The 144,179-nt window shown below is 45.9% G+C and overlaps 1 protein-coding gene across 1 annotated transcript; it reads left to right on the top strand.

Moving 5' to 3' along the window:
• The first annotated feature begins 9,364 nt into the window (after window positions 1-9,364).
• On the top strand, window positions 9,365-119,837 carry UMODL1 (uromodulin like 1). The gene is made up of 19 exons (XM_040339026.1): window positions 9,365-9,659; window positions 18,306-18,548; window positions 18,654-18,818; window positions 30,358-30,479; window positions 35,589-35,775; window positions 40,146-40,265; window positions 44,369-44,455; window positions 64,413-64,499; window positions 79,592-79,849; window positions 87,637-87,749; window positions 90,786-90,987; window positions 92,300-92,440; window positions 96,095-96,715; window positions 100,780-101,039; window positions 103,801-103,946; window positions 106,825-107,061; window positions 112,341-112,500; window positions 116,124-116,214; window positions 119,579-119,837. The coding sequence occupies exons 1-19, from the start codon at window positions 9,584-9,586 to the stop codon at window positions 119,764-119,766; spliced, it is 3,504 nt and encodes a 1,167-aa protein (XP_040194960.1). The 5' UTR covers window positions 9,365-9,583; the 3' UTR covers window positions 119,767-119,837.
• Window positions 119,838-144,179: the final 24,342 nt, after the last annotated feature.

Consider the following 144,179-nt stretch of genomic DNA (forward strand, 5'->3'; position numbering starts at 1 on the left):
TTTAACCTCTAGCAACTAATCAGTGAGCCATAATGTGTGCTGTAACCTCTAGCAACCACTCAGTAAGTGGTAATGATATGCTATAACCTCTGGCCTGATCTGATACAGTAAACTGATTTAAGTCTATCTGATATTTATTGTATGTCTCAGAGCAGGTGGAAAGCAAAATTTGATGAGGGGGCCCCAAGATTTTTTTTTGCCCAGGGTCCAATCAAGATTTAAGACGGCCCTGGATGCAGTGAGGACCTAGTGTTGCTCACGAATATTCGCATTGCGAATATTCGTTACGAATATGGCATATTCGAATATTCGCGAATAACTCGAATTTCGCGGGCAAAATTCGCTATTCCGAATATTCATATTTTTTCAAATTTATTTTTAAAACAGATCACATCCTAGTGATCTCCATTGACGTCTAAAAGCATTGCTGGTATGATTAGAGACCCTGGGCCGAGTAGCTAAGCTGAGGCGATCCTTTTATGTTGCCAAATATTCGCAATCGCGAATATTCAATTTCCGAATATTCGCGAATACTTTCTCCGCCCTTCTTTTGCATCAGAGCCAATCAGAGTTCTCCTACCACAGTTGTCATAGGAGAGAGTGAAGTGTTTCTGTGCGTTTTTCCAGTGTATGACATCTTCAAAGAATTTTCCATCTTTTGTCCCGTGTCATCATTTGCATTTCACCTCTTTAATGAGAATAATAACTGTTTAACATAAAGACATTTAAGAGATGTCAACGTAAACGGTTTACTTGTATTTTCCAAATCTATGGTTATTCAATATTTATTAAACTAATCAATATACAAATTGGTCAAAGTAAACCCTCAAATCTATATAATAATGTATTTATTTTATTAATACCTTGTTGTTAGTTGCAGGGTCCATTACGTAAAACCACACTTTTTCCAAAGGGCAGGTGAAATTGAATGTTTCAAAATTTCGCAATCAATTTCGCATTCGCATTAGCGAAATTTCTCAAAAAAAATTTTTTTAATAAAATATCACGAATATTCGATTTTTAGCGAATATTTCACGAATATTCGTCTATATATTCGTGATATATCGCGAAATCGAATATGGCGTATTCCGCTCAACACTAGTGAGGACACAGGAGCCATCGACTGGCTCACACTACACGTCCCACAGCTTGCCGCCGTCACCCGCTGCCTGACCCGCCAACACGATGGGGTAAGTGTCGGGCAGACAGCAGGGGGGGCACAGTGGCTGCATATGATGGGCACAGTTGGCTGATATGATGGGCACAGTTGGGTGCATTTGCTGGGCACAGTGGCTGCATATGATGGGCACAGTTGGCTGCATATGATGGGCACAGTGGCTGCATTTTCTGGGCACAGTTGACTGTATATGATGAGCACAGTTGGCTGCATATGATGGGTACAGTTGGCTGCATATGATGGGCACAGTGGCTCAATATTGTGGGAACAGTGGCTGCATTTTCTGGGCACAGTTGGCTGCATATGATGGGCACAGTGGCTGCATATTATGGGCACAGTGGGCTGCATATTATGGGCACAGTGGCTGCATTTTCTGGGCACAGTTGACTGCATATGATGGGCACAGTTGGCTGCATATTACGGGCACAGTTGGCTGCATATTACGGGCACAGTTGGCTGCATATGGTGGGCACAGTTGGCTGCATATGGTGGGCAGAGTGGCTGCATATGATGGGTACAGTTGGCTGCATTTGCTGGGGACAGTTGGCTGCATATGATGGGCACAGTGGCTGCAAATTATGTTTTTATTTCAGTATTTTTCCGAAAATTTCAGTTAGTTTGCGCCCCCCCCAAAAATGTTGAGCACCAGCCTCACTGCCCCTGATGTTAACCCCTTCCCTGCCAGTGTCATTAGTGCAGTGACAGTGTGTAGTATTAGCACTTATCACTGTATTAGTGTCACTGGTGATGTCAGTGGCAGTTAGTTCACCCCCAGCGTCAGTGTCAGATTGTCCACTGCATTATCACAGACCCACAAGTCACTGATCACTGCCATTACTAGTATAAAAAATAAAAATTCCAGTATCTATACCATAGTTTGTAGGCACTTTAACTTTCACACAAACCAATTAACCACTTCCATACCGCGTCATTGTGAAATGACGGCGGCAGGAACCCCTCGCAGATCCGGGTGGACGTCATATGACGTCCTGTATTCCCGGCGATCTAGGGCACGCGCCCGCGGCAGCGCTCGTGACCCGGCGCGGGTGCCCGCGATTGTCGGTAATCACGGCAGGACCATGGATCTGTTGTGTAAACACACAGATCCGCCTCCTGTCAGCGGTGAGGAGACCGATGTGTGTTCCCAGTACAGAGGAACACACATCGGTCTCCTCCCCTTGAGAGTCCCCTCCCCCCTACAGTTAGAACACACCTTAGGGCACATATTAACCCCTTCAACGCCCCCTAGTGGTTAACCCCTTCCCTGCCATTCACATTTACACAGTAATCAATGCATATTTATAGCATTAATCGCTGTATAAATGTGAATGGTCCCAAAAACGTGTCAAAAGTGTCCGATGTGTTCGCCGTAATGTCACGGTCACAGTAAAAAATCGCAAATCGCCGCCAATACTAGTAAAAAAATGTATAAAATAAAAATGCCATAAATCTATCACCTATTTTGTAGGCGCTATAACTTTTGCGCAAAACAATCAATATACGATTATTGCGATTTTTTTTTACCAAAAATATGTAGAAGAATACGTATCGGCCTAAACTTAGGAATTTTTTTTTTTTTTTAAATTGTAATATTTATTAAATAAAAAAGTAAAAAATATTGTGTTTTTTAAAAAAATTGTCGCTCTTCTTTTGTTTATAGCGCAAAAAATAAAAACCGCAGAGATGATCAAATACCACCAAATGAAAACTCTATTTGTGGGGGGAAAAAATATACACTTAACACTAGACATGTAGCAGAATACATTTTGAACAAAATTTATGAGGGAATAGGATTTTTTTTTTTAAATGCATGTATATGTTTGTATAGGAGAAAGAAATTTTTTTTTTTTTCTTCAAAATTTTCAGTCTTTTTTTTTGTTTATATCTAAAAAAAAAAAAAAAAAACCCAGTGATGATCAAATACCACTAAAAGAAAGCTCCATTTATGTGGAAAAAAATTATATAAATTTTGTTTGGGTACATTGTGCGATTGTCAGTTAACCACTTAAAGCGGAGGTTCACCCGCACATGACACTATTTCCCCCTAGATGGATGCTTATTTTGTCTAGGGGAATCGGCTAGTTGTTTTAAAATATGAGCAGTACTTACCGTTTACGAGATGCATCTTCTCCGCCGCTTCCGGGTATGGGCTGCGGGAGCGGGCGTTCCTATTTTGATTGACAGTCTTCCGAGAGGCTTCCGACGGTCGCATCCATCGCGTCACGATTTTCCGAAAGAAGCCGAACGTCGGTGCGCAGGCGCAGTATAGAGCCGCACCGACATTCGGCTTCTTTCGGCTACGAGTGACGCGATGGATGCGACCGTCGGAAGCCTCTCGGAAGACTGTCAATCAAGAAGGAACGCCCGTTCCCGAAGACCCATACCCGGAAGCGGCGGAGAAGATGCATCTCGAAAACGGGTAAGTAGGGATCATATTTTAAAACAAATAGCCGATTCCCCTAGACAAAACAAGCATCCATCTAAGGGGAAAAGATAAAAAAAAACATAATTGGGTGAACTCCCGCTTTAAGACCCGGACCAAAATGCAGGTAAAGGACCCGGCCAGTTTTTGCGATTCGGCACTGCGTCGCTTTAACTGACAATTGCGCGGTTGTGCGACATGGCTCCCAAACAAAATTGGCGTCCTTTTTTTTCCCATAAATAGAGCTTTCTTTTGGTGGTATTTGATCCCCTCTGCGGTTTTTATTTTTTGCGCTATAAACAAAAATAGAGTGACAATTTTGAAGAAAATTAATATTTTTTACTTTTTGCTGTAATAAATATCCCCCAAAAAGATATAAAAAAACTTTTTTTTCCCTCATTTTAGGCCGATACGTATTCTTCTACCTATTTTTGGTAAAAAAAATCGCAATAAGCGTTTATCGATTGGTTTGCGCAAAATTTATAGTGTTTACAAAATAGGGCATAGTTTTATTGCATTTTTATTAATATTTTTTTACTACTAACGGTGGCGATCAGCGATTTTTTTCGTGACTGCGACATTATGGCGGACACTTCGGACAATTTTGACACATTTTTGGGACAATTGTCATTTTCACAGCAAAAAATGCTATAAACATGCATTGTTTACTGTGAAAATGACAATTGCAGTTTGGGAGTTAACCACAAGGGGGCACTGAAGGGGTTAAGTGTGACCTCATATGTGTTTCTAACTGTAGGGGGGCGGGGCTGGACGTGTGACGTCATTGATCCTATATCAGGGAACACATGATCAATGACAGCGCCACTATGAAGAACGGGGAAGCTGTGTTTACACACAGCTCTCCTCGTTCTTCAGCTCCGGGGACTCCAGCGGCGATTGGGTCCCGCGGCCGCGGTCACGGAGCTTCGGACCGGGTCACGGGCATGCGCTGCGGGCGCGTGCCCGTGACCCACGGCTGGGCGCTTAAAGAGGACGTACAGGTACGTGCTTGTGCCCAGCCGTGCCATTCTGCCGACGTAAATGTGCAGGAGGCGGTCCTTAAGTGGTTAAAGCAGAGCTCCACCCAAAAATGGAGCTTCTGCTTTTCGGAACCTTCCCCCCTCCGGTGTCACATTTGGCACCTTTCAGGGGGGAAGGGGGGTGCAGATACCTGTCTAAGACAGGTATTTGCACCCACTTCCGGGAATACAGGACTGCGGCAGACACGCCTCTACCCGCAGCCCCCGCTGTCTTCTGGGAAACACACTGTTCCCAGGAGAGAGCGGGGACCAGTGACGGCGCGGCGCACTACTCGCGCATGCGCAGTAGAAAACCGGGCAGTGAAGCCGCAACGCTTCACTTCCCGATTCCCTAACCGAGGATGGCGGCGGGTGCAGCCGAGGGATGAGTGATTGCTCGTCCTCGGCTGACGTCATCGCGGGCGCGCTGGACAGATAAGTGTCCATTTTTTAAAAGTCAGCAGCTGCAGTATTTGTAGCTGCTGGCTTTAAAAAATAAATAGAAAATTGGCTGAACCTCCCCTTTTAACCACTTCCCGACCGCCGCATGTACATATACGTCGGCAGAATGGCACGGACAGGCACATCAACGTACCTGTACGTGCCTGCCTAGACGTGGGTCGGGGGTCCGATCGGGACCCCCCCCGCTACATGCGGCGGTCGGGTTCCCTCGGGGAGCGATCCGGGACGACGGCGCGGCTATTTGTTTATAGCCGCTCCGTCGCGATCGCTCCCCGGAGCTGAAGAACGGGGAGAGCCGTATGTAAACACGGCTTCCCCGTGCTTCACTGTGGCGGCTGCATCGATCGAGTGATCCCTTTTATAGGGAGACACGATCGATGACGTCAGACCTACAGCCACACCCCCTACAGTTGTAAACACACACTAAGTGAACACTAAATCCTACAGCGCCCCCTGTGGTTAACTCCCAAACTGCAACTGTCATTTTCACAATAAACAATGCAATTTAAATGCATTTTTTGCTGTGAAAATGACAATGGTCCCAAAAATGTGTCAAAATTGTCCGAAGTGTCCGCCATAATGTCGCAGTCACGAAAAAAATCTCTGATCGCCGCCATTAGTAGTAAAAAAAAAATAATTAATAAAAATGCAATAAAACTATCCCCTATTTTGTAAACGCTATAAATTTTGCGCAAACCAATCGATAAACGCTTATTGTGTTTTTTTTTACTAAAAATAGGTAGAAGAATACGTATCGGCCTAAACTGAGGGAAAATTTTTTTTTATATATGTTTTTGGGGGATATTTATTATAGCAGAAAGTAAAAAATATTGCTTTTTTTTTCAAAATTGTCGCTCTATTTTTGTTTATAGCGCAAAAAATAAAAACCGCAGAGGTGATCAAATACCACCAAAAGAAAGCTCTATTTGTGGGGAAAAAAGGACGCCAATTTTGTTTGGGAGCCACGTCGCACGACCGCGCAATTGTCTGTTAAAGCGACGCAGTCCCGAACTGTAAAAACACCTTGGGTCTTTAGGCAGCATATTGGTCCGGTCCTTAAGTGGTTAAAGTAACAAACTGCTGAATAGCAAACAATGGCCTGGTCATGAAGGGGGTTTAAATCCTTTGGAGCTGAAGTGGTTAAGAAAATGTTTCGTTCCTGAAAATAACGTTTCCTTGGATTTCATCCTCTGCCATTTTAAACCCCGGCTATTTTTTCCCAGCCATACAATTGGCTTGCTCTCCCTGGTAACCTCGGTTGACTATTACGCAGATGCCATTCTCGCAGTGGGAAAAACAAGTTAATAGGGAGCCCAGGGACCGCTCTTTTCAAAGTGCGTGTAAAGGCTTGTAGCATCCTCATGAAATGACTTGCAGAACATGTGCTGATTGATCCTGGGAAGTCATGTGACGTTCTATTTCTGTGCACCTGCTGCGCCCAAAAGCTTCTTATATCTTTCATCTCTCGTAACTTTTTCCTGAAACTTTCAAAGTCATTTTTATTTATTTCAGGTACCGTATTTATCTTGCTATAACGCGTATAGCGCGCACCCCCGAACCTGAAGGAAAATTCCTGGAAAAAAAAAATACTTACAGTTTGGATGCCCCTCGTCTGTGTCTAGCCCGTCGTCCATCGCGTCCTGCCCGTCGTCCATCGCGTCCATCGGCGGCCTTGTCCAGTCCGGCGTCCTTCTGCGGCCATCGTGGTGTCCTCCCCGATCGATCGCTGCTTCCCGCGCTGTACACTCGGGTATAGTCGGGCAGGCTCGGCTCCTCTCGTGTAAAGGACGTACAGGACGCACAGGACGTGACCGCAAGAGGAGCCGAGCCTGCCCGACTATACCCGAGTGTACTGCGCTCAGTATATGCTGGCGCAGTGGTTCAAACACAGCGCGGGAAGCGGGTATCGGCGTATATCGCGCACCCACAATTTTGCCCTGATTTTCAGGGCAAAAAAGTGTGCGGTATACGCCGATAAATACGGTACTTATGAAGAGTTTTGAAGAGTTAAAATAAAATTCTGGCTTTTCTACCTCCAGAGCAGTTTATGGTATTGTATAGATGTAATGCCCTGTACACACGATCAGATTTTCCGTTGCGATAAACTCCGACGGATTTTTAAGACGGAATTCCGTTCAAGCTGTCTTGCATACACACTGTCACACCAAACTCCAACCGTCAAGAGCGCGGTGACGTACAACACTAGGACGAGCTGAGAAAAATAAAGTTCAATGCTTCAGAGCATGCGTTCACTTGATTCTGAGCATGCGTGTTTTTTTCTCCGTCGGAGTTCCCTACAGACGAATGGAATTTCCGTCTGAAAAAAAGAGAACATGTTCTCTTTCTAAATTCCGACAGAAAAAAGTCAGATGGGGCACACACGCGGTCGGAATATCCGATAAAAAAAATTCCATCTGACTTTTTTCATCACAAATTCAAATTGTGTGTACAAGGCATTACAGTATCTGCAGCCACGGATAAGGGTTCCTTCAGATGGGGGCAGGTACTCATCCTGCATGCAGGATGCCTTTGTTATTGCTCCTGCATCCACCCTGAATCGCATGCAGGCAGCCAATAGAGGTGGATGCAGATGCAGCAGCTGCACAGACACAGCCAAGAGCCAAAATTGGACAGATGTGCAGTAGTGGCTGAACGGCCTGGAACACACACTGTCTGCATTCAGCGCCATGCAGGAACAGCTGACGGCATTTTTACATGGAGCTAAGTCCATGCAGCCACCGCTATAGGTTGCGTTCGTGCCGCTTTGGGTGGATGCAGACGCTAAAAAAAAAAAGGCTTGCATGCTGGACTGGTGCCAGCGACCGTCTGAATAAACCCTAAGGCTGATCTAAGGCAGACATCCCAACCTGCAAAAACTCAGGAAGGTGGCTCCGCGCCCCTCCCCCACCAATTGAACACAACTAGAGGATGATCAAATGAAATGGAATAAGTATACAGAGGTTTACTTCTTCTGAGAGATATTAAAGGAACACTCTAACCACCATGAGCACTTCAGTGATTTGAAGGGGTTATGGTGGTAGGAGTCAGTATGTGCAGTGTTTCTGCTTGAAACAGGTAGAGGGAGAGGGGGGCTGAGAGGGAGAGGCTGAGAGTGAGGGGGGAGACTGACAGAGAGATGGGGACTGAGAGAGAGGGGGCTGACTGACAGAGAGGGGGGCTGAGAGAGAGAAAGGGCTGAGAGAGAGGGGGGCGACTGACAGAGAGGTGGGGGCTGAGAGAGAGGGGGGCTGAGAGAGAGGGATGGGCTGAGAGAGAGGGGGGCGACTGACAGGAATGTGGGGGCTGAGAGAGCGAGAGGGTGGTTGAGAGAGAGGGTGGCTGAGAGAGGGAGGGGGGCTGAGAGAGCCATTCTCATCCCTCTCCACAATGTAACTTCATCTTCCTCGCTGTTCTCCATAACTATCTTTACCCCCAACTTCACTCTCCATAATCATCATCCTCATTCTTCTCCAGACTGTAACCAAATCATCCCCATCCCTGGATTCTTATTACACGTCTATCTTATTACACAAGTGGTGCCAATCAGTGCTGCCTATCAGTGTCACCTACCATTACCGATCAGTGCCCATTACTGCCACCCATCAGTGCCCATCACTGCCACCTATCAGTGCCAGCTATCAATGCCACCTCTCAGTGTCACCACTCAGTGCCACCTATCAGTGCCAGCTATCAATGCCACCTCTCAGTGCCACCTATCAGTGTCCACCAGTGCTGCCTATCAGTGTCCACCAGTGCTGCCTATCAGTGTCCACCAGTGCCGCCTATCAGTGCTCACCAGTGCCAGCCTATCGGTGCCCATCAGTGCCAGCCTATCAGTGCAGCCTCATCAGCATACATCAATAAATGGAGAAAAATTACCTGTTTGCAAAATTTTGTAACAATATAAAACGGTTTTGTATTTTTTTTTTTTTATTCTGTCTTTTTACAATTTTTTAACAAAAGATAAAAACTGCAGAGGTGATCAAATACCACCAAAAGAAAGCCCTATTTGTGTGAAAAAAATATAAAAATGTAATTTGGGTACAGTGTTATATGACCGCGCAATTGTCATTCAAAGAGTGAGAGCGCTGAGAGCTAAAAATTGGTCTGGGCAGGAGGGGGGTTTAAGTGCCCGGTAAGCAAGTGGTTACAAAAAAATCGGTGGTGAAGTGCGAAGTGCAGAAAAGCTTGCCATACATGTTACAGTCCACATGCAGCTCTCTCTTACGTGAAGATAAAGTCACATTGGCCAGGTGTGACTGCTCTGCTGTAATTACGGCGCTGTGCAGAGGCTCAGATGTGTCACAGGAGGGGTTTGGCTCTACAGAAGAAATTAATGAGGCAGCACGGAATACCCAACGGATCTCCTCCGCTTTATCCAGTCTTCTCATATCACAAGACGAGGAAAACAAAGCTGCCATTCCAGGGACAGTTTACGATTCTTTCCAAAAAATATTTTTTTTAGGTTTACTGATTATTGTTTTGGATCTGTCGGTCGGGATCATGAACAGAAAGGATTTTTTATACCTGGTGGTCATCCTTGGCCTGACTGCGGCTCTGGGAAGTGGACAGATGCTCGGTAAGTGCCACATCACTTGTTACTTTGTATCTATAGAGAAATGAAGGGACCTCAGGTCATTGGGGACATACAGGTTTATTCAATAAGACGGTACACCGGGCATTGATGCCATGCAGAATACATAACCCATAACAACCAGAATTTACTTTATTGGGGTCCAATTGGAGGAAATATTATCAACCGGGCATTGATGCCATGCAGAATACATAACCCATAACAACCAGAATTTACTTTATTGGGGTCCAATTGGAGGAAAATATTATCAACTTGTTGGGTTATTGTACTTTGCAACATTTTCTCCTTATATATTATTTTTTTTTTATAAGGGTCGGTCCACCCAAAACTGATATTGTTTTTTTTTGGTATAGAAGCCTTTCTCAACAATTATGTCACAGAGGAACCCCTGTAAAAATGTTCAGGTTCAGTGGGAATCAATGGAGAAAATGCCCCCTAGAATGCTCCCCCTTTTCACTGGTGGTCAGAATGCCACCTTTACAGGCAGCTAAAAAGATCATTGGTGTGATGAAGCTGGCCCTGCCAAGTGAAGTTAGCCACGGAGCAAGCACCATTAGGTGGGAGGTCAACCAGCCACAGCTCAAGGAACCCCTAGCACCATCTGGAGGTACCTTGGTTGAGGATGGCTGTTCTGAAGAGTTAAACCACCTGACTGTCTCTAATATCTCTCTGAGCCCTTCTTCGAGATCTCTGCTCAGCACACCTTCTCTACCCATTATTGGTCCTATTTATGGGGAACAATGAACCTGGATAAGGATAAGGATCTCCAAATACGGAAAGGTTTCTTCACAGTGAGGCCGCGTACACACGGTCGTTCCAAACCGATGAGAATGGTCCGACGGGCCATTTCCATCGGTTGACCGCTGAAGTGGCCTGATGGTCTGATGTGCGTACCCACCATCGTTCCAAAAACCGATCGGGTCAGAACGCGGTGACGTCAAACACACGACGTGCTGAATAAAACGAAGTTCAATGCTCCCAAGCATGCGTCAACTTGATTCTGAGCATGCGCGGGTTTTGAACCGGTGCTTTCTGTACTAACCATCGGTTTAAACCGATCGGGCAGTGGTCCATCGGTTCGATTTTGAAGCATGTTTTAAAATTTTGGACCGAAGGAAAACAGACCGATGGGCTATACACACGGTCGGTTTGGACCGATGAAACTGAACCTCGGTCCATTCTCATCGGTTTTGTCCGGCCGTGTGTACGCGGCCTAAGAGCTGTGAAAATGTGTAATAGACTCCCTCCAGAGGTGGTTCTGGCCAGCTCAGTAGATTGCTTCAAGAAAGGCCTGGATACTTTCCTAAATGTACATAATATATCTGGGTACTAACATTTTATAGGTAAAGCTGATCTAGGGAAAATCCGATTGCCTCTCGGGGGATAAGGAAGGAATTTTTTCCCCTGCTGTAGCAAATTGGATCATGCTCTGCTGGGGTTTTTTGCCTTCCTCTGGATCAACTGTGGGTATAGAATTGGATATATGGGATTGTACGATATTTTTTATTTTATTTATTTATTTTTTATGGTTGAACTAGATGGACTTTTTTCAAACTGACTAACTATGGAGCATGGGATACCCAAAAAAACTGTAGAACTGAGCAATTTGAGGACTCTTTGCGTTTAGCTGCACTACACAAAACAAGGAATGTCCCACAGGATCGCTATGCTGATGGTTATCCTTTACTCCTTCCAGAGTTAAAAGCTACACACAGTCACTATTTTTCAGCTCTGGGGTCATTTGCTTACACAGCCACAAGGTCATCAGTTGCCTCCTGTCAATATCTACCAGGCTCTTCCTCACGAGGGAGATGTACACTCACACCACCATAGGACAGCTGGACTCTTTCTCACCAACTTCCTCCTGGCTCTCTCCAGTGAACTTCTTCAGACCCAGCTTGATCCCCAGACTTGAAGTTGTGAATAGGCCCCCTAGCTAAGCCTAGTTGCAACCTCTGTGTCTTCCTTAAAGCTTCATATTAGGTCCTGCACCAGGGGCAGAGCTCCTGCATAGGGGTCTCCTCCTGCAGGAATGGACCCAGAAACACTGCTCGGGGGCTCAGGTCATTTTTAGGCTCTCTCACCACCTGCTTGGCACACCTCCCCAGAGATTGGCTGGAGTTCATAAATATTCAAGCTGCATGCCCTGTTCTTTCTCCCACTTAAAGGGGTTGTAAAGGAAAACATTTTTTTCCATAATAAGCATCCTTTACCTGCAGACATTCCTCTTTTCACTTCCTCATTGTTCATTTTTGCTCAGAAGTTGCTCTATTTCTTCTCTGTTCTGTTCACTTCCTGCTTGTCTGATTTTACTGACCACCGTGATGGGAGGCTTTACTGCGGTGGTCAGTAACATGCTCACCCCCTCCTGGGAACTACATCTGTGCGGCAGGACGCTCTCTACGTGTTAGGCCTGGTACACACGATAGGATTGATCCGCGGATACGGCCCGCCGGACCGTATCCGCGCATAAATCCTCTGCGGATTTTAATCCGATGGAGTGTACACACCATCGGATCGAAATCCGCGCCGAATTCCCATCGCGGTGACGTGTCGCGCCGTCGCCGCGATGATGACGCGGCGACGTGCGCGACGCTGTCATATAAGGATATCCACGCATGCGTCGAATCATTACGACGCATGCGAGGGATGGGTTCGGACGGATCGATCCGGTGAGTCTGTACAGACCACCGGATCGATCCGCTGGTGCCGATTCCAGCAGATAGATTTGTAAGCATGTCTACAAATTTTTATCTGCTGGAATTCGGAAATATCCGTGGATAAATATCCGCTGGAACGTACACACCAGGGGATCTATCCGCTGAAACCGATCCGCTGAGATTTTTCAGCGGATGGATCCTCTCGTGTGTATGGGGCCTTAGAGACTTCAAGGAGGTGTGAATTACTGGGCGTGCCGCAATTCATACTGGGAAATGTAGTTCTTACATGAACGAGCGATGCAAACCAGGAAGTGAATGAGAGAACAGAAACTAGAATGCCGGAGGTGATATAGATGAAGGAATTTATTCGATATTTACTCGTTTTTTAACAGAATCATTACACTATTCTGTCTGTCTACCTTGTAGACATTAATTTTAGGCAAAAATTGTTTTCCTTTACAATTCCTTAATAGTTCTAGAATCCTCTAGAAGACAGGGGAAAGCAACAGAGCAGCAGCCTGTGAGACACTGGAAGCCCTAATCAATCAACCAACCCTTTACTTCTCTGATTACAGTGGAGCTAACTAAATTTACCTAGCAGCTGAGCCTAAACTACACTAGAAGAGTGCTATATAATATTATAATATTATATTATGATATATGGAGTGTAACATGAGGAACCCAGAAAGGTGAACAGGAACACCCAAAACTCCTATGTGGACAGGTACAGAGTTGGTAATTATAGCAAAGAGCTCTTGCTCTTAGATTGATAAACGAAACCGCAGTGCAACTGTGAGCCAAGGGTTTGTCTTGCAGTTGTGGTGCCATCCCATGAGGTAAAATTGCCGTTTGCCAAGTAAAAAGAAGGAAGAAAACAGGAGGCAGCAGCTGTCTGTGCAGTGTTGCAAGCAGGGCTAGGACAAAGGGTGGGCAGAAGGGACAGCTGCACTGGGCACAGACGACCAAAGGGGGCCAAGAATAGACGTAGGGCTGTACTCCCATTATATAGTTAGGGACACCGATGTGTTTAGTAAGCGGTCAAGTGACCAGGATTTATTTTATTTTTTTTATTTTGTTTCTGTCACATTTGTTTTGTATATAGTTCAAATAAAATCTGCACCTTTTTGTTTTCCTCCAACCATCGTCTGCTGTGCCTAATTGTTTTTGTGTGCTGAACCCGTCCAGGGGTCACACACACCCGCTGACGCGCTAACCCCCTCACATATTGTATATGAATATATTGTTTCCCATATTCAGTCAGCAGGTGGGGCTTTTGTTTTCTTTTCCTTTTTTGAAGACTCCTCCCCTTTACTTCTACTTCCTTCCTGTTAAGGCGGCATCAATGAGAGAGAGCCTGAAGGCAAACAGCTGCTGATGTGCTCTCTCTTTTGAGGCCTGAATCACACTAGTGCGGTGCGAATTTCAGCTCTCTTACCTCTGCAGAGAGATAAGAGAAGTGTTCAGCAGATTAGCAATGTTTTAGATGCGAATTTGGAGACCTGGGAGAAGTTCCGGGTGAGAGGAGAGTGGGGGAGAAGTGTATTGAGCTGAATGAGAGAAATTCCTGAAGAGAACTGAACACATCTGCGAATTAGATGCGTCCCCATAGAAGATAATGGGACTGAATTCGCACCTGAGCCGCACCGCAAGACCTAAAAACCGCACACGGTTTGGAGGCAATGCGCAGTGCAAATGCATCGCACATATGTGAACCAGCCTCATTGAAAACAGTGGCCCAGATTCAAGTAGAATTGCGCGATATTTGCGGGGGAGCAGGGCAACGATTTTGCCCTGCGCCCCCGCAAATATTTTGCGCTGCCCTCGATTCACGGAGCAGTAGCTCCGTGAATTGCGAGGGCGCGCCGGCAAATTTGCCCGGCGTAAGCGCGCGCAAGTTAAATGATCCCGCCGGGGGCGGGAATCATTTAAATTAGGCGCGCTCCCGCGCCGAGCGTACAGCGCATGCTCCGTCGGGAAACTTTCCCGACGTGCATTGCGGCAAATGACGTCGCAAGGACGTAATTTGCTTCTAAGTGAACGCGAATGGCGTCCAGCGCCTTTCACGTTTCACTTACGCAAACGCCGTGAAATTCAAATTTGACGGCGCGGGAAGGCCGGCTATACTTTAGCATTGGCTGCCCCTACTATTAGAAGGGGCAGCCTTGCGCTAAAAGTAGCCGTACGGAAACTCCGTACCTGGCTTGCGCGGGGCCCGCGCAAGCTTGTGAATCAGTGGTAGTATGCAATTTGCATACTACACGCTAATACACAATGGGAGCGCCCCCTAGCGGCCCCCGCAAGAATGCAGCCTAAAATCTGCGAGGCATAAGAGCCTTATGCCGCGCAGATTTTAGGCTGCAGCCGGAGTAACGAGGTTCCTGAATCAGGAGCACTCGTTACACCGGAGCAAGTAAGCACTTGCGCTGCGTAACCTATGGTTGCGCGGGCGCAAGTGCTTCTTGAATCTGGGCCAATGTATTTTGAAATGTCCTGCGAATTGGATGCGGTTTAAGCCGCGCTTTATTTTAAATATACATTTTTAAAACAAGGATTTTCTAGTAAAAAATACAGCTTCCAAGACGTATACACTTTTCTGGTACAATAGTTTTTATTGCAATTAACATGACAACCATTCACGCACGCATGGGTATAGCATTTCAAACAAAATGAAAAGGCATGGGCTGAGAGAACATGAACAATTACGGTAACTTTTATAGGTAATAAATTGTCCTCTGAGCGACCAAGGGAAACAAACCGAAGGTCCACATATGACTCCCCGGCCCAAGGGCCTACAAGGAGAGTCCGTGTTGCAGGTGCACTAGTTTGCATCAAGGGAAGAAATGCATTCAGTTCCACAAAATTCCCCCAGTCAGGGTTGGTAGTCAGCAGTGGCGGTGCGTCCATAGGTGGTGCCGGAGCGCCGCCCCCTCTCGCTCCCGCACCGCCACTGAATAAAATACATAGATTCATGCATTGCAGGTTCACCGGTTCTGGTTACCGGTAACCTGATTGGCTGAAGCGTCATCGAGGGCGGGAGAAGACACCGAGGGACCGTGGAAGGAGGACGGCCGACCCCAGAAAGGTAAGTGCCGGGCGTGCGCAGAATTTTACAGGGCACAGTGGCGACAATTACAGGGCACAGTGGTGACAATTGGCACAATGGCGACAATTAACTGGCACAGTGGTGACAATTGGCACAGTGGCGACAATTACAGGGCACAGTGGCAACAATTAAAGGGCACAGTGGCGACAATTAAAGGGCACAGTGCCGACAATTAAAGGGTACAGTGGCGACAATTGGCACAGTGGCGACAATTGGCACAGTGGCGACAATTACAGGGCACAGTTGTGACAATTAAAGGGCACAGTGGCGACAATTAAAGGGCACAGTGGCGACAATTAGGTTTTGAAAATTGTTGTGAAAAATACTGCGCTAACATAAATTAATCAGCAAAAACATTTTAGTTTATGGACAAATTTAACAGCTTGTCTCCGCCTTCCATCATATGGCGGCTGGACGAAGACTCTCTCGTTCTGGGCGGACGTCATATGATGTTGCGCCTTCTGAGCCAGGGCACCCGCGATTTCCCAGTAACTGAGCAGGACCGTGGATCTGTGTGTGTAAACACACAGATCCACATCCTGTGTGGGAGCGGAGACCGATGGTGTGTCCCTTGTACCTAGGGATACCGAGCGGTCACCCCTCCCTTCCCCCCACAGTAAGAAGCACTCCCTAGGGAACACATTAACCCCTTGATCGCCCCCTAGTGTTAACCCCTTCCCTGCCAGCAATCAGTGCATTTTTATAGCACGGATCACTGTATGAATGTGAATGGTCCCAAAAATGTGTCAAAAGTGTCTGATGTGTCCGCCGCAATATCGCAGTCACGATAAAAATCGCAGATCGCCTCCATTACTAGTAAAAAATAAATAAATAATAAAAATGCTATAAATCTATCCCCTATTTTGTAGCCGCTATAACTTTTGCGCAAACCAATCAATATACGCTTATTGCGATTGTTTTTTTTTTACCAAAAATATGTAGAAGAATACGTATCGGCCTAAACTAAGGAAAAAAAATTGTTTAACCTCTTGCCGAACAGCCGCCGCAGTTTTACGGCGGCAGGTCGGCTCCCCTGCGCGAGAGCACGTAATATAACATCGGCTCTCGCGCAGGCCACTGATCGCTATAAAAATGCCAATGGTCCCAAAAATTTGTCAAAAGTGCCCGAAGTGTCCGCCATAATGTCGCAGTACCAAAAAAAAAATCGCTGATCGCCACCATTACTAGTAAAAAAAAATATTAATAAAAATGCCATAAAAATACCCCCTATTTTGTAAACGCTATAACTTTTGCGCAAACAATCAATAAACACTTATTGCGATTTTTTTTTTTACAAAAAATATGTAGAAGAATACGTATCGGCCTAAACTGAGGAAAAAAAATGTTTTATATATTTTTGGGGGATATTTATTACAGCAAAAAGTAAAAAATATTCATTTTTTTCAAAATTGTCGCTTTAATTTTGTTTATAGCGCAAAAACTAAAAACCGCAGAGGTGATCAAATACCACCAAAAGAAAGCTCTATTTGTGGGGAAAAAAGGATGCCAATTGTGTTTTGGAGCCACGTCGCACGACCGCGCAATTGTCAGTTAAAGCGATGCAGTCCCGAATCGCAAAAAGTGCTCTGGTCTTTGACCAGCAATATGGTCCGGGGGTTAAGTGGTTAAAAAATAAAAATAAAAGGATATTTATTATAGCAAAAAGTACAAAATATTGTGTTTTTTTCAAACTTGTCCCTCTTCTTTTGTTTATAGCGCAATAAATAAATACTGCAGAGATGATCAAATACCACCAAAAGAAATCTATATTTATGGGGGAAAATGATAAACATTTCATATGGGTACAGCATAATTGTCATTCAAAGTGTGACAGCGCTAAAAGCTGAAAAATGGCTTGGGCAGGAAGGGGGTGAAAGTGCCCTGTAGGCAAGTGGTTAAGATACATGTAGGTAGATTCACAAAGAGTTAGGCCGGCTTATCAGTAGATAAGCTGACCTAACTCTGAATCTACGCCGGCGTTTGTTTAAGAGTATGCTCAAACAGAGATACGCTTAAACAAAGCTAAGATAGGCTGGCTTGCGCCGTTCTATCTTAGCTTGCAATTTTTCGGATGGCCGCTAGGTGGCGCTTCCATTGCGGCCGGCGTAGATTATGTAAATGAGGGGATACGCCGATTCACGAACGTACGCCAGGCCTACGCCGTCGAATTACGTCGTTTCCGTAAGGGATAGGCCGCCTAAAGTTAGAGCTATGCTCTAGTGGACTAGTAATGTTAAAGTATGGCCACCGTTCCCGCCGCGAGGTTCGAATTTTTTACGTCGTTTGCGCAAGTCGTCCGCGAATCGGGAGTTACGTCGTTTACGTCCACGTCGAAATCATTAGGCCCGTACGGCGTACTTAGCCGCAATGCGCACTGGGAAATGTAGTCGCCCGGCGCATGCGCAGTGTCAAAAAACGTCAAAAAACGTGAGGTCAAGCCTCATTTCCATACAACACGCCCCCTCCAAGTCATTTGAATTAGGCACCCTTACGCCCGCTCGTTTGAGGCTACGCCGCCGTAGATTAGCAGGTAAGTAGATTGAAAATCACTACTAGCCTAACTAATTTACGGCGGTGTAGCCTAAACAGGCTGGGCTAGGCCGTCCTAAACATAAGCCTTTCTACGTGAATCTACCTAACGACGGTGCTTCATATACTCCTACCCTTTGCTTATGGACTTATTTTTTATTTTTTCATATATTCGCTTTTATAGCACAGCTTTATTACTTTTCACTGAGGTTTTGACCTTTTGGCTACTCCATCCAACTAAAGAGAAAAGTTTAGTGAGAGTTCCATTTTATTGGTGTTCTTTTTTATCCTTATAGAAAGCAAATTTAGTAATTTCCATTCAATTCTTCTCTTCTAAAGGCGTCATGATCTCCCCTGCAAGTTATCATGTCTGTGAACGGACAGTGACTCTAAACATCTCCAAGATGGTCCCTTTCCAGAAGCCACATGTTGAGAAATCTATGTGTATGGGATGGATTCCGTGGAAGTTGTGTTCCAAGACTTATTACGTGACGGAGTACAGGACAATATGGGTGGCTGACACTATGACCATTAATGAGTGCTGCGAAGGGTACGAGCTTGTGGGTCATTACTGCGCCATATGTAAGCTATATCAGGTTCTTTCATTAATATTTGTATTTTTTATAAATCTATATATATATATATATTTTTTTTTTACATTTTAACATCACAACTTCTATGTTACAGCTGCAAAAAGTCAGAATTTATCCACCTCCAGGCCTGGCACATGCCCTGCGAAAAGAGATGAGGGGGTCCCGTGTCCGGAGTGCGCAGCGGATCATGACTGTCCCGGATTCCAGAAATGTTGTGAGACTTCCGCTGGATCTTTTTGTGCGTCTCCTGAACCTCCAGGTCAGCTCTTAATAGTGAACGCGGATCAAAGTTTATATAACCCTTTCATGACTAAGCCTATTTCTGACATTTGGTGTTTACAAGTTAAAATCCGTATATTTTTTTGCTAGAAAATTACTTAGAACCCTCAAACATTATTAGCATAGGTGTGCGCAGCCTTTTGCATTAGGGTGTGCACCCCAAATCTCAATCACATATGCCTGTGCATGTGTATATAGTATATACTGCCGGTGTCAGTAGAGCAGTGGATGATGTCATTAGGGCAGAGTTTTGTGTCAGTGGAGCAGTGGACAGTGTCAGTATTTTTTTTTTTACCATTTTATTATTTATTATTTTTTACAATTACATTTTTTTTTACTATTTTCTTTAATTATTATTATTTATACATTTTATATATATATATATATATATATATATATATATATATATATATATATATATATATAAATAAATATATATATATATATATATAAATATATATATATATATATATATATATATATATATATATATATATATATATATATATATATATATATATATATATATATATGTATATATATATATATATTTCATTTTTTTTAGGACCCCCATTATGTCAGTATGGCAGAGTTTGGTATCCATGGGGCAGTGGACGGTGTCAGTAGTTTTTATTTTTACAATTTTTTTTGTATTTTTTTTTTTACAATTACATTTTTTTATTACTATTTAAAAAAATATATATATTATTATTTATAATTTTTATTTTCATTTTCATATTTTTTGGGTGAAATATCATCGGTCTAAACAGTGGGCATCTGCAGCATACAAGGTGATTAGGGTGTGCCCAGGCACACCTGGCACACCCTGTGCGCACGCCTATGATTTTTAGCCAGATTCAGGTAGAGTTACGACCAGTGGCGGCCCGTCCATAGGGGGCGCATGGGCGCCGCCCCCCCTCTCCCCAAAGCCAGTATAAAAAAAAAAAAAAAAATTTTTTTTTTGGGCCCTTTAAGAAAAAAAAAAGGTCCTTTAAGACGGTGCATGTTCAGGGTGAGCGCCGGTCAAAGACTCAGAGCACTGCTATAGCATCATTGAAGCGTCATGCCAATGCAGCAGGCAAGACGCTTCATTTGCATTTTTTTTTTAAGCTCTGTGGCTATGTGCTGTGCGCCATGAGCCAATCACTCTCCAGTGTCTCCACTCTCCTCTCTAATTGGGTCCTGCTGCTTCCTCACTGCAGAAGGAAATGGGCGGTGCTTTCCCCAGGGCACTGGGCAGTGTTACTTTCGCTTTTGACTCCAGGAGGACTAAGGTAAGTAACTTTATTAAAAACACTTTATTTGTCTCATTGTCTGTCCTGTCCAGTGTCCCTGTCCACCCCATCATGTCCAGCACCTTGTGCTGTATGCTCAGCCTGTACTGTGATCGGACTGAGAGAGGACAGGAGGGAGGGGGAGGGTGCCGTGCTTCACATCTCCTGTCTGTGTGTGAGGGCTTAGAGTGCCTGCGTCCTGCAGCTGTGCTTTACAAATCTCTTATCTCTGTCTGTCTATCTAATCTATCTGACTGCCCCCCGCTCGCTCTCTCTCTCTCTCTCTCTCTCTGTCTATCTGTTTAATTATCTATCTATCTATCTATCTATCTATCTATCTATCTATCTATCTATCTATCTCTCTATCTATAGCTCTATCGATCTATCTATCTCTCTATCTATAGATCTATATATCTCTCTATCTATAGCTCTATCTATCTATCTATCTATCTATCTATCTATCTATCTATCTATCTATCTATAGCTCTATCTATAGCTCTATCTATCTATCTCTCGACCTATAGATCTATCTATCTCTCTCTATCTATCTATCTCTCTATCTATAGCTCTATGTCTCTATCTATCTATGTCTCTATCTATCTATCTATAGCTCTATCTATCTCTCTCTCTCTATAGATCTATCTCTCTCTCTCTCTCTCTCTCTCTCTCTCTCTATCTATCTATGTCTCTATCTATCTATGTCTCTATCTATCTATCTATCTATCTATCTATCTATCTATCTATCTATCTATCTATCTATCTATCTATCTATCTATCTATCTATTAGCTACCTCTGTCTAATTATCTATCTATCTATCTATCTATCTAATTATCTGTCTGTCTATCTATATCTATCTGTCTGTTTAATTATCTATCTATCTATCTATCTATCTATCTATCTATCTATCTATCTATCTATCTATCTATCTATAGCTATCTGCCTAATTATCTATTTATCTATCTAATTATCTATCTATATCTATCTGTCTGTCTGTTTAATTATCTATCTATCTATCTATCTATCTATCTATCTATCTATCTATCTATAGCTCTATGTCTCTATCTATCTATCTATCTATCTATCTATCTATCTATCTATCTATCTATCTATCTATCTATCTATCTATCTATAGCTCTATATCTCTATGTCTCTATCTATCTATCTATCTATCTATCTATCTATCTATCTATCTATCTATCTATTTGTCTGTCTATCTAATTATCTATAGCTAGCTGTCTGTCTGATTATCTATCTATCTATCTATCTATCTATCTATCTATCTATCTATCTATCTATCTATCTATATCCATCTAATTATCTATCTATATCTATATATCTGTCTGTTTAATTATCTATCTACAGCTCTATCTCTTTATCTATCTACAGCTCTATCTATCTATCTATCTATCTATCTATCTATCTATCTATCTATCTATCTATCTATCTATCTATCTATCTATCTATCTATCGCTCTCTATCTAATTATCTATCTATATCTGTCTGTCTGATTATCTATCTATCTATCGATCTATCTATCGATCTATCTATCGATCTATCTATCGATCTATCTAATTATCTATATCTATATGTCTGTCTAATTATCTATCTATCTATCTATCTATCTATCTATCTAATTATCTATCTGTATGTCTAATTATCTATCTATCTAATTATCTATAGCTCTATCTCTCTCCCCCTCCCTCCATCTATCTATCTGTTTAATTATCTATTTATCTATAGCTCTATCTAGCTATGTCTCTCTATCTATCTGTCTGTCTGTCTATCTAATTATCTATCTAATTATATATAGCTCTATCTCTCGCTCCCTCCCCCTCCCTCTATCTATCTATCTATAGCTATCTGCCTAATTATCTATTTATCTATCTATATCTATCTATCTATCTATCTATCTATCTATCTATTTGTTTTATTATCTGTCTGTCTATCTATCTATCTGTCTCTCTGTCTGTCTGCAGGTCCCATTGTCTGCGAGTGGCGGGGGGGGGGGGGGGGGTTGACTGGGGTTTTGTTTGCGCCCCCCCAAAAAAATAGAGCACCAGCCGCCACTGGTTACGACGGCGTATCAGTAGATACGCCGTCGTAACTCTGAATCTGCGCCGTCGTAAATTTAAGTGTATTCTCAAATTGAGATACACTTAAATCTAGCTAAGATACGTCCGCCTGCGCCGTCGTATCTTAGCTGTCTATTTAGGCCGGCCGCTAGGGGCGTGTACGCTGATTTACGCCTAGAATGCGTACATCAGCGAGATACACCTATTCACGAACGTACGCTTGCCCGTCGCAGTAAAGATACTCCGTTTATGTAAGGCGTTTTCAGGCCTAAAGATATTCCACCAAAAAGATGGCGCAGCCAATGTTAGGTATGGACGTGGGAACCGCGTTGAATTCCACATTTTTTACGTCGTTTGAGTAAGTCGTCTGTGAATAGGGCTGGGCGTAATTTACGTTCACGTCGAAACTAATAAGTCTTTGCGGCCTAATTTGGAGCATGCGCACTGGGATATGTCCACGGACGGCGCATGCGTCAATCACGTCGGGTCACGATTCATTAGCATAAAACACGCCCACCTCTTCACAATTTGAATTAGGCGCGCTTAGGCCGGCACATTTACGCTACGCCACCGGAACTTAGGACGCAAGTGCTTTGTGAATACAGCACTTGCCTCTATAACTTACGGCGGCGTAGCGTATATGAGATTCGCTACGCCTGCCTAATGTTAGGCAGGTCTACCTGAATCCAGCTATATATATATATATATATATATATATATATATATATTTTAGCAGAGAATATAGAGAATAAAATGGCGATTGTTGCAATATTTTATGTCACACGGTATTTGTGCAGTGGTCTTTTAAACGCAACTTGTTGGGCTAAAAGACACTTTCATGAATTAAAAAAAAAACGAAACATATCACGCTTTGAAATTGCGCAAACTACGGTACCTAAAAATCTCCATAGGTCACGTTTAAAAACAAAATAACAGTTACCAGGTTAGCGTTACAGAGGAGGTCTAGTGCTAGAATTATTGCTCTCGCTCTGACGATCTTGGTGATACCTCACATGTGTGATTTGCAGGGCTGATCCACCCTATAGGCTCACTATGCAAGCCGCTTAGGGCCCCCGCAAAGCTGCGGAGGGCCCCCCAAATTACTAAAGGCCCCGCCTGGTGAGAAGTAAATTTCGGCCCCTCACTTTAATGTAAGATGTCATTTCCGACAGCAGAACACCCCCGCATCTCAACTAATGTGACATGTCATTTTCGGCAGCCACCCGCTTCTCAAATTAATGTGACATGCGACATGCTTAGGGCCCCAGGGAGGTCAGGATCGACACTGGTGATTTGAACACCGTTTACATATGCGGGCGCGACTTCCGTATGCGTTTTCATTGCTGCATGAGCTCACGGGGGCAGGGGCGCTTTAAAAAAAAAAAATGTTCTTATTAATTTTTTTTTACATTGTGTTTTAAAAATAAAACATTTTGATCACTTTTAATGCTGTCACAAGGAATGTAAACATCTCTTGTGCCAGTAATAGATGGTGACAGGTACTTTTTATGGAGGAATCGGGGGTCTAAAAGACTCCAAATCCCTTTTGCACTTCAAAGTATTCAGATTACCAAAAACGGCGATTCTGAATACTGTATATTTTTTAAAATCCGGCGCCATTGGCAGCCGAGTAAACCGGAGGTGACATCCGTGTTTACAGAGAGAAGACTGGAACAAAGCCGTTTCCGGCTTCGTGTCAGTCTGTCTTTAGCCGCCGGAAGTGGCTGATCCGGAGATTCGGCAGCAACACCTCAAGGTATAAATCAGGTGTGCCCAACCAGTGGCCCGGGGGCCACATGTGGCCTGCGGAGCCCTCTGATGTGGCCCACAACCTCCTGCTCTGGGATGGAATAAAATAGAATAGAATACTGTTATTAAAGTGGAGGTTCACCCAAAAACGTAATTTTTAACATTAGATTGAGGCTCATTTTGTGAAGGGGAATCGGGTGTTTTTTCTTAAATCGAAGCAGTACTTACCGTTTTAGAGAGCAATCTTCTCCGCCGCTTCCGGGACTGGGCGTTCCTATTTGATTGACAGGCTTCCGACGGTCGCATACATCGCGTCACGATTTTCCGAAAGTAGCCGAACGTCGGTGCGCAGGCGCCGTATAGAGCCGCACCGACGTTCGGCTTCTTTCGGCTACTCGTGACGCGATGTATGCGACCGTCGGAAGCCTGTCAATCAAATAGGAACGCCCAGTCCCGAAGACCATACCCGGAAGCGGCGGAGAAGATCGCTCTCTAAAACGGTAAGTACTGCTTCGATTTAAAAAAAAACACCCAATTCCCTTTCACAAAATGAGCATCAATCTAATGTTAAAAATTGTTTTTCGGGTGAACTCCCGCTTTAAAGGTAAGGTTTTTTTATTACTAAAATCACAATGTATATATGGGCATATCCAGGGCCGGCGCTCCCACTAGGCGAACTAGGCAGTCGCCTAGAGCGCACTGCCACCAGGGAGCGCTGCCATAGCTGCTGGGTCCCCTACAGAAGATCGGTTCCTCCTCAGCCGATGGTGACTGATGCGGAGTGTAGCGGAAGGGCTCTATATGGCTGGCTGCAGAGTGACTAGGCAGGGAGAAGAAGCAGACAGATCGTCCCCTTCGCTGCACTAAGCCAGAGGTGACCATGCTGATGTCCAGCAGGCAGCAGCAGCCGTGGGTGTCAGCTCTCTGCCCGCCCCACCTCCCTCTCTGGGTGATGTGCAACCATTGGAGGAGCAGGGCATAGACACCCAGAATGGATCCACCCAGGCCTAGACTGGCCACACGCTGGGCCGAGGCCGCAAAGCTACTTGTCCTGGAGGAGTGTGGAGCCCAAAGCAAAGCTGATTCTGCAGCTTACCCAGCCTCTCTGCGGCCGGCCGCCGGAGCCCGGGGGTGGAACCGCGTGTGACTGGTGATACTAACTAGTGCCGCCCGCTGCCTGACTGTGACATGTGGAGGGAGATGGAAAGAAGTGCTCCAAGGTAGGGACTTGTCAGGTGGTGGGGGAAGCGCTGGGGATGATCTTATCACTGGTGTGTGACCCCCTCCACTTGGCTCCATCCATCCACCTAGCTGTCCACTTTGCTATATTCTCCCTCCCCACGCTGCACCCCCCCCTCCCTCTGCTGTCCACCTGGCTGCACTTCCCCTCTGCTGTCCACCTGGCTGCACTTCCCCTCTGCTGTCCACCTGGATGCACTTCCCCTCTGCTGTCCACCTGGCTGCACCCCCTCCTCTGCTGTCCACCTGGCTGCACCCCCTCCTCTGCTGTCCACCTGGCTGCACTTCCCCTCTGCTGTCCACCTGGCTGCACCCCCTCCTCTGCTGTCCACCTGGCTGCACTTCCCCTCTGCTGTCCACCTGGCTGCACCCCCTCCTCTGCTGTCCACCTGGCTGCACCCCCCCTCTGCTGTCCACCTGGCTGCACCCCCCCTCTGCTGTCCACCTGGCTGCACCCCTCCTCTGCTGTCCACCTGGCTGCACCCCCCCTCTGCTGTCCACCTGGCTGCACCCCTCCTCCTCTCCACCTGGCTGCACCCCTCCTCCTCTCCACCTGGCTGCACCCCTCCTCCTCTCCACCTGGCTGCACCTCTCCTCTCCACCTGGCTGCACCAAATTGAATTAATTTTTTTTTTTTTGGGGGGGGGGCGCAAGTAGCCGGTCTCGCCTAGGGCGCAAAATAGTCTAGCACCGGCCCTGGGCATATCTGTTCTGCAGTGGTTACTGAGCTGCTTTCAAACTGATCTGCAGGTGCAGAGAAGAGCACCTGTGGGTTACCTGCACTGAGCCATAGACTTTTATTACCTGCAAGTTTGGTGTTCTGACAGTAGAGTGGGGTCCATAGAGCCGAGTGGGCTGCCATCCACCTACTCCACTCATTGTGGCCCGCGGCCGGTTACCAAGTTGCTTAAGTGGCCCCTGCTCTTCAAAAGTTTGGGCACCCCTGGTATAAATGATAGGCAGACCACAGCAAACTCCAAAGATGATCACTCAGGTCACAGGTACAGGCCAATCAGTTACCCAAAATGAAGAAGGAACTCACATAGTGTAAAATCGTAACGATAGTATGTTTAATGAGTAAAGGTTGCACTTACAAAAAGTCGGCTGTACACCTGTCCACTGCCAGGAAGGTTAAATAACCTGCCTTTACAACTCCTTTAACAGCCTGCCTGCTGGATCCACTCCCCCCCCCCTCTGATTTGTCTGTGTCCCCCCACATGCATGCATTAATTTCTTTAGCAGCAAAACAGTGCTGCTGCATTTACTCCCAAAAGTCTGCTCACACACTGTTTATAGAGTAAAAGCTCTTGAGAGATGTAGTTCTGGGGGTGTGTCTATTACCTCGTTTCCACTGAGCGGATCGGTTCGGTACGGTTCGGTTCGGTACGCTATTTTGGGTGTTTCCATTATGGAAAGTGTGCCATAAAACCGAACCGTACCGGACCATTCTGGGTCCTGCTTCAGATGTGGGGCCATAGAAAATGGAACGGTTCCATTAGGGCGGAGATGCAATACATTTCACTGATTGGTGGACGTGCTAGGCATTTTTTCTAAATCCTGTATGGGCCCGACGGTCCGATTTGCAGTGGAAAACGCTCACGAGAATAGACCGGTCCGTTCTAAACCGTTCCAAATCTACTGACCCGAACCGTTCCGTTCAGTGGAAACGAGGCATATGTGAGTAGGAGTTGACCTCCTAGTATTTGCCTTTGCAAGAATTTTACAAGCTTGGTGATGGTGTCACCGGGAATAATAAACACTATGGGGGTTATTTACGAAAGGCAAATCCACTTTGCACTACAAGTGCAAACTACAAGTGCAAAGTTCACTTGAAATTGCACTGAAAGTGCAGTTGGAAGTGCAGTCGCTGTAGATCCGAGGGGGACATGCAAGGAAAATAAAAAAACAGCATTTTAGCTTGCACATGATTGGATGATAAAATCAGCAGAGCTTCACCTCATTTCAGATCTTCCCCTCAGATTTACAGCGACTGCACTACCAAGTGCACCTTCAGTGCAATTTCAAGTGCACTTTGCACTTGTAGTGCAAAGTGGATTTGCCTTTAGAAAATAACCCCCTATGTCTTGCTGCAAGAACAAAGTAAAAATAATAGTGCTGGGTCTAGAAGGGCATAGCTTGGGTGTAAATTTGGGAGAGGGAACCACTGGCACAATAAAACCTTTTATATAATAAGGAATCCTAAAAAACAAGAATTGCACTCACCTAACCCCAGTGGGGTTTGGGCCTGTCACAGCCTGTTGCATTAGGAAGACTGCAATCCTGGCCAGAGACACGATGCAATCAAAAGGAAATCTTCCAAGCCTGCTTGTTGTCAGCAGAGCTGGAAGAGCAGGGATAACAACCACCAGCAGGGGTGGCCTGTCCATTAAGGGCGCATGGGAGCCACCCACTCTATCCACGCCACCCCCCATATGGTTAATGGATAGATTCCTGCATAGCATAAATCTATCCATGCCCGCCGCGTCCACTTCCTATTCATGCGTCCGGCCCCTTTCAGGGCACCGGATCTGTTCCCTGTTTCCCAATTGGCTAAAAGGTCAGGCGATCCTAAGGCTGCATTCACACCTGAGCGTAGGTTGTTCGGTCGTTTTTTTCCGGCGTTTTTTTTCGGCGTTTTGTCGCGCGTATTCATGCTTATTTGCGCGTTTGCATACAGCGTCGTCCGACATTTTTGTTCCTAGACGATTTTTATTTTAGCCAATAGGAAAAATTATCATCTTTTCATCACTTGTTGCTATGTTGGTAGATTTTTTTTATCTTCTGCCTGGGTGAAATGTTCTATTGATTAAAGTGACAAAACGCCCGTAGCAAACGCTCGTTGTCGCGCTAGTCGCTTGAATCGAGCGTTTCCATTACTTTCTATGGGAAATGGAAACGCTCAAAAACGCCCAAACCGCCCGATTCGCGCGACAAAAAAGGGTCCGGAACTTGTTTGAGCTTCAGGCGTTCGGCGTCAGGCGTTTTGGAGTGGAGATGTGAACCATCTCCATAGAGAATAATGTATTTTTTCCCCTCTAGCATTTTTGAGCTTCACGCTTCAGGCGACAAAACGCTCAGGTGTGAATGCAGCCTAATGGATGCCTATGTCAGGAATGCTGGTAGATCAGACTGTGTGACCGCACAGAGGAACCAAACAAGGTGAGTAGTGAAATAAAAGGTGTTTATTTACAAATGTGTGAACCACCAGTGCACAATAAAACGACAAACAGTATGTACAAATAAAGGGGAATACCGTATTCATAAACGAGCCAAGCCGAGGTCATACACATGGGAGGTCAGTAGATGGGTAAGGATGGGGACAGGAATCAGGACACAGGGAGGACAAGTCCAGGCAGGGATCAAGGATCAGGATCAGGTCCAGAAATCAGGGTCAAATTCAAGATCAGGGTAAGTAGACCGATACCAGGGCGAGGACTGATTGCACACGCCGGGTATATATAAGCCTGTTAATTACGTTCAGGTTACACCTGAACGCAGGAAGGGCTGTGTGCTCCACACTGCTAAGAATCCCCCGCTGGTGGACGCCAGTACTGCAGCCCAAGGATAACATAGCACCACCAGGGAAGAACTCCCCCGACAGTCCAAGACTGTCGGGAGACACCTGGTGGTGGGCCACAGTACTGCACGCCAAATACCAGGCAGTAACACCAGCAGGGGGAACCTTCCCTGACAGCCTAGGAGGAGGTAAGGAGACACAGCGGAAGCTGCTGTGATCTCAGAAGGTAAGAGGAGACTCTGCCAGATGCCCACCGCAGTCTGTCCCCCTGTCCGTTGTGTTCCTCGCCGATCCCCGATGTGCCCGCCGATACCCGATGTGGCTGCCGATCCCTGCCGCCAGTGGGGTAAGTGCTGGTGGACCTTTGAATAAAGGTGAATATTTGGAGTGTGGCTATCCAGCTATTTTCTTTTCATTATCTCTGTTGCAGACAGAGCCAGCACCCTACTTGATTGCAGAGACAGCTGACCTCAGGAGAAGTAATCATCCTGGAGCGGTGTATTTCCACGCTGGGGGGGGGGGATTACCGGTCCACCGGCACTGCCACCCCGAACAAAAAACACCAGTCGCCACTGAGCCCCGTGCTAGCTGATAATCTCCATGGCTCTGCAGAGAAAATATCCACAGGCCCCTCCCACAACAACGCATTTTGTCAAGACTTGAGAAAAAGGGAGACGCACCCTTGAAACACGTTGTCGCTTGATTCCCTTGTGGATTCTATTTGCATTTCAAGGATGTTTGTGAGGAAGTATGAAAGCTGTCACTTTCCATTTCTCCTAAAAATGCTACTTTCCTGGCTGTCATTCTAATCCATTTGCTCCAGTACTAAGCGACTTGGTACAAGTGTGCAAATTAGGAGAGGTGATCTCACTCTGACTTTCCCAATCTGCATGCTTTTTCTGGGTGGGTGTCTCAAAGTTCTGAAGCCAGAGACAGCCAATGGGAGCCTCCATATTACTTCAAGTACAGGTTTCCTTAAAGTGGAGTTCCACCCATAAATATAACATTACATCAGTAGTTTTAAAAAAATTACATTAGTCCTTTAAGAATTTTTTTTTTTTTTAGATGCCTTCAAAGTGTTGTTGCTAGGCAGAATAGTTAATCTTCCCACTTCCTGCACCTAGGTGCTTAAGCTTCCTAACCTACACCGCACAGACTCCTGGGAATGTAGTGGGTGTAACTTTCCAGGAGTCTGTGCACTCCCCAGTCTCGAAGAATCATGTGACTTGGACAGTACAGGTGCTGAAACCTGATCTGAAACCTATTACACTGCTTGTGCAGCACTGAGCATGTGCGAGATCTGCAAGGCTGAAATCCAGGAAGTCATACAGTCTGGCTTCATGATGACCACACTTAAGATGGCCCCAGTCAATTTCTATTTTATAAAGTGTCTAAATGCTGTAACAACCTAACAAAACGGACCTTAGTTTACAGACTAACTTTACTAGAATACATTAAGCTTGTGTATTACAGGGGTATTTATATTTAAAAAGTGAAATTGTGGCCGGAACTCCGCTTTAAATGTGTACCATAACTCTATTGATAAGGATAAAGAAATATGCAGAGCAAGGTTTTGAGAGATCAGCTAGAAGATGAAGAGGGGCTGCATTGCAAGTTCTCAGGCCCCCCTCACAGAACACTGAACTCCTTTACTTTGTTTCCTGCAGCTCTGGATCGGAACACAATCAAATTTTGGTACAATGGAACCATCACTATAAAAATGAAATATTTTGAACTGGTACAGCTGGACCCGGGCTATGCTAATCACACGAGATTACTGCATTCAATGGTAAGTACCACTGCCAACATCAGCTGTTGCATGAGGTTCTACAGTAAGGGGTAGATTCACAAAGGAGATACAACGGCGTATGTCCAGATACGCCGTCGTATCTCTGAGTCCGGGCGGTCGTATCTATGCGCCTGATTCATAGAATCAGTTACGCATAGATTTCAATTAGATCCGACCAGCGTAAGTCTCTTACGCCGTCGGATCTTAACTGCATATTTACACTGGCCGCTAGGGGCGTGTACACTGATTTACGCCTAGAATATGTAAATCAGCTAGATACGCAAATTCACGAACGTACGCCCGGCCGACGCAGTACAGATACGCCGTTTACGTTAGGCTTTTCCCGGCGTAAAGTTACCCCTGCTATATGAGGCGTATATGCGGCGTACCAATGTTAAGTATGACCGTCGTACCCGCGACCAAATTTAAAAAATTTACGTCGTTTGCGTAAGCCGTCCGTGAATGGGGCTGGACGTCATTTACGTTCATGTCGAAACCAATACTTTGGAGCAATGCACACTGGGAAATTCCACGGACGGCGCATGCGCCGTTCGTGAAAAACGTCAATCACGTCCGGTCATGGTTAATTTACATAACACACGCCCACCTCTTCACAATTTGAATTAGGCGGGCTTACGCCGGCCTATTTACGCTACGCCGCCGCAAATTTCTTTTGAGAATTCGGCACTTGCGGAGGCGTAACGTAAATAGGATACGTTACGCCCGCACAAAGATACGCCATTTTACGTGAATCTAGCCCTATATATTTAAAGGGTATGTACACCTTTATAATAAACTTTTCTTATTTGCTTCATTTTGGTTTATAAAATATACAATTTAAATTGTTTTGTTATATCAGTTATATAAGTGTAAAAAAAAATATATATATATACTTGCTGATCCTGCAAGATATGTTGAGCTGCTGTTAAGGACCCCAGACCATGAGTAAGGTAAATAGCAGATATTCCCTATTTAAAGCTTAAAGCGGGGGTTCACCCTGTTAAAAAAAAAAAAAATGTTTTTTTTTATTATACCATTACATTCGGCATCGTAGCGCGAGCTACGGTATGCCGGTCTTACATTTTTTATCCCCGTACTCACTGTGCTATGGCTCATTGAAGATTCCGGGGAATGGGCGTTCCTATGGTGAGAGAAGGTGATTGACGGCCGGCCCTGGCACGTCACGCTTCTCCGGAAATAGCCGAAATAGGGTTGGCTCTTCACGGCGCCTGCGCATAGCCTGTGCGCAGGCGCCGTGAAGAGCCGAGACCTACTCCGGCTGTCTTCGGGGAGCGTGACGTGCCAGAGCCGGCCGTCAATCAAACTCCCTCTCCATAGGCACGCCCATTCCCCGCGGGAGTCGGATTCTTCAATGATCGATAGCACAGTGAGTACGGGGATTAAAAATTTAAGACCGGCATACCGTAGCTCGCGCTACGATGCCGAATGTAATGGTATAATGATGTGAAGGAGGGTGAACCACCGCTTTAATTTATTACCCTTTCCATTAACAAGCTGATGTTTTTTTTTACATAAAATGCTAGCATTTTCATTACATACATTATTTTAGACAGGGCTTTTTTTTCAGCAGGAACGCGGGGGAACGCAGTTCCAGCACCTCCAGCTCTGAATGTACGTAATGGCAAGGGGTGCTGGGGTGTACTGGAGGGTCTATTAATGCTGGCTGCTAGGGGATCTATTGTTGCTGGAGGGGTCTATTTTTACAGGGGGAGGGTCTATTGTTGCTGGGGAGGTCAGTTGTCGCTGGTAGGGGATCTATTGTTGCTGGGGGGGATCTTATGCTACTGGGAGACAATCGTTGCTGGGAGACATCAACTGTTGTGGGAGTGGTCTATTGTTGCTAGCTGTTCAGAGTCTATTGTTACAGGGGATCTATTTTACTTCCTATCATATACAAATTACTTAGCACCACAAATTAAAACTTGGGTAGGGGGGTGGAACCAAGGAACAGTGCTCAGAGGTGGGTAGGAAGTGGAACCAAGGAATGGTGCTCGGAGATGGGTAGGGAGTGGAACCAAGGAATGGTGCTCGGAGGTGGGAAGGAAGTAGAACCAAGGAATGGTGCTCGGAGGTGGGTAGGGAGTGGAACCAAGGAATGATGCTCGGAGGTGGGTAGGGAGTAGAACCAAAGAATGGTGCTCAGAGGTGGGTAGGAAGTGGAACCAAGGAACGGTGCTCGGAGGTGGGTAGGGAGTAGAACCAAGGAATGGTGCTCGGAGGTGGGTAGGGAGTAGAACCAAGGAATGGTGCTCAGAGGTGTGTAGGGAGTAGAACCAAGGAATGGTGCTCGGAGGTGGGTAGGGAGTAGAACCAAGGAATGGTGCTCGGAGGTGGGTAGGGAGTAGAACCAAGGAATGGTGCTCGGAGGTGGGTAGGGAGTAGAACCAAGGAATGGTGCTCAGAGGTGGGTAGGGAGTGGAACCAAGGAATGGTGCTCGGAGGTGGGTAGGGAGTAGAACCAAGGAATGGTGCTCAGAGGTGGGTAGGGAGTAAAACCAAGGAATGGTGCTCGGAGGTGGGTAGGGAGTAGAACCAAGGAATGGTGCTCGGAGGTGGGAAGTGAGTAGAACCAAGGAATGGTGCTCAGAGGTGGGTAGGGAGTAGAACCAAGGAATGGTGCTCGGAGGTGAGAAGGGAGTAGAACCAAGGAATGGTGCTCAGAGGTGGGTAGGGAGTGGAACCAATGAATGGTGCTCGAAGGTGGGTAGGGAGTAGAACCAAGGAATGGTGCTCGGAGGTGGGTAGGGAGTAGAACCAAGGAATGATGCTCGGAGGTGGGTAGGGAGTGGAACCAAGGAATGGTGCTCGGAGGTGGAACCAAAGAATGGTGCTTGGAGGTGGGTAGGGAGTAGAACCAAGGAATGGTGCTCGGAGGTGGGTAGGGAGTGGAACCAAAGAATGGTGCTCGGAGATAGGTAGGGGGTTGAACCAACGAATGGTGCTCAGAAGTGGGTAGGGAGTGGAACCAAGGAATGGTGCTCGGAGGTGGAACCAAAGAATGGTGCTTGGAGGTGGGTTTGGGAGTAGAACCAAGGAATGGTGCTCGGAGGTGGGTAGGGAGTGGAACCAAAGAATGGTGCTAAGAGGTAGGTAGGGGGTTGAACCAACAAATGGTGCTCAGAAGTGGGTAGGGGTGGAACCAAGGAATGGTGCTCTGAGGTGGGTAGGGGGTGGACACAACAGGTGACTTGAAAGTAGGGAGTTCCTACACCTATTCTCTGAGAAAAAAATCCCTGATTTCTGTACTCCTCTATACAATGCATATGATGGCTGGTGGGAGGGGGAGGAAAGGGCTACATGATGCTGCACGTCTCCAGTCAAGAAATGTGGCTGGCTGTATCTGACTTGCTGCAGCTTCTAATGCACAGATATGAATGTTTCAACACACATCATGCAGGTATAATCCACTGTTGTCACCATCAAGAAACCTGCTTTAAGAAATGGCATGAAGCCATCGCTGGTTTGCATGTAGATGGGAGATCTGTAGCACAGAGGTGTAACAAATGATTAAAAAAGGTGAACAAAACACACATCTTGGGGATATGTAATCACCTTGGGCTCACAGTGCAATGCTGCAGAAAATAGCAGTGATGTCATAATGTCATTTCCCCTCTCTGCATCATTTAGTACTGCTACTGCGAGACAAAAAAGAGAAGAGGACCTTCTGTGTCACGGGGCTAGCCACAAGAGCCCTGGAAAAGTATACTAAAATTTCTTTAAAAAATTAAGTGCAGAAGGGGTTCTCTGGTGAAGCATGTTGGGCTGTCCACCCAAACTGGAGTTGAGGTTAAAAATGCATACTATCAATATTCAGTTGGGTTTACATGTATGCAAGGTCTAAACCTAGCCATACATCCAGAGAACTGAATATGAGAAACCTAATCGATTCTCTTGGTGGTCAGTGTAGAGAATGACTAATACATTGGTGGCCAGTGAGAAGAATGTTCCTTACATTGGTGGCCAGTTAGAAGAATGCTCCTTACATTGGTAGCCAGTGAGAAGAATGCTCCTTACATTGGTGGCCAGTGAGAAGAATGTTCCTTACATTGGTGATCAGTGGGAAGAATGCTCCTTACATTGGTGGCCAGTGAGATGAATGCTCTTTACATTGGTTGCCAGTGGGAAGAATGCTTCTTACATGGTGGCCAGTGAGAAGAATGCTCCTTACATTGGTGATCAGTGAGAAGAATGCTCTTTACATTGGTGGCCAGTGGGAAGAATGCTCTTTACATTGGTGGCCAGTGGGAAGAATGCTCCTTACATTGGTGGCCAGTGGAAACTATGTCCCTATACAGTGAGGGTCAATGTGATTGTCACCCTTACAGACAGCTAAAATGTTCATTAGGTTAATGCAGCTGGCTTTACCAAGTGGCATTGACTCTGGAACTATGCAGGTACAATCAGATAGGAGGTTAATAAGCCACAGATCAAGGAACCCCAAGCAACCTCTGGAGGAACCTTAGTGTTCCACAGAACCCTGGTTGAGAATGGTTATCTCACATGAACAATAGTCATAGGACCAGGTTCTAAAACCAATCAGCCTGGCTGGTTTCCACTTAAGTATTTGGTTTTGTTCTGGGCCTTTACTTGTATCTCTACTTTTACATGTGGCAAGACTTGTAGGGACTGTTGTATATAAGACCCTGGCTTTTGCTTAGGGGCCCCGCTATGGCTACTAAAGTCCTGTGAGGTGGATGCCGCTGTTTATTGAGGGCGCAGGCTTGGAATGAGTTTGTCCGGACTCAAAGCAAGTAGAGGAGAGGAAGAGAAGTGTCCCGGCCATCGCACACTTCACCTGGCCATATGATTAGCTCACTACATCAAGGCCATCCCACCTAACGTGTTTCGTCCTGTTCCCAGGGCTTAATCATGAAGGTCCATGATTAAGCCCTGGGTGTGTGGCGAAATGTTTTTTTGGGGCATGGCCTTGATGGAGTGAGCTGAGACTACTTTTATCTGCTAACTATACGGCTGGGTGAGATCTAAGGCAGCTGGGACATTGACTCTTGTGAATGGTTTTCTCTGTGGAGTATGATGGAAGATGTCAATAAGTATTTGTAGTAAAAACCAATCTCTCTTTCTCTCAAGATCACTGGAGAATTGTGGCCGTTAGAAGCAGCCGTGTACCATATCTCCACGCAGCCTACTGGGCTTGTCACCATTGTATCTCGCATCCTTATTGGCATAAATGAATCAGTAACCCTGCAGGACATCGCAACGTCACTCAACAATATTGCGATTCGTCTACCAGAAGTGCTCAACATTCAGATAGATGGTAATGTATTAAAAATTATTTTATTGAAATTTATCAGCTGTTATTTTCTAACCTTTACTAGTTCAGCGTAGAACCTGGTCTTCCAGTGATCCAGCACAGCAGTGGATATTAGCATCTATGGGCCAGATTCACAGTGAGAGTACGCCGGTGTATCTACTGATACACCGGCGTACTTTCAAATTTGCCGCGTCGTATCTTTAGTTTGAATCCTCAAACCAAGATACGACGGCTTCTGGCTTCGATCCGAAAGGCGTACGGCTTCGTACGCCTTCGGATCTTAGATGCAATACTTTGGCGCCCGCTGGGTGGAGTTCGCGTCGTTTTCCGCGTCGGGTATGCTAATTAGCTTTTTCCTTCGATCCACGAAGGTACGCGCGGCCGTCGCATTCTCTTACATCGTCGCTAGTCGGCTTTTCCCGGTGTATAGTCAAAGCTGCTATTTCGTGGCGTATAGATAGACTTGCCATGTTAAAGTATGGCCGTCGTTCCCGCGTTGAATTTTGAATTTTTCTTTTTTTTTGCGTAAGTCGTCCGTGAATAGGAAAGGACGTAACTCACGTCTACGTTCAAAAAATTACGTCGGTGCGACGTCATTTCGCACAAAGCACGTCGGGAAATTTCGAAACGGAGCATGCGCATTTCAATCGGCGCGGGGACGCGCTTCATTTAAATGAATCACGCCCCCTACCCGCCCAATTTGAAATACGCGCCGAGAAATACACCACGCCGCCGTAACGTACGGCGCAAAAACTTCCTGGATTCGAAATTCCGCCAGGTAAGATACGGCGGCGTAGCGTATCTCTAAAACGCTACGCCAGGGCAATTCTTTGTGAATCTGGCCCTTTATTTTCAACTGGACCACATACATGATGTGACCTTGTTTTGCACATGAGTGTGTGAGAACATAAAATTAGGCTGAGGATTGCAGGAAGGAACCAATCCACTGTACACTTGCTGTGACTAGGGCATTGCTAACAGTCTTGGTCGCAATGAATGTTCTGAGGTGAACAAATCAAATCTGAACAGATGTTCACTGTCATTTGGCACCTGACAGATCAGCATTTCCTTAACACTTTGTTATAAAGACATGTCTCAGTATGTCCCTACAACCAATGAGCTGGGTAGGATGAACTGCTGCACTGAGCCTGAGCACCAGGCCTGCCGATAGGGGGGGACCACCAGTCCTCCTGTAGGGGGCCTGGGCTCAGAAGGGGGCCCATACAGCAGAGGGAATCAGTGCGGCCGGATGGAGGGGCAATTACAGGATGCTCTATGTTACTCTCTGCAGCAGCTGAAACCCGGTTTCTCTCCCTCCCACGGCTTTCAGCTGCTGCAGGGAGAGACACAGACACAGCTGCCGGCTTCCCTGTCCCATTAAAAAAATAACAAATTGTAACCCTGTATTGTTTTAAAATGTAATAAAATTCTTGGAAAAAAAAATATAAAAAAATGTTTTGTTAAATGAAAAAATATTTATGTTCAAAAATGTAAAAAAAATATTTAAAAAAAGGGCTAACTCACACAGCTTCTCTGTTATATTTGTTTCCGCTAAGAATGATTTTAGTATATTTTACCTGAAAATCTTGTTTTGATATATTTGAGGGGGGCCCTGCCAGGTAGGCTGTACGGGGCCTCGTGATTTTTATAACAGCAGCCCTGCTGAGCACAGTCCCTGATTGGTCCAGTGCTGTCACATGCAGTAAGTCATCCAAACCAGGTGGGCAGGGATGGACTGGCCATTGAGACTACAGGGAGTTTCCTGGTGGGTCGATGGCTCAGTGGGCCGGCTTCAGTGACAGCAGCCTGGGAGTTTCTCACTTCTGCCTAATCTTGTCCCATAAGGGGGGGGGGCACCAAACTGATTCTTTGCCCCGGGAGAAATAATGTCTAGCTTCCCCACTGGTACTACCTATAAGAGTATCAGTACCAGCCGTTCTTCTCTAATAAAGTAGAATGGCTAGTGGCTAGTGAAGGAGGAGAGGGGGCTTGGGTGGCTGGGGAGGGCCGGGAATTGTCCAGCCGCTGTGGGAGAGACCTGTCAAAGTGGGCCAGTCTGGATAAAGTCCAGGACCAAATTTCTGTCCCAGTCCAGCCCTGCAGGTGGGTGTTTTCCTTGGCTTCCAGCACTGATGGAGAGGTGAGATAGAGTGAAGGGAAAATAAGTATATTGCTAGGGGTTTGGGGGGGGGGGGGGGTTAAAGCAAACCTGCTGGGAAGAGCAAGGGGTGCTTTAAAAAGCATTTTGGACTAAAGCTACCCAGGGACAGGGTCAGCACAAAGGGTGGGAAGAAGGGACAGCTGCCCTGGGGGAAGCATTTAATGTAGGGATAGGGACACCGCAAGTTCCTTCTACTATAAAGCTGGCAGGAGTAGTGACAGCGGCATCACTACTGTCAGCCCAGTGCTGGAAGCAGCGAGAAGAGAAGGAGACACCTGGTTGGTTAGTGGAAGAAGGACCCCCCCTTTTCCAATTAGGGGATCGTATACGAGGAATTGTTTGATGAATAGGAAGACTTGTGGTTATCACCTTAGGAATGACGGTAAGGGTCAGTTTTTTTGGGTGTTGGTGACGGTTCTCTTCACTCTTCATGTTTGGATCCACTTTGTAGATTCATTATTTTGGAGTCACTTCATATGAACTTTCAGTACATTACTACCATTTTTTAGCGCAACACCTCTACAAACCCGTCCTTCTGGTACACGAATGAGAAAACACAAAGTGACTTCAGCGCGTCAGCCGTCGTCCAGGGGGCCAGGTGCCCCTGGACGATGTCATCTCTGACGAAACACGTAGGACGGAGCAACACGCTGCCATCACCTCGTGTTATCTCATTTGTGTACCAAAAGGACGGGTTTGTCTGGATGTGCGCCAGACTTAAGGCTATCTTTGAATATTGATGCTGTAAGTGCAGTGTATTTTTCATGCGAATAAATATGTTTATGGTTTTACACTATATGGAGCTTTTATATATTTTATAAAAACCACCCATACATTCTTACGAGTGGGTAAGAGGCTCCCTGGAGATAGATGCACAGATTTTTCCTGGAGAAAGATCCAGGCTGTTGTTACAGGCATTCTGTGATCCTCTGTAATGGGGGGTCATGTAAATCTGGTAAGGAGACAACTTTTATCATTTGGTGGTGGAAGTTGCACGCTGAAGATGGTGGGTGGACATTGTGAATAAGCTCATCGTTGCAAGCACTGGTGGACTTTCTAATTCATGAACTTTTTTATTTAGCGCGATTCTATTTTCTACTTATTTATGCTCTACTGCAGGGGTGTCCAAACTTTTTTCAGAGAGGGCCAAATTTGGTGAAGTGAACGTGCGCGAGGGCCGACCATTTTGCCTGACATTCTTAGAACCATTAACCTTAAATTCAAATTAACTAATACACTGCCAAACAAGAATTATCTTGCCTTTGTGGCTGTGTAAGGATGAGCTTGGGTGTGTTATTTGGATATACCGGGCCAGATTCACAAAGATCTGCCCATCTTTAGGCAGGCGTAGCGTATCTCAGATACACTACGCCGCCGTAACTTAGAGCGTATTTTCCATATCCAGAAAGAATTTGCGCCGTAAGTTACGGCGGCGTAGTGTAAATGTGTCGGCGTAAGGGCGCGCAATTCAAATGGCTAAGATGTGGACGTGTTTTATGTTAATTCATCTTGACCCCACGTAAATGACTTTTTTTGAGCGGCGCATGCGCCGTCCGTGGGGGTATCCCAGTGCGCATGCTCGAAATCACGTCGCAAATAGTCAATCCTTTCAACGTGAACGTAATTTACGCAAAGCCCTATTCGCAAACGTTTTACGCAAACGACGTAAACGACGGAAAATTCGCCGCTGTCCCGACGTCCATACTTAACATTGCGTACGCCTCATAGACCCAGGGGTAATGTTACGCCGAAAAAAGCCTTACGTAAACGACGTAAAAAAATGCGGACTGGGGATTCGTTGGGGGCCACAAAAGATATACATTTACAAATTACTAGTGGGGCCGCATGAAACCGGATCACAAGCCACAATCACCCCCCTGGGCCGGACTTTGGACATGCCTGCTCTACTGTGTTTATATTATACAGGAGAATCGCTGCTTTCATTCATTATTTATAACTTTTATTAATACGATTGATGTTTGTATTTGTGCTTAGCGCAGTTTTTCCACATCTTTTTCTATACTGTGTAGTACAATGGCCTGTTCTATCAGATGTAAATTGAATGGAATCTTTAGGAAGGCCTAAAAACTCCACAGGCATTGGTAATTCTAAACGAGATTGTACAAAAAGATTGTAGCATTTGTTTCGCATTATTTCATAAATAAGACCCAGTTTCTACAGAAATAAAAAAAAGTTTGTATTTTCTTGGCAGATCTGGATGAATGTCTCCACCGTGAGCTCGGTGCTTGCCCACCATCCCATGATTGTATCAATACAGAGGGTTCCTACAGCTGCAAGCCAAAGTCTGCCCATCCAACTCCACCGGGACCAGGTAAGGACGTCGGAGCTCATCAGGCAGTGGAATGTGCAGTAACCCATAGCAGCCAATCCGGTTTCATCTTCCATTAGTTGAAAATAGTCATAGATCAAAAGATAAAATTTGATATAATTGATTGGCTGTTTATTGCTATTGACACTTTCCCAGGAGCCTCGAAATTCAAAGCACTTTCTTACACAAATCTTTACCAGCTCCCAGTTTAGACCCTTCCCTCCTGTGCCTCACTATTGGTCAGTAAGGCGAGGCAACCCATTATTATTATGGATCCATAGTTAGCCAAGGGAGTTTGTCAAGATTTGAATAATAAACCAAGGTGGGGCACTCTGCAAGGTGGGGGCTTTTTTTCTTAGAGAATAGGTGCAGGTACTCCCCCCTTCTGAGTCACCCTGTAACAGAACCCCAAATGGGACAGGGGTTAACTCCGTTTAAGATATTCCATTCCGAACCCAAGACAGCTTATCGACACTCCACAATCCGGCGAACACGACCCATACGGATTTCCCCCCAGAAACGAGACACAGCTCTGTTCTCTGGTTCAAAACGAATAAAACTCCTTAATGAGGAAATCAGGCTCTTTATATACAGTCAGTAACCAAGAATGAACAATGACTCAACTCCACCCACAACATTATACAATGGTGCCTAACGAGCACCCCTCAATACACATCTTTTAGTCAGACATTCTGACTCCAACTCTGACATAATCTACATGAGCTAATTAACTAATCATTTACCCAGACAAAGTGACTCCCGAGATATGACCTTTCAAGATAGACACATGCTATACAATACACACTCCTTTAGTAGACATAATTTACATGAGCTAATTAACTACAGCTGATAAGTCAGACATCTGACCTTTAGATTGTCTGTTAACTTGCAATACACAATTATCATCAATAGACCTTCACACAATACAGTGTCAATTAACACAACACAATGACAGGTTCTTAGGAGCCATACTAAGATTAATTTACATCAATCTTTCAATTAGCCTGTTGAGTTCAGAATCAACCAACAGTAATATTTCAAGATATCCTGGAATACACTGTGAATTATCATTACTGCCCCATCTCATGTAGTCCAAGATATCATTTCTCAGTCATTCCTTTGCCCCTAGTGGACATAGGATGACTTTAGAAACAAGAGTCATCGGTGAAGCTGAAACAGGAGTACCCCACACCCTGCAAGAGCCTCTGGGTCCCACGGGCTTTCTGTTACACACCCCTTGTCTCTGTACTCTAACCACCTCCGAGCACCGTCCTATGACTCCACCCCCTACCCACCTCCCAGTATCACCCCTTTTAGATAATACAGAACCAAGTATCATCTGTGGTGCTAAGTATGGAATTTGTTCATAATAACAATAAAAGCAGTAAAATACATCCCCCGCAATCAGCAACAATAGATTCCCTCAGCAACTGTGGACTCCCCCAGCAATACTAGAGCCTCCCCCAGCAACAATAGATTTCATAGAAGGCAGCATTATTAGACCCTTCCCTTCCCTCAACAGTAGATCCTCCTAGCACCATATTATTAGACCCCTGCCTCAACAGTAGATTCCTCCTAGCAACATAAGACCCCCCAGTGACTATGGATCCCTCAGCAGCCAGCAACAATAGACCCCACAAGCAACGGTTGACCCCCCAACAACAATAGATTCCCTCAGCAACAGTGGACTCCCTCAGCAATACTAGATTTCATAGCAGGCAGCATTATTAGATCCCTCCCTCAACAGTAGATCCCTCCTAGCAACAAAAGACCCCCCAGTGACAATGGATCCCTCAGCCTCCAGCAACAATAGACCCCACAAGCAACAGTTGACCTTCCAACAACAATAGATTCCCACCAGCAACAATAGATTTTCCAGCAACCAGCTTCAACAGTAGATCTCACTCCCCAGTGGGCATCCATACTGACAAATATGGTCTGTAGCTGTTCTGCAAAAGCGGATTAATTGATCTACAATGCCACTCCATGATGCCTGAGCAGTGCCTGGTGCTGGAATGCTCAGCAATCCACCATCAGGGCACCACCTGCCACTTGGATCCAAGACAGAATGGATCCTCATTCTGTCTTGGATCCAAGAACAGGTAGCTGCCTTCAGCCAACCGCTACTTATTTCAGGGGCCCCTGCCAGTCACCACATGGCCTAGACCCCATACTCACTGCATGGTCTGTGAAGTAACTTATACAATATTATTAATTTTAGTATTCTAGTATAACCTATATAACTATTGCATATATGTATTAATTTGTATATCCCTATAATTATCTAGTCTATAAGAGTCGGATAAGCACAATGATATAACAAACTCATGATATACAAACGGATGTAACAATGTTACATTTATTTCCCAAGAAAATAGGAATTTACTAAACAGCAGATATCTACAACATATAACAACAATCAAACATCAAAGATACTTATCACATCCTCTAGAATAGACTTGTTGGCTGGTCTCCAGATGTTAAAAAGAGAGCTCTCTGTTTGAAACAGCCCTTTTTACAAACCTCAGTCACACCTCATCCAAACCCCCTCCCATTGCATCCCCAACTCGGTTTTGGATGAATGAGAGTGTTCCTGGGGCATTTCTCCTCAACAGTTTATATTACTGACCGTCCTGCCGTAATTGGCCTCTGGGGGCAGTATTTCCAATATCATCTCCAGTAGCTTGTTGGTCTTTGATCTTTGTCACCAATTACTTTGGCATTCACAGCTCTCTTTGAAGCTTGCTTGCAGAGTGGTTAATGATGGATTCTCATAGACAGATTACAGTTGGTAGTGTAAGACTTAATTGGTTACATCCCAACTTGGGGGCCATATGTCAGTCCTACAGAGAGTGAGAATATCTTTATCCTTTAACCAGTTCCCGACCCCCGCATGTACATATACGTCCACAATATGGCACGTACAGGCACATGGGCGTACACGTACGTCCTCGCCTATTAGCGGGTGGGGGGTCCGATCGGGACCCCCCCCGCTACATGCGGAGGTCGGGTCCGCTCGGGGAGCGATCCGGGACCACGGCGCGGCTATTTGTTTATAGCCGCTCCGTCGCGATCGCTCCCCGGAGCTGAAGAACGGGGAGAGCCGTATGTAAACACGGCTTCCCCGTCCTTCACTATGGCGGCGCATCGATCGCGTCATTCCCTTTATAGGGAAGACACAATCGATGACGTCATTCCTACAGCCACACCCCCCTACAGTTGTAAACACATACTAGGTGCACCCTAACTCCTACAGCGCCACCTGTGGTTAACTCCCAAACTGCAACTGTCATTTTCACAATAAAGAATGCAATTTAAATGCATTTTTTGCTGTGAAAATGACAATGGTCCCAAAAATGTGTCAAAATTGTCCGAAGTGCCCGCCATAATGTCGCAGTCACGAAAAAAATTGCTGATCGCCGCCATTAGTAGTAAAAAAAAAAAATTTATAAAAATGCAATAAAACTATCCCCTATTTTGTAAACACTATAAATTTTGCGCAAACCAATCGATAAACGCTTATTGAGATTTTTTTAAATAAAAATAGGTAGAAGAATACGTATCGGCCTAAACTGAGGAAAAAAAATGTTTTTATATATGTTTTTGGGGGATATTTATTACAGCAAAAAGTAAAAAATATTGCATTTTTTTCAAAATTGTCGCTCTATTTTTGTTTATAGCGCAAAAACTAAAAACCGCAGATGTGATCAAATACCACCAAAAGAAAGCTCTATTTGTGGGGGGAAAAAGGACGCCAATTTTGTTTGTGAGCCACGTCGCACGACCGCGCAATTGTCTGTTAAAGCGACGCAGTCCCGAACTGTAAAAACACCTTGGGTCTTTAGGCTGCATATTGGTCCGGGGCTTAACTGGTTAAACCATGGCAGCCTGGCTGATCTTTGGGAATAGGAAACAGATATGTAGAAAATCCAGAAATATGACATCGGACCATGTTGCCTTCCAACAGTCTGCTGTGGTCTTGCAATGTAGTTCTAACAATTCACCTCTAGATGCCCACTTTTGATGTCAATTGGATCTTCTTTTTTGTTCCTCATTCCAATGCTGTAATTATGTCTCTAACTATAAATCATTTTCTTCATGTCTAGGTATCAATGTAGGGCCAAGTCAGTTCTACCCCAATGGATCTACGAACCACAGTGCTGTTTTGCCTCATAGAACTCCTTCTCCCTGTTGTGAGTAGTGTTGCTCACGAATATTCGCATTGCGAATATTCGACTCGAATATAGCATATTCGAGAAATCGCGCTATATTTCGAAATTCGCGGTGAATATTCGCAATTCCGAATATTCGATTTTTTACAATTTTTTTTTTGAATCAGATCACATCCTAGATATCTCCATCGACGTCTAAAAGCATTGCTGGTATCATTAGAGACCCTGGGCCGAGTAGCTGAAGCGTTCATTGAATTTTCCAGAAAGATCGCAATGCGATTATTCGGCAAACGCAATATCGCGCGATTATTTTCCTCGCCCCGATCTTCCGCATCAGAGCGATTTTTACAGTTTCATTTTTAAAACAGATCACATCCTAGTGATCTCCATAGACGTCTGAAAGCATTGCTGGTATGATTAGAGCCATTGGGCCGAGTAGCTGAAGCGATCATTTTATATTGCCGAATATTCGCAATGCGAATATTCGGCAATAGGAATATTGCGCGATTATTTGCTCCGCCCTTTTGCATCAGAGCCAATCAGAGTTCTCCTTCCACACTCGTCACAGGTTAGCAACCAATAGGAACCTGCCTGCATGGACATTATATAAGCTCACTCCCAGCACCATTTCATTGCAGATTCAGAAGCTTGCTATAGAGTGTGGAGGCTGTTTCTGTGTTCCTGGTTTCCTGGTTTCCTGTGTCTTTGTTCTTGATTGATTTAGATCATCACCAGCATTGCTATTTAGTGATTCCAGTGGATCTTTTCCAGTATATCAACTGCTTTTTTCAAAGCAATAGACCCAAGAGCTTTTTTCAAAGCTACGTTTTGTGCTGTTTTGTGCTGTTTTTTTCATTTGTGTTACTGTTTGATCCTGCAATCCTCCCTGTTCAGTTATATTTGCAAGAGATTTCAGAACACATATTGATCTGAGCTTTATAAAAGAGCTTTTCTAAAAGCTAAGTTTTGTTCATCTTGTGTTACTGTCAGATCTTGCAGGTTCACTGTTCAGTGATATTTGATAGGCATCTCAGTTCAAATTTTGTTTAGTTTTCCCTAAAGAGCTTTTATAAAAGCTAAGTTTTGTGTTCAGTTTAGTTAAATTTTGTGTAGTAAGTGTACACACTGTTAGTGTACATTTATTTCATCTAGCTTAGCTTAGTGTGTGTTTAGTGTCTGTGTTTTGTGTTTAAAAAAAAAAAAAAAAAAAAAAGTTAGTGTTTGTTTAGTGCTTTTTTTTTTTTTCTTTAATTTTGTAGTCCTTGTCTGGTGTACTACTTTTCTTATAGTTTAGTAGCTGTCTGTGTACGTCTTTGTCTGCGTGCCTGTCTTGTAAAAAAAACACAAAAACACATTTTGTTCACATTTTCCCCCCCAATAAAGTTTAACCCCCCCACACACATATCAGCAATTATGAGCGGCATCCGTGGCCGTGGCAGTAGGGGTAGGGGAGTTACTCCCAGTGCTGGATCGCTGCCAGCACGGGGTACCTCTCGTGCCCCTACTAGTGGTAGAGGATCGGGTGCAAGGGGAGTACGCCTGATCCGGGAGTTCTTCCCATCGGGCAGCCGCCCGATATTGCCATCTCAGGCTCAAGTAGTGGTGGACTACATGGGGCACAGCAGTGCCACTGAGTCGTCGGTCCCGACTCACAGTAGTACCACCATTACACCGTTGCCTGTACTACCCCCCCCCAGCCCCCAAGAGTCCAGCATCTTACTGTTCGACAGCGACAGTGATAGGGATCTCTTGGGGGAGGCCATGCATCAGGCAGACCTCCAGCTCTGTCCTGATGGTCAGGACCTTTTTGAAGGGATGGATGAGGAGGATGGGATACCTGCTGGCAGTATCCCAGAGACATCCCTTCAAACTGGTGCTGCTGTTTTGGTGCAGGAAACAGCAGCACCTAGTCAGACCCAGGCGTGGGTGAGGGGACAGCGGAGCCAGGCTAGAGGCTCCATGTCACGTGGTTCCCTCAGACCAACACATCTCAGCCCTTGGTCTGACATCTCTGGGGGCGAAGAGGGTGACCCATCATGGTTGCCATCTGACGCGTCGGCTCACTACGTCAGTGACGACGGGGAAGGTAGGCACCCTGGTGAAACGGTGCGCCAGGTCACCACCAGGGAGACCATCGTCAGGGTCTCCACTGGTGATGGCAGCAGGAGGTGTCAGGAGGAGGAGCAGCAGCAGCAGCAGCAGCAGCAGGCAGCTCCACCTGTGCGCACCGAATCCCAGCAGGTGCAAGTAAGCGTCACCCCATCTGACAGGAGGGCGGTGCTGAAGTCACCTGTCTGGAATTTCTTTACCCTGGTGGCAGACAACCCTACCGTGGCCATCTGCCGGATTTGTAAAGTGAGGGTGAAGAGAGGGAAGTGTTTGGCTCGGGTGGGTACCACAGCCCTGAACCAGCACCTCAGGATAAACCACTGGGCGTTGTATGAGGAGATGAAGCGTGGTGGTGGTAGCAGCGCCACCACCACAAGTGAGCAGGGTACAGCAGCCCCTGCCACATCTTCATCTGTTTCCAGCAGGTCATGCCCCCCCGCTCCCTCTAGTAGAGGTACTGGTACCGGCAGCCAGACCTCTACTTCCACAGCACCCTCCACGTCTGTGTCCCGCACTGCCGTCCGGCGCCAGGCGTCGATTTCAGACGCCTTTGACCGCACCACTCCCTTCCCCCCTGGAGACCGACGTGTGCGTTCCCTCAATGGGCTCCTGGCAAGGGTTATTGCCCAACATCTGCTGCCCTTCAACATAGTTGACAGCAACCCCTTCAGGCAGATGTTGGAGCAGGCCCAACCCCAATGGCGTGTCCCCAGCCGCCATTTCTTTGCCAGGACTGGTGTCCCTGCCCTACACCAGCACATTGTTCAGAATGTAACCCTGTCGCTGGATCACGCTGTCAGCGACAGGGTTCATCTGACAATGGATGGCTGGACCAGCAGGCATGGGCAGGGACGCTACATCAGCTTCACGGCCCATTGGGTTTCCCTCCGAGGCGTCGGTGAGGGATCGTCGGCAACCGATCTTGTGGTGCCGCCCCGGGGTGTCCAGGGGAGAACTGCTGGTCTCCCTCAAGCCACTGTCTCCGCAGCTGCTGAGCCTCCCAGCAAGCGCCCCCGTAGCTACTCAAGTGTGGGGCACGTGCGCTGTCAGGCCGTGCTCCAGCTTGTTAGTTTAGGGGACCGGAGACACACTGCAGAAGAAGTGCTGAAAGCACTTCAAGCTCAGGTCCAGAAGTGGCTGACACCCCGAAGGCTCCAGCCAGGTATGGTTGTCTGCGATAACGGCAGCAACCTACTCGCCGCCCTCCATGCTGGCAGTCTGACGCACGTGCCCTGTCTGGCACATGTCCTCAACCTGGTGGTGCAGAAGTTCCTGCGCACTTATCCAGGGTTGAGTGACATTGTGGCAAAGGCGCGTAGGATTGCCAGCCACTTCAGGCGCTCCCCAACCGCTACCGCGTCCCTGTCCAAATTGCAGCGGAAGTACAATCTGCCCCTTCACAGGCTGATTGTGGACAGTGTGACGCGGTGGAACTCCACCCTCCACATGCTGAAGAGGTTGTGGGAGCAGCAAAGGGCGGTGAGGGAGTACCTGATGGAACTAGGCACTCAGAGGGCTTCACCACAACTCCCTTTCATCGCCTGTGCGCAGTGGGGGCAGATAAACCAGGTCTGCCAAGTGTTGTCCTCCTTCGAGCAGGCGACCAAGATGGTCAGCAGTGAGCAAATTGGCCTCAATAGCGTGCTGCCAATACTGTTCATGCTGGAGAGGACACTAGATCGCCTGCTCGAGGCTGGGGAGAGTGCCTTGGTGGAGCAGGAGGAGTCAGCAATGCTCCACCGAGACCAGGGCCAGGACCAGGAGGAGGAGGAGGAGGAGGAGGATGATGATGAAGAGGAGGAGGAGGTGGTTGCTGGTGTCGTCCCGGAGTCAGGGCCTGGTCAGGAGGGAGAGCCGGTGTTGGGGGCACCGATAGTCCGGGGGTTGGGCATGTCTGAGTTTGACCAGCAGCGCCTCAGGGAAGAAGAGTCGCACCTCATTCACCTGGCCAGCATTGAGGAGTCACAGCGGGCTGTGCTCTTCCCCATGGCTGCCCACATGCTCAGATGCCTCAGGAGGGACCCCCGGGTTAAGACCATCAAGACGAGGGATGATTTCTGGATGGCCACCCTTTTGGATCCCAGGTGCAAGGGGAAACTGGAGCAGTTCATCCCAGCCAGCCGGAGGCAGCACCGGATGGAGGAACTGCAGGCAGCCATTGTCAGACGGTTGGAGCAGGCAACTCCCCGGCCTCCAGTTGTCCCCCCTCATCTCACCCAGCAGGTGGCTGCACCCAGCTGCAGCCGAGCAGGGGACCTAATGGAAGAGATGAGGATGTTCTTCCAAACCGAGCGACCCAGTACCACCACCAGCAGCAGCAGCAGCAGTCACCACCAGCGGCTGGCCCACATGGTGGCAGACTACATGGCGTCCGTCGGTGCTTCTGACAGTATGAGCACCGACGACCCCATGGAGTACTGGGTTGCCAGATTGGACACCTGCCGCGAGCTCGCTCAGTATGCGCTGGAGTTATTGTCTTGCCCCCCCTCCAGCGTACTATCTGAGCGGACATTCAGCGCGGCAGGTGGGGTGGTCACGGACAAGAGGACCCGTCTGTCCACAGAGTCCGTGGACAGACTCACATTCATAAAGATGAATGAGTCCTGGATCGGCGGTGACTTTCTGGCACCCGTCGTCGGTTCAGGGCGCTGAAGGGTCCCTTGCCATGCATTCCCTGATGAAGCCCCGGACCTGATGTATTTACAGTGCTGAATATAACTATTTCAACATCAGAGAAAATCAATGTTAATATTTGGTACAGTAGGCTTTCTTTGCAATTACAGCGGTCAAAAATTTCTTGTAGTTTTACACCAGCTTTGCACACACTGGAGGAGGGATTTTGGCCCACTCCTCCACACAGATCTTCTCTACATCAGTCATGTTTCTGGGCTATCGCTGAGAAACACGGAGTTTGAGCTCCCTCCAAAGATTCTCTATTGGGTTTAGGTCTGGAGACTGGCTAGGCCACGCCAGAACCTTGATATGCTCCTTACAGAGCCAATCCTTGGTTATCCTGGCTGTGTGCTTTGGGTCATTCTCATGTTGGAAGACCCAGCCTCGACCCATCTTCAAAGCTCTAACTCAGGGAAGGAGGTTGTTGCCCAAAATCTTGCAATACATGGCCCCGGTCATCCTCTCCTTAATACAGTGCAGTCACCCTGTCCCATGTGCAGAAAAACACCACCAAAGCATGATGCTACCACCCCCATGCTTCACATTAGGGATGGCGTTCTTGGCATGGTACTCATCATTATTCTTCCTCCGAACACGGTTAGTGAAATTATGATCAAAAAATTATATTATAGTCTCATCTGACCACATGATTTTCTCCCATGACTCCTTTGGATCAGTCAAGACAATTATGTCAGCAGTTATTTCACACCCTATATACTCTTATTAAGACTGCTGTACATCATGGCAACTCCTGCCCATGTGATATGACTCTGTATCAACTACTACTGTTAATACTACTACTGCTGCTTCTGCTGCTGCTGCTGCCCAGTCAAGACACCTATGTCAGCAGTTATTTGACACTCTATATACTCCTATTCCTACTGCTGTTCATCATGGCACCTCCTGCCCATGTGATATGACTCTGTATCAACTACTACTGTTAATACTACTGCTGCTTCTGCTGCTGCTGCCCAGTCAATACACCTATGTCAGCAGTTATTTGACACTCTATATACTCCTATTCCTACTGCTGTTCATGATGGCACCTCCTGCCCATGTGATATGACTCTGTATCAACTACTACTGTTAATACTACTGCTGCTTCTGCTGCTGCTGCCCAGTCAAGACACCTATGTCAGCAGTTATTTGACACTCTATATACTCCTATTCCTACTGCTGTTCATGATGGCACCTCCTGCCCATGTGATATGACTCTGTATCAACTACTACTGTTAATACTACTGCTGCTTCTGCTGCTGCTGCCCAGTCAAGACACCTATGTCAGCAGTTATTTGACACTCTATATACTCCTATTCCTACTGCTGTTCATGATGGCACCTCCTGCCCATGTGATATGACTCTGTATCAACTACTACTGTTAATACTACTGCTGCTTCTGCTGCTGCTGCCCAGTCAAGACACCTATGTCAGCAGTTATTTGACACTCTATATACTCCTATTCCTACTGCTGTTCATCATGGCACCTCCTGCCCATGTGATATGACTCTGTATCAACTACTACTGTTAATACTACTGCTGCTGCTTCTGCTGCTGCTGCTGCCCAGTCAAGACACCTATGTCAGCAGTTATTTGACACTCTATATACTCCTATTCCTACTGCTGTTCATGATGGCACCTCCTGCCCATGTGATATGACTCTGTATCAACTACTACTGTTAATACTACTGCTGCTTCTGCTGCTGCTGCCCAGTCAAGACACCTATGTCAGCAGTTATTTGACACTCTATATACTCCTATTCCTACTGCTGTTCATCATGGCACCTCCTGCCCATGTGATATGACTCTGTATCAACTACTACTGTTAATACTACTGCTGCTTCTGCTGCTGCTGCCCAGTCAATACACCTATGTCAGCAGTTATTTGACACTCTATATACTCCTATTCCTACTGCTGTTCATGATGGCACCTCCTGCCCATGTGATATGACTCTGTATCAACTACTACTGTTAATACTACTGCTGCTTCTGCTGCTGCTGCCCAGTCAAGACACCTATGTCAGCAGTTATTTGACACTCTATATACTCCTATTCCTACTGCTGTTCATGATGGCACCTCCTGCCCATGTGATATGACTCTGTATCAACTACTACTGTTAATACTACTGCTGCTTCTGCTGCTGCTGCCCAGTCAAGACACCTATGTCAGCAGTTATTTGACACTCTATATACTCCTATTCCTACTGCTGTTCATCATGGCACCTCCTGCCCATGTGATATGACTCTGTATCAACTACTACTGTTAATACTACTGCTGCTGCTTCTGCTGCTGCTGCTGCCCAGTCAAGACACCTATGTCAGCAGTTATTTGACACTCTATATACTCCTATTCCTACTGCTGTTCATGATGGCACCTCCTGCCCATGTGATATGACTCTGTATCAACTACTACTGTTAATACTACTGCTGCTTCTGCTGCTGCTGCCCAGTCAAGACACCTATGTCAGCAGTTATTTGACACTCTATATACTCCTATTCCTACTGCTGTTCATCATGGCACCTCCTGCCCATGTGATATGACTCTGTATCAACTACTACTGTTAATACTACTGCTGCTTCTGCTGCTGCTGCCCAGTCAATACACCTATGTCAGCAGTTATTTGACACTCTATATACTCCTATTCCTACTGCTGTTCATGATGGCACCTCCTGCCCATGTGATATGACTCTGTATCAACTACTACTGTTAATACTACTGCTGCTTCTGCTGCTGCTGCCCAGTCAAGACACCTATGTCAGCAGTTATTTGACACTCTATATACTCCTATTCCTACTGCTGTTCATCATGGCACCTCCTGCCCATGTGATATGACTCTGTATCAACTACTACTGTTAATACTACTGCTGCTTCTGCTGCTGCTGCCCAGTCAATACACCTATGTCAGCAGTTATTTGACACTCTATATACTCCTATTCCTACTGCTGTTCATGATGGCACCTCCTGCCCATGTGATATGACTCTGTATCAACTACTACTGTTAATACTACTGCTGCTTCTGCTGCTGCTGCCCAGTCAAGACACCTATGTCAGCAGTTATTTGACACTCTATATACTCCTATTCCTACTGCTGTTCATGATGGCACCTCCTGCCCATGTGATATGACTCTGTATCAACTACTACTGTTAATACTACTGCTGCTTCTGCTGCTGCTGCCCAGTCAAGACACCTATGTCAGCAGTTATTTGACACTCTATATACTCCTATTCCTACTGCTGTTCATCATGGCACCTCCTGCCCATGTGATATGACTCTGTATCAACTACTACTGTTAATACTACTGCTGCTGCTTCTGCTGCTGCTGCTGCCCAGTCAAGACACCTATGTCAGCAGTTATTTGACACTCTATATACTCCTATTCCTACTGCTGTTCATGATGGCACCTCCTGCCCATGTGATATGACTCTGTATCAACTACTACTGTTAATACTACTGCTGCTTCTGCTGCTGCTGCCCAGTCAAGACACCTATGTCAGCAGTTATTTGACACTCTATATACTCCTATTCCTACTGCTGTTCATCATGGCACCTCCTGCCCATGTGATATGACTCTGTATCAACTACTACTGTTAATACTACTGCTGCTTCTGCTGCTGCTGCCCAGTCAATACACCTATGTCAGCAGTTATTTGACACTCTATATACTCCTATTCCTACTGCTGTTCATGATGGCACCTCCTGCCCATGTGATATGACTCTGTATCAACTACTACTGTTAATACTACTGCTGCTTCTGCTGCTGCTGCCCAGTCAAGACACCTATGTCAGCAGTTATTTGACACTCTATATACTCCTATTCCTACTGCTGTTCATCATGGCACCTCCTGCCCATGTGATATGACTCTGTATCAACTACTACTGTTAATACTACTGCTGCTTCTGCTGCTGCTGCCCAGTCAATACACCTATGTCAGCAGTTATTTGACACTCTATATACTCCTATTCCTACTGCTGTTCATGATGGCACCTCCTGCCCATGTGATATGACTCTGTATCAACTACTACTGTTAATACTACTACTGCTGCTTCTGCTGCCCAGTCAAGACACCTATGTCAGCAGTTATTTCACACCCTATATACTCTTATTAAGACTGCTGTTCATCATGGCACCTCTTGCCCGAGTGATTTGACACTGTATTGTCAATGTCTACTACTACTATTACAGCTCAGTCAAGACACCTGTGTCCCAATTTTTTGGTACACTATTGACTACTATGACCACTACTGATGCTGTAAAGTATTCCCCAAGTGTTTTTATGCTATGTATTACTATTACCACTACTGCTTGTAAATCATGCCTGTGTGATACTTAGTGGGAATGCTTTAATAAGCATTCCTAGTATGGATACCCGTAAATGTATTAATCTTAATTAGTGTGAATGCTTTAATAAACATTTCCAGTATTGATATCCGTAAATTTAGTAATCTTATTATTCCTTAAGTTTTTTGGTTCTGCGTAACTTCGGCATACTTTCAACTATTGAGACCATTCAACTGTAAAAATGTTCGTCTCGTTCAGCTAATGATGGGACTTCTTCAAGTTTTTTTCTACTTTTTACACTTTTATAAATTTTAAGCTTTTAGACCCTTTTTTTAAACATTGAAGTCAATGAGAACATCCTTTTCCCCTTTGAATTCACATGCCATGCCAAAAGTTTCAGCTACTTCATACTTTCACTTACAGACACTGAAAAAACTTTAAAGCGGTCACAAAATATTTAGCTATCCGGCTATGACTTTTCAAATCGTTATCGTTTACAATTTTTTGGTGAAAACGCAATTTACGTTTTGCGAATTTTTCACAAAAATGCAATAGGTTATAATGTAATCCTATGGAGGGGATTTAGAGTCTGTCAGGTGACCTTAACATTGGAGATCTTTGTAATTAAAAATATCTTTACAAAAAGGGGAAACAAATTGGTCTCACGCCCACAAGATCTACTTTTCATACACAATTTTTAGATCAAAACGTAGCTATGCTTGTCTGGTTTATGGCAATGTGACCAATTCTGCGATACGTATTTTAGTTTTAATTATTGGAGCAACAGCCAGAAATTATGTCTCATAGACTCTCATGTGAAATTATCTAAAAAATGTTGCTGCAGAACTCACAAAGACGCTCTTTTCTAAATCGCAGAAATGGCCACATTTTTAAGTTTATCTACATAAATTTCATATCGATGCGTTTACAAGGGCCGTGTATTTCAAACGGTGTAGTCGTTGTATCAATTGCATGTACGTTTGAGGATTTATTAAGCTTTGTTTGGAGGCTTAAATCATGTATTAGATCTGTGAATTAAAAGCGTTTGTAATGTTATTTCTTTCCATAAATAACTTTCCTGACCTCAGTGCAATATTCCTCCTCACTGACCTGGGGGGGAGGGGAAACCTATTGAGGGGGGAGGGGCGACCAGGAAGTCAGCATACTCTATACTTTGCAGATAGAGAAAAAGCTGTGTGTCCTAAAGATAGTGTAGTGGTTATGGTGAATGTCTTTGGCAAGGGGCTCACCAATTAAGCTATTCAGCATTCCCACTCGCATTTTCCTCAGGAAATGCATTGTCTAGTTATATTATATTTTAATACTCCTGCTGCTGCCTCCATGCTGAGTAAAGCTTCATGAGCTTTCTGGCACAGCGGATCCACCAACAGCCTCCGCTACAAGCTACCAGACCGGACTACCAGACCGGATCTAAACAGCAAGTGTAACTATAACAATGAACCTTATGTTAAACCCTGTTTTGCGGCATTTATACTGCAACCATTGGGCTGACTGCAAGAGCTCATCTGCATTCTCTCTCTTTCTTGCTCTCCCTCTCTCTCTCTTTGTATATATATATATATATATTGTTGCTTTTGTTATGTTCATTTTTCAACAGTTTATTTTGTGTTCGTCGTGTCTGTGTCGTGTGCTTTAGTTTGTCCTAGGTTAATGTTAAATAAAATAATAGTATAAAATGTTTTTGCTTATTATGAAGTTAAATGTGTTGATGTTGATTTGTTTGATGTGAAGTTAGATGTGTTGAAAAACCTACAACTCTATCTCAAAAAGAAATGAAACATTTCCAAAAAATAAGTTTTTTTAATACAAAAATAAATTTAAATATAGCTCTCAATCCGTTTTTGAATGCGGTGCATTTCCGCAATCTGACCCGATAGCTGCTGCTCTAGCAGAGCATTTTGTTGGTTGAGGTAGCTCATCTTACGCTGGTTCTGAAGGATCTTCTGGTGCGTCTTTTCAATGAGTATATTTTGCCTCTTCAGATCTCTTGATGCTTTTAGGATATAATAAAAAAACATTTGGATTTCAAATAACGTTACCAAATAAATAAATATTTTTTTTTGCTTATTAATCAATCATTATCATGTGTATACACTTGTTATGTGTCTAACACATCCCGGGAGTGCAGAATTATTAGGCAAATGAGTATTTGGACCACATCATCCTCTTTATGCATGTTGTCTTACTCCAAGCTGTATAGGCTCGAAAGCCTACTACAGATTAGGCATATTAGGTAATGTACATCTCTGTAATGAGAAGGTGTGTGGTCTAATGACATCAACACTCTATATCAGGTGTGCATAATTATTAGTCAATTTCCTTTTCTTTGGCAAAATTGGCCAAAAGAAGGATTTGACAGACTCTGAAAAGTCCAAAATAGAGAGATATCTAGCAGAGGGATGCAGCACTCTTAAAGTTGCAAAGCTTCTGAAGCGTGATCATCAAACAAAAGAAGCGTGTGGAAAAACAAAGGTGCAAAATAACTGCCCATGAACTGAGAAAAGTTAAGCGTGCAGCTGCCAAGATGCCACTTGCCACAAGATTGGCCATATTTCAGAGCTGCAACATCACTGGGGTGCCCAAAAGCACAAGGTGTGCAATACCCAGAGACATGGCCAAGGTAAGAAAGGCTGAAAGACGATGACCACTGAACAAGACACACAAGCTGCAACGTCAAGACTGTGCCAATAAATATCTCAAGAAAGATTTTTCTAAGGTTTTATGGACTGCTGAAATGAGAGTGAGTCTTGATGGGCCAGATGGAAGAGCCCGTGGCTGGATTGGTAAAGGGCAGGGAGCTCCAGTCCGACTCAGACGCCAGCAAGGTGGTGGTGGAGTACTGGTTTGGGCTGGTATCATCAAAGATGAGCTTGTGGGGCCTTTTCGGATTGAGGATGGAGTCAAGCTCAACTCCCAGTCCTACTGCCAGATTATGGAAGAGACCTTCTTCAAGCAGTGGTACAGGAAAAAGTCACCATCCTTCAAGAAAAACATGATTTTCATGCAGGACAATGCTCCATCACACGTGTCAAAGTACTCCACAGCGTGGCTGGCAAGAAAGGGTATTAAATAAAAAAAAGTAATGACATGGCCTCCTTGTTCACCTGATCTGAACCCCATTGAGAACCTGTGGTCCATCATCAAATGTGGGATTTACAAGGAGGGAAAACAGTACACCTCTCTGAACAGTGTCTGGCAGGCTGTGGTTGCTGCTGCACGCAATGTTGATGGTGAACAGATCAAAACACTGACAGAATCCATGGATGTCAGGCTTTTGAGTGTCCTTGCAAAGAAAGGTGGCTATATTGGTCACTGATTTGTTTTTGTTTTGTTTTTAAATGTCAGAAATGTGTATTTGTGAATGTTGAGATGTTATATTGGTTTCACTGTTAAAAATAAATCATTGAAATGGCTATCTATTTATTTTTTGGTTAAGTTGCCTAATAATTCTGCACAGTAATAGTAGTCACCTGCACACACAGATATCCCCCGAAAATAACTAACACTAAAAACAAACTAAAAACTACTTCCAAAAAAATTCAGCTTTGATATTAATGAGTTTTTGGGGTTCATTGAGAACATGGTTGTTGTTCAATAATAAAATGAATCCTCAAAAAATACAACTTGCCTAATAATTATGCACTACCTGTATACTTCTAGCATCAATACCATATTATGGTTATACAATCTGACAGGTGCGCTTTATATGTTGTCCATTTTTATATCTACATTTTGTTGTTGAAATGTTATTAATCATTGTGCACATATTTACCTTCCTGAATGAGGCTCACAGGACCGCTCTCTTCCTCCTGCTCTTCTGCTTGAGAAGTTGGGGTGGTGGGGGGGGGAAGCTCCTCAGCTTGCTCCTCAACAGGAGCTGGGGTTGGGGAGTGGGAGGGCCCTGGCTGCTCCTCCTCATCCATGTCCTCCTCTGCCGCATCCTCCTCTGCCGCATCCTCCTCCTCCTCCTCATCGGCCTGGCGCCTTCTGCGCTTGGCGCGGACAACTGGCATTGGAGCTCCTATAATAACACAATGTTCATATATTATAAAAATGTTTTCTAATGACGTATGCAAATTCTGTGTACTGTGCTGTATTGTATATGAATACAAATTGATTTATATAGACAGTTAACCAATGGGACAATGTTATATTAAAGGGTCTTGTGGGCACTACAGGGGACTGAGCGTGAGCTGGGATGCAACCATGTTAAAATGAGCTGTTTTTGTCTCCTTTGTTTTGTTCAGACCATCTCATGTTAAAAAAAGGGCCTGATGGAGCACACGGGATTACTATAACAACCCCACTCCTAACACAGGAATTTAGTGGTAATCTATATATATAAAACTCAACGTGTGTGTGTGCATAAATGTATGTATGTATGTATGTATGTATGTATGTTCCAGCATCACGTACAAACGGCTAAAGATATTTATATGAAACTTGGCACACAGGTTACTTATATGTCAGCCACAAACATAGGATAGGTGGTTTAAACCTTACCCACCCCCACTTGCCATGGTCGGGGTTTTTCTTTAAAGTCCCATGCAAAGCAATGGGAAAATTATGTTCCCACATAACTTCTGTGTTCCTGTCTGCTGCCCCATGTCTTTTTTCAACAGTACTATGAATACCTTGGCCGGTGGTGATATATGTTAGCACAACATGGCATCTTGGTTAACAACATCTGACCTTACATGAATTACATATGACCTTACATAACTGTCACCAAAGGAGCTGCGGTGGCTCCACGCGATTGCCACTGCACTGACAACTGATTCACCTCTGCAGCTAGGGGTTCGGATCCCGCTCTCGGCTACCTGTGAATTGAGTTTGGTGGTCTCAGCCCCGCCACTGGTGGGTGTGCTATGCGAGGTTGGGTTGGGAGGACCCCCTCACACCCGCCATTGCCAACCGGGGCATGGAGAAAGGTGGCAGATTGCCTCTGGGGGAGGCCTCCCAACTCCTGCAGGCCGGCTCCTCTCTCTTTCGAGTTCACGCACAAAATACACTTTTTTAAAAAAAAACATAACTGTCAACAATAACTTACCTGGATGATATTTAGCCCGAAGACGTCTGACATTACCCATTTGGCGCCTCTTGAGGTCAGACCACTTCTTAACAATGGCCTTGTGGTCATGTTGGCCGCCAAAGTCAGCGATTAGGGCGCTGACCACAGCCCTTTTCTGTGGCTGCCGCCGCAGGTCATCATATCCTGTTTCCAGGAACTTCTGCAAGATGAAGAACAAAGTATATTGTAATACTTCTGTTGACAGCCTTATGGATATATGACGTAAATGTATGCTATTCAACAATTGGAAGCATTCTCGCCTTATTAATCAATGACAGGGGTAACATGAAAGATTTTATATCCTGCCATTTCGGTCGCCACCTTTTTTGCATAAATATAGCAGCCATTATCATTTGCATAATTATGAATATATTATTAACAACACAGGATACACGTATAGGGGAGATATGCGTTGCTAACTCTTTTCCCTGTCAGGAGCCTAACGCCCCGGGGGGTCAGAGACGGGACCTTTTTCGGAGGACCACTGACGTATGTACCAGTCGCAGTTTTTTGTGATGTCACTCTTTAGGTGTGTGCACATTTTTCACTGCATCCGGGTGGAGTTTTTGGGTTGTGTTTTGCACGCCACAGGCTTTTCAACAGGAAAAAAACAGCTGGAGGCAGAATGGTTGCAAAACACTACGTGTTTGTTACTTAACTCTGGGTTTCAAGACCAGTCCACCTCCAGCTGTTGCAAAACTACTACTCCCATCAGCCACGGTCTGTCAGTGCATGCTAAGAATTTTACTTTTGCTGCATTTAGGGTGCCACAGTTTAGAGACCCGTGCATAAAGGCCTGAAAAATGGGGGCCTGCAGAACTTACAATACTAGAAGTGCCAGCATTCCCAGGCATGCTGGAAGTTGTAGTTCTGCAACATCTAAAGGGCAATATGTATTCGAACGTCCTTGGGCCTTGAGGACACTGAAGTCAGGACGTTCGCATACGTCCTATGTCCAAAAAATTTTTAAATTCATTATGCTAAATAACAAGGAAAAGTGCCAATATACACATTTGCCAACCAGGGTGTCTGCAGCTGTCCAGGCATGCTGGGACTTGTAGTTTTGTAAAAGCAGGAGACACATTTTTTGTGAAATACTAATATATGATCATATATACTAACTTTTAAACTAGACTTAAATGCTGGGCTGGGCTGGGACTTGTAGTTTTGTAAAAGCAGGAGACACATTTTTGGTTAAATACTAATATCTGATCATATATACTAACTTTTAAACTAGACTTAAATGCAGTTGAAGATGATGAAATAACAGTGGTCAAAATACTTACACAAATCAGCAACTTTTCCTCAGACTTAGTGAAATTGCTTCCAACCATGTTGCTGTGTGATTGCGCTGCGATCATAAGTTGGAAACTGGCAAGGCTCCAGGAAATGGTCGCGTGTTGTTCGCGTGTTGATTGCGCTGCTTGGACCGAGATGGGTCCATATGGCTTCGGCTGTATGGACCACAGTAACTCTTTTCCCTGTCAGGAGCCTAGGAGCCTAACGCCCCGGGGGGTCAGAGACGGGACCTTTTCGGAGGACCACTGACGTATGCAACCGTCGCAGTTTTTTGTGATGTCACTCTTTAGGTGTGTGCAAATTTTTCCTTGCACCGGGTGGAGTTTTTGGGTTGTGTTTTGCACGCCACAGGCTTTTCAACAGAAAATAACCAGCTGGAGGCAGAATGGTTGCAAAACACTACGGGTTTGTTACCTAACTCTGGGTTTCAAGACCAGTCCACCTCCAGCTGTTGCAAAACTACTACTCCCATCAGCCACGGTCTTTCAGTGCATGCTAAGATTTTTACTTTTGCTGCATCTAGGGTGCCACAGTTTAGAGACCCGTGCATAAAGGCCTGAAAAATGTGGGCCTGCAGAACTTACAATACTAGAAGTGCCAGCATTCCCAGGCATGCTGGAAGTTGTAGTTCTGCAACATCTAAAGGGCAATATGTATTCGAACGTCCTTGGGCCTTGAGGACACTGAAGTCAGGACGTTCGCATACGTCCTATGTCCAAAAAAATTTTAAATTCATTATGCTAAATAACAAGGAAAAGTGCCTAAATACACATTTGCCAACCAGGGTGTCTGCAGCTGTCCAGGCATGCTGGGACTTGTAGTTTTGTAAAAGCAGGAGACACATTTTTGGTTAAATACTAATATCTGATCATATATACTAACTTTTAAACTAGACTTAAATGCAGTTGAAGATGATGAAATAACAGTGGTCAAAATACTTACACAAATCAGCAACTTTTCCTCAGACTTTGAGAAATTGCTTCCCACCATGTTGCTGTAATATTGGGAAACTGGCAAGGCTCCAGGAAATGGTCGCGTGTTGTTCGCGCAATTGCGCATGCGCGATCGAAAAATCGCAATCGCAATATGTATTTTGGTTAAAATATCATACATATTCGATTTCAGAGTGCTGCTACAGCAGTTTTCGAAATATCTGCAATAAATTTCGCATTCGCATGTTGCGATATTTCGATAAAATATCAGGAATATTCTGAGCCAATCAGAGCGCTCCTCCAGCATATCTCGAAATTGCGCAATAAATATCGCATTCGCATGTTGCGATATTTCGATAAAATATCACGAATATTCTGAGCCAATCAGAGCGCTCCTCCAGCATATCTCGAAATTGCGCAATAAATATCGCATTCGCATGTTGCGATATTTCGATAAAATATCACGAATATTCTGAGCCAATCAGAGCGCTCCTCCAGCATATCTCGAAATTGCGCAATAAATATCGCATTCGCATGTTGCGATATTTCGATAAAATATCACGAATATTCTAAGCCAATCAGAGCGCTCCTACCGCAGTTATTAAAAAATCGCAATTATTTTCGCATTCGCAATAGCGAAAAATCGCATTCAATTAATTTCGATAAAATATCACGAATATTCGAATTTAGCGAATATATCTCGAATATTCGAATATATATTCGAGATATATCGCGAAATCGAATATGGCATATTCTGCTCAACACTAGTTGTGAGTAACTTTTTATAATACAAATGGGTAAAAAATGTAAATTAAATAGTAAACGTTTTTGAAAGCACGCTTATCCTTTCAAATCTGCACTCCAGTGAAATCGCTAAATGAACAGAAAAAAATGTGTTTCTGTTCATCCAATTCTGAGATTTACACAGCTGCAGGGCCGCCATCAGGAATTTTGGGGCCCCTTACACAGCTTCAGGCATGGGCCCCCTGGAGCAGAGAGCAGGGGGGGGGGGGGCCGCGTCTTGAGAATGGGGTGGGGCGCTGCGAATTGAGAAGCTGGGGGGTGCTGCTGCCGCAAATTATGGTCGGGGGGGCTTTGGGTGCTGACGAACAAGAAAAAAAAGGGGGATGCCATTCGGGGCCCTGGAGACCACCGGGCCCCTTAGAGGTCAGGGGGGGGGCTTTGTGTGCTACCGAAAAAAAAAAAGGATGCCATCCGGGCCCCTTAGAGGTTGGGGGGGGGGGGCTTTGGGTGCTGACGAAAAAAAAATAATAATAAAATATATATATAAAAAAAAAAAATTATAAAAAAAAGGGGGATGCCATCCAGGGCCATGGGGACCACCGGGCCCCTTAGAGGTCGGGGGCTTTGGGTGCTGACGGAAAAAAAATAAATAAAGGGGGATGCCATCCGGGCCCCTGGGGACCACCAGGCCCCTTACAGGTGTACTGTACCACACAGAGCAACCCTAGAAGACCTGAATTTTCTCTGCTGCAGTTTAGCAAAAATTGCTGGTCTTGTTCCTTCTCCAGCCTGTGACTGGACAGTGAAAGAAGAAGCAAAATGATACACTTTGCAATTGTTCCAGAGCATAGTAAATTCACTTTGCAAAGGCTACCCAATCACATGCAAGGAAAACAAAAAACAGCATTTTTGCTTGCACTTGATTGGATGATGGAAGTCAGCAGAGCTTCTGCTCATTTACCAAGCTCTGGAGCAACTGCACTTTGCAAAGTGCACAGTCTATTTGGCTTCAGTAAATCATCCCCTGTATCTCATTCTGCTCTCTGCACCTATCAGCATGGGGCTTACACTGCAGCACAACTGATTGACTCCTTGTCCCGCGCGCACATGGAGTACAAGAGGCTGCTATTAGGTCGAATTCAGGTACTTACACTGCTTGGGGTAGATTCACGTAGATCCGCGTATCTTTGCGGCGGCGTAACGTATCCGATTTACGTTACGCCTCCGCAACTTAGACGGTGTTGTATACAAGTGTTGTATTCTCAAAGCACTTGCTTCGTAAGTTGCGGCGGCGTAGCGTAAATCAGCCGGCGTAAGCCCGCCTAATTCAAATGTGGGACAGGGGGGCGTGTTTTATGTTAATGTTCTGTGACCCGACGTGATTGACGTTTTTCCCGAACGGCGCATGCGCCGTCCGTGGAATTTCCCACTGTGCATTGCTCCTAATACGCCCCATTCACGGACGACTTACGCAAACGACGTAACTTTTTCAAATTTCGACGCGGGAACGACGGCCATACTTAACATTGGTACGCCGCATTTATGCCACCATATAGCAGGGGTAACTATATGCCGGGAAAAGCCTAACGTAAACGGCGTAACTGTACTGCCTCGGCCGGGCGTACGTTCATGAATTCGCGTATCTAGCTGATTTACATATTTCGACACGTAAATCAGCGTACATGCCCCTAGCGGCCAGCGTAAATATGCATTTACGAGCCGACGGCGTAAGAGACTTACGCCTGTCAGATCTAAGGGAAATCTATGCGTAACTGATTCTATGAATCAGGCGCATAGATACGACGGTGCAACTCAGAGATACGCTGTCGTATCTCCACTGAGAATCTGGCCCCTTGTGTTTTTTTTTAAATACATTTAAAGCGGACCTTCAGTCATTTTTCCATCTTTCATTCTATTAAATCTTCTGCCCTTGTTGTTGTTTTAACTTTGGATAGTAAAACACTTTTCTGCCAGTAAATACCTTAGGCCCCTTTCACACGTCCGTTTGCGGATGAAAAAGCGAAATACATTGGTCCCTTTGTAATCGTCCGCCTCCGCAAAGATCCGATTTTGCAGACGGAAGAAAACCTTATTTTTTCTTCCGTCTGCAGAGCGGATCGGATGAACACGGACATACGGTGCATGTTCATCCGATCCCCCCATAGGGGAGAGCGGAGAAAAGACAGGGCGGTCCCTGCACAGTGTGCGGGGACCGTTCTGTCATCCACCGGCTCAGCGGGGTTCAACGGAGCGATCCCCCCTGAGCAAGCGGAGCATACGGAGGCGGATCATTACTGATCCGCCCTGTGTGAAAGGGGCCTTATACAGCCTACTTCCTGTTTCTTGTCTGGTCATTAGCCTAGGCTTATGACATCATGCACAGCTCTCTCTCTCTCTCATGAGAGTTTGCCAGTAAGGGAGGGGGAGTCATAAGAGGGCCAAAGAGAGCTGCAGAGCTGGAGGTGTGCCTGTATGTAAATCCAGGAAGTGAACAGGCAGCAGCTTCAGCTGCCCACAGTTAAAATATATGCAGCCAGACTCAGTGGACTGAATCACAGTATACTCAGCAACCCACCATCAGGGCACCACCTGCCACTCAGCAGGATGTCTTGGATCCAAGAACACAATAAGGGTAGCTGCCTTCAGCCCACCATTACTCATTTCAGGCCCCCCCATCAGCCACCACATGACCTGGACCCCATACTTACTGCTATAGTCTTACAACGTAGTTCCACCAATAAGTCACCTCTAGGTGCCCACTTTCAATGTCTATTGGATCTTCTTTTTGCTTCTCATTCTGTCCTATCCTGTAATTATGTCTCTAACTATAAATCATTTTCTTCATGTCTAGGTATCAATGTAGGGCCAAGTCCATTCCACCCCAATGGATCTACGAACCACAGTGATGAATTGCCTCCTAGAACTCCTCCTCCCTGTTGTGAGTAACTTTTTATAATACAAATGGGTAAAAATGTAATGAAATAATAAACTTTTTTGAAAGCACGCTTATGCTTTTATATCTACACTACAGTGAAACTGCTGCTGTAAATGAAAAGATAAAATACACATAAAAGGAAATGTATTACCTGTCAAAGGATTTGTGTTTACACTCATCCAGTTCTGAGATGTACACAGCTCTGCTTGGCAGAACAGGAGACCTGTTTTTTCTCTGCTGCAGTTCAGCATTAATTGCTGGTCTTGTCCCTCCTCCAGCCTGTGACCGGACAGTGAAAGAAGAAGCAGCTGATGAGATTATGGGCCAGATTCACATAGGTTAGCGGATCTTTAGATCCGCGTAACCTATGTGATTTAAGATCCTCCGCCGCAAGTTTTTGAGGCAAGTGGGTAATTCACAAAGCACTTACCTCAAAACGTGCGGCGTCGTATCGTAAATCCCCCGGCGGAATTCAAATTCCGCGGCTAGGGGGAGTGTACTATTCAAATCAGGCATGTTCCCGCGCCGATCGAACAGCGCATGCGCCGTCCGCAAATTTACCCATCGTGCATTGCGCTAAATGACGTCGCAAGGATGTCATTGGTTTCGACGTGAACAGCGGCGTCCAGCCCCATTCACGGACGAGTTACGCAAACGACGTAAAATTTGTAAATCGTGACGCGGGAACGACGGCCATACTTAACATTGGCTGCGCCTCATAGACCCAGGGGTAACTATCCGCCGGAAAAAGCCGAACGCAAACGACGTAAAAAAAAAGCGCCGGGCGGTCGTTCGTTTCTGAATCGGCGTATCTCCTTATTTGCATATTCGTTGCGTAAATAAACCGAAACGCCACCTAGCGGCCGGCCTGGAATTGCAGCCTAAGATCCGACGGTGTAACACAGTTACGCCTGTCGGATCTTAAGGATATCTATGCGTAACATGATTCTATGAATCAGTCGCATAGATACGACCGGCAGAACTCAGAGATATGACGGTGTATCAGGAGATACACCGTCGTATCTCTTTGTGAATCTGGCCCTATATCTCATTCTGCTCTCTGCCTCTATCAGCATATCGCTTACACGAGGATTGATTCATGGGAGTTGTAGTTCGTGAAATAAAACTTTACTATGACAGTTAACGGACTATTACCAAGGAAAGCCAGGTATAAGGAGGAGTAAAGGTTATATTTTCCTGTGCTGAATACTTGGGGGAGTTTATCTTTGCTGTGAGGAGACAGAGATGTTCGCATTGCTACTTCTGTGTGCACATCAACCCGCTACAACAACCCGCTACCGGAGTCACTTCAGGAAGATCCAGAAGTGAGCTGACTGAACAGCGTAATCACTGTTGCTGGGACTGGTGAGAGTACATTGCTGCCATTAATCTATCACTGCCAGAAGGGACTAAGTACTTAGGGACTGGCCATCTACATCTTTACGGTGGTGCACATAAGCAAATGCACACTTTACTGGGCCTTTGCTTATGTGCACCACTGTAAAGGCTGGGCCCCAACACTAGCTGGCTGAAAAACTATCACTAAGGCCCGGTCACTCAAATAGCTGTTCTACAGGAACTGTATCTATTTCCATAGTAAGAGGTGCCTCTCTGGGAGCCTTATATTTCACCGTAGTCATTCATATATAGAGTGCACTCTAAAGTGGATATAGCTTCCTGTTTACAGGGGAGTTATCACAGTATTGATTATCATTGCTGTTGCTGTTTTCTAATGCTATTGCTTATTACCTGATTTACACTAATTTAGCTGCGTAGAACTCCATTCAATGCTGCTATAGCCTAATGATATTGTCTAATGATCTGCGATTGAGATTTACTTATTTACTCTAACCCGTGACTATGTATTGGGTTTATTTACTGCTAACCAGTCTGACGTTTGCTTTTTGATACTAAATCTTGTGTGCAGGTGTTCTATCATATTATCCAATTTGTCAGAAACCCCAACCACTTAACTTCCTGTTTCTTTAACCACTTCCCGACAGCCATACAAATATGTGCGGCCGCAGGGTGGTTCTAAATCTCTGACAGGACGCATATATGCGTCCTCCGCTCTTTCAGGCCACTAGAGGGCGCGCGAGAGATCCATGTCCTGTCAGGGGAGAGAGGAGACCGATCTGTGTCCCTTGTACATAGGGACACAGCATCGGTCACCTCCCCCAGTCACCCCCCTCCCCCCACAGTTAGAACACACCCAGGGAATACATTTAACCCCTTCCATGCCCCCTAGTGTTAACCCCTTCACTGCCAGTCACATTTATACAGTAATCGGTGCATTTTTATAGCACTGATCGCAGTATAAATGTGAATGGCGCCAAAAATGTGTCAAAAGTGTCCGATGTGTCCGCCATAACGTCGCAGTCCCAATAAAAATCGCAGATCGCCACCATTACTAGTAAAAAAAATGAATAATAAAAATTAATAATAATTCTGTCCCCTATTTTGTAAGCGCTATAACTTTTGCGCAAACCAGTCGCTTATTGCGATTTTTTTTTTTTACCAAAAATATGTAGAAGAATACGTATCGGCCTAAACTGAGAAAAAAAATGTTTTTTAAAAAAATGGGCTATTTATTATAGTAACAAGTAAAAAATATTGACTTTTTTTCAAAATTGTCGCTCTTTTTTTGTTTATGGTGCAAAAAATAAAAACCACAGAGGTGATCAAATACCACCAAAAGAAAGCTCTATTTGTGGGGAATAAAGGACGCCAATTTTGTTTGGGAGCCATGTCGCACGACCGCGCAATTGTCAGTTAAAGCGACGCAGTGCCAGATGCTGAAATTTCACCTGGTCAGGAAGGGGTATACGTGCCCAGTAAGGAAGTGGTTAAACCATAAGTAATTGGAGTTTTTGATTAATTCCTGTTTGGACACAACACCAGGAAACCGAATGGAGTTTGGTGCACGCTATTATCAGCGGAGATTGTTACTCTGCACTGATATTAGCCAACAAAATGGCGGCGACAACTTTGTCTTCGTTAGCCGCTGTGCTGTCAAAATAGCTAAATCATCCAGTACCGGACTGTATTCGGTTGCCGGTGTTGTATCCAAACAGAAATTCGTAAAAATATCCAATTTCTGTTGTTTTAAAGAAACCGGAAGTGACGTGGTTGGAGTTTCTGACGGGTTGGAGTATTTGACAGAACATAGGATATCTATATTTGTGTTTTCTGTAGCAGTGCATGATCAATTTGCTTAATCTGATATGTCAGAGGGGCCAAGGTTGTGCACAGAGTCAGGAAAGCGCTTGGAGTTAAAAGTCGTGGCTGTTTTCAAGCATCCATCTCCTTCCTAACTATGTTGTTGGACGGGCTGTTGCCCAGACGACAAAGACTTTGTCCCATAGGGGACAGAACAGTGAAAGAAGTAATGATACTTATTCTTTACGATAATATAGCCACTGGGGTGGATTCAGAAAGCAATTACGCCTGCGTATCCATAGATACGCCGCGTAATTGCTAAGTAGCGCCGGCGTATCTACTTTCTGTATTCAGAAAGCTAGATACGCCGACTGTAGCCTAAGATACGACTGGCATAAGTCTCTTACACCGTCGTATCTTAGGGTGCATTCTGACGCTGGCCGCTAGGTGGCGCTCCCGTACTTGTCAGCGTAGAGTATGCAAATTGCATACTTACGCCGATTCACAAACGTACGTGCGGCCAGCGGTCGTTTTTTACGTCGTTTGCGTACGTCGTTTTCGCCGTTAGGCACCTCCTGCTATTAGGAGGTGCAGCCAATGTTAAGTATGGACGTCGTTCCCGCGTCGCGATTTAAAATTTTTACGTTGTTTGCGTAAGTCGTCCGTGAATGGCGCTGGACGCCATTTACGTTCACGTCGAAACCAATGACGTCCTTGCGACGTCATTTACCGCAATGCACGTCTGGAAATTTTAGGGACGGCGCATGCGCAGTACGTTCGGCGCGGGAACGCGCCTAATTTAAATGATCCACGCCCCCTACGGGATCATTTGAATTACGCGCGCTTACGCCGGCCCCTTTTACGCTACGCTGCCGCAACTTTTCAGGCAAGTGCTTTGTGAATCAAGCACTTGCCCGTAAAACTTGCGGCCGCGTAACGTAAATGTCATACGTTACGCCGACGCAGTTTTGCGTGCCCCTACCTCAATCCACCCCAATGTAGGGATCCTGCCCTTTGTTGCTGGGACCCTGATCAAATGGTGTTGTTGCTAAACTGTAACCACCCTAAACTGATATTTACCCTTTTCAGGCTCTTCAGGTCTTCCCTAAGCAGTGGTGGTGCATCCATAAAGGGCGCAGAAGTGCCACTCCCTCTCTCCTGCACCGCTCTAATCACCATAGATAGAGTCATGCAATGCATGAATCTATCTATGGTCGCAGCTGACACCCCCTATTCAGGTGTCCAGACCCTTTTCGGGTACCGGGCACCTGAATAACCCCGGCAGGGTTTTTTTTTTGGAAGCGCCTGATTAGAACCGTCGGCTCTAATAGGTGCCCAAAAATGTGAACAGCGGGCGCCATGCTGGGCGTTCGCTGTTCACTCAGCTGTGTGTTAGCAAAGGAATTTGTTTTGCTAACACCGAATCCACCTCTCAGCCAATCAGGTTTCCGGGTCTGTTACCGGTCACCTGATTGGCAGAAACGTCAGGCGCTGTGATGGAAGAAGACGTGGAGGATGCCGCTGACCAGCTCCGAGACAGGTAAGTGTCGGCGGCATCTGATGGGGCACACTGGCGGCATCTGATGGGGCACACTGGCGGCATCTGATGGGGCACACTGGCGGCATCTGATGGGGCACACTGCCGGCATCTGATGGGGCACACTGGCGGCATTTGATGGGGCACACTGGCGGCATTTGATGGGGCACACTAGCGGCATTTGATGGGGCACACTGGCAGCATTTGATGGGGCACACTGGCAGCATCTGATAGGGCACAGTGGTGCCATCTGATGGGGAACACTGGTGGCATCTGATGGGGCACAGTAGTGGCAATTGATGGGCACACTGGTAGAAATGTATGGGCACAGTGGCTGCATTTGATGGACATTTGATGGGCACAGTGGCTGCATTGGATGGCACAGTGGCTGCATTTGATGGGCACAGTGGCTGCGATTGATGGGCACAGTGGCTGCGATTGATGGGCACTGTGGCTGCGTTTGATTGCACAGTGGCTGCGTTTGATTGCACAGTGGCTGCGTTTGATGGCACAGTGGCTGCGTTTGATTGCACAGTGGCTGCGTTTGATTGCACAGTGGCTGCGTTTGATGGCACAGTGGCTGCGTTTGATGGCACAGTGGCTGTGTTTAATGGCACAGAAGCTGCAATTGATATTTTTTCAGTTTGTTTGCGCCCCCCCCCCCCCAAAAGCCGCCACTGTCCCTAAGCTCAGTGGGTTGATTGCTTCTGCCTATTACTGTAAAGGAGGTTGCAGTAAGCAGAATGTGAAGGGCAATTACCTTGTTATGAATACTTATCTGACTCATCCATTCCCTGAAGTCCTTATTCAGCAGTATGGTTTGGGAAGATAATAAAGGTTGGGAACGCCTTCCCAGAGTGAGCTTTCTCCCCTGGGGGCCCTCCCTGGGGGGATGTTTGTGTAGAGTACTGCTGATTGGGCCTTGACACAGCCTGGAGCATGTGTTGAAGGCCCAAAGATCTAGGGTGGAGCAGGAGTGAAAAGAGTGTCGCAGAAGAACTGGGCAGAGCTGCCATCTGGACCTTATACGAATTATTTTCACACAAATTCGGGTATCTTTGTCTGCTTACAGAGGGACAGACACCAGATGTAAGAGAAACAAGGACTGTGACTCCTTTTATAGGGCCATAGATTTGTCTGGTTGCTCTCTCACTACCAGCATCTATTTGGAGGCCACCCTTTAAGCGCCAGCTTCTATATCAAAACACCTGTCCTCTATTTCTGCTTTTTGGGTGTCTTAAACCATGAAAGATTGAGACACTAGCCCACATCTTCCACCCAGCGGTAAGGCGGTACTACACATTATTAGTTCACCTACAACAATACAGTTGAGTACTGTCCATGATACTTTTTTTTTTGAGACTAAGAAGAAGAAAGTATGTAAATTCCCCCTAGCGATCAGAGGTTATAATGGCCAGAACTTGTGTAGGAGGCCTTACATAGAGGACGGAACTATCCCTATATGTCGTATTATAATATTCAAGCCAGGGTGCCGACCAGGGACCTGGCTCTGCCCACTTGTATATTTCAGGAGGTTTTAAGCCTAAAATGGGCCCTCCTAGAAGCACTTCTCACACACACAGGGTCCCCGGGACCTTCAATTTGCTCACCAGGACAGGAGTTATACATTACTATGGATACTTGTGAGGCCTTACTTTATTGGGGTTTCAGGTGGGTCCCTAGGCCGGGCCTTGAGATGCAGCAGAGGACCTGTGGTGTTAGCCCAGAAATCCAAGAGGAAAGTGTCTTGACCCTATGGACCATACCTATGGAAATAAAGATTCATAAGACCAGGTTACATTGTACCAATCTTCATGTGTCCAGTTTAGGTCATCTTGTTCCCACTGCAGCCTCATCTTTCTGTTCATGGCTGATAGAAGTGGAACCCATCATCATGGGCGTCCGCTCCATAGGCCAAGGGAGGGCGCTTGCCCCCCCCCCCCCCCCTTAGAAACCAGTGCCATGATCCTCAGGGAGAAAAAAAGCAGGCAGGAAGCAAGGCAGTGGCACGGCAAATCCAATTAGAGCCGCTCTCTCTCTCTTCTAGCTCCGGCTGACAGAGAGGGGGAGGGGGGCGATCGGGGGAGATATACAGTACAGCCAGCCCGCGGCTCTCCTCTCCCTGTCACAGTGCTGCCGCCGAGTTCTCTGGTAAATGGAGCAGCGGCACTGTGACCAAAGGCGGCTCTAGGCTCTAGCCTTAAGAGTGGCGGCCCCAGCGTGTTCACAGACACCATGCTAAAGCCCCCAGCATGCAAGCACTCTGCTGGGGAGGGGGGGGGATATAAGAGGAAAAAAGAAAATACTGTTCTCCTGCTGGGGGAAGCCAGAGAGAGAGAGCCACGGTGTGCCTGCACAACCAGAGAGCCATGCTGTACCCGCACCAACCACAGGGCCAAGCTGTACCCGCACCAACCAGAGAGCCACACTGTACCCGCACCAACCAGAGAGCCACGCTGTACCCGCACTAACCAGAGAGGGAGTCACGCTGTACCCGCACCACCAGAGAGAGCCCAGCTGTACCCACACTACCAGAGAGGGAGCCCCGCTGTACCCGCACGACAAGAGAGGGGGAAAGACCGAGCCGCTGCCAGGGTACAGGCATGCTACACTACTGACTAGAGTCACCCCAGGCAACCCAGAGTGAGCGAACGTCCAGCCAGAGGGATCACTGTTGCGGTTTCACCAGGTCTGGTAAGAGGGCCTGTTGGGCATTATCCATTACTGTTCCTAGGGACTGAGCCATTAGGAAGTGTCTAACCTGATATCCTCCCATCTATGCTGGGGGCAATTATTGCAGAAAATGACACCAAATGTTGTGAGTTTTTAGTGCGGAAAATGACACCAGTGCTGAGGGTCATTATTATGTACATTGGTACAGATGCTGAAGTTTTTATTCTAGAAATCTGCACTGATGTGGGGGGTTATTGTTGTTCCTACTGACACCAATGCTGGCGATTTTTATTGCGGAAACTGACAGCAAAGCTGGAGATTGTTATTGCAGAAACTGGCACTGATCCTGGGGGTTGTTATTTCCTTGGGGGGGCCTACATTTTTTATGATATTGTTATTCAAAGTTGCTAGTTGCATCAGGTTTCTCAAACCTTTGCATGCCTGCGCTTTATGTGATAATGACTAAACCCCTCCCCTTCATGACATTGTCAAAAAGGGACCGAACATGGATGACCTTAAAATGATGCCCCTCCCCCCCCCCCCTGAAAAAAGTTCAGCGGACGCCCATGCCCATCATGGTGTTCTTCTCTTGTAGCCCATGGGCCGGATTCAGATACAATGGTGTATCTATCCCCCCCCCCGCGTAACGTATCTTAGATACGTTACGCCGCTGTAACTTTGGGCGCAAGTTCCGTATTCAGAAAGAACTTGCGCCCTAAGTTACGGCGGCGTAACGTATGTGGGCCGCGTAAGCCCGCCTAATTCAAATGGGGATGTTGGGGGCGTGTTTTATTTAAATTTGACTTGACCCTGCGTATTTTACGTTTTAAATCCCAGTGCGCATGCTCGAAAATCCGCTGCAAAACGTCATTGCTTTCGACGTGAACGTAAATTACGTCCAGCCCTATTCGCGAACGACTTACGCGAACGACGTTAAATTTTCAAAACTCGACGCGGGAACGACGGCCATACTTAACATAGGATACGCCGCACATACCCCTCATATAGCAGGGGTAACTTTACGCCGGAAAAAGCCTAACGCAAACGACGTAAAAAAAAAAGCGCCGGGCGGTCGTTCGTTTCTGAGTCGGCGTAAATACCTCATTTGCATATTACTCGCATAACTATACGGAAGCGCCACCTAGCGGCCAGCGTGAAAATGCAGCCTAAGATACGACAGTGTAAGACACTTGCACCAGTCGGATCTTAGGGATATCTATGCGTAACGGATTCTCTGAATCAGGCGCATAGATACGACCAGCCGGACTCAGAGATACGACAGCGTATCAGGAGATACGCCGTCGTATCTTCTTTCTGAATCCGGCCCCATCTGTCTCAAAGTTTGACCTGTTCTTCATTCTGAGATACTTCTCTGCTCAGCACAGTTCTAAATTTTGGCTATCTGAGTACCTTCCCATTATTGTCTGCTCAAACCAGTTTGGTCATTTTGCTCTTCTCTCATCAACAAGGAGTTACGACCTGCAGAACTGCCGTTTTATGGACGTTTCTTGTTTTCCATCCCATTCACCCCCCAGAAAACTCTAGAGACTGCTGTGTGTGACAGTCCCAGAAGATCAGCAGCTAAATACTAAACACTCAAACCAGCCTATCTGTCGCCAACAATCCTGCCACAGTCATGACTACTCACCTATAATTTTTGTGTGCGCTTTAATAATCGAATCCCCTAGAAAGGTGATTTTGCATGCCGATTTTCTTGTTCAGCTTTACAGTATATCTACCTATGTTACTTACCTGGATATTAGACAGTGAATAAGCATCATTACACCACTAATTTATAGTCCATTGAACTAGCAGGTGACAGATGAAACTGCAAAGCTGAAATAGGTCACGTGTCATCTGCTGGCACTATGTGCATCAGGTGTGTAAATCACAAGGCTGACTAAAATGAATAAAAAATGATTTATTTATTACAGGTATTTACATATTGTGGACAATTTACACAGTGCTTTAAATTAGGGCTGTTACTGATCAAAATTTTTGTGTTCGATTAATCGTTTTTTTTTTAATCGATTAATCGACTAATTTCGATTAATTATAATGCACATACAGATCCAACTACTTTTAGCTGATCTCCTTGCAGGCTGATTCCCAACCACTGGAAAAATGGATAGCAGGATACAAAAACCACACAAAGGCAGCGCTCAATGGGAATAGCATTAAAACTTTTATAGTCTTCAAGTAGGTAACCAAATAAATATTGCATTGGAGATAAAATCGATGTAGCTACATAAACTGTACAAATGGTGAGAGTAATAAACGGTACCAAAAGCAGTCATAAAAACATGTAGCTAAGTATGATACTGGTATAAAAATGTGTACAACGATGCCACTGCTGAATCCAGATGAGGAGAGGTTAACATCAGTCCGTCGGCATGTAGATGTCCCATGAAGGGAACTATCACAACTCCCAGTGGATGGTTGTAGAATCCCAGGTTGATAGAGGGAAGTGATAGAGGGAAGTGTAACAGCCCTTGCGTGTGGCAGATAGTGAGGTCCCGCCGGCATGCAGATATGAAGGCACAGCAAAGGAGCCCTTCAGATGGACACGGCAAGCCCCGCCGGGGTCCGTGATGTTACTGGATCTCCGACAGAACTCCCTGAAGGCCCAGAAGCCGGCGGAGAGGTGAGTACCAATCAAAAGAATTTTAATCGATCAAAAAGATTTTGATCGATCAAAAAAATTAAAGATTAATCGATTAATTAAAAGTTAATTTGCACAGCCCTACTTTAAATACAAATCCTTTGCCAGGTAAAGGGTGTCATGTCTATGTATATTCTTATGGTGTAAATATTGTTTGCTTCACGCACATGGATGTTTGCAGGCGCAAATGTCCACTAGTGTAAAATTTCCATTGTTTTCCCATGGGAGCCCCAGGTGGTACATATAGCCAGCTTTGGAAATGAGGTTGTACACTCCTTTACGTGTAAATGCAGATGCTCTTTTGCATGTATGACGTATTCCCTGAATGGGAAACTTCAGCATTTGGCAAATACAGTACATCACACGTGTTGTAACGAAACATCCCACACTCCGCTTGAGTGCGTTTCTCATATACCACTTTCTCCAGTCCGAATATAGATATCAGATATTACAACCACTGACAACCAAGAACTAGACAGTACTCATTTTGGCTGCTGAACATGAGCTGTTTATTTGCACACAGAGATATATAAACTTCTCCTCAGTAGACTGTCCAATAAGCAGGGAGAGCTGTTTTAGGAATTCACCCCCTCCCCTCTCACAGCTAATCTACATAGACATATACATCCCATAATAGGTTGCTCCCAAGGCAAACAGACACAATAGAACAATGGGGCAGATTCAGATAGAGATACGACGGCGTATCTCCTGATACGCCGTCGTATCTCTGAGATCCGACGGTCGGATCTATGCGGCTGATTCATAGAATCACGTTCCGCATAGATCTCCCTAAGATCCGACAGGTGTAAATGACTTACACCGTCGGATCTTAGGCTGCAGTTCCCGGCCGGCCGCTAGGTGGCGATTCGGTTTATTTACGCGACAAATATGCAAATGCCGATTTCCGCAGATTCAGAAACGAACGCCCACCCGTCGCTTTTTTTTTACGTCGCTTGCGTTCGGCTTTTTCCGGCGTATAGTTACCCCTGCTATGTGAGGGGTATCCTATGTTAAGTATGGCCGTCGTTCCCGAGCCGAGTTTTGAATTTTTACGCTGTTTGCGTAAGTCGATTCAGAAAAGCGCTAGACGCAAGTTACGCTCACGCCGAAACCAATGACGTCCTAGCGACGTCATTGGGAGCAATGCACGCTGGGAAAATTTGCGGACGGCGCATGCGCAGTTAAATCGGCGCGGGGACGCGCCTGATTTAAATACTACACTCCCCTAGCGGCGGAATTTGAATTCCGCCGGGGGATTTACGATACGCCGCTGGCAAAAGTTTTGAGGTAAGTGCTTTCTGAATACAGCACTAGCCTCTCAAACTTGCGCCGGCGGATCGTAAATCAGATAGATTACGCGGATCTAAAGATCCGCTAATATATCTGAATCTACCCCAATGAGATTAAATTGATTGCGAAGCCCTGGGGTGGCAATCAAATACCCCTTGTACACATGTGCCACATCCTAACAAGCTGAGAAAATGGTGTAAACGGAAAAATGGACTTTAAAGCGGGAGTTCAACCATTTCTTTTTTTTTTTTTTTTTTTTTTCCCTTAGCTTCCTGCTCGTTCGGTCTAGGGGAATCGGCTATTTGTATTAAAATATGATCCGTACTTACCCGTTTTCGAGCTGCATCTTCTTCCGTCGCTTCCGGGTATGGGTCTTCGGGAGCGGGCGTTCCTTCTTGATTGACAGTCTTCCGAGAGGCTTCCGACGGTCGCATCCATCGCGTCACTCGTAGCCGAAAGAAGCCGAACGTCGGTGCGGCTCTATACTGCGCCTGCGCACCGACGTTCGGCTTCTTTCGGAAAATCGTGACGCGATGGATGCGACCGTCGGAAGCCTCTCGGAAGACTGTCAATCAAGAAGGAACGCCCATTCCCGCAGCCCATACCCGGAAGCGACGGAGAGGATGCATCTCGTAAACAGGTAAGTAATGCTCATATTTTAAAACAAATAGCCGATTCCCCTAGTAAAAACGAGCAGGAATCTAAGGCTAAAAAATGCCCTCTAAGGGTGAACCACCGCTTTAAAGGCACGTGTAAAAAAACAGTAACAACATGTTTTAATAGTTCACATGAATAGCATACATATACAGCACATAATTGATAAAACACAGCATAAAGGGCCCATTGGTCAGTCCAAAGGGAATACCAAGTATAATACTTCCTGTGGGGCTTTTATTGTGTCAGAGACAAGCCCACACTCAGATATGATAAATTCTCTTGGATGTTCCAAATGTCTTTGAAGGTTAAATAATTATCTACATGTTTCGCGACTTAGGATGTTGCTTCTTCAGGAGATTTAGTATTTCAGAAATGGTGGCTTCAGAAAGTTTCAATGCTCACCCACACCAGAAAACTGCATCGGCAGAACAACCCCTTCTCCAAAAAGGAGATACAGACCATAGGCCCAAGTGTCGGACGGCAGAAAAAGTTCAGCATATGAGGTGGGATGTGGGGGTGCACCAGATACATTTCTGATGTATTTTTGCTTTATGTTGCTTTTTAATTCTAGCGTGGCCTTTTATCTTAGAGCCCCGAACAGGGGACCCCGGAGAGCCCCGCGTGTCCACTAAAGTGCTATATTAGTGTAGCGCTACCCCCTCAGGAGCCGCTCGTTGTTTTGGGATTGGCGTATTAAGTTACCTTTAATCGTTGTCTAGGGTGATTGTAGTGAGTAGAGCAGTAAACAAATGTCCAATCAGCGAGTAAGGTTTTCTGAATGCTTTATTTCTCGGCCCAACACGACCAACATCAACTTGAAGTAGACAGGAAAAGGTTGATGAGGCAAGAGAACTTTGCAGTATCAGGCTTGGAAAAGAGAAGAGCAATCCTGCTCTCAGTAGTAGTAGATACAGTTCGTCGCCACTCTAGCCAGAGTGGGTGAAGTGCCCCAGGACAGACCCCTGCCATGAGTCTGGCAGCCGAAGTGTCACTTTAAAGTTGCTGGGAAGAACAAGTCACTATCGCTGACTTGGCTCTGACCTTAAATAGGATGCCAGATGAGGCCTCTGCCACAGGCTCAATGCTGACAATGGTGAACAGCAGAGCAATTCCTCCCCAGTCTTTTCTCTTTGGGGTCACCGACTGACAGTACTGAGGTTATCTGTCAGTGTGCGGTCACCCAGATCCCCGATGGCTCGTTCAAGCTTCTCAGACAACCTGCCTCCGGGTTCTCCTTGAGCCAGTCCCCCACTACACAGCACGTAGCTTGGGATCTCTTCAGTATAGTTGGGGACCCAGTAAGTCACTGGGGCCCCTGGTAGCATCAGTTGCTCCAGGCCATGAGGGCCCAGAGTCAGGAACTCCGCGTTGCACGAGAACCCAGGCCAGGTAGGCCGTAATGGTGGGGCCCGCGATGTGCGCACACCCTAGAGGTGGGTGTCGCACCTCGAACCAGGAACCCGCGAAGACCCAAGAACAATGGCGTCTGCCACAGATATACCCTCCCCCAGCATGCCCCGCAAGGGAAAACTCCTCCAATTGGCTGCTGGGGAAAAGTGGCTCTGCCAGAACCCCTCTAGCGCCAGCTGTCGCCTAGGGATGGGATCGCATCCCTGGAGCGCAGACTGACCCACAGGACAGTTCAGGAATGACAGCAGCCCAAATTTAGCACAATTAGGAATGAGAGCAACTTATCTCTCTCATTCCCCCACTAACTTTAGCGTAGTGCCCATACTGAAAGTAAGGGGGCGCTACATAAGCAACACTAAAGGTTTGTCCTGTGTGCACTATTGCTATGGGTCCCAACCATGGGGTAATCAATTTTCTGGTATGCGAGAAATGCTGGGTACCACCGCCCCACAGAGCACCTGTGGACACTTAGGAGACGGGGTTTTCTGCCACTGCGTTTTTCTGGTGTGGGTGAGCATTGAAACTTTCTGAAACACAGTTTTTGAAATACTGAAGCTCCTGAAGAAGCCACATCGTAAGTCCTGAAACGTAGAGCATTTTTTAACCTTTGGAACACCCAAGAAAATGTATCATATCTGAGTGTGGGCTTGTCTCTGACACAATAAAAGCTCCACAGGAGGTATTATACTTGGTATTATTCCCTTTGGGCTGACCAATGGGCCCTTTATGTCGTGTTTTATCAATTATGTGTTGTAAATGTATACTATTCATGTGACCTATTAAAAAATGTTGTTACTCTTTTCTACACATGCCTTTAAAGTCCATTTTTCCTTTTACACAATTTTCACAATAGAACAATGGAATACAGCCACACCCCAAACGACCCAACAGAGAGAACACCATAGTATGAGACAATATACAAGTGTATATATATACACACACACAGTATATATATATATATACAATATTCCAGTGTGGTTGTACTGTGAGTCAGATTAGTGCAGATCAGACTGGGGTTCTCGGTCACCCTGTGCCCCTAATAGACATAGGGTAACTTAGGCCTTGTACACACGACCGAACATGTTCGCTGAAACTGGTCCGCGGACCAGTTTCCGCGGACATGTCCGACCGTGTGTAGGGCCTAGCGGACAGTTTTCCTGCCTAGCGGACAGGTTTCCAGCGGACAAAAGTTTCTTAGCATGCTAAGAAACTTGTCCGCTGGAAACCTGTCCGTCGGACATGTCTGATGGTTAGTACACCTAACCATCGGACCGAAATCCCCCGCATGCGTCGAAGTGATTTGTCGCATGCGTGGAAGCATTGAACTTCCTGGTTCGCGCACGTCGCCGCCACGTCACCGCGTTTTCTGTCCGCGGGGAATTTGGTCTGATGGTGTGTACACACATCAGACCAAAACCTCCCAGCAGACATGTCCGATGAAAACGGTCCGCGGACCGTTTTCATCGGACATGTCTGGTCGTGTGTACAAGGCCTTAGACATAGGAGGCGCATGGGGATCTGAAAGAATGGTTTCCAAACCACTCCAAGGGATCGTGGGTTCCACAGGCCCCCCGCCCAAAGTGACTCCCGTCACACGTGCATACACCACATTTGCGCCTGCAGTCATCCATATGCATGAGCCTGATTGTCAGTCCTTTGAATCGCATACTCTGACTCTTTGCGCTGTCTTTTCTTCTTTCATTACAGACTGCTCCACTTTTCTCAATCACAGCATCAGTAATGTAACTACTAGTGGATTTCACATTAGGTGGAGTACTGACTGTCCTGACAACCACATTTATAACATACAGATAACATCTTCAAAGGAAATTCACAGGAATGACAATGTATCCGAGACATCTCTGAATATAAGTGGCCTGAATTATGGGGAACTATACACTGTGCTGGTCACATTCCACACCTGTTCTGGAGAGACACAGTCATGGGAGGAGAAAGTGAAAACAGGTAAGTGGCATCATGCATGGGATTTTCATCATATCATTCAGGCCGCATTTACATTGCAGCATTGATAGCGTTGGTACTCCTCTGTGCCAGTCATTTAAAAGTTCACCTTTTGGAGCATGCTACATGTTTTACCCGTATTTAGGGTGAAACATTAAGCATGTACCAGCTCCTGCCGCCTCTCCCCCCCGATCCCGATTCTCCCCACACCGTTGTCACAATTCAAAAACGGCATATCCACATGGGCAGAGCACTCTATTAGCCGGATTCACATAGGCGGGCGCAACGTTAGGCAGGCGTAGCGTATGGCATATACTCTACGCCGCCGTAAGTTAGAGAGGCAAGTGCTGTATTCACAAAGCACTTGCCTCCTAAGTTACGGCGGCGTAGCGTAAATGGGGCCGGCGTAAGGGAGCCTAATTCAAATGAGGAACAGGGGGGCGTGTTTTATGTTAATGACTCGTGATCTGACGTGATTGACGTTTTTAGCGAACGGCGCATGCGCCGTCCGTGGACATATCCCAGTGTGCATTGCTCCAAAGTACGCCGCAAGGACGTATTGGTTTCGACGTGAACGTAAATTACCTCCAGCCCCATTCACGGACGACTTACGCAAACGACGTACATTTTTTTAAAATTCGACGTGGGAACGACGACCATACCTAACATTGGCTAGTCCAACTTTTTGTTGAACTAACTTTACACCGGAAAACGCCTTCCGTAAACTTTACTGCGTATCTTTACTTCGACGGGCAAGTGTACGTTCGTGAATCGGCGTATCTCGCTGATTTGCGCATTCTAGGCGTAAATCAGCGTTCACGCCCCTAGTGGCTGGCAGAACTAGACAGCTAAGATACGACGGCGCAGGCCGTCGTATCTTAGCTACATTTAAGTGTAACTCAATTTGAGAATACACTTAAATGTACGACGGCTTCGATTCAGAGTTACGCCGGCATATCTACTGATACGCCGGCTTAACTCTTTCTGAATCCGGCTATATATATCTAATTCAGTTTTCTGTGAATGAATGAACTACACGTACCGTTATCCACCGTGAGAGACGGTTCTGAATGAACTGCGAGGATGCTAATAGGGCTGCCACTTTTTCTTCAAGCCAAACCCAAACTAACTTTTTTTTTATTTTTAATATACACTATAGGATTGTAACAGACCTGGGACACCTTGAAGCACTCCAAAGAGAATAGTAATGCAGCGCACATAGTGCCCCTCACTCTCCTGTCAGGCCCAGTTCCGAGCCACATTCCTGTCTGAATAATGTGTCCGGCTTTCAGGTGGACTGAAACCCAGGCACATGATTCAAAACCCAGACTGTCCAGCAGTCCTAGATGCTGATGAGCTAATTATTATTACTATTACAGTGGAACCTCGGTTTAAGAGTAACTTGGTATGAGAGCATTTTGATTTGCGAGCAACTTTTAAAAAAAAATTCTGACTTGGTTTGCGAGTGTTGACTCGCAAGACGAGCAGAATTCAAGCTAAGTAGGCCTGCAGTACCTCATTTGGCCTGAGGTACGGGGGCGCAGAAGCCGAGCAGAGCCGAAAATAGGCCTGAAGTACCTAATTTGGCCTGAGGTAGGGGGCGCAGGAGCCGAGAAAAGCCAAACATCGGCCTGCAGTACCTCATTTGGCCTGAGGTATGTGGGTGCAGGAAACGAGCCGAAGTGTCCTCTGGCCTTTTTGGCCAATTTCGTCGCTCTCTGGCGCCCCCCCCACCTCTGGCCGCATTCGGTATTGCATCCTGTTGAAGTCAATGTGGAAAAACAAATTATTTTCGTTTCCATTGACTTCAATGGGAAAACTCGCTTTGATATGCGAGTACTTTGGATTACGAGCATTCTCCTGGAACGGATTATGCTTGTAATCCGAGGTTCAACTGTATACAGGATTCATATAACGCCAACAGTTTGCACAGCGCTTTACAAAATTGGGGCAGACAGTACACTTACAATACCGATCAATACAGGAGGATCAGAGGGCCCTGGTCATTAGAGCTTACAATCTAGGTTGGAGGATCAAGTGGAATAAAAGATAATAACTGTGGGTGATGGAGAAAATGAAAATACAGTTTTGTTAGGTGTAGGTAGGATAGGCTTCTCTGGAGCAGGGGTCAAGTCCTGGGGAAAAAAGTGTGGGAACTCCCACCCAAGATCCACTCCCCCACCAACAAAAAAATTTATACGCTCATATGCATAATTACTAAACCGCATGTTTTTTTTTTTTCGATCCACTGTACCTTAGTAATCCTTTGTTACTGGCCCGCTTCCTGTATATGGATTCATCGGGTAGTGTGCGGGTATTCCGTCACTTCCTCGATGCCGCAATGTCTCCTGGGAGCTTTTGTCATTGTTCCCAGGAGACATTGCGGAGGTCTGCCGCGAGTTATCGCGGGATTTCGAAAGAAGCAAGTTCTTTCTAAATCCCGCGATTACTCGCGGCAGGCCTCTGACAGTGACTCGAGCTGGGCATCGCCGTTTAGTGAAGGATTGGCTCGGCTGCTCTCGGCTGCTCTAGTCCTGCAAAGGGAACTGCGTTCCTGCTGTGAAAAAAGTGCAGGAACTCCGTTCCCACGCGTTCCCGCAGGACTTGAGCCCTGGTCTGGAGGTATGAGCTTAAAGCTGCAGGGCTTGTCTGCAGAAGTCTGACATTGCACCTCTGATCACCGGTGAAATGCTTTCCAGGAACCTGCAGGGAAAAATAATAAATGCAATTTTTTTCTGCAAAAATGTACGGTATTCTTTTACGAAATAGGCGAACTTATCCTTAAGGCCTTGTACACACGAGGGCATCTGTCCGATGAAAACGGCCTGCGGACCGTTTTCATCGGACATGTCCGCTCGGAGATTTCTGTCTGATGGTTGTACACACCATCAAACAGAAATCCGCGCGGACAGGATACGTGGTGACGTGGCCGTGCCATCGGCGCGACGATGACGTGGCGACGTGCGCGGCCCTGGAAGGTCAATGCTTCCACGCATGCGTCAAATCACTTTGACGCATTCGAGGGCTTTCGGCCGAGCGGACATGTCCGGTGAGTCTGTACAGACGACCGAACGTGTCCGACGAACAGGCTTCCAGCGGACATGTTTCTTAGCATGCTAAGAAACATTTGTCCGCTGGAAACCTGTCCGATCCGCCGGACAATTGTCCGGTCGGTCGTACACACGACCGAACATGTCCGCCGGACCAGTTTCAGCGGACATGTTCGGTCGTGTGTACGGGGCCTAAAGGGCTCGCTCATCCCAGCTGTGTTGGGTTAATCAAGCAGTTCAAATGCAAGAAGAAGATAATTAAATTTGCCTTATGTCCTAGCACAGGGATCCTGAAACTACGGCCCTCCAGCTATTGTAGAACTACACATCCCATCAGGCATTGTAACACACTGACATTCACAGACATGACTAGGCATGATGGGAATTGTAGTTCCTGAACAACTGGAGGGCCGTAGTTTGAAGACCCATGTCCTAGGACAGTGATGGCGAACCTTGGCACCCCAGATGTTTTGGAACTACATTTCCCATGATGCTCATGCACTCTGCAGTGTAGTAGAGCATTGTGGGAAATGTAGTTCCAAAACATCTGGGGTGCCAAGGTTCGCCATCACTGTCCTAGGGCTTTAGTTCACACCAATGAGCTGTGTTGTTGTGCGCTTAGAAAAGAAGGACGTGTTGCATTCTTGCAGAGCATGTTCCAATGTGCTGTAATACATCGTAATCTGCTGCAATGCATAACAATTACATGCAACAGTGGAAAACCTAGCACTGCAAAGTGGTTCAAAGCTAACTGCAGGTATGGACATATTTGCATAGTTACATTGGAAAACTGTAAGTAATGCATATACCACACCTGTGGGATCCCTGTGGAAGCCAAGAATCTCCATAGTAGTGTCCACTACTCCAGTGATTGTCGCTGTTTTCTGCATCTTGTGTATAGTAACCACAGTGGGTTACTCACTTTTTTTCTTAATCAATGCAAGGTATTCTCTGATTGGAGGAGGTGAGGAGTCGGGACGGTGATGTCATGATCTCCCCATGGTCCAATCAGAATGCTTTGCCTTTATTGAAAAAACAAACAAATGCAAGGCCTTCTGTAATCGCACCCATGTTGAGCCGGTGAGCTGTAGTTTCTATGTACCACTCGCCAAGGAATTCCAAAGAGAGCCGCAATAACTGTAGCATCAGGAGACCACTAGACTGATTCTCTGCTTCCGCAGGGATCCCACGAGTATGAAATATACATACTTTTATTTTTCCAGGCTGGACCAATGTAAACTATAAAAATCCATACCTTTAATTAAGCTTTAACAATGCAGAGCATGTGCACAACAAATACCAGAGCAGAGCATGCGCACAACAAATACCAGAGCAGAGCATGCGCACAACAAATACCAGAGCAGAGCATGCGCACAACAAATACCAGAGCAGAGCATGCGCACAACAAATACCAGAGCAGAGCATGCACACAACAAATACCAGAGCAGAGCATGCACACAACAAATACCAGAGCAGAGCAGAGCATGCACACAACAAATACCAGAGCAGAGCATGCGCACAACAAATACCAGAGCAGAGCATGCACACAACAAATACAAGAGCAGAGCATGCGCACAACAAATAGCAGAGCAGAGCATGCACACAACAAATACCAGAGCAGAGCATGCGCACAACAAATACCAGAGCAGAGCATGCACACAGCAAATACCAGAGCGGAGCAGAGCATGCACACAACAAATACCAGAGCAGAGCAGAGCATGCACACAACAAATACCAGAGCAGAGCAGAGCATGCACACAACAAATACCAGAGCAGAGCATGCACACAACAAATACAAGAGCAGAGCACAGCATGCACACAACAAATACCAGAGCAGAGCATGGGCACACAACAAATACCAGAGCAGAGCATGGGCACAAAAAATACCAGAGCAGAGCACAACAAATACCAGAACAGAGAAGAGCATGCGCACAACAAATACACGAACAGAGCAGAGCATGCGCACAACAAATACTAGAACAGAGCATGCGCACAACAAATACCAGAGCAGAGCATGCGCACAACAAATACCAGAGCAGAGCACAAGAAAAACCAGAACAGAGAAGAGCATGCACACAACAAATACCAGAACAGAGCAGAGCATGCGCACAACAAATACTAGAACAGAGCATGTGCACAACAAATACCAGAGCAGAGCATGCGCATAACAAATACCAGAGCAGAGCATGCGCACAACAAATACCAGCGTTCACGAACCTGTTGGTGAGAATGAGCCTTTAATGGCATTCCAAAGCAGCTTTGTTGCAGCGCAGTACAAGGCAGAATAACCTTCAGATACACACACACGCAGTAATCATTTTCTACCACTAGATGTCAGTATAATACTTCCTGACCTTTCCCTAGTTCTGCCTTGCAATTGATTCCAGAACAGCAGATGTAGTGAGCAGATAGGGATCATGATCTGTCAGCATTTAGCAAGGCATTTATAGGAGAACTCCAGGCAAAACACCAAATTCTAGTTATTACCTTTGCCGGCTTTATCTTTCTGGATGCCACTTTTTCCCCCACAAATTTGCTTGCTTCATGTCTGCGAGAATGTTGTTGACATTCATGAATGGGTGAACCAGTTGTCAGGCGATGTTCCTTAGAAATGTCTAGTAGCCAATCAGTGTACTTCCCAGTCATTGTTATAGCCAAGGAGAACACAACAGTTGGTATAAAGTAGTTGCTTGTGTATCTAGCCCAACCCTTCATACTCCTAGATATAATCTATAGGGCCACAAGAAAGCCCTTTCTGTCCTGTAAGAAATGGGTATAAAAAAAAAAAATGTCACCCCCCTTCCCCACCCCCAAAATACAACAACAAAATATAGAGGGCCAGATTCTCAAAAGAGTTACGACGGTGTATGTCAGGAAACACCGTCGTATCTCTGTTTTTGGCCCCGGGTATCTATGCGAGTGATTCCTAGAATCATTTTCGCATAGATACGGCGTAGATCCGACAGGTGTAAGTCACTTACACCGTCGGATCTTAGATGTAATTCGCCGCTGGCCGCTAGGTGGCGTTTACGTTCAGTTCTCATTTGACTATGCAAATGAGCCTGATACGCCGATTCCCGAACAAATTTGCGTTGCGTAGTCGTCGTTTACATCGTTTACGTAAGCGTAAGGTTACCCCTGCTATATGAGGAGTAACCTTACGCCAGTCCGCCGTATGCCATGTTAAGTATGGCGTCGGGTCAGCGTCGTCTTTTTGCGTCGGTTACGTCGTTTTACTAAGTCGTCTGCGAATACGACTTTACGTCAATGACGCTCATGTCGGCGTCATTGACGTTTTCCATCGTGAGCTGGAGCATGCGCACTGGGCTATTTTTCCGCCCTAGGCATGCGCAGTTCGATCGGCGCGGGGGCGCGCTTAATTTGAATACAAGCCGCCCCCTTTGAATTACGCGGCCATACGCTGGGCCATTTACACTACGCCGCCGCAAATTACGGAGCAAGTGTTCGGGGAATACGGCACTTGCTCCAGTAAGTTGCGGTGGCGTAGTGTAAATGGCTTAGCTACGCCAACGCAGGATGTACAGGAATCTGGCCCAGAGTAGTAAATGGAATAGTGCTGCTCCAGGTCAGCCCGCCGCCACAATCCCATGCATACTTCCCGCTTGGGTGCAAGCTCAGCTCATCACACTGGATATAATGTAAGCACCAAAACCTGGAAAGCTGCACTACAAATAGAATCCATCGTTATTGTAGAATTAAAAGCAACACTGTACAGCAAAAAGACACTGCGGGGAATGAGAAAAAGAGTCAACGTGTTTCGCGCTATATCAGCGCTTAATCAGGACTCCAATTGGATACAGCGTGAAATGCGTTGACTTGTTTCATTCCACACAGTGGGCTAGATTCACAGAGAGATACGACGGTGTATCTCCTGATACGCCGTCGTATCTCTGACTTAGGCCCGTCGTATCTATGCGACTGATTCATAGAATCAGTTACGCATAGATAGGCCTAAGATCCGACAGGTGTAACTGTGTTACACCGTCGGATCTTAACTGCAATTAAAAAATGGCCGCGGGGGGCGTTCTCGCTGATTTACACTGAGAAATAAGTAAATCAGCGAGATACAGCAATTCACGAACATACGCGGACCCGACGCAGTGTTGTTACGACGTTTCCGTAGCGGTTTTCCCGGCGTATACTTACCCCTGCTTCTATGAGGCGCAGCCAATGTTAAGTATAGCCGTCGTTCCTGCGTCGATTTTTGTTTTTTTTTACGTCGTTTGCGTACGCCGATTCAGAAACCCGCGCGCCGCAAGTTACGCTCACGCCGAAACCACTGACGTCCTAGCGACGTCAGTGGGAGCAATGCACGCCGGGAAATTTCGCGGACGGCGCATGCTCATTTAAATCGGCGCAGGAACGCGCCTGATTTAAATGGTACACTCCCCCTAGCCGCGGAATTTGAATTCCGCCGGGGGATTTACGATCCGCCGCCGCAAGTTTGGAGGTAAGTGTTTAGTGAATTACCCACTTGCCTCTCAAACTTGCGGGAGCGGATCTTAAATCACATTGATCACGCGGATCTAAAGATCCGCTGATCTATGTGAATCTAGCCCAGTGTCTTTATGCCGTACTATGTTGTTTTTTTATGCTACAATATTTAGGGTGCGGCTGTCTGGATTTTGGTGCTTACACGGAAAAAAAAGAGGTCATACAAACTGTCCCTTGTAGTGGTTATTATCTGCAAAATCTGAATTGCTTTGCTGAAAATTACAGAGGGACAAATAATGAACGGAACTCTGAAGATCCAAAACTGGAACCTCACGGAACCCCTGCAGAATCCGAATTCTTCAGAGTATGCAGAGTTTGTGAAGACATTCACCTCGGAGGTAAGATCTTATGTTTGTCATGTTCAACCAATCACACCACAGCGTGCCCCCATTGGGAAATTTGATCCCGAGTCCTGCTGTGTACCAGATTCAGAGAAGATAGACACCATGGCCCGGATTCACAAAGCACTTACGCCGGCGTATAACTATGCGCCGTCGTATCTATGCGCCGTGCCCACAAACTGAGATACGCCTAAAAATAGGCTTCCTCCGACCGACGTAACTTGCCTACGCCGTTGTATCATGGGCGCATATTTATGCTGGGCGCATTTGCCGCTCCCATTGATTTTCTATGCACATATGCAAATGAGGGAGATATGCTGATTCACAAACGTAGTTGCGCCCAGCGCATAATATACGCGGTTTGCGTAAGTCGTACGTCCGGCATAAAGTTATGTCCCATAAAGCAGGTGTTAGGCCTAGTACACACGAGAGGATTTATCCGCGGATACGGTCCAGCGGACCGTTTCCGCGGATAAATCCTCTCGAGGATTTCAGCGGATTTGGATCCGATGGAGTGTACTCACCATAGGATCGAAATCCGCGCCGAAATCCCCGCGCAACGCTGTCATATAAGGAATTCCACGCATGCGTCGAATCATTACGACGCATGCGGGGGATCCCTTCGGACGGATTGATCCGGTGAGTCTGTACAGACCAGCGGATCAATCCGTTGGGATCGATTCAAGCGGATAGATTTGTAGACATGTCTACAAATTTTTATCTGCTGGAATCGTGAAATTCCCGCGGATAAATATCCGCAGGAATGTACACACCGTAGAATCTATCCGCTGAAACCGATCCGCTGAGATTTTTCAGCGGATGGATTCTATGGTGTGTACGGGGCCTAAGTCAGCAGCATCCATGCAAATGGCTGCACCAGGGAACACAGCCGTCGTATTTTACGTCGTTTACGTAGTACGTGAATATGGCTAGGCGTAGGTTACATTCACGTCGTAGGCAGTGAGTCGACGTATCTTAGGGAGTAGTTCCGACGTGATTCTGAGCATGCGCACTGGGATGCGTCCACGGGACGGAGCATGCGCCGTTCGTTTTAAGCACTTGTATGGCGCTCGGCCCATCATTTACATGGGGTCACGCCTCATTAGCATGGCTCACACCCACTTCCACCTACGACGGCTTACGCCGAGGAAACCCAGCGCAGTTTGGGCAGCGGAGGCTTTGTGAATTTGGTGCGTGCCTCTCTGCGCTGCGTCAGCGTAGCTAATTTTAGATGCGCTACGCCGGCATAAATTTGCGCCGATGTATGTGAAAAAGGTCGAAGACGCAGGAAGATGACCTCAAAGTAAAAATAATTATTTTACTAAAAGAGTACATAGTGATATTACATAGTCAGTAAGGTTAAAAAAACACACCAGTTGATCCAGTTCAACCTGGGGTTGTTGTTTTTTTATGCCAAAAGTACTATTGTATATCCCTGTATGTTGTGATCGTTAAGGTGCCCATCTAATAGTTTTTTTTAAAAACTATTGGTGCTCCCTACTGATACCACTGCTTGTGGAAGAGAATTCCACATCCTTACAGCTCTGACAGTAAAGAACCCTCCACCAGTGGTGGCTGGTGCTCCATCGCCTACATACCTTACTTTGTAAAGTAAATATTTATGGGGAACTGTATAGAAATGCCTTTGCAACATCCAGATACACCACGCCTATAGGCCTTCCTTCATCTAGATAGGGGCACGCGCCCCCGAGCAGGGCCGGCCCTACCATGGGACCCGATGGTACCATTGTACCAGGCAGCACTTTCAGGGGGGCAGCAAATTTCCTGCCTGCACACCATTCCATTCCGCCAGCTCCTCTCTCCACTCCACTGTGGGGCTAATTGCCGCCCGACCGCTCCTCCCGTTCCGCTCTCTGCTCCACTGTGGGGTTAGTTGCATGAATAGAGCCATAACAGGTCCTTTTTATACTCCTATATACATGTATAGAGCCAGGATAGGTCCACTTTAGTTATCATGATATAAAATAATGGATGTGGGGGCATTTTGGTGGGCGTAATTTTTATTTGGAGGGGCAGCATTTCATTCTTGGTACCAGGCAGCACAATGTCTTGAGCCGGCACTGCCCCCGAGGACCTACCGCGCATGCTCCGTTTCCGCACTCCCGCCGTGCTTTGCGCGCCGTGACGTCATTTTTTCGAACGGCGACGCGCGTAGCGTAATTCCGTATTCCCGGACGGCTTACGCAAACGACGTTGATTTTTAAATTTCGACGCGGGAACGACGGCCATACTTTAGACAGCAATACACTTGCTGACTAAAGTTAAGGCACCAAAAAAAAGTGTAACTTTGCGACGGGAAACTATACTAGCGGCGACGTAGCGAATGCGAAAAACCATCGTGGATCCGCCGTAACTCCTAATTTGCATACCCGACGCTGGTTTACGACGCAAACTCCCCCCAGCGGCGGCCGCGGTACTGCATCCTAAGATCCGACAGTGTAAAACAATTACACCTGTCGGATCTTATGGATATCTATGCGTAACTGGTTCTATGAATCAGCCGCATAGATAGAAACAGAGATACGATGGCGTATCAGGAGATACGCCGTTGTATCTCATTTGTGAATCTGGCCAATTATTCCTACCATTGACATAAAAAAAGGGGCATAATTCCTACCATTGACATCAACAAAGGGCATAATTCCTACCATTGACATCAACAAAGAGGTATAATTCCTACCATTGACATCAACAAAGAGGTATAATTCCTACCATTGACATCGATGAAGAGGTATAATTCCTACCATTGGCACTGGAAATGGGCACTATTCCTCCCCCTGATATGAGACACTATTTCTCCCACTGACACCGAAAATGGGGCACTAATCCTCACCCTGGTTTCAAAGATGGGGTACTGTTTACTCCCACTGATGCCAGGACAATTTCTACCCCCACTGGCCCCCCAATACCTGAAAGACAGTAAACTAGCCCTTTGTTTAGAAGGTTTGGAGAACTCCTGTATGGCACAAATATCACACTTTCATCTTTTTCTCTGTGTTCCTCTTTTTTTAGGTGAAGCGGTCCCTGTCCGGTCACATCCCCCCAGAGCAGATATCGGTACAAATCCTGTCCCTGAGTCCCGGGAGCATCGTTACCAATTTCCTAATCATCATCAATGGCACAGAGAATTATATCAATGTCACATCGTCCTCCTTGTCCGCCATCAACCAGAGCTCCGTGTTTAAGGTCGATCCGCAGTCTATTAGAATTACAGGTAACCATTACTGCAGGAAGAGCACAATATGATTTATATATGAGTGAATCACCTTAGGACTTGATTGGAAGCGTTTTTACATATACAGCATTATGTTTAGTATTATGTTTATCCATAAACTCAATCACTAAAATCTCCTATGTGTCAATGTCACTTCAAATGTTTGTTTCAATCTATTCAGATCTGCAGATTTCATAAAAATAATCCCTGGTGATCCTGCCATTTCCAGGCACTTCCTGTTATGCAGTGACAGCTGTCCAACAATTGCTGTCCTGTGCTGTCACCCAATCAAATCCCTCCTCCTCGTGGTGCAGATTACAGGCAGCTGCACGGAAACACATGGCACAGGCATGGTCCACGATTGTCATTTATGGGAAGCCGATCATGGTCCATGATTGTCATTGTAGGGAAGCCGATCATGCTCCACGACTGTCATTGTAGGGAAGCCGATCATGGTCCACGACTGTCATTGTAGGGAAGCCGATCATGGTCCACGATTGTCATTGTAGGGAAGCCGATCATGGTCCACAATTGTCATTGTAGGGAAGCCGATCATGGTCCACGACTGTCATTGTAGGAAAGCCGATCATGGTCCACGACTGTCATTGTAGGGAAGCCGATCATGGTCCACAATTGTCATTGTAGGGAAGCCGATCATGGTCCACGACTGTCATTGTAGGGAAGCCGATCATGGTCCACAACTGTCACTGTAGGGAAGCCGATCATGGTCCGCGACTGTCATTGTAGGAAAGCCGATCATGGTCGTTCATTTCTGAATCGGCGTAAATCCTAATTTGCATATTCCTCGCGTAAAACATACGGAAGCGCCACCTAGCGGCCAGCCAGATAATGCAGCCTAAGATCCGACGGTGTAAGACACTTACACCTGCCGGATCTTAGGGATATCTATGCGTAACTGATTCTCTGAATCAGTCGCATAGATACGACCGCCCGCACTCAGAGATACGCCGTCGTATCTCCTTTCTGAATCTAGCCCCTGGTCTTAAAGTGGTTAAGCCACGCAGAGCAAATTTTGGCTGATTCCTTATAAACCAGACAAATTCAAGCTGTGGGTGGCGCTGTTGGCACCCTCTGAAAGTTGAAGGAGCCAGGTGGAAAATTGTTGGCGGAGCAATGGCTGCATCCCATAAGATGTAATTCGGTTCAGGTATTTAAACAGCCGCGGGGGTCAGCTATCAGAATACAACAGCCGGCAGCGAGCGTTTCTCCATCCACGCTGTTTATAAGAGGGAAATCTTACAGTCTAGGACCAGCCTTATTTAGAACCTCCTCTAATTTGTTTTGGTTTCAGAGTTCAATGAATGCCAATCATCTCTGGATAATGACTGCGATGTCCATGCATACTGTAAAGATCTACAGACCTCATTCACCTGTGATTGTCATCCAACGTACATCGATCGAGATCCCAGCAGGCCTGGAAGGATATGTGAAAGTAAGGACTTAACCTAAACTTTTTATAAGGGCTGTTTCCTGTTTGGGTGATTTCTGTTGTCATTATAATTTAAAAAGGATCCAAAAAACTATTAGTTGGATTCAGAGAGAGTTAGGCCGGCCTAACTCCGAATCTGCGCCGTCCTAAGTTTAAGTGTATTCTAAAACTGAGATACACTTAAACCTATCTAAGATACGACGGCCTGCGCCGTCGTATCTTAGGGTGTAATATTTAGGCTGGCCGCTAGGTGGCGCTTCCATTGAGTTCGGCGTAGCATATGTAAATAACTAGATACGCTTATTCACGAACGTACGTGCGCCCGTCGCAGTAAAGATACGCCGTTTCCGTAAGAGATACGCCGCCTAAAGATGCCCCCTAGGTGGCGTAGCCAATGTTAAGTATGGGCGTCGTTCCCGTGTCAAAATTTGAAAATTTTACGTAGTTTGCGTAAGTCGGCCGTGAATAGGGCTGGAAGTAATTTACGTTCAGGTCGAAACCAATACGTCCTTGCGGCGTACTTTGCCGCAATGCACACTGGGATATGTACACGGACGGCGCATGCGCCGTTCGTAAAAAAACGTCAATCACGTCGGGTCACAGTTAATATGCATAAAACACGCCCCCCACATCCTCATTTGAATTAGTCGCGCTTACGCCGGCCTATTCACGATACGCCGCCGTAACTTAGGAGGCAAGTACTTTGTGAATACAGTACTTGCCTCTCTGACTTACGGCGGCGTAGTGTAAATACGCTACGCTGCGCCGCCGCAAAGATGTGCGCCCCTACCTGAATCCAGCTATATGTGAGAATAAATGGCTTCATGTGATTGCTATCCTTAACCCCTTGCTCACTGGGCACTTAAACCCCCCTCCTGTCCAGACCAATTTTCAGCTTTCAGCGCTGATGCATTTTGAATGACAATTGCGCGGTCATACAACACTGTACCCAAATCATTTTTTACCACAAATAGAGCTTTCTTTTGGTGGTATTTGATCATCTCTGCGGTTTTTATTTTTTGTTAAAAAATTTAATAAAAACTAGTTAAAAAAATAAAAAAATAATATATTTTTAATATTTTGTTATAAAATTTTGCAAACGGGTAATTTTTCTTCTTCATTGATGTACGCTGATGAGGCTGCTCTGATGGGCACCGATAGCCTGCACTGATGGGCACCGATAGGCTGCACTGATGGGCACCAATGGGCTGCTCTGATGGGCACCGATGGGCTGCATTGATGGTCATCCAATACCACCAAAAGAAAGCTCTATTTGTGGGAAAAAAATACGTAATTTTGTTTGGGGGCCACGACCGCGCAATTGTCAGTGCAAGTGACGCAGTGCCGAATCACAAAAAATGCTCTGGTCTTTGGCCAGCGACATGGTCTGGGGCTGAAGTGGTTAAGATGTATATCGAAGAGTCTTTTAAAGATCTCCATACTCCCTGCATCCAATTGTGGGAGAGCGTTCCACATCCTTATTGCCAGAACAATAAAGGACCCCCTACGCAGTTTAACCGCTTCCGGACCAGTTATACTGCGGCAGGCTGGCTCCCCTGCGCCTGCCATCGTAGCTGTACGTTGGCTCTTTAAGATGCGCCGCGCCTTAAGAATTGGCTGCTCAATGACCAGACCATTTTTTGCAATACGGCACTGACAATTGCGCGGTCGTGCAACGCTGTACCCAAACAAAATAGATGTCCTTTTTTTCCTATAAATAGCGCTTTATTTTGGTGGTATTTGATCACTTCTGCGGTTTTTATTTTTTGCGCTATAAACAAAAAGAGCAACAATTTTGAAAAAAAAACCCCACAATATTTTGTACTTTTTGCTATAATAAATAACCCCCATTTATTTATTTTTTAAAAAAGCATTTTTTTTCCTCAGTTTAGACCGATATGTATTCTTCTACATATTTTTGGTAATAAAAATCGCAAAAAGCGTATATTGATTGGTTTGCGGAATTTTGCTACAAAATAGGTGATAGAATTATGGCATTTTTATTATTATATATTTTTTTTACTGGTAATGGCGGCGATCTGCAATTTTTATCGGGACTGCGACATTATGGCGGACATATTGAACACTTTTGACAAATTTTAGGGACCATTGGCATTTATACAGCGATTAGTGCTATAAAAATGCACTATTTACTGTGTAAATGTCACTGGCAGGGAGGGGGATAACACTAGGGGGTGATCAAAGGGTTAAATGTGTTCCCTAGTGTGTGATCTTACTGTGGGGGGGAGGGGGACTCACTTTAGGAGATGACAGATCGTGGTTCCCAGCTTGTAGGAACTCACGATCTGTCTCTCCTCTCCTCACAGAACAGGGATGTGCGTTTACACACACACACGTCCCTGTTCTGCCTCTCGTGCCCACGATCGCTCATGGTTGGCGGTCATCGCGACCGCCGGTCACGAGCATCGGCACCCCTGCTGTGCAGCAGGCACGCGAACGCCCGATATCCCGCTTTGTTTACCTTCTTTGGACTCTCTTTAGTAGACATGTGCACAGAAAAAAAAATTGTTTTTTTTTTGTTCCGTTTCGTATCGTTCCGTAGGTTCGTTCCCGTTCGTTTTTCGTAAGACGCCCGTTTTCCTGTTCGTTCCCGTTCGTTTTTCGTACAACACGATTTTTTTGTATTCCGATCGTTTCGTATTTTGGTTACCGTTTTATTTTCGTACATGCGGGATGGTTCGTTATTCTGTTTAATTCATGTTCGTTACTTGTTAGACAATAATTTTCGTGAATTTTCGTCATTTTGTACTTTCGTAAATATATCGCGGGATTCGCGACACTTTCAACACGCGGCTCATCCATATTAACTATTGTTAAGCCCCATACACTTGGTCAGACTTTTTTAACAACAAACATAAAAACGATCGTTTTAACGAACGTTCGTTCGCTTTTAAACTCCATCAGAAAACCATTTTTGGGTTCCAGGTTCAAAAGTCTGGCCAACTGATCTCTCCCTTTAGAAGAAAATCCACAGAAAAGTTTATTTGGCTCTTCTGTACTACTGTACTCAGCACAAAAGAGAAGCTGCTTCACTAACTACACTCACTGCCCATAAAAAAAAAACAAAAATGACATCTTATAACAAAAGATTTGCATTCTGTATTTTGAAACCAAATTACGAACAGAAAAAAGGAATTCAGAATACAGAATACAAATCTTTTGTTATAGATGTCATATGAACATACAAACAGAAAAAGGATTCAAACAAAATGCAGAATGAAAATCTTTTGTTAGATGTCATATGAACATACGACTGAAAATCAAAATACGAACAGAACAAGGATTCAAACAAAATACAGAATGCAAGTCTTTGCATGCAAATGCAAATCCAGATGTCATATTCGTTCTTTTGCCCTTTTCGTTTTGTCGTATTTTCGTCGGATCGTTCGTTCGTATTTGCGGTTGTTCGTTATGTGACTCATTCGTAATCCCGTCGTTTTCGTATTTTGGTGCTTAAATTTTTTCGTATGTACACATTATTCTGCGGGGTACGAAAATGAACATTTTCGTACGAAAATAACATTCGTTCGAACGGGATTGCACATATCTACTCTTTAGTAACCTAGTAGATTGTATTTCAGTGATTGTATGTGAAAGTTCATTTTGGCCTAAAACTAATCGGTCATCTCCTTACAGGTACAGCAGTAGGAAGTGGTTTGTTGACAACATCCATGGCAAGCCCAGATTTCACTGACAAAACATCTTCTACAACTTCCATAGATACTTCTCCTCCAACCACCTCCTTAACTGCCACCACCACCCAACCTGCCACTGAGCTACCTCAACCAACGACTCCAACCGATCACATGACCTCCCCCGTTCCTGCCTCCGAAATTCCCAAGATCGGGCAGCTTGGATCAAGCACACCTCCAACAGTAACTACAGAGCCAGCTCTGACTGAAACAAGGAACACCGTGTCTCCGGATCCGATAGTCCCAACAAAAGATCCAATGGTGACAACCATACACGCCAGTACCGGGACCCTCACAGAGTCTACCCATTCTAGCACTATCAGTCATCAGAATTCGATGAAGGTGAACGCCACAAAGTATCCGGATCACACCGCAGTTAATTCAACCAACAGTGACAAGGGATATGCCACACTGGCATCAACCGCGCACCCAAAGACTGATCCATCGATGAGTTCCCCCACCGCCAACAAGGAATTCATCCCCATGTCCTCCACAACTGCCAAACTCACCACAGCCCAGGACCTTGTGTGCCCCGCCTCTCTCATGTCTAATAATCCACATACTGGTAAGTGATCTGAGAAGATTCCCACCATGCGCTGCCTTGTCTTTGCCTTCACACATTTAGCCCTGGTTCACACTGGTGCATTTTGACATGTCATATCGGCGGGACGCTGCATCTGCACCAATTTCAAAAAGTCGTTTCTGTACTACTTTTTGCGATTTCGGGCCGCGATTGACATTGACATCAGTGCAGAAACCTCCACAGATGTCTCTGTAATCGCGTCCGAAATCGGGACTGACAAGCGGGAGTGAAATCGTGCGAGTTCAGCTGAACTCGCACGGCTTCATTCCCACAGCCCAGTGTGAACCTGGGCTAACAAATATTTATACTGCATTCTGATAGGTAGATTCAGGTAGATTGGAATATCTTTAGGGCGGCCTAGCCTAGCCTGTTTAGGCTACACCGCCGTAAATTAGTTAGGCTAGTAGTGATTTTCAATCTACTTACCTGCTAATCTACGGCGGCGTAGCCTCAAACGACCGGGCGTAAGGGCGCCTAATTCAAATTGGTTGGAGGGGGGCGTGTTGTATGGAAATGAGGCTTGACCTCACGTTTTTTTGAAGTTTTTTGATACTGCGCATGCGCCGGGCGCCTACATTTCCCAGTGCACATTGCGGCTAAGGACGCCGTACGGGCCTATTGATTTTGACGTGTACGTAAACGACGTAACTCCCGATTCGCGGACGACTTGCGCAAACGACGTAAAAAATTCGAACCTCGCGGCGGGAACGGCGGCCATACTTTAACATTGTTATTCCACTTCATAGGTGGAATTACTTTAGGCCGCCTAAGGCCTTACGGAAACGACGTAATTCGACTGCGGCGGCCGCGCGTACGTTCGTGAATCGGCGTACAAGCTCATTTACATAATCTACGCCGGCCGCAATGGAAGCGCCACCTAGCGGTCAGCCAAAACATTGCAATCTAAGATAGAACGGCGCAAGCCATCCTATCTTAGATATGTTTAAGTGTATCTCTGTTAGAGAATACACTTAAAGCGGTTGTAAACCGCATAAACTTTTTTTTTTTTCCCCCCAAACCTGCAATGCAAAAGGCATAATAGGCTAGTATGCACCGCATACTAGCCTATTATGAAATACTTACCTCGGAACGAGGTGTGCACCACTTACCTGGTCCACGCCGAGCAGGATGTCATCTTGCTCCGGCGTGTCTTCCGGGTATCGCCGCTCCAGCGCTGTGATTGGCTGGAGCGGCGATGACGTCACTCCCGCGCGTGCGCGCGGGAGATTTAAAATCGGCAGGGTCCGGCGGATGCCGGTCCTTCAGCCGTGGATTCCCCCCTGCGCATGCGCCGCCCGCATTGCGGGTGGAATATCTCCTAAACCGTGCAGGTTTAGGAGATATTCTCCTTACCTACAGGTAAGCCTTATTATAGGCTTACCTGTAGGTAAAAGTCCAAATAGTGGGTTTACAACCACTTTAAACATAGGTCGGTGCAGATTCAGAGTTAGGTCGGCTTATCTGTAGATAAGCCGGCCTAACTCTTTCTGAATCTACCTATGAATATTTAAATTACCGTATTTATCGGCGTATAACACGCACAGGCGTATAACACGCACCCTAACTTTAAGGCTGCGTAAACATGGTCGGTCCAAACCGATGAAAACGGCCTGAAGTCCAGTTTCATCAGTCCAAACTGACCGTATGTACGGCCCATCGGTCCAAAATTAGAGAACTTGCTTTAAAATTGAACTGATGGACGGCTGACCATCGGTCCAAACCGATGGTTAGTACACAAAAGCATCGGTTCAAAACCCGCGCATGCTCAGAATCAAGTCGACGCATGCTTGAAAGCATTGAACTTAGTTTTTTTCAGCACGTCGTGTGTTTTACGTCACCGCGTTCTGACACGATCGGTTTTTGAACTGATGGTGTGTAGACACATCAGACCATCGGTCTGCTTCAGCGGTGAACCAATGAAAACGGTCCGTCAGACCATTCTCATCGGATGGACCGGTCGTGTGTACGCAGCCTAAGAGGGAAGTTTCAGGAAAAAAACTTTCCACGGCCCCCTGTGTATAACACGCAGGCACAGTTTACCCTCTATTTGCAGGGAAAAAAGTGAGTGTTAGGCCCCGTACAGACGAGCGGACAGTCTGCTGAAAACGGTCCGCCGGACCGTTTTCAGCGCACATTTCCGCTCGGAGATTTCTGTTTGATGGTTGTACACACCATCAAACAGAAATCCGCCCGGACAGGATACACGGTGACGTGCGGCGACGAAGACGCGGCGACGTGCGCGGCCCTGGAAGGTCAATGCTTCCACGCATGCGTCGAATCACTTCAACGCATGTGAGGGCTTTCGGCCGATCGGACATGTTCCGGTGAGTCTGTACAGACAATCGAACATGTCCGACGGACAGGCTTCCAGCGGACATGTTTCTTAGCATGCTAAGAAACATTTGTCTGCTGGAAACCTGTCCGATCCGCCGGACAATTGTCCGGTCGGCCGTACACACGACCGAACATGTCTGCTGAAACTGGTCCGCGGACCAGTTTCAGCGGACATGTTCGGTCGTGTGTACAGGGTCTTATACGCCAATGAATACAGTATTTAAAGCAGGTGCTAACCATAACTGGATCACTTGTAGCTTGCTTAACCACTTCAGCCCAGGAAGGATTTTCCCCCTTAATGACCAGCCCATTTTTTGAGATACGGCACTGCGTCGCTTTAACTGACAATTACGCGGTCGTGCCACATTGTACTCAAACAAAATTGACGTCCTTTGTTTCTCACAAATATAGCTTTCTTTTGGTGGTATTTGCTCATCTCTGCGGTTTTTATGTTTTGCGCTATAAACAAAAAAACTGTTTGCTATAATAAATATAAAAAAGAAAATGTAAAGAAAACAAATTTTTTCATCAGCTTAAAGCGGAGGTTCACCCTAATAACATTTCTATCAGACCAACTTCCTTATACTTGTAACAAGCACAGTTTTTTTTTAGGCTGTACCGTATAGAGCCGACTCATAGCTCTGCGTGATCGGCTTTTTTCGGAAACGCCGTGACTCGTGCGCGCCTACGCAATACGGGAGGCGGGGCCTTATTCGCCGGGGGGAACGGACGTCAATCATCAGGGCGACCTCCCAGATGACAATCCTCCTCAGCAGAGAAACACCTACTCTCGCGGGGAGAAGTCCCGGAAGCCCGATTGATATATATGTATGACTGTGTGTCCTAAGCGTGTCACGATCCTACGGGGTAAAATGACCGCAACAGCCAAGCAGACTCTGGCTGGAAAAAGCGCCCAGAGGCGATTCACTTCGCATGAGCTGCGCTATACAAGTCATTCATTCATTCATAAGAGAGATTACAAGGTACGTACAGCCTAAAAAAATTAAAATAATTGCGGCCTGTGCTTGTTACAAGTATAAGGAAGTTGGTCTGATAGAAATGTTATTAGGGTGAACCTCCAATTTAAGCCAATATGTATTCTTCTACATATTTTTGGTAAAACAAAAAATCGCAATAACCATATGTTGATTGGTTTGCGCAAAAGTTATAGCATCTACAAAATAGGGAATAGATTTATGGCATTTTTATTATTTGCTTTTACTATTAATGGTGGCGATCTGCGATTTTTAGTGGGACTACGACATTGCGGCAGACACATTGGACACTTTTGACATTTTTTTGGGAACATTGACATTTATACAGCGACCAGTGCTATAAAAGTGCAGGCGGTGAGGAGGCGATATGTTGTCTCCTCATCATCTGATATAAACCCATGACAGCCGCGCAATGCACGCGATTGTGACATGGTAGCAGGGCAATTTGAGGTTTAATTTAGGTGTGATGAGACAACACTGTGCCCGGTAAACTTTGACTTCTCCCATGTTGTTCAGGTAGATCTCCACCTCTTTAAGGTTGTCTACCACTGCTCTATCTGAAACAACAACTATATATTATGTTTTTTCTCATTTTGAATTTTTTTCCCATGATTGCCTAGTTAGACCTAACAATATCCCCTCTGTATTTCTATTGAACTGTATCCAGCCATGTGCTTGTTCCTACCAGTATTAATGAAAGGTGTCTCTTCTGCACAGAATCCACCAGTACGCCCCTTGCGACCTTTCAGGGTACAACCACACCTCATGCCCCCAGCTTGACTCTAAAAGATGCTAGTAAAGTGATTTGTGAGACGGGGAGGATCGGTATCTCCATTGAGAAGGCCTTTCTTAACATGATGTCTATCTCCAGCCATTCTCTGTTTCTTGGAAGCCCTGAGTGCTCGGTGAACTGCAGTACGGGTACCCACGTCCTCATACAAGCTGGCTGGAACAACTGCAACACGGATGTGTTCAATGTAAGTGCCCTTCAGACCTGCAGCTTTAAAGGATATCTGTAGCCATTTTTTTTTCTCTTCATGTCTGGCATGGTGATCAAATGACTTGAGGACCCAAGCTGACAGCAACAACTGGGACTGAGAGCCACCAGCTGCACCAAGTGTTGACTGTCGACCCTCATGCCGCGTACACACGATCAATTTCCGGCTTGTAAAAAACTACGTTTTAAAAAAATGTAATTTAAAATGATCGTGTGTGGGCTTCACATCATTTTTTGGCTTCTGAAAAACGACCAAAAAAAAATTCGAACATGCTGCATTTTTTAACGACGTTTTAAACGTTGTCGTTTTTCGGGTTGTAAAAAATGATCGTGTGTGGGCTAAAACTACGTGAAAAACCCACGCATGCTCAGAAGCAAGTTATGAGACGGGAGCACTCGTTCTGGTAAAACTACCATTCGTAATGGAGTAAGCACATTCATCACGCTGTAACAGACAGAAAAGCGCGAATCGTCTTTTACTAACACGAAATCAGCTAAAGCAGCCCCAAGGGTGGCGCCATCCGCATGGAACTTCCCCTTTATAATGCCGTTGTACGTGTTGTACGTCACCGCGCTTTGCTAGAGCATTTTTTTTTTACGATGGTGTGTGGGCAACGTCGTTTTAATGATGAAGTTGGGAAAAAAATAAAAATTTCTAAAGGCTGAAAAACGTATTTTTTTACAAGCCAAAAAATGATCGTGTGTACGCGGCCTCAGGCTTGGTTCACATATGAGCCGAATTCCGTCGCACAGCGGGGGTCCGGTGCATGCTGGTTCACTGTTTCAGATTCGATTTCAGCCCGAATTTTGGGCTGAATTCAGACCCGAAACGAACCAAAAAAGGCACGCGTTTTTTTCTGCAATTTGCAACAGACCTGCTGCGGAGATAAGTAAACCAGCTCCATAGAGAGCCAGTCACATTCTCCTGCTATGCGAATTGGATGCGAGGAAATCCGCATCTAATTCACATACCCTGCATCCAATTCGCATAGGTGTGAACCCAGCCTTAAAGGGTTTGTAAAGGTAAAAGTTTTTTTACCTTAATGCATCCTATGCATTTAGGTAAAAAAACATCTGACAGCACCGCCCCCCCCCCCCCCCCCCCCCGAGCCCCCGTTTTACTTACCTCACCGTTCGAAAGTCCCGGGCGCGTGCTTGTCATCCTGCTCGGTTCCCAGCCTGGCCGTTGATTGGCTAGGCTGGGCGGATTGATAGCAGCGCAGCCATTGGCTGGCGCTGCTGTCAATCACAGCGGATGACGCCGGGGGGCGGGGCCGAGTGATACAGTCGGCGGCTATGGCCACTGCTGTATCACGGGAGCGCGCTCGCAAAAGCTTTCCACCATGCGAGGGAGCTCGCATGAACGTGGAAAGCTTTTGCGAGGAGGAGCCGAGACAGCCGCCGAGGGACCCCAGAAGACACGGATCCGGGTCACTCTGTGCAAAACGATCTGCACAGTGGAGGTAAGTATAACATGTATGTTATTTAAAAAAAAAAAAAATTGTACCTTTAGTGTTCCTTTAAAGGGAAGAATGTTTAAAAAGTACCTGCATCCAGGATCATTGTACTGGGGATAGTTTATATACTGTATATATGGTGGGTAGGAAGGGACAATGTACATTTCCCAGTAGAGAAGGTGAAAAAAATTAAAATAAAAAGGTATCTGTGAATATACATTTTGGCTAACATTAGTCACCTGACCATTTACCTTTACATTTACCTGTTTTACCATTGCTGGACATCCATTGCTGGCAGGGCCGATCCACCCAATAGGCTCACTATGCAAGCCGCTTAGGGCCCCGCAAAGCTGCGGAGGGCAACCCCAAATTACTAGAGGCCCCGCCTGGTGAGAAGTCAGTTTGGGCCCCTCACCCTGCTTCTCAACTCGCTGGCTGCATGGGAGAAGAGGTAAGAAGTCGTAACCCCCCCTCTTCTCACTTTAATGAAGGATGTAATGTCCGACAGCAGAACACCCCCTCCCCCCGCTTCTCAACTTTAATCTTTAATGTGGCTGTTGGCAGCTTCTCAACTATATTGTGGTGACAGATCATTTTGCTTAGGGCCCCAGGGAGGTCTGGATCGGCACTGATTGCTGGACATCCAATTCCAAAACCATTAATATGAAGTTGGTCTCGAATCTTCTGAGAAGGCGTTCTACAAGATTTTGGAATATGTCAATAGGAATTTCAGTCCATTCATGATTATGAGCCAAGTCTTCACATTCAACATCAGTATCTGACCTCACAAATGGTCTTTTGGCTCCAAAAATGTTGTGGAAAGCTTTCCTAGAAGAGTGGAGGTTGTCATTGCCACAAATGGGGGCCAACTCAATATAAATGCCCATGGTTTTGGTATGGGATGTCCAACAAGCTCATACAGGTGTGATGATCCGGTCCAACAAGCTCATAGAGGTGTGATGGTTAGGTCCAACAAGCTCATACAGGTGTGATGGTCAGGTCCAACAAGCTCATGCAGGTGTGATGGTTAGGTCCAACAAGCTCATACAGGTGGGATGGTTAGGTCCAACAAGCTCATAGAGGTGTGATGGTCAGACCCAACAAGCTCATACAGGTGGGATGGTTAGGTCCAACAAGCTCATACAAGTGTGATGGTCCAGTCCAACAAGCTCATACAGGTGTGATGGTCAGGTGTCCACAAATGTTTAGCCACACAGTATACATTGTAACTGAGCAGGTTGTATATTCCGGTTACTTTATGCTTGTATTATGTTGTTTTTTCAGAATAAGACTCACACCGTTGTAAACTCAACCCTATACATTGACTTATCTGCAACAATGCCAAACATTACCCCAAGGGCGGTCAGCTTAATCCGATGCGTCTTCCAGAATAACATCCTATGGTCCAGTGGATACAATCCTGCTGGAGGGTAATGTATTTCCAGGATAGTTGTAGTAGTATCATAGTATCATTCTGCACACAGATAAGTACTATATAACGAGCAGCATGTATCGGGGGAAAAGATTAATTAAGAAATGCTGCTGCAGCATTACTTGCAAGGATTGGATAAGGACCAATACACTTAGGACCTGCCTATGGCATGAAAATGTTTGCATATAACTATCAGAATTTATTGTTGCGCACAGTTCTACTCTTCTGTCATGGCATGTCTGCTCAATCAGAAGTAGACTGTACAAAATAGGTATTGGACTTTATGGGTGTTGAAAGCATTGATCAGCATCATAATCATAGGTGTGCCCAGCCTATTGCACTAGGGTGTGCACCCCAAAGCTCAAACACAAATACGTGTGCATGTGTATACAGTATATACGGCTGGTGTCAGTAGAGCAGTGGACGATGTCAGCAGGGCAGAGTTTGGTGTCAATGGGGTAGAGGACAGTGTCAGTAGTTTTTTATTTTTACCACTTTATTTTACATTTTTTACAATTACATTTATTTATTTATTTTTCCATTTTTTCTATTATTATTTAATTTTTTTTAATTCATTTTTTTTCCATTTTTTCTAGGAGCCCCATTAGGGTGCTTTGGTGAAATATCATGAGTCTAAACAGTGAGGCATCACATTTTTTATTTTATTTTTATTTTTTTTACAATTTTATTTATTTTTTTATTATTATTTACAATTTTATTTTCTTAATTTGTTTTTTTTACCCCAAAAATTTAGAAGTCCCATTAGGGGGCTTTGGTGAAATATCACGGGTATAAACAGGGGGGCATCTGCAGCATACAAGGTCATTAGGGTGTGCCCAGGCACACCTTGCACACCCTGTGCGCACACCTATGATCATAATAATGTCACACTGGCCTTGATGAGGCTCACATCAGCAAAATGCACAACAAAGCCTAGGGTCAGGGACTTAAAAAGACTCTGTGTGACTCAAGATGGTTGCCAAGGTCACCTGGATTAAGCGCAACCAACCGGATTGCTGCTCCAGGGGACCAAGGGAACCATAGAGAAACTCAGTTTTTCTTGACTTTCTCCTCCATCTGCATTGACGTTATGAACGAGTGCCACCTGCAGTGGAGACTGTAGACTGCACCTGCCTACAAGTACGTGTTGTGGTTAGGAAGAGTGGAGAGTTCTGTTTAGGGAGAGATAATTTGCTATACTAAGTTTATAATTTTGGCATTGATACATGTTCCTGTTTGTTATGTCTTTTGTTTGATAATAGCTTGCTTATTAGCCAAAATTAAATTGGGCTTGCTGCAAAGTTCATGAACTTTGAGCAAGATTCGAAAAACTGTAAACTGAAGGCAAGAGATTCGCTCATACCTACCCGCCACTTATGTGATCTTTACTCGTTTGAAGAACTAAGATAGCTGAAGAACCTTCTACATCCATCATTTCCGGGTGTGTTGGATGCCTGCTCTAGTGCTGTGGTTTGGCCGTGGTCTGCTGTTTTTGTACAATCACAATTGTAAATGTAGGAATAGAAGTAGGGCTTAAGGGACCTTAAAGACCCAAAAGTCCAATAGCAAAAGCTAGAAAGAGGGGGGCAATAGGACTGTAGTGGTACAAGGTGAGCAGGTAGACTCAAAGGAGCAATTATATTAAAACTTATAAATTTATTAAAATAATAACAAAAAAAGATGGTAAGAAACATCAAAACATAAACAATAAACACAATAAACAATTAACGTGACCAGCCATGCAGATCACCGAGATTGGGTTGTCCCCAAGGGGAGGATCACGGTGGAGATGGGAGTCGCATAGGAGGGGTCTCAACTAGTTTTGCGACTGAGTCGATTCGTCAGGAGAGTTCTAAAATTAATATACAGTCGTTAGCAGTGAAATGGGTTGAATAGAATATGCAAGCACATATACAAATCAGCCAGATACTAAAGACAGTTATTAAATACAAATTACAAATATGAACAGATAGATACAATGTAGAGATTGGGGAACAAGCACTGTGTGGCTTACCTAAAAGCAAAAGTCCCATCAGCTCAGACGCTAAAGCCACCGTAGGGAGGGTCTCCCGCAGCGGCCGAGGGGGACAGATGTGGAGATGGACCTGTTCAACTAAATATATAGGCAAACTGTGAGAGAGGCTGAAGATATAAGAAAATAGGGGTATTTGAATCACAATTGTAAATATATCATAGACCAGATTTAATCTCTGTCAGGTCACCTGTGACCAGGTGACAAGTGCACCCCGTTGGGGTCAGGGATGCACCACAGGGTAGTGAACCCTATAGCTGACTGCTGCAATCAGAGAGGAAGCGTGAGCCCAAGATTCCCCAGGGCGCGGAGACTAAGACCCAGCTTTGTGTTCACCAGAGCCTCTGGTGGTGAGGATGGCCTTCGCTGCAGCTGGATCCAGGTCGCGACCCCTGGGTTCCCCTAGGTCACGCTCCGCAGGGAGAGAGGGGAAGCAGCAACCAGGACAAGCGATAGTGATGGGTAAGCCGAGGTCAGGGCAACAGGCAGACAAGGGTAACCAAGGGACAGGCAAAAGGTCAGGGTCACAGGCAAACAGGAGAAGTCAGGCACGAGACAAAAACGGTACACAGGAAGGTAAACGTAGCACACTGCAGACAGGAACTTAAGCTAACAACAAGGTTGAACAGCAAAGCAGACCTGCAGTGCAACAGTTAATATAGACTTCCTGGGATGGCCTGGGGTGGGGCCATACAAGAAGGAGAGATGATAAAAAGGCAGCCAGAAGAGGGTCAGGCCTCTAATGAGAAGAAGGTAAGCTGCCAGACATTATTGCATGTCCATGACAATCTCTAATTTAGCCTCCGACTGCTTACCAAAACACTGACTTGTTATGGTTCTTCAGGTTTTACACCATCATCGAGAAGCTAGAAGGAGGAGGATCGTTCTTTCCAGAATTCCAACTGTTCATTGGCGATCAACCAATCCCGGCAAACTTCACGATGTCCGCCACAGATGACATAACGGTTCGGATATGGATCAGGACAGAGGAGGACCAGTTCAAAGTTGTCATCAATGAATGCTGGGCAACACCAACAGAACATGCCTACGATCCTGTGTCTTTCCCCTTCATCAAAGACAGGTAGTGACTCAACCTCCCCCGCCGCTTCATTCTGTTTTTTTTTTTTAAAGTGTATTTTGTGCGTGTACTCGAGAGAGAGGAGCCGGACCGCAGGAGTTGGAAGTAGGCAGGCCTCCCCCAGAGGCAATCTGCCATCTTTCTCCATGCCCCGGGTGGCAATGGCGGGGGCGTGAGGGGGTCCTCCCACACAGCCCGCCCTACCTGCTCCGCTTTGAAGCCCAACGGGGCAGAGGGACTCCCTATAAGGGAGTGAGAGGATCTAGCCCGCTCAACCAGCCCCGTTAGTCCTTCGTCTCTCTTTTTTTTAGAGACCGCGTGGTCAAAGTGCGTGCATGTTAACCCAATTTTGAGTGCGTGTGTAAGTGTGGTGTTTTTTTGTGGGAGGGGGGTGGGCATACTAAGCGCAGGCTTACCTCGCATAGCACACCCACCGGGAGCCGAGCTGAGACCACCAAACTCAATTCACACTGTCAGGAATGCTGGTAGATCAGACTGTGTGACCGCACAGAGGAACCAAACAAGGTGAGTAGTGGAATAAAAGGTGTTTATTTACAAATGTGTGAACCACCAGTGCACAATAAAACGACAAACAGTATGTACAAATAAAGGGGAATACCGTATTCATAAACGAGCCAAGCCAAGGTCATACACATGGGAGGTCAGTAGATGGGTAAGGATGGGGACAGGAATCAGGACACAGGGAGGACAAGTCCAGGCAGGGATCAAGGATCAGGATCAGGTCCAGAAATCAGGGTCAAATACAAGCTCAGGTCCAGGAGGTATGACGATACCAGGGCGAGGAGTGATTACACACGCCGGGTATTTATAGAGGCGTGCTGATTGCATTCAGGTCACACCTGAACGCAGGAAGGGCTGTATGCTCCATACTGCCAAGAACGCCCCGCTGGTGGACGCCAGTACTGCAGCCCAAGGATAACATAGCAGTAACACCAGCAGGGGGAACCTTCCCTGACAGTACCCCCCCCCAAAGGAGCGGCCTCCGGACGCTCCAATTAGATGTTGCTGGGGAAAGTCCGTGGTGTCAAGCTGGGCAGCAGATAAAGTCACATCAGGTTGGGCCGGATGAAAGTCCATGACTTTTAACAGGGCAAAGTGCAGCTCAAGCTGGGCAGCGGGTACAGAAATCTTAAGTTGGGCAAAAAGTACATCAAGCTGGGATGCAGATAGGGGCAAATCAAGCTGGGCAGCAGACTCCAGGTCGTCGAGCTGGGCAGCAAGCTCCGGGTCGTCGAGCTGAGCAGCAGGCTCCGGGTTGTCGAGCTGGGCAGCAGGCTCCGGGTCGTCGAGCTGGGCAGCAGGCTCCGGGTCGTCGAGCTGGGCAGCAGGCTCCGGGTCGTCGAGCTGGGCAGCGGGCAGGGACACCTCAGACTGGGCAGCGGATGGCACTGAAACAGGCAAGGCAGATGGCGCTGAAACAGGCAGGGCAGATGGCACTGAAACAGCAACTTCAGGCTGGCAAACTGGCACAGCAACTTCAGGCTGGCAAACTGGCACAGCAACTTCAGGCTGGCAAACTGGCACAGCAACTTCAGGCTGGCAAACTGGCACAGCAACTTCCGGCTGGCAAACTGGCACAGCAACTTCAGGCTGGCATACAGGATCAGGCTGGCAAACTGGCCGCATAGCAGGTAGAGGTTTGGCAGAATCAGGTTCAGCTGGCATGCAAGCAGACTGGAGCAGGTTGGTTGGTGTGGAGACAGGTTGGGTTACTGGCAGGATCATCTTGGTTGGGAAAAACTTTCGTTTTTTCTTGGGCTTAGCCACAGAAGCTCTGTAGGTAAGGGGTGCAGCAGACTGGAAAGGAGGATTGGGATATGGCAGAGTAGAGGGAACAGTAGCTGGAGGAAGTTTTTGTGGGTTAGTAGGCGGCTGAGAAGAGACAGATAGGTTGTATGCAGGATAGGTACAGGGAGCAGAGACTGGATATTGGCATCTGGTGGGAAGCAGTGTATACTGAGCTGCGACTGGGGTTGCCATTGGTGATGGACAGATGGATCTTTGGGAAGGTGAGTGGTTAATGGCAGGGCTGGAAACAGGTGGTTTGGCAGAAATCAGGAGATCTGACCATGCCTGCAGCACAGGCTGAACAAAAGCAGGTTCACACACACCTTGCCTACTCAGAGACTGCACAGAACAAATGCACTCAGACAACTTTTGCTGGGGACAGGAGGAATAATGCTCATCAAAAAACGCCGGATCATCCTCTAATAACCACACCAGGGATTCAACTTGGTCATGACTGAAGGGGGGAGAGAAATCGTCACTGCCATCAGGAATAAATGACAGAGCTGGCTTTACACACAACCGAATTAATGCCTGAACATCATTGAAAGTTATGCAACCCTGATCCACCCAGGAATGAGCTGATCGGATAGTTTCCATCAGCTGGTCACTAGTCCACCCCTCCAGAACCTGGCGACAATACTCCTCATCCTCCTCTGCCAGCAGAGAATAGTAAATGATTTCATTGAAATCCATCTTTAGAGCCACACACTACACCAGTATGATTCCTCAAAGCAATCACGTCTGATCAAGGGATGGCCCTGGTATACTGTCAGGAATGCTGGTAGATCAGACTGTGTGACCGCACAGAGGAACCAAACAAGGTGAGTAGTGGAATAAAAGGTGTTTATTTACAAATGTGTGAACCACCAGTGCACAATAAAACGACAAACAGTATGTACAAATAAAGGGGAATACCGTATTCATAAACGAGCCAAGCCAAGGTCATACACATGGGAGGTCAGTAGATGGGTAAGGATGGGGACAGGAATCAGGACACAGGGAGGACAAGTCCAGGCAGGGATCAAGGATCAGGATCAGGTCCAGAAATCAGGGTCAAATACAAGCTCAGGTCCAGGAGGTATGACGATACCAGGGCGAGGAGTGATTACACACGCCGGGTATTTATAGAGGTGTGCTGATTGCATTCAGGTCACACCTGAACGCAGGAAGGGCTGTATGCTCCATACTGCCAAGAACGCCCCGCTGGTGGACGCCAGTACTGCAGCCCAAGGATAACATAGCAGTAACACCAGCAGGGGGAACCTTCCCTGACACACATGTAGCCGAGACCGGGATCCGAACCCCTAGCTGCAGAGGTGAATGGCTTGTCAGCGCAGTGCCAATCGCGTTGAGCCACCGCAGCTCAGCTTCATTCTGTTTAATGTTTAAGTGTTACTGAACCCAGGAGCCTGCAGTCACTATATCTGATCTTCCACAGTACATAGAACATGGAAATGCAATTATTTTAGTAAATATAAACTGCTAAATACCTTTACTTATCAACGTCCCACACTCGGCTTGAGTGCTCTCGTCATATACCACTTCCTCCCAGTCTGAATATAGATATCAGATATTCCAACCACTGACAACTACAAACAAGACAATACTTGTTTGTTTTCTGAATGTAGACTGTTTATTAGAACCAAAATACAAGTCTTACAGGTGTATATACAGTTGAAGAGGAGGTTCCCCTCTCCTGCTCATATTACTCTAACAATACACCTGTAACCAGAAACCTAATTAACATGAGCTAATTAACTAATCCCTTAAAGCAGCCAATGTGACTCCGTGCCCTCCTGGGCATTGTAATGATTAATCAGGATTTCACTACAGGTCAGACTTGTTGTCACTGGGCTTCACACAGTAGTATATACAGAGGGGTCAAGTCCTGGTGAAAAAAGTGTGGGAACTCCCACCTAAAATCCACTCCCCCACCAAAAAAAAAAGAAATGATACGCTCATATGCATATATATTTCACAGAAAATACTGGTGCTGGCCTGGCTGGTCTCGGTACTAACCTGACTGGTCTCGGTGCTGGCCTGGCTGGTCTCAGGTTGCTGGCTGGCTGGCCTCAGGGTACTCAGTGCTGGCCTGGCTGGTCTCAGGTTGCTGGCTGGCTGGTTAACCTATATATATATAAATATATATTATAGCAGGGTACAAAAAGGCCTTTTTTTTACAGCTCACTGCACACACAGTGTCAGTGTGTCAGTGTCAGGGCAGAGTGCGTGTGACTGTGTGAGGAGAGGAGACACGGGCTCACCCTAGCGTTGCTGTGTGACTCCGCCTCCGCGTGAGGTCACACGCAACTGGCCGCGTACTGAAGGACAGGTGGCAGGTGAGGTCGGAGCCTGGAGGAGGAGCTCTGAGTCTGCTCTGCTCAGTTCGCCTGTCACTGACAGTGACTTGAGTCGAGTCCTTCACTATGCGGTGATGCGGGGCATCGCCGCTTAGTGAAGGATCGGCTCGGGCGGCTCGGCTACTCGAGGCTGCTCTAGTCCTGCAAAGGGAACGACTTCCCGCTGTGAAAAAAGTGCAGGGACGCCGTTCCCACGCGTTCCCGCAGGACTCGAGCCCTGATTATACATTATCATAAGTATAAACACAGAACATCTTCACACAATAGCAGGAGCTCCAGCAGGAGTTGGCCTGTCTCCTACATTGTACAGAGGCCAATGTGATCAGCTCTTTCAACTAGCATGTTGAGTTCAGAATCAAACAAACCAAGAATAGTATTTACATATATTCTGGGAGATATTGTGGATACATTTTAAGTAATCCAAGTCCCATTTTAAGTAATCCAAGACATATTTTCTCAGTGACCCTGTGCCCCTAATGGACACTGGGTAACCTAGACATAAGAGGTGTATGGGGAGCTGAAACAAGGGTTTCCCAACCTTTCCAAGGGATTCTGGGCTCTACGGGCCTTCCTGTCACAAGCAGTCTTGTGACTTCTATTAGTGTCTGGTTATAGCCTGTAGTAGAAGTTTTCATTCTACTTTGACTGTCCTATGAGGCTTCAGGACCCCTGACACCCTGTCTGGACCATGCTGATTTGCCCTGTGCTGATCACATGCACCTGCCCAATACAAATAAAAACTCTCTAGCAATACACACCAAACTGAGCATGTGCAGAGTGCCTTTAAGGCTCTATACTATCAGAAGATGTATTGGGAACTGTGGAAGAAGGGGAGGATCAGAGAAGTCAGGATCAAACAGCTTTTTACACAATACGCAGGATTAACCCCTTAGGGGGGTTTACAGTGAGTATAACAAGCATGCTTTACTGTATTGACTGACGGATTTTACTCTTCTGGGTTTAGTAACACTTTAAAATCTAACTCCAGCTGAAACATTTCTGTTTTTTAATTCTGGATGGGATGAGTAAAGGGCTGGGACTTCTGTAAAGGTTTTATTGCTGTCACTGTCCACTCTGGCATTGATAATCATTTGTTTGCATTATACTTTAAAGCTGTGCCTTGGCGAACACTTTCACCACCATCCAAACGAATGGCGTCTCCAGCAATGCTACCTTCCAAACAAAGATCTTCTCCTTCGTCAACAATCCCATCGTATACCTGCACTGCCGGCTGTCTGTGTGTCGGGAGGTGACGCCTAATGCCTGCAAACCGGTATGTATACATAGAACGTGTTGAAGGAAGATGAAAGTTGAGAACTTTGCAGGTTGCAGAGCTATAGGTCGGACTCGGTTTCTTGGACCTCTGCAGAGAGACCACTGATTCCACACAGAGAGCAATCAATCGGTGCACTGCATCACTGGAAGAGTTGTTCCCATGACAACTGTAAATTGTTCGATATTTTTCATCACTTCCTGTCCCAGTAACAATGGTCACAGGGTCAATAGAGGGGATCTATCTATCTATCTATCTATCTATCTATCTTTCTATCCCTGTCTATCTGTCTATCTGTAACAGTCAGGGGTTAATGCCGTTTACGATATTCCATTCCACCAACCCACGACAGCTTATCGACACTCCACAATCCGGCGAACAGGACCCATAAGAATTCCCCAGAAACGAGACACACAGCTCTGTCTCTGGTTCAAAACGAATAGACTTTTAATGGGAAAATCAGGCTCTTATATACACCAAAAAGGATACTTGCAGTAATCAAATGGACAATGACACACTCCACCCACAACATCATACAATAGTTCCTAACAAGTCCCCCTCAATACACATTCCTTTAGTCAGACATTCTGACTCCAATTCTAATTAACTATAGCTGGCAAGTCAGACATCTCACAATCCTCATCTATCATCAATAGAAATTCACGCAATGAAAGGTTCTTGAGAAGCCAGACTAAGACTAGTTTACATGACAGTAGCAGACTGAATTACCCCCTTAACAGTCTGTGTTACCAAATGAATGGATCACTCTATTGACCTGTTGGGTTCAGGTCTATTGACTCCATTGACCTGTTGGGTTCAGAATCAACAACCTGTAATTAGTTCTTGCAGACATTCTTGAATATATTGTGGATTACAGACCCATGTTAAAACAATCCAAGATATGTCCATTATTTCCTGGCTCAATCTGTGCCCAAAAGTGACTCCCGTTACACTATCTATCCTATCTATCTATCTATCTGTCTGTCTGTCTGTCTGTCTGTCTGTCTGTCTGTCTGTCTGTCTATCTATCTATCTATCTATCTATCTCTCCATCATATCTGTCTATCTTATATATCTTATCTATCTATCTATCTACAATTGTGCTCAAAAGTTTGCACACCCTTGGAGAATTGGTAATATACAGTATATACAATACCATTCTTTTATTTCTTATGGGATTCATATTCTATAACTGTAGTTCATAACAGAATTGCACAATTGTAAAACAAAACATGGCAACAAGTAAACCATTGAAATGCCCCATGTCATGTAAAAGTCTGCATCCCCTTAGTTATTACAGTAATACTGTGTATTGCCCCCTTTAGCATCAATGACAGCATTTAGTCTTTTGTAATGGTTGTCTATGAGGCCCTAAATTCTTGCAGGTGGTATAGCTGCCCATTTGTCTTAGCATAATGCCTCCAGGTCATGCAAAGTCTTTGGTTGTTTTGCATGGACTGCACGTTTCAGATCTCCCCAGAGTGGCTCGATGATATTAGGTTCAGGAGACTGAGACGACCACTCCAGAACCTTCACCTTTTTCTGCTGTAACCACTGGAGGGTCAACTTGGCCTTGTGCTTAGGGTCAATGTCGTGCGCAGAAGAATGCAAATTGTCTGCTAGTATTTTCTGATACCATGTTGCATTGATCTTGCAATCAATTTTCACAAGATTCCCCTTGCCTTTAGAGATCACCCCCCCAAAAAAAACATCAGTGGGCCACCACCATGCTTCACAGTGGGGATGGTATTCTTGTCGCTATAGTCCTTGTTGATCCCTCTCCAAACATAGCTCTTATGGTTGTGACCATAAAGCTTTTTTTTTGGTCTCGCCACTCCAGATGTGTTTGCCAGAAGCTGTGAGGCTTGTCAAGTTGTTGTCAGGCATATTGTAACCATGCTTTTTTGTGGCATTGGCACAGTAAAGGCTTCTTTCTGGCAACTCGACCATGCAGCTTATTTTTGTCCAAGTATCGTCATATTGTACACCTGGAAAAAAACAAAACGGGGTAGATTCAGGTAGGAGATACGACGGCGTATCTACAGATACGCCGTCGTATCTCTAAGTGTGCGGCGTCGTATCTATGCGCCTGATTCATAGAATCAGTTACGCATAGATTTGACTAAGATCCGACCGGCGTAAGTCTCTTACGCCGTCGTATCTTAGTTGCAATTTTAGGCTGGCCGCTAGTTGGCGCTCCCGTATATTTATGCGTCGAATATGCTAATTAGCTAAATACGCCGATTCAGAAACGTACGTTTGCCCGGCGCATTTTTTTACGTCGTTTACGTTAGGCTTTTTCCGGCATATAGTTACCCCTGCTATATGAGGCGTATCCTATGTTAAGTATGGACGTCGTTCCCGCGTCGAATTTTGAAAATTTTACGTCGTTTGCGTAAGTCGTTCGCGAATAGTGCTGGACGTAATTCACGTCGAAAGCAATGACGATTTGCGGCGGAATTTCGAGCATGCGCACTGGGATTTTTTCACAAACGCCGCATGCGCCGTTTGTAAAATACGTCAAATACGCGGGGTCACAGTGAATTTGAATAAAACACGCCCACATCATCAACATTTGAATTACGCGGGCTTACGCCGGACCAGATACGTTACACCGCCGTAACATAGGGTACAAGTTCTTTCTGAATACGGAACTTGCGCCCTAAATTACGGCGACGTGACGTATCTGAGATACGTTACGCCGCGCGGAGAGATACACCAATGTATCTGAATCCGGCCCAACGTCTTTTTCTAGAGCAGCCTGTATTTCTCCTGAGGTTACCGGCGGGTTTTTCTTTGTACCCCGAACAATTCTTGCAATCTTTCTTGGTCTACCTGACTTTGGCTTGGAATCAAGAGATCCCGAAATGTTCCACTTCCTAATAAGTGAATGAATAGTACTGACTGGCATATTCAAGGCTTTGGAAATCTTTTTATATCCTTTTCCATCTTTATAAAGTTCCATTACCTTGTTACACAGTCCCTCCCACACTCCAAAGACATGTTGGTATGTTAAAGTGGAGGTTCACCCAAAAACTAAATTTTTAACATTAGATTGAGGCTCATTTTGTCTAGGGGAATCGGGTAGTTTTTTTTTAAATCGAAGCAGTACTTACCGTTTTAGAGATAGATCTTCTCCGCCGCTTCCGGGTATGGGCTGCGGGACTGGGCGTTCCTATTTGATTGACAGGCTTCCGACGGTCGCATACAGCGCGTCTCGATTTTCCAAAAGTAGCCGAACGTCGGTGCGCAGGCGCCGTATAGAGCCGCACCGACGTTCGACTTCTTTCGGCTACTTGTGACGCGATGTATGCGACCGTCGGAAGCCTGTCGGAAGCCTGTCAATCAAATAGGAACGCCCAGTCCCGAAGACCATACCCGGAAGCGGCGGAGAAGATCTATCTCTAAGTACAGTAAGTACAGCTTCGATTTTAAAAAAACACCCGATTCCCCTTGACAAAATGAGCCTCAATCTAATGTTAACATTTTTTTTCGGGTGAACTCCCGCTTTAATTAGATCCTGTCTAAATACCATAAATACGGTAAATAAAATAAATATGACGGTGATTATAGGATTCCAAGTAACATATAATGTAACCTCTTCTCTGCCCTTGTTTTTGCAGTCATGTAGTAGTTCCAGAGCGTCTGTGCGGAGCGGTGAAAATGTCTTCACGGGAGTCACACGGATGGGACCCCTGCATTTGAACAGCCGAAGTTAGTACTGAATTGTTTTATATTTAAAAAATATGTATTTGTATGCAGTGCATCCCACGTAGAAGCTACAGGTGAAATGGGATCCCCCACCCTGCACAGCCAATCTTTACAGTCACTTTATAGACAGAGAGACAGTCCACAACTTTTGTTTTTATGGTTTATTGACTGTTAATACATTTAGATGGGTATGGGAATTTATGGGATGCCCACTTGACTTCAAACAACTTCAGGGACAACTTCCTAGTATATACAGCCTCTATGTACATACCACTTCTTCCACCAGCACTTCACTTACTTGCAGGACTCAGCTGTGTCTCCCAGCAGTAATTTTCGTGGCAAAGGCCCATTACAGGCAGGGACCCTGGCCCCTATACTTGTAGAACAGATAGAGTGACACAGCTCACAAATTCCCAGGACTACCTCCCATGGTCACTGATCCCACCACCACCCAGCACTTCACTTACTTGCAGGACTCAGCTATGTCTCCCAGCAGTAAATTATGTGGCAAAGGCCCATTACAGGCAGGGACCCTGGCCCCTATACTTGTAGAACAGATAGGGTGACACAGCTCGCACTTTCCCAGCACTTCTTCCCATGGTCACTGATCCCACCACCAACCAGCACTTTACTTACTGGCAGGACTCAGATATGTCTCCCAGCAGTAATTTATGTGGCAAAGGCCCATTACAAGAAGGAACCCTTGCCCATATACTTGTAGAACATATAGGGTGACATAGCTCGCACTTTCCCAGCCCTTCCTCCCGTCGTCACTGATCCCAGCACCACCTCTTCAGGTCCTTCCAGCCCCCCTGGCTGCAGCAGCCCCCTTCACCAGCCCTCCTGGCTACCTCTCTACAGTGCTCCAGACTGACTCTCAGGAGATCTCCTGGATGTGCTGACCTGCTCCCGCTGTCCTCTCCTTGCTCCTGTGCCTCCAGGAAAGATGTCCAGGCCCAAGGTCACCACCCCCCCCCCCCAGACTAGGGGGCTCCCTCCGACAGCCTCCTCAGCACTCCATTTCCAATATTCCACCTGACATACATTGCCCCTGCTGGCATGACCCAGGAGTATTTAAAAAGGTTCCCGCCCCCTGCCAGCCCACTTTGCTGGGGATTGGCTGGGGCCCTCCTCAATACTCCAGACAGCTCCTCCTAAACTCCACCCTCTACTTCTGGAAGCTTCTCCAAGGGACTCGGCCAAATACAGATCAGAGTAAAGGGCTGATCCCCGCTGATCACATGATGTAAACAGAAGCTGGTAATCTGATTTTTTTTTGTAGCGCGAGGAGAAAAAAATAATCCGATTACCGGCTTGTGTAAACGGGACATCGGTCCCACACGGTGACAGTCACTGCTGCTAGCAGTGCCCACCAGTGCCACTTGCCAGTGCCACCTACCAGTGTCCATCAGTACTGCAAACCAGTGCCCACCAGTGCCACCTATCAGTGCTGTCAATCAGTGCCACCTATCAGTGCTGCCCCAGTGCCACCTACCAATGTCCATCAGTGGCCATCAGTGCTGCCTCAGTATCACCTACCAGTGCCACCTAACAGTGCCGCCTCATCAGTGCCACCTATCATTGCTGCCAGATTGGTGCAGCCTATCAGTGCCCATCAGTGCAGCCTCATCAGCGCACATCAATGAAGGAGAAAAGTTGCTAAATTGTATACCAAACTATGAAAACATTTTTTTTCAATATTGTCTGTCTTTTTTTGTTTGTTTAGCCAAAAATAAAAACCCCAGTGGTGAGTAAATACCACCACAATAAATCCATAGTTGTGTGCAAAAAAAATATAAAAATGTCATATGGGTACATTGTAGAATAACCGCACATTTTTAATTCAAATTGTGACAGCGCTGAAAGCTGAAATTGGCCTGGGCAAGAGGGGGATATATGTGCCCAGTAAGCAAGTGGTTAAATTGTTATTATTGGGGAGACTTTGGCCCAGATTCTCATAGAATGGCGTATCTTTGCGGCGGCGTAACGTATCCGATTTACGTTACGCCGCCACAACTTACACGGGCAAGTGCTGTATTCTCAAAGCACTTGCTCCGTAAGTTGTGGCGGCGTAGCGTAAATCGGCCGGCGTAAGCCTGCCTAATTCAAATGTGGAGGGGGGGGGCGTGTTTTATGTTAAACTACTGTGACCCAACGTGATTGACGTTTTTGCGGAACGGCGCATGCGCCGTTCGTGGAATTTCCCAGTGTGCATTGCTCCAAAGTACGCCGCAAGGACGTCATTGGTTTTCGACGTGAACGTAAATGACGTCCAGCCCCATTCACGGACGACTTACGTAAACGACGTAACTTTTTCAAATTTTGACGCGGGAACGACGGCCATACTTAACATTGGCTGCGCCTCATATAGCAGGGGCAACTATACGCCGGGAAAAGCCTAACGTAAACATTGTAACTTTACTGCGTCGGCCGCGCGTACGTTTGGGAATTCGCGTATCTAGCTCATTTGAATACTCGACGCGAAAATCGACGAAAGCCCCACCTAGCGGGCAAAAAAAAAAAAAAATGCAGTTAAGATCCGACGGTGTAAGAGACTTACGCCTGTCGGATCTAATGGATATCTATGCGTAACTGATTCTTAGGCCCCGTACTCACGACCAAACATGTCTGCTGAAACTGGTCCGCAGACCAGTTTCAGCAGACATGTTTGGCCGTGTGTTGGCCCGAGCGGACCATTTTGGGACGGATCGGACAGGTTTCCAGCGGACAACTGTTTCCCGGACTTGTTTTAAAACAGTCCGCTGGAAACCTGTCCGCCCGGACATGTACGGTCGTCTGTACAGACCTACCGTACATGTCCTGCCGCCCGCATCCCTCGCATGCGTCGAATGACTTCGACGCATGCGTGGAAGCATATTTAAGGCGGCCCGCCCACGTCGCCGCGTCATTGTCGCGGCGACACCGCGTCATCGACGCGGCGACACCGCGGACACGCCCCGCGTAATGTTTACGCGCGGGCTTCTGTTCGATGGTGTGTATAGCCATCGAACAGAAGTCCCCGGGCAGTCCCCGGCCAGACATGTCCGATGGAAACGGTCTGCAGACCGTTTTCATCGGACATGTCCTGCCGTGAGTACAAGGCCTAAGAATCAGACGCATAGATACGACGGGTCGGATTAGGACTTACGAAGGCGTACATGGCGCTTCACCGTCGTAAGTCCTTTAAGAATCTTACTGCTCAGGGACTGTGTGAGTTTGTGTAATCCAGCGCACTCCTTACAAAGGCACGGTTGTATGGTACAGGGGAAAATGTCAAGTTGTCACAGCACACCAATCTATGCCAATAAAAATTGGGACATTTATAATTATTTTTGAATCATTATATGTATTTGAATTTTCTTTCCAGACAACAATGGAGACACGCCAGCTAATGCCGCACTCGGCCCCGGTTACATCATCCTTATTGCCGTCGGCGTCCTTGCTGTGATCTCCATCATCACCGCCATCCTGGTCTGCTGGTATCAACGAAGAACTGGCAACTACAACTTCAAGATGAAGACCCGGGATGTCGGCTACCAAGTCTTTTCCAACTAGAGGCTGCGGGTCTTGTTATTTCACAATAACTATTGTAATAATTTGGAGACATTAAAGTGTTACTAAATCCACAACAGTAAAATCAGTCTGTATATGCAGTAAAGCATGCTTGTTGTACTCACTGTGGAACTTAAGGAGTTAATCCTCCCAATTGTGTAAAAAGGCTGTTTGATCCTGTCTTCTCTGTTCCTCCCCTTCTTCCACTGTCCCAAAACCATCTCCTGATAGAACAGAGCCTTGGGGGGCACTCTGCACATGCTCAGTTTGGTGTGTATTGCTACAGAGTTTTTTTTTATGTTTCTTGGGAGGGTGCATGTGATCAGCACAGGGCCAATCAGCACTGTCCAGACAGAGCAGCCTGATTGGACAGTCAGAGCAGAATAAAAACTCCTCCTGCAAGCTTTAACCAGACACTGATAGAAATCATAAAACAGTTATATACTGCTGTTGAGAAAAGGTATTTAGCAGGTTATATTTACTTAACTAATTGTATTTCCATGTTCTGTGTACTGTGGTAGACCAGATATAGTGAATGCAGGGTGCTGGGTTTAGTAACACTTTAAAAGCACTGTCAACAGATAAAAACTGATATATTTAAAAGGGTCATTTAAAAAAAAAAAAAACTATGGGCCAGATTTTCAGTCGAGATACGCCGTCGTATCTCTGCGTTGCGCCGTCATATCTATGCGCCTGATTCTTAGAATCAGTTATTCATAGATATCAGTTAGATCCGACAGGCGTAAGTCTCTTTCCCTACCGTACGCCCGGCCGACGCAGTAAAGTTACGCCGTTTACGTTAGGTTTTTCCCGGCGTATAGTTACCCCTGCTATATGGTGGCGTAAGTGCGGCGTAACAAAGTTAAGTATGGCTGTCGTTCCCGCGTCGAAATTTGAAAAAGTTAAGTCGTCCGTGAATGGGCGTCATTTACGTTCACGTCGAAACCAATGACGTCCTTGCGGCGTACTTTGGAGCAATGCACACTGGGAAATTCCACGGACGGCGCATGCGCCGTTCGGGAAAAACGTCAATAACGTCGGGTCACACAACATTTACATAAAACACTCCCCCCTGTTCCAAATTTGAATTAGGCGGGCTTACGCCGGACGATTTACGCTACGCCGCCGCAACTTACGGAGCAAGTGCTTTGAGAATACAGCACTTGCCCGTCTAAGTTGCGGAGGCGTAACGTAAATCAGATACGTTACGCCCGCACAAAGATACGCGATCGGACGTGAATCTGGCCCTATAACATTTGTTACGTTTGCATATACAATAGTCCAATCTGGGATTTTTTTTAAAAGGACATAATACAAAGAGCAGTAGTGTGCAGCTTGCAACCTCTAAATGGTCAGTCCATCAAAAAGCATATTTTACCTATCGGCCGAACCTGTTGGGCTAAATCAGCTTTAAGCCTCACACACACGATCGGATTACGTGTGATCACAGGCTGTTTTTAGAAAATCCAACCGTTTGTACGCTCCATCGCACAATTGTCGGATTTTCCACGGACAAATATTGGATAGCATGCTTTAAAATCGTGTCAACAATTGTGTGTTGTCGAATTATCCGATCATGGGTACACAAGATCCATCGGACAAAACAACAAAGTACAAACACGCATGCTCAGAAGCAATGCTCACCATAACACAACATTAGCATAAGCCGACCAAACCGTTGTATGCAAGACAAGTTAATGGCCAACGCCCTTCGGACAAAAGTCCTTAGCTTTGTCCGCTGAAAATCCGATCATTTGTATGAGGCTTTAGATCAGGGGTCCTCAAACTACGGCCCTCCAGTTGTTCAGGAACTACAATTCCCATCATGCCTAGTCATGTCTGTGAATGTTAGTTTCACAATGCCTCATGGGAGGTGTAGTTCCGCAACAGCTGAAGGGCCGTAGTTTGAAGATCCCTGCTTTAGATGCTCAAATAGCGAGATCCCACTGTCAGACTCTTTTTCCATCCACCTGGCTTAATCCTCCATAATATAAAATAAAGTCAGCAGTGATGGTGGGAACCTAATATAATGGGAGCACTACACCCAAAGAATCTCATCAATAGATTTTCCAAGAGATACTGTCCTGTATCCACTCAACACTGACATACCAGTTTTTGGTGGACTGGCCCTTCAACAGTTTTCCTCAAATGTTTTTGACAAAGAAGTGTTTAGATTGCGCTGCTATTATTTTTACAGGTATGTAGATAGGGCCTGTCCTCGAGGAGCTTATAATCCAAGGCCCCTATCTCACATACACCTACTAGGGCCAATTTAGACAGGAGCCAATTTATCTACCAGCATGGAGTGTGGGGGGGAAACCAGAGTGCCTGGAGGAAACCCATGCAAACACAGGGAAAACATGCACACCTCATGCATATAATGCTCTGTTTGGGCTTTGAAGAGGGCCCCAGTGCTGCAAGTCCGAGGTGATAGCCACTGAACTGCCTGTTAACAATCTGCAATGAGCTTACATGTTCTTCTTCTGGTTGCTTGGGTTTTCTCTGGTACTCAGGTTTCCTCCAACACATCAAAGATAAGTTAAAGGGGTTGTAAAGGTTCGTTTTTTTAATGTCTAACTAGCTTGCTATAAGCTAGTGCATTGCTATTTCACTTACCTGTTCCTTCGTTTTCCCCTCAAAATGTAATTAGTTAATTTTTAAAAAAGTCACTTCCTGTCCCTCTTCCTTCAGCTTTCCACCAGCATCTGAGCCGCTATGCTTGGTGGAAAGTGATCGTGCTCGCTCCCTCCCTTGAACTACAGCGCTGCGTGAAGACGCTGTGGACGTTTCACAGGCACGGAGGCTGGGGATAAGTGGGCGTGTCTAAATGCTTTAACTCCGCCTCCCGTGCATTGGTTTAAGCTTTACAAGCCCGCCTTAACTCCTCCCCCTTGCTGCCTTCAGTCAATGGGCGGTGTGTGGAAGAGAACGTTGCTCGTTCTCATTAGGCGAAAAAAGGAAACGCGCATGCGCGATGCCGCTAAGCCTAATGGGAAATGTAGTTCTGTGCTTGCCGTGACATCGCTTTAATGCCCCGGAAATAGGGGAGAGAAACGATAGAGGAAAGCAGGAGGATGAAAAACAAGCTATATTTTCACAGGTAAAAAAAAATATTTTAATGAAAGGTATTACATTTTTCGATATGAGTATCTAACATAGATAATTAACAGTTAAAACATTTCTACCTTTACAACCCCTTTAACTGGCTCTTTCAAAGAGGCGCTCTGAGAAGGTCTACCTACCATTTTTTTTAGGAGGACCTAATCGAAAGTTTCCAGTCTCTTCCCTCAAGGAGCTTACAATCTAAGGTCCCTATCTCACATGAATACATACACATAATAAGGCCAGTATGTGGCCCTAGTATGTGCATGTATCCATGTGAGATAGGGATCTTAGATTGTAAGCTCCTTGAGGGAAGAGGCTGGAAACTTTCGATTAGGTCGACCTAAAAAAACGTCAGGGGGACCTTATCAGACCGTCTATTTAAAAGAGACCTTAGAAAGCAGGAGACCCAGAGGGTCCGGCAGTAGCTAGAGAACAATACAATAGTTGGAGCTCAGATCTGATCTGGACTTATGTTTTTTTGCTTGTTTCTTGAATATTATAGACTGTCTTTAGCCTTTGGGTGGAGACCCAAAGTTTTGCTTTTGAAAAACATATATATAAATACTGTAAATCTAACCAAAGATTACAATAACTGCTATTCAAACCTCAGACAGGAGATCTATTAACAAAGAAGTATTTTGGAAGTGGTCACCATGTTACATATTCCTGTTAACACTCACGTCTTCAGCTTTTAACGTTGTCTAGATGGTACACATCACACTAACCAGTTCCCATTTAGGGAAAATAATTTATACTTTAAATCTTAGGGGATACATTTATATTCCCAAGTCTTTTTCTTGACTTTTGGGACTTGGTCTCTCTGATCTCAATCCATTGGGAGTCTCATGTGTCATACTTATTATTAGTTTAATGATTTTGTTTTAAAGTGGATGTAAACCCTCCATACACCCAGTGACGTGAACAGCCTCAGATGATACACAGAGATTAACCAAATCTCCCTACATAGGTTTTATATGTATATCTGCTGTCTTCACATTTATATACTGTTTAGAAAGTTGAGATCGTGTTAGGAGATTTTCTCTTCCTGGGCATGCAGCCAAGATAGCTAACATTGCTGATTGGAGGAAAGGCACACACCCCCTCTCATCATAGGCAGAGACTCTGAGAGCTGTTTTGTAATAAGAGCTGCTCTCTGCTACTCTATTTTAGCAACCTCCTTTGACAAAAGATTCAGGCCCGGATTCACAACGGAGTTACGACGGCGTATCTCCGGATACGCCGTCGTAACTCTGAGTGTGCGTGGTCGTATCTATGCGACTGATTCATAGAATCAGTTACGCATAGATTTCCCTAAGAATCGACCTGCGTAAGTGTCTTAGGCCATCCGTCGTATCTTAGGCTGCATATTTACGCTGGCCGCTAGGTGGCGCTTCCATATATTTACGTGAGGAATATGCAAATTAGGTAGATGCGCCGATTCAGAAATGTACGTCTGCCTGGGGCTTTTTTTAGCGTCGTTTACGTTAGGCTTTTTCCGGCGTAAAGTTACCCCTGCTATTATGAGGAGTAGCCAATGTTAAGTATGGACGTCGTTCCCGCGTCGAATATTGAAAATTTTACGTCGTTTGCGTAAGTCGTTCGCGAGTAGGGCTGTACGTAAGTTACATTCACGTCTAAAGCATTGCCGATTTGCGGCGTAATTTCGAGCATGCGCACTGGGATTCTTTCACGAACGGCGCTTGCGCCGTTTGTAAAAAACGTCAAAAACATGGGGTCACACTAAATTTTAATAAAACACACCCACATCATCCACATTTGAATTAGGCGGGCTCACGCCGGACCACACACGTTACGCCGCCGTAACTTAGGGCGCAAATTCTTTCTGAATACGGAACTTGCGCCCTAATTTACGGCGGCGTAACGTATCTGTGATACGTTACACCCGCCAATAGATAGGCAATTCTATCTGAATCCGGGCCCCAGTCTGCTTTTGTCTAAAAAGTCTAAAAATATGTCAGGAGTTCTCAGGCTGATAACAGAGGAACCGTTCAGAAGAGAGCTATAAAACTTAGCTCATTGAAAAGAGATAACAAACTACTGCAGATATTTGTGCCCAGCTCAAATTTCACGAATCGGGTTTACATCCACTTTAATTATGAAACCTGGCCAATGGTCCCAGGATTTAGCTGGCTCTAGCAATGCCTGAGGACAAGGGGAAGACTACACCTGGGAATGATGGACTTAAAGTAGAACTGGGGCCTATGAACATTTAAATATTTATAGAGTCCTTAAAAAAACGTATATAAGCTTAAAAAAATACTTTTATTAACCTTTGTAGCTACATGTACCGTGAAGCAAACTGGAGAGTGCAAAATCTGGTGCAGCTGTGCATGGTAGCCAATCAGCTTCTAACTTCAGCTTGTTCAGTTAAGCTTTGGCAATAACACCTGAAACCTGATTGGTTTCTATGCAGAGCTATACCGGATTTTGCACGCTCTGGTTTAAGTAAATAACCCCCACTGTTTTTGCTTATGGAGAGGGTAGGAGAGCCCTGCTGGTGTTAACCTGCCGCCATAGAGATCAACAGGATTGGTCGGCTAGCCTACAGGCATACAAATACTCCTCAGTCTGATAATGAATGACTGGTTTGGTTGAACATTCGCTAACATCTGTGTGCATTGAGATTGGGTGTGCAGCAGATTAGGGTGGAGGGTATGAAACTGGAGGTCATTGGACATTTCTCCTACAAGGAATCCCAGTAAGAAAATGATAGATATACTGGAAATGCAGTAAAATGGTCTGCGTAGCCCATAAAAGAGTACTTACTGTTATATTATTGAAGATTAGAAGGATTTATATGAAACTATTTTTACTATATAAGAATGTAACTATTTTACTATGTCTATAAAACTGAATTCTATTGTGTACTCCTTCCTGGGTACGTTCACCTAAAACCGGTATCTCAGAAGTCCAGCTGCTAGTTTCTCCATAGGAATACGGGAACCTGGGCAATCTGATACCACAATACAAGCTGAGTGATATACAGTTTATATCAGAAAGTGGAGGGGGTTGAAGATTTAGGTCTTCATAGTGGGGCCCTTGAGAGTAATAAGATCACAGGTGGCCTGGTCTAAATTGAGATACCAGTTTTGGGCAAACTCAACCCATAATAAGGGGAAACATCTCACTAACGTTGATGTAAAGAATAAAAATTAAAGTAATTTTAAGTCCAAATAAAGACCTTAGAAACATCTTTCTGTTTTGTCTTGATGATGAATAAAGTTTAAACATTACCATATTTGCCGGCGTATAAGACGACTGGGCGTATAAGACGACCCCCTATTTTTCCAGGAAAAATGTTGGTTTTGGGATATACTCGCCATATAAGACTACCCCCTTCCTACTAGTCATTCTGGAAGCTGAGGGGTAGCCAGAACAACCGCTGACAGAAACAGGCTTTTTTCAGAATCTCACTGTGCCATTACATTACATGCCTCACTGTGCCATTACATTACATTACATGCCTCACTGTGCCATTACATTACATTACATGCCTCCACTGTGCCATCACTTGCCTCCACTGTGCCATCATTTGCCTCCACTGTGCCATCATTGCCCCACTGTGCCATCACTTGCCCCCACTGTGCCATCACTTGCCCCCACTGTGCCATCACTTGCCCCCACTGTGCCATCACTTGCCATCAGTTGCCCCCACTGTGCCATCACTTGCCCCCACTGTGCCATCACTTGCCCCCACTGTGCCATCACTTGCCCCCACTGTGCCATTGTTATATCCTCTGAGTTGTGAGGGACACAAGACTCTGGTCTGGAACAATGGATGTTTATTCAGTACAGGCTGTAAACTGCAACATGCATCTCAGGACAATACATCTTATCTGCTTCCTTACATGTGCTCTCTCTAAGATGGCTACTATACCCCTTGACCCTTGTCATCACTGCTGGGTGGAGCCAGCCTTAAAGTGCCAGTACATGTGGAACCCTTCAGGTATAACAGCCATCACTTGCCTCCACTGTGCCGGCCAAGGCAATCGCCCTATATTATTTTTTTGCAGATTCTGGCTTCCAGGCTGCGGGCATCCACGATTCAAAAGCCACTCCTTCTCCTCAGGCTGTTCCGTGATAGGTGGAACACAAATTTTCCCAGCAAGGCCTCTGTTCAGTGTTCCGCCTATCACGGATGTCCTCTCGTCCGAGGTTGAGAAGGCATCCGTGATAGGCGGAACACTGAACAGAGGCCCTGCTGGGAAAATGTTTGTTCCGCCTATCACGGAACAGTCTGAGGAGGAGGTGCGGCTTTTAAATCATGGATGCCCGCAGCCTGACGAAGACTGTCATCGGCGTATAAGACGACCCCCGACTTTGGATGCATTTTTTTGCATCCAAAAGGGTGTCTTATACGCCGGAAAATACGGTACCTGTCCTGAGGCCCTATTCAGTTTTTATGTATTGCAGTAATGGATTGGTGTGCAGGGGGTTGTGGTGCCCTTATTTAAAAAAGAACTCCACAGGGGGTCCGGAGAATTGTTCAAAAATTCATGGATGATCCGGCCTTTTTTCATTTTCATGTCTCGACCATTCCAGGAAAAATCTACAAACGATCCATGTGTTGGCCAATGCCAAGTCTTATACCCCCTCTAATTGGAAGCATCCACAGCCACTAACCATTGGTCAATGGCTCAATAAAGTGGAAGAAATAAACAAGATGGAGGACTTTGTCCTTACATCTCAGCATAAAGTACTCTAAAGGCCCATACACACGATCAGACTTTTTGACAACAACGGTCCGACGGACGTGTTTGATCGGACAATCCAACCATCTGTATTCTCCATTGGACAATTGTTTTTGGTTTTTCATCGGACAAATGTTTGCTGTGAATGCTCTCAAACTTTCCAGCAACAAATGTCCGATGGAGGATCATCCCATTGTGTGTACACAAGTCTATCGGACTAAAGTCCAAAGTACAAACACTCATGCTCAGAACAAATGCTAAAGATCAGCCAACAATAGCAGAAGTTGCCCAAAAGGGTGGTGGTAAAGAGCTGAAAAAACATGTGATTTGGTGAAAGTTGGCTGAAAATGTTGTGCCGTGTGGATGCAGAACAAGTTTACTACCAACGCCCATTCGGACCAAAATCCACGGAAAAGTCTGATGGAAGTCCGATCGTGTTTATGAGGCTTTAAACCTGGACACTGTGAAATCTGCTTGTCTACTCCGAAGAGGGAAAAGCTCTTTTTGATTTATAACTTGATGATTGGAAATTGCTCCTGAGTTCCACCTTTAAGCTGCCTCCCCCCCATATATATATACAGAGCATCCGGAAAGTATTTACAGTGCTTAACTTTTTCCACATTTTTTGTTACAGCCTTTTTCCAAAACAAATTCATTATTTTCCTCCAAATTTCTACAAACAATACCCCATAATGACAACGTAAAAGAAGTTTGTTTAAAATCTTTGCAAATTTATTAAAAATTAAAAACAAAAATATCCCATGTACATAAGTGTTCACAGCCTTTGCCATGACGCTCAAAATTGTGTTTCCATTGGTCATCCTTGAGATGTTTCTACAACTTGATTGGAGTCCACCTGTGGTCAATTCAGTTGATTGGACATGATTTGGAAAGGCACACACCTGTCTATATAAGGTCCCACAGGTAACAGTGCATGTCAGAGCACAAACCAAGCCATGAAGTCCAAGGAATTGTCTGTAGACCTCCGAAACAGGATTGTATTGGAGATCTGGGAAAGGGTACAGATAAAATCTGCAGCATTGAAGGTCCCAATGAGCACAGTGGGCTCCATCATCTGTAAATGGAAGAAGTTTAGAACCAACAGGACTCTTCCTAGAGCGGGCTGTGCACTGACACTCCCCATCTACCTGATGGAGCTTGAGATATCCTGCAAAGAAGAATGGGAGAAACTGCCCAAAAATAGGTGTGTCAAGCTTGTAGCATCATACTCAGAAAGACTTGAGGCTGTAATTGGTGCCAAAGGTGCTTCAACACAGTATTGAGCAAAGGCTGTGAACTTGCAAAGGCCATTTTTTGCCATACGGCACTGCATCGCTTTAACTGACAATTGCACGGACCTGCGACGCCCTGCGACGCTGTACCTAAACAAAATTTACATTTTTCCCCCCCACAAATAGAGCTTTCTTCTGGTGTTATTTGATCACCTCTGCGGTTTTTATTTTTTGCGCTATGAACAAAAAAAGAGTGAGAATTTAGAAAAAAACACAATATTTTGTGCTTTTTGCTTTAATACATATCCCAAATTAAAAAACAAAACAAAAACAAATTTCTTTATCAGTTTAGGCCGATACGTATTCTTCTACATATTCTACATATTTTTGGTAAAAAAATTGCAATTAGCGTATTTTGATTGGTTTGCGTAAAAGTTATATCGTCTACAAAATAGGGGATAGTTTTATGGCATTTATTTATTTATTATATTTTTTACTAGTATTATCGGTGAACTGCGATTTTTATCGGGAATAATCCTGCGTTTACACGGTCGTTTTTCGGCATGAAAAAAAAACTATGTTTTTCAGCATGTCCAAAAAACGAAGTTTTTCCAACTTCATCATTAAAAAAGATGTTGCCCACACACCATCGTTTAAAAAAAATTATGAACAAAGCGCGGTGACGTACAACACGTACAACGGCACTCTAAAGGGGAAGTTCTATTTGCCTTTGGGCTGCTTTTAGCTGATTCCTTGTTAGTAAAAGACGATTTGCGCTTTTTTGTCTGTTACAGCGTGATGAATGTGCTTACTCCATTATGAACGGTAGTTTTACCAGAACGAGCGCTCCCGTCTCATAACTCGCTTCTGGGCATGCGCGGGTTTAAAACGTCGTTTTAGCCCACACACGATCATTTTTTTACAACCCGAAAAACGACATTTTAAAAAACGACGTTAAAAAATGCAGCATGTTCGAATTTTTTTTGGGCCGTTTTTCAGAAGCCGAAAAACAATGTGAAGCTCACACACAATGATTTTAAATGACGTTTTTTAAAAATGTTGATTTTTTTCATGCCGAAAAACGACCGTGTGTACACGGCATCAGACATTGCGGTGGAAAAATCGGACACCTTTGACACTTTTTTGGGACCATTGACATTTATACAGCGATTAGTGCTATAAATAGCAACTGATTACTGTATAAATGTCTCTGGCAGGGAAGGCGTTAACACTAGGGGGCGATCAAGGGGTTAAATGTGTTCCCTATGTGTGTTCTAACTGTGGAGGGAATGTGGCTAGAGGAGAAGGGAGATCGTTGTTCCTACAAGGAACACACGATCAGTCTCCTCTCCCCTGACAGAACCGGGATTTGTGTGTTCGCACACACAGATCCTGGTTCTCGCTCTGTCACGAGCTTTCGCGGGTGCCCGGCGGTCATCGGGCCCGCCAGGCATGCGCATCGGCTCCATGGACAAGCTGCGGCCGCGGGCCGCCTCCGGTGGCACGCGCCTGCTACAGCATCTTAAAGACCCGACGTACAGCTACGATGGCTCAGTAACCAGTGTCAACCTGCCACAGTATAACTGCGGTGGCTGGTCGGGAAGGGGCCAGAGGCTCTAATAGACTACAAAATAGGGTGGGCTGCGGACGCAGAGCATTGCGCTCCGAGCCCATCCAGATGTGTTAGAATAGCAAATAATAGGTGCTAAATCGCCTGTCCGCCAATCAGGAAGCATGGGTGTAAGAAGCATTTCCCGATTGGCCAAAAGGAGAAGCGTTCTAATTGGCCGCCGAGGAGGAGGGAGGAGACGGAAGGCGCTGAGCAGGGGAAGGAGATGCCCACACGTGTTGCCCACAGAGGAGAGCTGGGGAAGCCACCCGTGATTGAGGTAAGTCCACCGACCTTCTGACTGACCAGACCTGACCCGTGGAGCGCCCCCCCCACTGTTTTCTATGCACAATGGCCCAGATTCACAAAAGGGATACGACGGCGTATCTCCTGATACGCCGTCGTATCTCTGTTTTAGGGTCTTCCTAACTATGCGACTGATTCATAGAATCAGTTACGCATAGATAGCCCTAAGATCCGACAGGTGTAATTGAATTACACTGTCGGATCTTAGGATGCAATACCTCGGCCGCCGCTGGGGGGAGTTTGCGTCGTAAACCAGCGTCGGGTATGCAAATTAGTAGTTACGGCGATCCACAACGGTTTTTCGCGTTCGCTACGTCGCTGCTAGTCTAGTTTCCCGTCGCAAAGTTAGTCGTCGTTTTTGCTGCCCTAACTTTACACAGCCCACGTATGTGCTGTATAAAGTATGGCCGTCGTTCCCGCGTCGAAATTTGAAATTTTTTTGTTCTTGCGTAAGACGTCCGGGAATACGAAAGTACGCTACGCACGTCGCCGTTCGAAAAAATGACGTGACTTCGCGCAAAGCACGGCGGGAATTTCAAAACGGAGCATGCGCAGTAGGTCCGGCGCGGGAGCGCGCCTAATTTAAATGGCACATGCCCCTTTGAATTACGCGGGCTTACGCCGGAGGCCGCCAGCGTAAGTTTTCATGCAAGTGCTTTGAGAATCAGGCACTTGCGATGAAAACTTGCGGCGGTGTAACGTATCTACGATACGTTACGCCGCCGCGATTCTACGTGAATCTGGGCCAATGTCTTTTATGTACAATAATCCCATTTAGTGCCAGATTAAACTTCATTGAGGCCCCTAGACAGTCCCACCCTTGTGGCTCCCCTTGCAGGTTGGCTGGCTTGGGGGGTGGCTGGACGCTCCCCCAAAGAAAATTGAGCACCAGCCGCCAATGGAAGACTATTGTCAAATGTCACTTAGAAACCTTTTAGTCTAAAATGCCTAAAAACTAGAGGAACCGGCTGTGCGAAAAAAAAGGTTACATAAAAGGAAAGCATATAATTATAATTTGCTGGGCAGACTTTTACACACGTATATTAGTATTATTATTAGGTCTTTTCATGTATTTTTTTTACTTGACCTTTACCTACATAATGGCTATTTGAAATAATTGACATTGTTATGTATATTAAATCTTTTCACTAAAATACTTTCAAAAAGAGGAACCCTAGGCAGAGGTGCTGCAGAACTGGACGGTCATGTAATTAACCATTTCAAACCCAAAGTTGATGTTTCCTTTGAGGGGGTCTTCAATGAGTGAACGACGTGTCGTTTGTTGCATTAGGGATTGTCGATCCCCCTGATAACACCGTAAAAAAAAAGTAATTTCTCATAATTTCCCAAAATGTTAATTTCTGTTCTTTAAATTCTATAAATACCATTGCGTTAATGATCATTTATGCTCATTTTATTATCTTTTTTTAATTAATATTTGAATAGTAATCGCGCCGCTGCAACCATATGGCTCGTGAACCAGCACCCATGATCCACAAGATCACCCACTGTGGGGATGAATGAGGAGAACTGTGGGGTCCAGGGCAGGACTTAGGGTGGTGGGGGCCCCTGGGCTTGAGTGTTGAAGGGGCCCCCTGGAGCCAAGAAGTTGTTGAGCGGGGGGGGGGGGGGAATTGAAGTTGTTGAGCGGGGGGAGCGCATTAAAGTTGTTGAGCGGGGGGGGGATTTTGCAGTTGTTGAGCAGGGGGTGCCTCTCACCTGTGCCAACAGCCGGGGCCACAGACTGTCATTAGCCCGGCTGTCGGCTTTCTTCCCTTCAGCAGCCACAGTCCTCCACACACCGCTCCGGTTCCTCCTGCTTCCGTGCTGCCTCCTCTTGCAGTGCGGGAAAATTAACCCTTTTGCGGGACTGCGGGAAGAAGCTGTCTGTGCGGGAAAGTCCCACAGAATCTGTGCGTGTTGGGAGGTATGCGCAGGGCCACCATCAGGAATTTTGGGGCCCCTTGCACAGCTTAAGGCATGGGCCCCCTGAAGCATAGAACCTAGGGGGGGGGGTGCTGCCGCCTGAAATTGAGAAGCGGGGGGGCTGCCGCAAATTGAGAAGCGGGGGGGCCTTTACAAAAAAAAGAAGAAATAAAGAAGAAAAAAAAAAAATATATATATATATATATATATATATATAAAAAGGTGGGGGTAGCCATCAGGGGCCCTGGGAACCTCTGGGCCTTTTAATAAAAAGAAAAAAGAAACCTCTGGGCCCTTTAATAATAAAAAAATAAAAAAATAAACATTTATAAAAAATACATAAAAAAAGGGAGGTTGCCATCCGGGGCCCTGGGGACCTCTGGGCCCCTGGGAACCTCTTGACCTTTTAATAAAAAAAAAAAAAAAAAAAAAAAAAGGGGGGGTTGCCACATGGGGTCCTGGGGACCTCTGAGCCCTTTAATAAAAAAAAATATATATATATAAAAAAAAATGTAAATTTATTTATAAAAAAATAAAAAAGGTGGGTTGCCATCCGGGGGCCCTGGAGACCCCTGGGCCCTTTAATAATAATAATAATAATAATAATAATAATAATAATAATAATATTATATATATATAAAAATAAAAAATATATAAAAAAACATTTTTTTTACAAAAAATAAATTTAAAAAAGGGGGGTTGCCGTCCGGGGCCCTGGGGACCTCCGGAGCCCTAAAAAAAAAAAAAAAAAAGGGGGCCCCCTATTGGGCGGGGCCCCTGGGCTTGAGCCCAGTCAAGCCCAATGGTAAGTCCGGCCCTGGTGGGGTCCAATAGTGGCGCGCATTCATCTGTGTGATTCTTCTGTGATAAGTGCCCCTGACGAAGGGACGTGCTCTGTCCTGAAACCCGTCAGCCCTTCTGGATCATCACACAGGAACCTACCACAGTTCATCATTCACTCAGTTTTTATTGGTTTGGTGACTTACACACCTATGTTTCGTTGTATATATACCATATATACTCGAGTATAAGCCAAGTTTTTCAGCACATTTTTTTGTGCTGTAAAAACACCCTCGGCTTATACTCGAGTCTCTCCGATCTGTATACCTGATCAGCCCCTGTGTCATGCAGTCAGACGGTGGCCGTCCAGTCTAACAAAACCCCGCCTCCTCCTTGTCCTCATCCTTGATAGGGGGAACACTGACTTACTGCTGGGAAACTGAGTTTTCCATCTATCACGGACAAGGGGGAGGCGGAGCTTTACACTGAATGGCTGCCGACTGACTGCATGACACGGAGATCAGGTATGCAGATCGGCACAGTGAGGCATGCAATGGGCACAGTGGGGCATGCAATGGGCACAGTGAGGCTTGCAATGGGCACAGTGAGGCTGGAAATAGCCACGGTGAGGCATGCAATGGGCACAGTGGGGCATGCAATGGGCACAGTGAGGCATGCAATGGGCACAGTGAGGCTGGAAATAGCCACGGTGAGGCATGCAATGGGCACAGTGGGGCATGCAATGGGCACAGTGAGGCATGCAATGGGCATGGGCACAGTGAGGCTTTCAATGGGCACAGTGAGGCTTGCGATGGGCACAGTGAGGCTTGCGATGGGCACTGTAAAACTGCAAATGGGCATTGTTGACCCTCTTTTCCACTTACAGTAGCTGCTGCATTTCCCACCCTAGGCTTATTCTCGCGTAAATAAGTTTTCCCAGGTTTTTGTGGTAAAATTAGGTGCCTCGGCTTGTATTCGGGTCGGCTTATACTTGAGTATATACAGTATATCTTAAATAAAATGTATACAAAATGTTAACATTGATTGGATTGTTGCCGTTAAAGTCCGAATAGTATCGGGGGGGGGGGGGACCTTTTTCTTTATATTTGAATAGTAATAGGGTACAGAAAGGTAGAGGGGAGGAAAAAAAAAATATTTCCATATACAAAAAAAAAAAGAAATGAAAAAAAAACAAGCACAAAACAAAAATGTGCATACTGATATTTATATAATAAAATCTTCCTCAAATTTTTACCTGCTTTTTTTATTGCTATGGCTTTCTCAACTACTAAATATAGGGTAATAGCATGTATCATTTTCATTCATTAATACATAGACCACTCGAGAGAGAAAAAAAAAAGAGAATTAAAGGAAGAGCACTTTGCTTTTGTATATATATATATATATATATATATATATATATATATATATATATATATATATATATATATATATATATATATATATAATCCTCATATATTCTTTAATTCTAAACCAAATCAAATCAGGTCAGAAGCCTTCTTCCATGTATACAACCCACTGGGTCCATTGAACCCGGAACCCCTCATGGTTATCCTGTTGTTGAGCAATCTTTTCCCTTGTCTTCATCAAATAACACATCTCAATTATCCATTTCCCCACCTCCGGAGGTTTTGTAGATTGCCAATGTCTAGGAATTAAGGGCCAGATTCACAGAAGAGATACGACGGCGTATCTCCTGATACGCCGTTGTATCTCTGTGTTCCCGGCCGTCCTAACTATGCGGCTGATTCATAGAATCAGTTACGCATAGATAGCCATAAGATCCGACAGGTGTAATTGACTTACACTGTCGGATCTTAAGGATGCAATTCTATGCCGGCCGCTAGGTGGCGAAGCCATTGCGGTCGGCGTAGAATATGCAAATTACTAGTTACGGCGATCCACGAAGATCCGCGCGTTCGTCGCAATCCTGTACATCGTCGCCAGTCGTTTTTACCCGTCGCAAAGTTACACCTGCTTTAACATGGCTTATCTTTAGATCAGCCATGTTAAAGTATGGCCGTCGTTCCCGCGTCGAATTTCGGAAAAAAAATTTCTTTACGTAAGACGTCCGGGAATACGAAACGCCGTAACGCATGTCGCATTTAAAAATAAACGTTGGGGCGCCGTAATTTCGCTCAATGCACGGCGGGAAATTTGAACACGGAGCATGCTTAGAACGTTCGGCGCGGGAACGCGCCTAATTTAAATAGTGCCCGCCCCATTTGAATTAGGCCGGCTTGCGCCGAGTGGAATTAAGTTACACCGCCGCAAGTTTACAGGTAAGAGCTTTGAGAATCAGGCACTTACGCTGTAAACCTGCGGCGGTGTAACGTAAATGGGATACGTTACGCTGCCGCAGCGTAACGTATTTCTCTCTGAATCTGGCCCTAAGGTTCTAGCTGCACAGATAAGGAACCCAAGTAGAGATTTCTTAATTAAAGATATGGGACCAGGGATTACCGAAAGCAGTTCCATTTTTTTTGGACAGCTTGGGCTAATGGTACTTTTCCTTTGGTCCAAGACTCCAAGCTGTCCATTGAGCTCAGTACCTCTGACAAGAAGCGAGGAGGGGCAATGTGAGCTCATCCTCTCAGTCTGCTGCAAACAGAGTGTGCCAGCTGCAAACTGGCCACTCTGTATGTAGCTTCTGACAGGCTGCACAAGGGGCCCCAGATCTCAGGAACCCCCCAAATTTGGGGTCTCTGTGACCTCATGTTACCAAACTACGACCCTCGAAGCTCAATTTTTTTTTTTACATTTTTTTTAATGATCATGGCTCCGCCTTACCTGCCTCCCCTGACTGCACATCCCTGATATGTAGCGTGAGATACATCATACAGGGCTGGTTGAGTTGGAGAAAGACCAGATGGAATCGCAAACAGCCACAAATACTAATGAAGCCTCACCGCATGACTTGACCCCCCAACAGGCCACAGGGGTTTTGCCTTTAGTTACACATTCTGCCGTTCGGTAACAACATCAATTCTGCTTTTTAGCCACTAGGTGGCGAGTTTGACTAAGGGTGACAGTTTAGCTTTCTATCCGCCCCTGTTTTATAGAGCAAGAACATATTATATATTTCTGTTATGGGTCTATTGATTTGGCTATAACTTTGATACTACATAAGAAAACAAAGTAATACATATTACATTTCTTTATTTGTTTCCTGTCTGTTGATCTTACAGCTCAGCAACAAAATTACACGATTGGACGTCTCCCAATGACTGATGTTTCAGTACTTGTTTAATTCATATTTGTATGCATATCTAGGAGTCATGCAGTTCATCAGTCCAATCATGATTCTTAAATTGTAAGTTCTCAAATAAGTCTAAGGCCTTGTACACACGACCGAACCTGTCCGCTGAAACTGGTCCGTCGGACCAGTTTCCGCGGACATGTCCGACCGTGTGTAGGGACTACCGGACAGTTTTCCGGCCTAGCCGACAGGTTTCCAGCGGTCAAAAGTTTCTTAGCATGCTAAGAAACTTGTCCGCTGGAAGCCTGTCCGTCGGACATGTCCGATGGTTAGTGCGACTCATCGGACATGTCCGCTGGCCCGAAATCCCGCGCATGCGTCAAATTGATTAGACGCATGCGTGGAAGCATTGAACTTCCTGGGTCGCGCACGTCGCCGCGTCATCGCGTTTTCTGTCCGTGGGGAATTTGGTCTGATGGTGTGCACACACATCAGACCAAAACCACCCAGCAGACATGTCCGATGAAAACGGTCCGTGGACCGTTTTCATCGAACATGTCTGGCCGTGTGTACAAGGCCTAAGGGCCAGATTCTCGTAGGAGCGCGTAATTTTGTGCGGGCGTAACGTATCTGATTTACGTTACGCCTCCGCAGCTTAGACGGGCAAGTGCTGTATTCTCAAAGCACTTGCTCCGTAAGTTGCGGCGGCGTAGCGTAAATCGGCCGGCGTAAGCCCGCCTAATTTAAATGTGTGACAGGGGGGCGTGTTTTATGTTAATGTACTGTGACTCGACGTGATTGACGTTTTTCACGAACCGCGCATGCGCCGTCCGTGGAAATCTCCCAGTGTGCATTGCTCCTAATACGCCACAAGGACGTATTGGTTTTGACGTGAACGTGAATTCCGTCCAGCCCCATTCACGGACGACTTACGCAAACAACGTAAAAATTTAAAATTTCGACGCGGGAACGACGGCCATACTTAACATTGACTAGGCCAGCTATTTGTTGGAATAACTTTACGCCGGAAAAAACCTTACGTAAACGGCGTATCTTTACTGCGACGGGCGCACGTACGTTCGTGAATCGGCGTATCTAGGCATTTACATATTCTACGCCGAACTCAACGGAAGTGCCACCTAGCGGCCAGCCTAAATATTGCACCCTAAGATACGACGGCGTAGGAGACTTACGCCGCTCGTATCTTAGCCTAATTTAAGCATATCTGGTTTCCAGAATACGCTTAAATTTACGACGGCGCAGATTCAGAGTTACGTCGGCGTATCTACTGATACGCCGACGTAACTCTCTCTGAATCTGGCTATAAATGTATTTAAGAGAGTGAAAAAAATGTCTGCTTTGCAAACTGGTCAGAAAACCTTTAAAAAACCTGTCGGTTCCCAAAAAAGTATGTACAGTGAGGGGAAAAAGTATTTGACCCCCTGCTGATTTGTACGTTTGCCCACTGACAAAGAAATGATCAGTCTATAATTTTAATGGAAGGTTTATTTTAACAGTGAGAGACAGAATAACACCAAAAATATCCAGAAAAACACATTTCAAAAAAGTTATATATTGATTTGCATTTTATTGAGTAAAATACCCCTTCGCAAAACATGACTTGGTATTTGGTAACAAAACCCTTGTTGGCAATCACAGAGGTCAGACGTTTCTTGTAGTTGGCCACCAGGTTTGCACACATCTTTAATGAGTGAAATAAGTATTTGATCCCCTATCACTCAGCAAGATGTCTGGCTCCCAGGTGTCTTCTATACAGGTAACAAGCTAAGATTAGGAGCACTCTCTTAAAGGGAGTGCTCCTAATCTAAGCTTAATACTTGTATAAAAGACACCTATCCACAGAAGCAATCAATCAGATTCCAATCTCTCCACCATGGCCAAGACCAAAGAGCTGTCCAAGGATGTCGGGGACAAGATTGTAGACCTACACAAGGCTGGAATGGGCTACAAAACCATCACCAATCAGCTTGGTGAGAGGTAGGGATGAGCCGAACACCCCCCTGTTCGGTTCGCGCCCGAACCTTCGAACGGACCGACCGTTCGCGCGACCATTTAGAACCCCATTGACGTCTATGGGACTCGAATGTTCGAATTCAAAAGTGCTCGTTTGAAAGCCTAATATGCAAGTTATTGTCGTAAAATGGGTTTGAGAACCCGGGTCTTGCCTCAGGGAACATGTATCAATGGAAAAAAAGTTTAAAAAACTGTATTTTTTTCTGGAGCAGTGAAAAAAAAATGAAAAATTCCTTTAATTATCGTACCTGCTGGGTGTCTATAGTATGCCTGTGAGGTGGCACGTGTTTAGAACTGTCCCTGCACAAAATTAGATTACTATAAGAAAAAAGTCATTTAAAACTGCTTGCGGCTTTAATGTAATGTCTGGTCCCTGCAATATGGATGAAAATCATTGAGAAAAATAGCACAGACACAGACAGTACACACACCACGTAGCTTTAGGTGCACACTGCAGAGGACACAGGCAGTACACACACCACATAGCTTTTTAGGTGCACACTGCAGAGGACACAGGCAGTACACACACCACGTAGCTTTAGGTGCACACTGCAGAGGACACAGGCAGTACACACACACCACGTAGCTTTAGGTGCACACTGCAGAGGACACAGGCAGTACACACACCACATAGCTTTAGGTGCACACTGCAGAGGACACAGGCAGTACACACACCACATAGCTTTTTAGGTGCACACTGCAGAGGACACAGGCAGTACACACACCACGTAGCTTTAGGTGCACACTGCAGAGGACACAGGCAGTACACACACACCACGTAGCTTTAGGTGCACACTGCAGAGGACACAGGCAGTACACACACCACATAGCTTTAGGTGCACACTGCAGAGGACACAGGCAGTACACACACCAAGTAGCTTTAGGTGCACACTGCAGAGGACATGGGCAGTACACACACTAAGTAGCTTTAGGTGCACACTGCAGAGGACAATGGCAGTACATACCACGTAGCTTTAGGTGCACACTGCAGAGGACACGGGCAGTACACACACCACGTAGCTTTAGGTTCACACTGCAGAGGACACAGGCAGTACACACCACGTGAGAATACTGCAGCTAGCACAATCACCTGCCTGCCTGTCAGTAAATTAGGAAGAGTGGATCTAGCTAAACTATACAGTGTATAAATATATATACAACACCTGGGATGCATATATATCCTCTACACACTGTAACTTTAACTGACTAGCCTGCCTGCCTGCCTGCTCTATCTACCTACAAAAAATTACACTCTCTCTGTCTTCTCTCTCTTAACCACCGCAACACACTACACAAGGCCGACCTGCACGCGGCCTTTTATAGTGTGGGGCCTGTACTAAACCCCCTGAGCCAAAATTGGCCAAAGGAATGAAAAAACACCTTGCAATCTCCGCCCCCCCCAAGAGCCCCCATTTTACTTACCTGAGCCCCAATTTCCGTGGGCACGATTCTCTCTATGGCTGATCGGCTCCTCATTGGATAGATTGGTAGCAGCGCAGCCATTGGCTCCCTCTGCTGTCAATCAAATCCAGTGACGCGGCCGCCGGGGGGGGCGGGGCCGAGTCATACACTCGGCAGCTGTGCACGCCGAGTGTATAGCACGGGAGCGCGCCCGCAAGGTAACCCCCTCGGGGGCTTCCCAGAGGGGGTTAGCTCTTGCGGGGAGGAGCCGAGCCAGCTGCCGTGGGACCCCAGAGGAGGAGGATCAGGGCCACTCTGTGCATAACGAACTACACAGTGGAGGTAAGTATGACATGTTTGTTATTTTTTTTTTTTTAAACCCTGAACCTTTAGTGTCTCTTTAGGTAAAGACAACGTTATCACTGAATAATCAGGTCCATATCAGAAATGTAAAAATTACTGTGGTCCAAATGCAGTGAATGGGTGTGAGAGGCGAAGTGGTTGCCACTTGAAGGTGATACTCTGGGGTTTAATACTCCCCGGTCCGTTGTGCTCTCAGGGTGAGTTCATGAAAGTAAGTAAAATAGCGCTCTGTGGGTTTGATTCCTCAGTTGGCACCAATTCATCTTTATAGAGCCTGTATCCAGTAGATGAATACACCATGAGTATTATACCAGCAGACAATGCCCGCAGAACACAATGCCACCATTCAGACTGTGCGTGGACAGAAGAAAACGTCTGGTCCTGGTACAGACTCCGGAATTAGCACGATGCCATCTGCTGAATAGCTGGTAATCATTTTCCCATGGGATGCCGGTGTGTTTGGTGACACTGTGGCAGGCAGCTGTATTGTCATGTTACTTTTTATTATGTTCTCTTGTCTGTATTGCTATAGTGACCTGCAAAAATTCCAATTGTCTTGTAAGCTGTATGATGGGATATACAGTAAGTGAGAGTATTAGCTGGCATTAGAGGGTTTACTGAGAGGTCATAAGGAGAGGGCGTGTTCAATACATTGTAAAAAAAAAGTGCAACGTCCAACTCCAGACAAAATTTTTTTTTCACACCCGGGTTCGATTAAAGGTTGGTCCAGCGAACGTTACAGAAGTTCAGGTGCCAAATCTGAACTCCTTTGAAGTAAAAGGGAGCTGAAAGGTAAAAAAAGAATAATGGCCATTTTCTAGGCCAATAGACATACAGGGCTAGATTCAGATAGGTGAGCGGATCTTTAGATCTCATTTACGTTACGCCGCCGCCGCAAGTTTTTCAGGCAAGTGCTTTATTCACAAAGCACTTGCCTGTAAAGTTGCAGCGGCGTAGCGTAAATCCACCCGGCGGAATTCAAATTCGGCTGGTAAGGGGGCGTGTATCATTTAAATGATGCGCGTCCCCGCGCAGAACGAACTGCACACGCCCCGGCCGCGACTGAATCCCAGTGCGCATGCTCCAAATGACGTCGGCAACTGGTCATGCTTTCGTCGTGAACATAAATTACGTCCAGCCGTATTCGCGAACGACTTGCGCAAACGACGCAAACGACGTAAAAAAAATTCAAAACTTGGCACGGGGACGACGGCCATACTTAACATAGGATACGCCGCACATACCCCTCATATAGCAGGGGTAACTATACGCCGGAAAAAGCCGAACGCAAACGACGTAAAAAAAAAGCGCCGGGCGGTCGTTCTTTTCTGAAACCGCGTAACTCCTCATTAGCGGCCAGCGTGAGATTGCAGCCTAAGATCCAACGGTGTAAGTCACTTACACCTGTTGAAACTTAGGGATATCTATGCGTAACCTGATTCTATGAATCAGGCGCATAGATACGACCGACGGACTCAGAGATACGCCGGTGTATCAGGAGATACGCCGGCGTATCTATTTTCTGAATCCGGCCCAGAGTAGTTATACATAGTACTTGTGCATTAACAAAATGGTAAAATGTAATAATGACACCACACTTTTCCACAAATGCTTAAAAAAAGTCCCAAGGTGTATGTCTTTTATCAATCAGGTAAAGATGACCTGGGGACGTTCTCTCTCACTATCATCTCTATCTATATCAGTTATTCTCAACCTTTCTAGGCCAGTGACCTCTAGGACCGTGATCCCAAGTTGTGGGGACCCCTAACAGTAAAATTATTTTCGTAGCGGGGGTTGTCAGCACCCAAGGCAAGGCAAGTAATTTGCCCCTCTAACCCACGGATATTTAGCGCTTCCTGAGTCCCCTCCACTCGTACAGTATTAATACCCCCTATGGTACATTTTAGGATGTACCACTCTATCTCTTTGTTCTCCTTTCTTTCCCTTTTATCTCTCCCTATCCTAATTTCTTTTTTCCCCCATCCCTCTCTCTAGCCGTCTTTCTTGTTCTTTCCCTTATTCTTTCTCTCCCCTTTTCTTTGTTCATCCCCCTCTTTTCCTCTCCCTTCCATGTATTTTTAATTTGTATTTCTTCTCTTACTCCTTGGTGGGGGGAAAAGGGATGAGTGGCAGTGCTGGCGGAGAGTTGGGATCAGTGGCAGTTCTGGTGGGGGATTTCTCATCAGCCAAGTGCTCTTGATCAAGGTCATCTGCTAATCTGAGAACTGTGGTGGGGACTTTAATGGCAACTCTAATCACAGCCTAGTAGTGTTACTCGCAGTGTATCCAGCTCTGTGGTGTCTCGCAGCAGTGACACCTATGCCAAAATCAGGAGATAGGGTCTCCTCCAGCTCCTCCCACTTCACATTCCTCACCAGTCAGCTGAACTCTAGACCCCTCCCCCCACCCATGCCGTGAACTGAATGGGCGTCTGCGAAGGGGTTGAGTGGGTGGCCATGGGCTCCAGGAAAAACCCAGCTGGGAAGCCGTGAAAAGGCTGGGAGAGCGGTGCGGGCTTCAGGATTCAGTGACCCCTGGCAAAATGTAATTTGACCCCCGAGGGACTATATATATTCTCTCTCTCTTTCTCTCTCTCTCTCTTTCTCCTTACTTTCTCTCTTACTCTCTATCTTCTGCCCCCCTCTCCATACTCTCTCTTTCTCTTCCTGCTTTCTCTGTCCTTACTCTCCCTCTCTCTCAGCTTAACCTTCTTTCTTTCTTTCTTTCTTTCTTTCTTTCTTTCTTTCTTTCTTTCTTTCTTTCTTTCTTTCTTTCTTTCTTTCTTTCTTTCTTTCTTTCGTTCTCTCTCTCTCTCTCTCTCTATTCTCTCACCCCTCCCCCTCTCCTTAAAGGGGTTGTAAAGGAAAAATGTTGTTTTCATAATAAGCATCCTTTACCTGCAGACATTCCTCTATTCCTCCTTTCTATTTCTATTATCTCTCTTGTGCCCTGCCCCTCCTATCCTCTTCCTGTCCTCTCTTTTTTCCTCTTATTTCTATCTCTCTTTTCTCTTTCTCTCTCTCTCTCTGCCCCTCTCACCTTTCCTATCCTATCCTCTCCCTGTCCTCTCTCTCTCTATAACTCTTCTTTTCCTTTCTATCGCTCTCTTCTCTCTCTCTTCTCTCTGCCCCCTCTGTCCTTTCCTATCCTCTCCCTGTCCTCTCTCTCTCCCCCTTTCTCCATCTCCTTTCTTTCTCTCTCTTTCTTCTCTCTCGCTCTTTTCCCCTCTTTCTCTTTTCTATCCCCTCCCTGTCCTCTCTCTCCTTTCCTTCCTCTCGTTTCTATCTCTCTCTTTTCTCTCTCTGCCCCCTCTATTTTATATCTTATCCCTGTCCCTTCTCTCTCCCTTTCTTCCTCTCCTTTCTTTCTCTCTTTCTCTCGCTCTCTCTCTTTTCCCATCTCCCTCCTTTATTTCCTCTCCCTGTTCTCTCTCTCCCTTCCTTCCTCTCCTTTGTTTTTATTTTCTCTCTCTCTGCCCTCTCTCTCTCACCTTTCTATCTTCTTCCGACACATTCTAGCTCTCTCTTTTCTCTCTCTCCTTTCCTATCCTCTGCCTGTCCTCTCTCTTCCTCTTGTTTCCTTCTATCTCTCTCTTCTCTCTCTCTCTCTCTCTCTCTCTCTCTCTGCCCCCTCTGTCCTTTCCTATCCTCTCCCTGTCTTCTCTCTCTCTCCCTTTCTCCATCTCCTTTGTTTCTCTCTCTTTCTTCTCTCTCGCTCTTTTCCCCTCC

Source organism: Rana temporaria, chromosome 2 (assembly GCF_905171775.1).
Source record: "Rana temporaria chromosome 2, aRanTem1.1, whole genome shotgun sequence".
Classification (NCBI taxonomy): domain Eukaryota; kingdom Metazoa; phylum Chordata; class Amphibia; order Anura; family Ranidae; genus Rana; species Rana temporaria.

What these genes read in the sequence shown, in the direction of transcription:
- UMODL1 (XM_040339026.1), top strand. Translation starts at nt 9,584, where the DNA reads ATGAACAGAAAGGATTTTTTATACCTGGTGGTCATCCTTGGCCTGACT. An exon ending in TCCAACTCCACCGGGACCAG is followed by an intron (nt 40,266 to 44,368) that starts GTAAGGACGTCG and finishes CTTCATGTCTAG; the next exon opens with GTATCAATGTAGGGCCAAGT. An exon ending in GGATACAATCCTGCTGGAGG is followed by an intron (nt 103,947 to 106,824) that starts GTAATGTATTTC and finishes ATGGTTCTTCAG; the next exon opens with GTTTTACACCATCATCGAGA.